The sequence below is a fragment of the Neolamprologus brichardi genome, chromosome 5 (genome assembly GCF_056152115.1).
Source record: "Neolamprologus brichardi isolate AB-2024 chromosome 5, ASM5615211v1, whole genome shotgun sequence".
Taxonomy (NCBI): domain Eukaryota; kingdom Metazoa; phylum Chordata; class Actinopteri; order Cichliformes; family Cichlidae; genus Neolamprologus; species Neolamprologus brichardi.
In genome coordinates this window covers 14265737-14392802 of record NC_142108.1, presented here as the reverse complement: position 1 = coordinate 14392802, position 127066 = coordinate 14265737, and the positions used below count along the sequence as shown (strand labels likewise).

General features: G+C 39.9%; 10 protein-coding genes across 23 annotated transcripts; 6 read left to right on the top strand and 4 right to left on the bottom strand.

The window, feature by feature from the left end:
• The first annotated feature begins 4710 nt into the window (after nt 1-4710).
• fkbp11 (FKBP prolyl isomerase 11) lies at nt 4711-10118 on the top strand. The gene is made up of 6 exons (XM_006807583.3): nt 4711-5197; nt 5287-5349; nt 7570-7657; nt 7780-7813; nt 7936-8006; nt 9866-10118. The coding sequence occupies exons 1-6, from the start codon at nt 5069-5071 to the stop codon at nt 10072-10074; spliced, it is 594 nt and encodes a 197-aa protein (XP_006807646.1). The 5' UTR covers nt 4711-5068; the 3' UTR covers nt 10075-10118.
• A 1741-nt stretch (nt 10119-11859) lies between these two features.
• On the top strand, nt 11860-13502 carry LOC102792443 (small ribosomal subunit protein eS26). The gene is made up of 4 exons (XM_006807582.3): nt 11860-11964; nt 12824-13001; nt 13084-13214; nt 13408-13502. Exons 1-4 carry the CDS (start codon nt 11860-11862, stop codon nt 13441-13443), a joined length of 450 nt encoding a protein of 149 aa, XP_006807645.3. The 3' UTR covers nt 13444-13502.
• Nucleotides 13503-16725: 3223 nt separating this feature from the next.
• Nucleotides 16726-21776, bottom strand: LOC102791770 (zinc finger protein Eos-like). Of its 7 annotated transcripts, none has more exons than XM_035915212.2 (8): nt 21652-21776; nt 20557-20614; nt 20355-20462; nt 19469-19723; nt 19052-19219; nt 18791-18940; nt 18449-18580; nt 16726-18094 (listed from the first exon to the last, which is right to left on the bottom strand). In XM_035915212.2, exons 2-8 carry the CDS (start codon nt 20594-20596, stop codon nt 17208-17210), a joined length of 1740 nt encoding a protein of 579 aa, XP_035771105.1. In that variant the 5' UTR covers nt 20597-20614; nt 21652-21776; the 3' UTR covers nt 16726-17207. The 7 variants fall into 7 exon arrangements, with proteins under 7 accessions (XP_035771105.1, XP_035771107.1, XP_006807642.1 ...); XM_035915214.2 differs by having other exon boundaries at nt 20355-20459; XM_006807579.3 differs by lacking the exon at nt 21652-21776 and adding an exon at nt 21020-21506.
• A 3639-nt stretch (nt 21777-25415) lies between these two features.
• rhebl1 (Ras homolog, mTORC1 binding like 1) lies at nt 25416-30393 on the top strand. Its single transcript, XM_006807578.3, has 8 exons — nt 25416-25829; nt 27224-27295; nt 27418-27485; nt 27596-27678; nt 28095-28151; nt 28264-28311; nt 28472-28553; nt 28657-30393. The coding sequence occupies exons 1-8, from the start codon at nt 25778-25780 to the stop codon at nt 28747-28749; spliced, it is 555 nt and encodes a 184-aa protein (XP_006807641.1). The 5' UTR covers nt 25416-25777; the 3' UTR covers nt 28750-30393.
• A 2726-nt stretch (nt 30394-33119) lies between these two features.
• Nucleotides 33120-43537, top strand: prkag1 (protein kinase, AMP-activated, gamma 1 non-catalytic subunit). Its single transcript, XM_006807573.3, has 13 exons — nt 33120-33243; nt 34296-34347; nt 34430-34530; nt 34612-34693; nt 34782-34840; nt 35006-35051; nt 35139-35193; nt 36378-36504; nt 36697-36862; nt 36961-36998; nt 37156-37302; nt 41644-41743; nt 41851-43537. The coding sequence occupies exons 1-12, from the start codon at nt 33235-33237 to the stop codon at nt 41740-41742; spliced, it is 981 nt and encodes a 326-aa protein (XP_006807636.1). The 5' UTR covers nt 33120-33234; the 3' UTR covers nt 41743; nt 41851-43537.
• Nucleotides 43538-43972: 435 nt separating this feature from the next.
• LOC102790436 (activin receptor type-1B-like) lies at nt 43973-54171 on the bottom strand. The gene is made up of 9 exons (XM_006807574.3): nt 53988-54171; nt 51372-51617; nt 50607-50858; nt 50268-50498; nt 49921-50088; nt 47792-47948; nt 47543-47667; nt 47287-47417; nt 43973-46231 (listed from the first exon to the last, which is right to left on the bottom strand). The coding sequence occupies exons 1-9, from the start codon at nt 54052-54054 to the stop codon at nt 46106-46108; spliced, it is 1503 nt and encodes a 500-aa protein (XP_006807637.1). The 5' UTR covers nt 54055-54171; the 3' UTR covers nt 43973-46105.
• A 1544-nt stretch (nt 54172-55715) lies between these two features.
• ankrd33ab (ankyrin repeat domain 33Ab) lies at nt 55716-60277 on the bottom strand. The gene is made up of 5 exons (XM_006807575.3): nt 60238-60277; nt 59181-59487; nt 58952-59081; nt 57965-58105; nt 55716-56775 (listed from the first exon to the last, which is right to left on the bottom strand). The coding sequence occupies exons 2-5, from the start codon at nt 59439-59441 to the stop codon at nt 55949-55951; spliced, it is 1359 nt and encodes a 452-aa protein (XP_006807638.2). The 5' UTR covers nt 59442-59487; nt 60238-60277; the 3' UTR covers nt 55716-55948.
• A 2033-nt stretch (nt 60278-62310) lies between these two features.
• arhgef25b (Rho guanine nucleotide exchange factor 25b) lies at nt 62311-87376 on the top strand. Of its 5 annotated transcripts, XM_087840729.1 has the most exons (17): nt 62384-62440; nt 63448-63553; nt 75230-75552; nt 75657-75761; nt 79853-79974; nt 80348-80414; nt 80553-80656; nt 80865-80934; nt 81503-81592; nt 81687-81779; nt 82450-82500; nt 82597-82674; nt 82777-82968; nt 83042-83222; nt 83313-83518; nt 83616-83756; nt 85381-87376. In XM_087840729.1, exons 1-17 carry the CDS (start codon nt 62384-62386, stop codon nt 85480-85482), a joined length of 2088 nt encoding a protein of 695 aa, XP_087696855.1. In that variant the 3' UTR covers nt 85483-87376. The 5 variants fall into 5 exon arrangements, with proteins under 5 accessions (XP_087696854.1, XP_087696855.1, XP_087696853.1 ...); XM_087840728.1 differs by having other exon boundaries at nt 62311-62440; nt 82597-82968; XM_087840727.1 differs by lacking the exons at nt 62384-62440; nt 63448-63553 and adding an exon at nt 65933-66309.
• Nucleotides 87377-89642: 2266 nt separating this feature from the next.
• Nucleotides 89643-106916, bottom strand: b4galnt1b (beta-1,4-N-acetyl-galactosaminyltransferase 1b). Of its 2 annotated transcripts, XM_087840725.1 has the most exons (13): nt 106712-106916; nt 104323-104424; nt 101544-101766; nt 101290-101466; nt 96641-96747; nt 96359-96396; nt 96092-96272; nt 93355-93447; nt 93063-93250; nt 92843-92983; nt 92512-92749; nt 91419-91507; nt 89643-91263 (listed from the first exon to the last, which is right to left on the bottom strand). In XM_087840725.1, the coding sequence occupies exons 3-13, from the start codon at nt 101756-101758 to the stop codon at nt 91204-91206; spliced, it is 1527 nt and encodes a 508-aa protein (XP_087696851.1). In that variant the 5' UTR covers nt 101759-101766; nt 104323-104424; nt 106712-106916; the 3' UTR covers nt 89643-91203. The 2 variants fall into 2 exon arrangements, with proteins under 2 accessions (XP_087696851.1, XP_087696850.1); XM_087840724.1 differs by having other exon boundaries at nt 89643-91507; nt 106712-106915.
• Nucleotides 106917-107766: 850 nt separating this feature from the next.
• Nucleotides 107767-118601, top strand: os9 (OS9 endoplasmic reticulum lectin). Of its 3 annotated transcripts, none has more exons than XM_087840721.1 (15): nt 107767-107951; nt 108310-108492; nt 110300-110363; nt 110471-110547; nt 110640-110738; nt 111818-112019; nt 112224-112358; nt 112507-112622; nt 113547-113607; nt 113722-113801; nt 113894-114097; nt 114224-114425; nt 114828-114995; nt 115370-115479; nt 117099-118601. In XM_087840721.1, the coding sequence occupies exons 1-15, from the start codon at nt 107799-107801 to the stop codon at nt 117234-117236; spliced, it is 1992 nt and encodes a 663-aa protein (XP_087696847.1). In that variant the 5' UTR covers nt 107767-107798; the 3' UTR covers nt 117237-118601. The 3 variants fall into 3 exon arrangements, with proteins under 3 accessions (XP_087696847.1, XP_087696846.1, XP_087696849.1); XM_087840720.1 differs by having other exon boundaries at nt 113719-113801; XM_087840723.1 differs by lacking the exon at nt 114828-114995 and having other exon boundaries at nt 113719-113801.
• Nucleotides 118602-127066: the final 8465 nt, after the last annotated feature.

Here is a 127066-nt window from a genome sequence, read left to right as displayed (position 1 = left end):
GGCTGTGGACAGCCAGGGTCTCCTGTGTGTCTCCCTGTCCACCTCTGGCTCTCAGTGGGGGGAGTTTTTGCAGTCTCTCACCCTCATTTTCAAGTGTTTCATGACAAGCACTCATTGACACTCCCCTTCTCTCTCTCTCTCTCTCTCTCTCTCTCTCTCTCACACACACACACACACACACACACACACACACACACACACACACACACACACACGTATGCACACACTGTAACATGCTGCTTAAGGAGCTGCTTGGAGCTTCCAGTGTTTTGCAGGGGGTGAAATAAAATAAGAATCCTTATTACACATAGCATTCTACCTTACTTCATGCTTGGTTGAGTTGGTTAAATGAGGTCACTCATTTAAATGTGCCAGTTTATGGGAAAACAACTGTATAGATATGCAGTGCTTTTAAATCAATGGGCAATCTTTTGGATCTTTGAAATCTTAAGTCATGTAAATAGTCTGAAACATGAATGAGACATAAATTTACACTGCACACCATGGAAAAACAACCAGCTGCTCCATGTATGAAAAAGTCCAAAAGTTGGGGTCCTTATTAGGATTAAATGCAAAATTCTGACATGTCAGAGCAGGAAAACTGCACTAACACCAACAGCAGTCACAGTCAGTTTAGGTTTAACATTTTTAGGGTCTCAGTGTTGTTCCTCACTGAGGTAAAATATACAGAAAAGAGGCTTCGTCAGTGTTATTAATTACACCTGTGCTCTTCATTTTATCACCAGTGCCTCGAGGGCCTATCAGCTGCCCAGTTTCTCAGACACCCACATCACAGTGTGCTGTAACACATGGGAATTTCTAAACATTTCCCAGATGCCACAAAACCCACCATTGCCCCAGTTCAGGGAATACTCTTTTAAAGTGGTTTAGTTTGTGGAGATCCTATTAAGCATAAATGCATTCAATTACATAAACTATAGATGTATAATCTTTACTGAAATAACAAACCTGTTTTTAACTCAATTAAAACAATGTTGATTGGGGTTAAGTAAATGTTTTCTTCTTACTATTTTAGTTTATCTTGATTTTGCAAAGTATGACAAAAACATATCAGTTCCTGAACAGTAGAGTTTGAAAGTTTTGTTGTAGCATAAGAGGAAAACCTAGCACCTAGAGACAACAGGGAGTGGGGGAGGAGTGCAAGACTGGTGGAGATCAGTAAAATATGCAGGGCAGAGACTATGAAGAGCTTTAAATGTTATCATGAGTATTTCATAGTTAATTTGTTGTGATATAGGCAGCCTGTGTGGTTGATTAAGCAGACATGTGGCATTTTTTGCTGACTTTGGGAGTTCAATGATCAGTAGAATTCGATAAAAAGTTTGCATGAATGAATGAAGTTTATAGTATGTTTATGGGCCTCCACCGTTGTGTTGTTGAGACCAGACTGAGTTCATGATGTTGGGACTGTCTGTTGCAGAACTCATGGTTCTTTTTCATGAAGACAACTTTTTATAACAGGCTGTGTGCTGAAAGTCATGGACATACTGTAGAAAGAATTTGTGACCAATCAGACTGCTCCCTGATGGTACTACATAACACATAGAAGTATTCTTGCTTATGACAACACTGAAATTGTGAATAATCCGTTGCATTACACTAATGCGCAAGCGAAAAATTAAACATGTAATGTAGCACATGCAATTGTTTTAATGGAGCTAGAGCATTTTTAGGACAGGTTCACACAACAGTCACAATAACAAGTGCTGAGAAAACAACTTCTTAAACCAGCTCAGCAGGTTCACCCAGAGACAACTAAAAGCTACAGATTTACTTCAATTATTTTGAATGAGTCAATCACCATCAGCTTCAGCATGGGTGCAACTGTAAATGAAAGAAATCCAAGTGCCACTGTGCCCGACACAATGTTACATAAAACTTCTGTTATGTGCAAAATTACTTGGTTTTCAGGAAATGGTTGAAATTGTTTTTCAGAACTTAGTAACACTTGTGCAATACTTCCCTGCACAGATGGGGAACAAAGTAAAGCATTTGTTGCGTAACAGTAACATGGCAAATGATCATTGTGGACTGCATAAACGAGAGGAAGTAGTTTAGCATAAATCAACCTGATTTATCATGTAGATACGAACTGTACCACGACGCATAATGGCAAATCAGAACATTTTCACCACCATTGTAGTTCACAGTCAAATAATTAGATTTTGGTCTCTGGATATGACTAAGCCACACGGTGCTTCATCCCGGCATGCGGTGTCGCAAGAATCACATAGCAAGCAAGACTAGATGTTTGTTTTAGTTAACACCAGAGCTAAATACTATAATTAACTCCTCTGCACGAAAAACTATCCTTTGTCTAACACATGAGCATGTGGCACAAATACTGCAATCTGGGACAGTGTACTTGCAGAAGGCCATTTCTTTAAAATTTGCTTTGAGAACTGGCAGCACTTAAGGAAGACATAAAAATACTAATGAAATGAAACACAACAGATTTGCGATACAAATAATCAATTTGGCATGCATGACTGTGACTATATGGGGTGGCACAGAGAGACTGACATAATTAAAATGTTGGATGTTTTGACCAGTTGTACCTGAATTTATACCATTTCACATTTTCTTTACGTTAAAGATGTAATTATGTCTCACAGCGCAGTACAACATTTCTGGATATTTGTCTATTCATTCATTTGTATTTTACTGCACGTGATTTTCTGTCCCCTTTAAAGTTACAGTGTGTAAAATCTCACCAGTGGATGTCAGTAGACTGCAGTCAAATAATTTTGGTTTTCTTGCCCCTCCTTCAAGTGCATAATGGTAGCTACACTAGGTGCTGTACTACAAATAATTCTGGTGACTGTATATTGCCAGCCTGCTGTTTACCTCAGCTGTCAATACGCTGGGTGAAAAGCGTCAACGTCTATTTACGCTGGAGGAGGCTGTAAAACTTTATGAAAGACGTTTAACATGATTGATGAGTCAGTAAAGCTCATTTCTGTCTGATGACAGTGATACCGCGGTGAATTGTTAAGGATATTATTTTAACACTTTTTTTTTTTTGTCAGAAAGTGTTGCTGTTAGCTGCTGTTAGCCAGCGTTAGTGAAACTTACTTTGAAGTGGAGATAACATTGTTGGACTCTGAAACACCAAATAAACTCTCATACAATGTGAGAATGTAATAAAACTGTTTATCGGAAGGAAAGTGTGATTCTTAGGACACTTGAGTCTAACATTAGTCGGCATAATTTTATCTTATATGCAACTATTGCTGTTGTTTGGTCGGCTCGTTGTCAGCTGTCCTTAGAGGGTGGGGTCACATGTCTGCTGCTGACAAGCATGTTCGTACATATTTTCAGGAAATGAGGCTTGAGGAGGAGAGGTGGTGGAGATGAGGAAGGGGAGACACAATAAAAAAGAGATTGTGAAAAAACACATGTACAAATGTTAAATGGTTATATGTAGCTTGAAAGATCAATTTATGATCTTTAAATTACAAAGGTGACTCTGTTCATATGGATGAGGCTGCTGGCAGGGTTTTCGCTAATGTGTCAGGAGTATTGAAACAGTTGAGACGCATTTTTTCTAAACACAGCATCTCTGTGGTTTTCAAACCCCAAAACAAGCTGTGCCAAAAACTGGTCCACCCCAAGGATCGGGTCCCCCAGGACAAACAGAGTAATATAGTGTAAGCTGTTAAGTGCCACGAGGGTTGCCACGATTTATACATGGGGAAAACCAAACAACCTCTGGCTAAGCGGATGGCACAACACACAAGAGCTAACTCGTCAGGCCAAAACTCCGCAGTCTATTTACACCTACAGGCCAGTAGACACTCAATGATGAGGATGTACACATCCTGGACAGGGAGGAATGCTGGTTTGAGTGGGGAGTCAAGGAGGCCACGTGAAAAGGGAAAGACCATTTCTGAATCGAGGAGGGGGCCTGAGGGTACATATTTCACCATCTTACAGTGTTGTGATTGCAGCCATTCCCCAACTTTCTGAACGGTACTCATAGCCATTTGCCATCAGTGGTCACTGATCAATGCAATGGTCATGACAATATGGATATTATTGATCAAGAAACTGACTTCACAGCCCATTGTTTGTTAGTGTTGCTAGTTTCATTCAATATGTAAATGTATTGTTTATAAGGTTGGGGAAATGTGCAGTCAGCTGATACTGAAGGAGTCACTTGGATGAATGACCTAACACTTCTTCTCCCACTAAAAACGCTACGTCCAGATGAACAGAATGAACTAGTACATGGCCGGTCTTTAGCCACATATGTAAAACATTAAGCAGAACATGGATGTCCATCTTGTATTCAAGATGGCAAAGCAACATCACAACCCAGTTCCCGCTCCCATGTGTAATTTCAATTTTCTGGAAGACGTAATTACACACATCAGTGTGTGTTTATGACTACAACATTAATTTCTTTTCTATTAAATAACCTAAAAATTACCCACTGTACCTTTAAGAGCGGGGCATCTTAGAAAAAAAGAAAACTGATGATCAGTTGACCATTGGTTGAGAAATCAAATATAATGCTGTTCTTCAGAAAAACAACAAAACAAAGACTTTCTAGAATATTTCTAATACGATACATTATTTTACATCACTTCCGGACTAAAGCTGGGTACTACCCATCACCCTTACGTTTCCTGCAGTCTAAACCGGAGGGCATAGGGAGACTAGCATCGACGTGGCGTCTGTAGCGGAGGGGTGTTTGCTCCTCAGCACGCCGACTTTCTCCAGCATGGAGCAGCCACACAGTGAAGGAGGAGAGCCGTGCAGAAGCTGCGCAGCACCGCCCCCCAGCGCCTCTGCAGAGTTTCCGCTTGACACCCACGGCAGCCTGATGGGATGCATGCGGAATGTTTGAGGCGGGCTCTTTTGGAGGACCCAGGTGTTGGGACCTCGTCCAGCAGCAGGGCTTATCGCTACAGTGTTACAACACATCAGCATTACCTGGCGCTGAGCCACTTTGGACGCAGAGGTCGACGGGCACGGCTCTCTCACTCTCTTTCGCTCTGCTGATGAGTGGAGAAGACTCCTACACGGAAGTTGTTGTTGTCGGATGGCATCTCTTTCCCAGAAGTTTACAATGATGACGGGCATCTTTCTGCTCCTTCTCGCTGTCTTCACCTGTGGACTCGCGCAGGTAGACCACGATGACGCCCCCGAGGAGCTGCAGGTGGAGACCTTGGTGAGTATTACAATGCAATAGCAGCAGCTCTAACACAACTGCAGCCACAAAGATGCATGAGTGTTAACAGCTAACTCTTCTGACCAAAGGTGAAACCCGAAACTTGCTCCATGCTTTCCAGAATGGGAGACACGCTGCAGATCCACTACACGGTGAGTCCACGGCTGCTGATGTGTATCGCTTCACTGAGATTTGCAAGGAGAGAAGCTGAGTGCGTGCGCGGTTCTTGTCTATGTGGCACCGTCTGCGTGAACCATGTGGACCTGCGCTGTGTTTGTGCATTTTCGTACACACGTGAATAAAACAAAGGCTTTGCCGCGAACTGAACGGCTCTGATCGTCAGCTAGTGCTTCACTGTGTGCTTTAAATGTGGTTTTATGTTGAGATCCACTCTGATTTTACTGTGTAACGATGGGGCGGTGCAACACGTCAGCAGTAGCAGTACCAAGACCACAGCTCGTAGTTTTGCCACTCAACCTGAATATAGAAACTTACTGATTAATTATATAGATTTCAAGTGGCTAAAAATATGTAAAATCGGCTTTTTAAAGTACATAATTTTGCCATTACAACCCAGAAGTCCAAATTTAACTGCTGCAATTCTTTTTTTCATCTGGAGTAATAATTAATATAAAAATTTGTTAGTTTGCTGATGCCTCACAGGGAATTCTGGGTTCACATCCAGTGTGTGCGGCATTTGCATTTTCTCTCTATGTACTCAAACTTCCTCCCACAGTCCACAGGCAAACGTGTTAATTAATGCTACCAGTGCTGATGCATAACATCCGCAGTGGGACACATGGCTGCAACAAACTTTACATGGTCTTGACTTTGTGTCAGTTTATCAAAATCCCATTACTTCTATCTCTGAGATCACTGTCCTCTGCTCCTCCAACACAGCAGTTGGTCAAGTGGTGACTTTAAACTGGCCCCTAGGTGTGAATGTGAATGGTCATCTGTCTCTCTGTATTAGCTCTGTGATAGACTGCCAACCTATCCAAGGTGCGTTCAGCCCTCCCTGCCATCTTGAATTAGATAAGTGGAAGAAATGGATGAATAGATAATAAAAAATACAGATAATAAGAAAAAATATTATTTATATAGAACTTTAAAAAAAATCTTGTGCTTCAAAGGTGGCAACAATTCACAATAAACGTCGAAAAAGACAAATAATAAAAGCACAAAAACTAGAAACTGTAAGCATCACTGTTATACCCATAAAAATAAAACTGTATACAACAAGAAATTAGACAATTTGAATAGAGAATAAAACATTTGCTACGCTGTTACACCCTAATTACTCAGTTTAGGCAGATGAAAAACATGTTTATTTGTTATGAATCTTTAAACTTACATTTTTTTGCACCTCTCTAGTTCACCTGGTGTTAAAAAGACATTCATTAAGGGTTCAATTAGACTCTGAGTGCTTTTTAATTGTTAATTAACGCTTCATGATTTAGCTCTTTGTGGACTCAAGTGACACAGATGGCACAGGATTGCTTAAATGAAAGTGTGTTCAAAGAATCTGCTGCAGGGAAATATTTTGGTCATATCTGACTCATATTTGGTCATTCCTTTTCCAACATTTATATTATAAAAACTGATATATGGTGGGTTTTTTTGCAGAAAGTTGCATAAAAGCTTTATATATTTATTAGATAACCAGCTGGAGCTACAGTAGCTTTGCTTAGCTGGAAACAGAAATAAGAGCTAGTTTGTTTTGTCAGAAGTAACAAAATTTGCTTCTAACATCTGTAAGTGATGGGTTGTGGATGTGTAGAAAACTGGAAGGCAGATTTTGTTCCGTTAGCTCCCTCCTGGTTCCCGTCTTAGTGCCAAGATAATCCAACCACAGACATGCCTGGCAATCAGTCTTTTCATCTAACTCTTAGCAAGACAGTGAATTACAAAACTGTCAGGACCTTCCTTTAAAGGTGTAAGCGCTGTGGCTTATTTTCCCAGACATGAATTAAGACGAGTGCTAGACGAAGAACTTTTTGCAATAGAGAAGTTAATTATAAATCTTTTCAGGGTTGGCATAGACTTAATCCACGTCTGAGAAACTCACCAAGTGAGTTTGTCTTCTTATTGCATCAATAACTCTCTCTCTCTCTCTCTCTCACACACACACACACACACACACATATATATATATATATATATACTTCAGGTTTTCTGCAAATTTTGAATGACTTCTTGTATTTATCTTTAAAGCTATAAATGTGTTTTGTGGTTAAAAAGACAGTGTCTCACACTTTTTCACACTTCTTTAAACTCAAACCCGCTTCTGTAAAATATGCACCCACTGAAATCTCTCAGCATTTTTTAAAAATTCTCAGCACCACCTCACTCCTCCTGTTGAATGTTTTCAGGGTAAACTGATGGATGGAAAGGTGATTGACACATCTCTATCCCGGGATCCTCTTGTTGTCGAGCTGGGGAAGAGGACAGTCATCGCTGGTAAGTTAACAAATGACAATCCTTAAGAGCAGCTCTGTCAGACTGATTAGCTTATATTACATAATTAGCGGTGGGTGTGCTTTTTATACCGATCGAATGTCTCTGTACAAATTTCACATCAGGTTTGGAGCAAAGCTTGATTGGCATCTGTGAAGGGTAAGTGAATAGCAAACCAGTTAATTCACGATGCATGCCGTCACAAATCAGAAATACCAAAGTGGATAGTTTTGAAGTGAATCTGAGGAATGCTTCCTGTATGTTTCTGTTCTCTCATTCAGGCAGAAAATCAAAGCCACTATTCCCTCTCACCTCGCATATGGAAAGAAAGGTTACCCTCCAACAATTCCAGGTACTAGACTAGAAATATCCTACAGCACATGGCAGCGTGACAAATATTAAATCAATATCATATTTCCATATGTATATATAATATAAAGGCAAATTTGGAAAGCCCTATGGGTGTCAAATCCAGCGAAGTCCGTTCCAGGCCTAAAGCTTTAGGTGATCTACTAAAAAAAATGTTGAGTGGATGACAGATGAATGACAAAACAGCAAAAGCAACTGTTTCCATGACGGAGATTCAAGAGTCTTTATTATAATTATGCAAGCATAACAAAATTAAGACAATACTCCCTCACGTGATGCAAAAACTTCTGACAGAAATATAAATACAAAATACAGTATTTAAACATGAAATATATACTGACCCGTATTAAAAAGTAAAAAGTTTATACATAGTTATGACGACAAGATGACAGGTCATACAAAGTTTGAATAAAGAATTAATGATTTACAGGAATCACATTTCTGCAGCGACGTGCCCACACTCTCTGGCACCATCATCAAAACACCATAAAAAGAGATCATTTGTCCAGTAAAATATATGTAGATAAACACTTGACAAATTAAAGGAAAAAAGTATAGGAGGCATCTTAGTAAGCTGCTGTTCCACCACACATCTGAATACCAGGTTTCTAAGATATACTTTTATTACCCATCAGCCATAATAGGCTGATGGGGTATAGTCGTCACACTGTTGGGCAGCTAAATTTGTGAATGCCATAACTCATGAACTGACCATCGGTGGTCTGTTTCAGTGAGGTTTAGTAACTGAAGGCCTTCATCATCACAGTAGAAGTGTTTTACCATAAGATAAAGGCGATCACTCGTGGCTTTTCTTTCAGCTTACTATCACCTCAAGAATATATCAAGAATAAAAGATCTGATGTCTCAACAGGACCTGGAAAAACTAGTCCATGCATTCATCTTTAGTAGGCTTGACATCTTTACAGGTCTACCTAAAAAAATCAGTCAGACAACTACAGCTCATTCAGAACTCTGCTGCTCGAGTCCTCACTAAGACCAAAAAAGTGGACCACATCAGTCCAGCTCTGAGGTCTTTACACTGGCTGCCTGTCCGTCAGAGGATAGACTTTAAAGTTCTGATGCTGGTCTATAAAGCTCTGAATGGTTTAGGACCAAAATACATCAGTGACCTCCTGACCCAGTATGAACCTTCCAGATCCCTCAGGTCATCTGGATCCGGTTTTTTTATCAGTTCCCAGAGTCAGAACCAGACACGGAGAAGCTGCATTCAGCTTTTATGCTCCGTATATCTGGAACAAACTCCCAGAAAGCCTCAGATCAGATGAAACACTCAGTTTATTTAAATCCAGGTTGAAGACTCACCTGTTCTCAGCTGCATTTGAATAAAAAACCAAATCCACACTTTTAAGCTTAAATTTCAAAACTTACATTTTAACTACTGATTTTATCTACTGTTCTGATTTTACCTGTTTTTTTTAAATCATGCTTTTTATTTGTTTTTGTTTTTTAATGTCTCTGTAAAGCACTTTGAATCACCTTGTTGTTGAATTGTGCTATGTAAATAAACTTGCCTTGCCTGAGAGAGTCTGATCATGCCCTGAGGATGAGCTGCACCCCCTGTCTAAGCCTTTCTGCTACATGGGGGAAACGATATCTTCTGATGTGTCCTGATTTGATTCTTCCGAGTTCATTTCTGAAAATATATGCAGAGAGGCACTGCGTTGCGTGGAAGCATTTCATTGCATTGTTTTTGTTTCTCCAGTTAACTTTTATATGTTTTCCCCTTTATTTTCTGACTCATGTAACATATAATTATAAACAACAGATATAACCTTTAAGAGATTTTTGCAGAATAATGACTGTGATATGGATCTGTCCTAGGTAATGCTGCTCTGGAGTTCGAGGTGGAGGTGATTTCACTCTCACAGCAGACGCAGTGGCAGAGGATGGTCAACGATGTGTTCCCCCTGGTGTGTTTGGCCCTGGTGCCCACTCTGCTGGGCTTGGTGGGACTTTACCTCTACAAAAAGGCCAGTGCCCAGAAGGCTAGCAAAAAGAAGGCCAAGGATAAGAAGAGCAAGAAGAAATAAGGACAAATCACTGAACTATTTAAATAAATGTTTTTTTAATTGAACTTGTTCTTTATGTTTGTGTTGAATTGAGATGAGATGGATTTAGAGTAGGTCCTTGTTCATTGGTAGTATGCCAAGACTTTAAAGGCTGTTATGTGTTAAGTGACCTCTCAGGACAAACAGAAAATTACAGGTGAAGAACCTGAAACTGACAGTGCTTGTATCTAAACAGGCTGTTTCTAGGAGTTTAGGCTCACACTGTATTCAGATCTCAAATCAAATGTATATGTAGTCCATACAGCATGCCAGCTTCAAACATACATACAGAAGCACTGCCCTGCGTTGATCTGACAGGTGGAAATCATCTTGGGAGCAATTGAGAGAGCAGAGAACAGCGAATACAGTGAAATAGAAAACTGGAGTGTGTGGGTAGGATTAATAAGAAAGGTATTTTAATTTTGAAGTTCAACAGCAAAGACTCACAGGTCAAATATTAGTGTCTAGTGGACACACATCATATCATCATCCAGGGTGTTGGCTGTCATAATCCTGATAAATTTCCTAATAGATTTGTAAGCCTACAGTTCAGTCACTGAAAAGAAAGATCACATTTACTTTATAGCAATACTATTTTGGGCAACTGGTAAGCTGTAAACCAATGGAACAGCAGACTTTTAGATGTTTATTTATTACAAAAAAACCCATAATTTGTTATGTTATTTTGTTAAGTTATTTCACCAGAAGAAGCATAAAGGGACTGTTTAGAAGCACCTGCTTCACATCCTCATGTAACAACAGCGAGTTTAAACCACCTTTTTTTTTTTTAAATTTAGGCCTCTTTTGTAAGGACCTGCTCATTTGTGTACAGAGAAAGGACAGGAAGCTTTGAAAGATGTCCACTGAATAGGCTTATGTATAAAGACACATTAATTAAAAGCCAAATTGTGGTGTGCCACTAAGAGATATTCTCTGCGGTACTGATCATCACCTAATAAGTCCATAAATAAATTTGGACCATTTTTCCTTTTTGAAGATAACTCACATGAAACCCCAAGATCAAGTTGTAAAAAGAGTCATGTGGACCTCAATCTGAATACAGTCATGGAAAATTATTCTAATGTGGTATTATTAGCATTTTCCCTGCTTTTCTTTTGAGCACTACACTGTCCTTTAGGTACAGTGACTCATAATGTCATGTAGCTTTATTGCAACTACACAGCCCATTTTGGTCTAGTTAAACACTGTTTCCTGGAAAAGAAAGAGTGTGCCAGTATAATAATACAATACAATATAATAATAATAATGTAATATAGGAATTTAATACAATTCTGCTGTCAGATTAAGAAAATATCTTCAGGTACTGGTGTTATTATCCATACTGATATTTATATAGTGAACTTAAAGGCCATTTTGCTGTGAACCCCAAGTTTTATATATTCATACATATGTATATATAGAGAGATAATGTGATTCATTTATTTGACTCTCATTTCAATAACAATTAGAACCTGTTGTTTAGCTAGACAAATCCAGTTTTTAACTGGCTTTAGTCGCAGGTGAGCTTGTTTTAACAACCGGTTAGGCCGATGACACCGCCTTTCCCGTTCCAGCATTGCCTTAACTGTTAACTCCGCTCACTCGGGAGACGCGTGGAATTTTATGCGCGATTTGATATCCCTCCGCGAATTTAATGTTGTTGTTTTTGTTATTTCCCATAAAAATCTATATTTTTGCTTTTGTTTCAGCCTAGTGTACAATAGCCACATTTCTTTTGCAAATATTAAAAAGTAAAGCAAGACATCAATGGACTTCGTCGTTTTGTTCGTAACATTTAGAGGGCGGAGCATCCGCACTACTTCTCACGGTGCAACCTCTTCCGGCCCTCTTTCCAGCTTCCCGTGCAACATGGTGAGTGTGTTTCACTGATGGCCGAATCATGAAAACAGAATAAACCTATGTTTTAGTCGACTAGTGGCACATAATTACATTTCTTTGGGTATTTTAATCCCACGTGTAAGTCACAAAACTGAGAGTTGATATTAACTGTCATCCTGGAAGATTAAAAATGAGTTTGGGCCTAATGCTAGCCGTTAGCACGCTAGCCATTTTGTGCATGTGTTCCGTGTGCTAGCAAAGGATAACGACGGTGCAGGTTTGGGCTGTAACATAGCTAACAGATGCGGCTAAAAAGAAAAGCCACATCACAGCGATTGACAAAGCAACCAATAAAATATAACAGTTCATGGTTAAAAATGTGTTTTTCAGTAAGCCCCTACCGTGACTTGAGTCAGTCGTACCGTGTAAGAGTGATAGATTGATATATGATTGTACAAAACTGATGATTAAATGTCTAGTGATCGATGGCATTAGTTCATACGTGTGTGTGGAACTAGATTGCACGTGCATCAGTTTAAGGGGTTCCCACTAACGTTGAGACGTTATAGTGAACGTCAAGTAATAATCCGAGAAATCGTCAGGGAGCTGCTGTTTTTAATATAATAAAGATCTCATTCAGACTAGACTGTCAGTTTCAAGCGACTGCTTTGTGGCCAGTGTTAATAACTGGTGTGGCTGGGTGGTGGTGAAAAGGTTTGAAACCAGTGCTGATGTGGGATTTCTAGGGGAAAGCAGATATATTCTTGTGATTGTTAATTGTTTCCACCTTAACACAGCTGAATTTTTGAGACTGCCTAATGTAGTCTTCTGTTTTAACATTTTACTCAGGTTTACTTTGTCGTTGGTTACCCTGATTATTGTATTTTGGCAGACCAAGAAGAGGAGGAACAACGGTCGTGCTAAGAAGGGCCGTGGGCATGTGCAGCCCATCCGCTGCACCAACTGTGCCCGTTGTGTCCCCAAGGACAAGGCCATCAAGAAGTTTGTGATCAGGAATATCGTGGAGGCGGCAGCCGTGAGAGACATCTCAGAGGCCAGCGTCTTTGACTGTGAGTGTATTGTACTTAATTTCATAAAACCCCCTTTTCATACAGATGATTTGACTCATCTGTACCTTTGTCCACTCTGCAGCATATATTCTGCCCAAGCTCTATGTGAAGCTGCACTACTGTGTCAGCTGTGCCATCCACAGCAAAGTGGTGAGGAACCGCTCCTGTGAGGCCAGGAAAGACCGCACCCCACCACCCAGGTTCAGGCCTGCTGTAAGTACTATTTAAACACAGTTCTTACCTCCTGTTGTGTAGCTCCATTAATAAGTGTTTAGAATTATTTTTGTATAGCACCTTAATTAGGTAGATAATCTCACTACTAATAACAGGAACACAAAAGTATAACTTGAGCAAAGTTCCATCCGTGGTTACACCTGTTTAATCTAAGAATGTTTCTCTTTTACAGGCTGGTGCACCAAGAGCTCCTCCAAAGCCCGTGTAAAGCAGAAATTGAAAATGCTGTAAACCTGACAAATAAATGGAGAAATCTTCACAAAAACATGAACGTGTGAAGCTCATTAATTGAACGATGTTTACTCGTAGGAAAGACAAACTGCTCAAATATTTTATTTGGAATAACTTTTTTTACAGTACAAAACTAACAGTAGCTTAAGATCAAATTATGCAAATGCAAAATTACATATGATACATTTAAAAACGCTCTGCGGTTACTTAAAGCGATATCAGACCACTTGGAGAGCAGGGAAATGCAGGTTAGAAAAACTGAAAAGAACAAAGTTCAACAAGGAAAGTTTAAAAACACGGAATACCACAAAGCTGGAGTTTATTTTTGTAAGTATAGGCTAAAACTGGAGTAGACTGTTTATTTGGTTGTCTTTAAGATTAAAACATAAAGGTGGCTGGGTGTAAGCTGAGGAGCAAACAGCATTGGTACCACATGCATCAGGTTTAAAAGCACATTACCATTGTAGCACACATGAATTGATGGTGAATTTGCTCCACTAATAATGCAGAACTTGTTACTTAAATATCCAAATTCTGTCAAAGAACTGAACCATTGAATAGAGTAAAACCTTTTTACTTTGAATGTTTTTGTACAATATTTCACTGAAGGTCAACAAAACTGGATACATCAAATATTAAGTTATTTCAGTATTTTTCTTTGGCTCCTAAGTAGCATTACCCAAGTCCTTTTGATGAATTAGTATTTAATGGATTGTTGGTAAAAAAGACTGGTTTTGGGCAGGGTCACTGAGTGGTGTGTCGAGGTATACTCAAAACATGGAGCCTCTTGCACTAACACAGCATAAAGTTTCACACTGAAAATTTGAACCGTTTAGACATAAAACACATTTAAGACCTCCAGCTGAAGGCACAGCAGCAACAACCCAATTCACGCACGTCACACCAACTGGAGAAAAGTCACGTGGACCTAAATGAGAATATACATAGTGTAAGATGATATGAAGTGACACTGCTAGCTTTGGTGTTACTGCAAATGTTTTGTAGATTTTTAGACTCCCAAGAAACTTTCAGATTCTGATTTGCAAACTAACATCAGTCCCAACTTAATTTAACAGTCTGCTCACAAATTAAGGCAAGATGATTAGAATATTAAAGTAACCTGATGAGAAACAAAATTTTAAAATGTGTTTAGGTTGTGTTACTAGAGTGGCAACCAGATCACCTTACTGCGCTTTGACAATAAAGGACTGAAACAATAACCAAACAAATGTAGATCCACTTGTAACAATTAATCCACCATCAAATGAAACAAGCTGAACATTATGTCATGTATTTTCAAAGATCTTCTGCAAAGAGAAGAACATTTGAATATATCAAGGCTTTAATAACAGCGTTATTAAAAGAACAAGAACACCTTGGGGTTTTCTTGTAACTTATACTTTATGTACAAATATATTATTTACTTTATGTTTTCATTTTTTTGCCACTGTAGTAGGGAAAAGTGCTTAACAGTAGGAAACAGTGGTTCTTTGGCTCAGCATTGGGGAAATTATTTGGTGCTTATAGAGAACCACGGTACTGCTGATCTTAAAAACAGTTTAAAAATGATTACTACTGTTTTATTTCTCTTTGTAGAACAAAACATCCGGAAAGCTGTTTAAATATAAGTCAAGATAAAGTTCAGTATTCACAAACACTGACATGACCCAAAATATGCTTAGATCTGACTGTGAAAGTTCTACAGGATGTAATATTTCTTGGGCATCTATTATGAAAATAGGAAATACCAGTTATCACTACAAGGGAAACTTTACTCAATAAGACACTGTCTGAACTAAAAAACAAACAAACAATGGGATCAAGTTAGTTGATGAATTTGACTAGAGTCACTGTTTTTCCAGTCTTCTCTGCAAATTTCTGTGTATCTTTGGTAAATCTGTCACCGTGTCCCAGATTGATCTTTGTTGTTGTTGAGGATGTGAAAAGAAACCCTAGCTACAATCAACATCAATGAAGTTTTAATTTTTGTGCACAAGTCTGCAATTTAGAATTCAAAGCATCCTTCTCAACAATAAACGTATTGTGCTTGTGTTAAACTAATTACTCACAGAGACTGATTACAACAACCATCTCCGCTGTTTTAACATGAAAATAAATAGAACCAAAAGCTGACACATTTCTCTTCACATTTCATTTCCACACAAATGACCAAGACAAGATATTTTTTTTTCCTTTTCATATATATATATATATATATATATATATATATATATATATATATATATATATATATATATATATATATATATAAAAATCCCAAGCAATATGAAAGACTCCCATTTCGTTCTATTGTAACTCGAGCGACTGGTTTAAAATGTCCTAACAGGAAAAAATGTAAATAAAAGTCTTTGTTTCTAACCCATGAGGACGGTAGTGAAGTGCTACTGAATTACTGCACACCCATGTCATAGCAGCATGTTTCAAAAGCCATGCACATTTCATCATCATCAACATTGCTCAGGCATCAGAATTGATCTTTGCTGATAAAACTGTTGGGGGTAGTAGGGGGAGCCAGACTTCTGTTAGATTAAAAAGCTACAGTCAAACTACAAGACAGAAATGATTTTATATCTCACATCCTTCAGTCTGGTTAGAAACGTGTAGAAAGGCACGGGACAATGACGCAACACCAAAATCATGTTTAAATACAGCATAAGCAGATTTGTTGATTATTATTGTTGGTTTGCAGTATGAGGGAGTTTTTGTACGGGGAGAAAACAAACACCTTAACCTCCTTCGGTAATCTCTCAAGTTGTGGCAGTGATGCTCGAATCCTGTTCCTAGTGAGAAAAACATTCCACCTGTTTTTCCTCACATTTTCAGAGAAATGTGCAGGTCATTAATGTATTCTATAAAATAGTTTAATATAGTCATTGTATTCTGGCAGGTATCAGTGCAACAAAAGCAGTCATAGAAAAGGAAAACAATTCATACACTTCCAACACAGCATTCACTCACAGGAATAAAGGCCTTCATTTTCCATTTTACGTTTTAAATTTACTTTCAAAAACAATCACACACAATCTTGCAGCTTTCCTTTCTCTCAGACACACACACACTCTGTTCACTCCATTCCCACTGAAACCAAAGTGCATTTCTATTCCAATGACAACCCCTCAAACATTAAAGTCTACAGGACTTGGACTTGGTTTTTAAGTTTGGTCTGCACTTTACTTTGCATTATAAAACTTGTACAGAATCAACCCCGGGCTAGGAAAAAACCTGGCCGAACCTAAAGTCTGTTTGAGAATCATTTAATTGGAAAAAGTGCTTTTAGAAGGTGTCAAAAAAATTCTGTAGGGATTGCAAGCCTACAAACTTTATATTTAGCATTTTCTTTCATCTCTGCTAAAGTGTGCAAGGGGTGAAAGATTTCAGCAACAAAAGTCAGATTTGTCTACAATAATGTGTGCAGCAGAGCTAAAATTCTGAATTTTAGAGCAAGGCACATCTGTGGATGAAAAAGTGTTGGCTCTTCATCTACTTTAATAATTTAATATAGATTTGTTGTTAAAAGTGGAAAGAAAGCAACTACTACTCTAATTCGTTAAACATATACACGAGCTTTCCACTAATGCCAACTGTGTCGGTGTCGTTAGGAACATCAGTTTCACACCATCACAGATGCCTTTCACTTTTGTGCAGACCAAACTCAACCAGTTCCCATTCTCAGTGTAAAAAAAAAAAAAAAATTAAGGGCAGCAGGCTGTCCTTTTATTCTCAGTCAAAGATGTGCTCTCCACGGACAATGTGCGAAGAAAATTCATAGCGATCCTGGCTGCGATGGCCACAGATGTTGCACTCAAAAGGCTGCCGAAAACCATGGCAACCCATGTGGATTGTAAACATAACATGGTCCAGGAAAAGCACGCGGCAGTGCTCGCAGCGGAAAGAACGCACAGCTCGCCCCTCCCCGTCTACAACCCGAAAAGTCTCCTTGGAGGTAGAAGAGGGTGCCGTAGGTGAGCTCGGTGTTGGAGCATGTGTGGGAGGAGGGAGAGCAGAATGGCCTCCATCCTCTCTTTCCACCTCCCGGTCTTTGGCATGACTGGGGCTGTGTCTGCCCCGACTCCTGTGGTGTGCGATGGGTGGAGGTGCTGGGTTATGGTTGTTAGAGTGGAGGAGGTGATGGCCGTTGTTACTGTACAAAGTCGGAGTCGGAGCACAGCTGTTGTAAGGCTCATCTGCCATGCTTTCTGTGTCCGTAGAATCCTGGCAGCCATTGCTAGGAGAAGGGGCGTGATTTCGACCCGGAGGCAGGTCTTCGTGACCCTCTGCTGCCTCCCTGCTCCCAACACCCACAGCTCCCAGACCAGCTCCTGCCCCTGTGCAGTCTAACCTTGGCCCAAGGGGAACAGGAGCATGACTGGAGCTGTGAATCGGCCTGAGTTCCGATAAACTTGAAGAGTGACTGGTGGGAAGGTGCAAGGGTCTGAGTGTGTCTGATACCCCTCCTCTTCCAGTACCTGCAACACCTACATATTCTCCTCCCAGACCAGTAAAGTGTGGGGCATCAAGGTCCACTGGGTGCATGTCTCCATCTTTATCCAAACTAGCAGTGAGCTCATAAGGTGTATCTGCAAGGTTGAGGCGTATGTGCTTCTGCCCTGCAACACAGAAAGACATGACTTTATAATACAGTACAATGACAGTCAGCATTTTGGATACATTCTCTATTTTACGATGATGCTGGTTATTTTCCTAATTTTACAAGATGCTCAAAACTTAGTTTTTTCTTTGTGTGTTTCTTTTTTCAGTTAGATTACTATACTGAGAGCAGCTTTCAGACCTTTCCTAACCAAATAAATACTGTGTGCTAATTGAATATCTAAAATTATAGCGGCTGGTAATATAAGCACAACAAAAGATTTCTGTCTTACTTCATGCTGTATTCCAATTCAAGTAATGATTATTGCTTTCTGAGTTTCCTGAAACCGTCCACACTGAGACCAAATGCTCACCTACAAATTTTTGTGGCGTGGATCTCTTGCGTTTGGTGATGCTGTTGGCGAGCCGATCGATAAATGCCATCTTGTCTGAGGATGGCTGCAGTAGAGGATCTGGTATAAACTCTAGCTCTCTCATTTCCTCTCCTGTACAGAGTATAAACAAACTATTATTACTTTTATTTTAGGATTTTCTATTTGTGTTTGCCTAAATTCCGGTTTGGATAAAGTGGGTTCTAAGCGTTAACTTGCTAAGCTGGCAAACTACATGTCTACATTAGATGCTACTACACTCCCTTTAGGAGGCTGGTATTTCTTTAACACCATACTGTGCAAGTTATATCTATGAACACATACCTGAATTTGGTGCACTGGTTGGCTGCTGGGAATCCAGACTCTGTAAATAGCTATGACAGCGCTCACGGTGCTCCTCCAGAGTGCTTTGCTGCTTGTAACTACGGCCACAATAGCTGCACTTATATGGCTTCCCAACAGTTGGAGAAGACACTGGTAAAACAAGTGGAAATACAGCATTTTCACTGTTATTGTACACTACAATGGAAAAAAAAACTGAAGCAAAAAACACACAAACACCTACCGGGCTTGAATCTGTCCTACCTGCATGAGTGCGAAGATGGCCGGTAAGTGCATCCCGTCTTCGACAGGCATAGCTGCAGAAGGGACATTTAAAGGGCTTCTCCCCTGAGTGCAGCTTGATGTGGCGGAGTAGGTTTCCCTTTTGAGTGAAGGACGCGCCACACTGATTACACTGAAATGGTCGCTCACCTGTAGAAAACTTAAACTTGGTAACTCAACCTCTTAAGCATAATTTCTATTTCAAAAAATTTGAGTTAGTTGCAACTATACCTCAACAAAGGTTTTTTTTAAGTCAATATAGTACATCAATTGTATACAATGCTGATTTTCTATAAAATTCCAAGATGGTTTTTTTTTTCCCCCTCATCTGACCTAGTTTCATTAATAACAAGCAAAGATACCATCTCTATATTTATCCAAACTCAACTGACTGATCACCTGTGTGGCTGCGTTTGTGCACCATAAGCACATTAGGCCCAATGCAGATCATTCCACAGATGTCACACTTGAGCTTTCCATTTGGCAGTCTGGTGGCTCCACTTGGCATAGTTTCAGAATTGGTGAGCTCTCTATAGCTTGTGACAGCCTCAGAACCTTGCTCTGGACCTCCTTCCTCTACCCGCTCTCCTCGCTCATCTTCAGTACTCCGACCTGGGTCTTCATCACTATACAACTCCACTTTAATGGAGTTGGCTACAGAAGTGCAAGCGCATTTGTGTTATGCAGCAAAACAATAATCGGAAACACACCAGCAAGCCTACTTCAGACTGGCTAAAAATTAAAAATAAATAAATAAATAAAGATTTTGGAGTGGCCTAGTCAGTATCCGGACTTAAATCAGATTGAGATGCTTTGGCATGAGCTTAAACAGGTCATTTATGTTTGAAAACCCAACAGTGTTTTCAAAACAATTTGAAAACAATTCTCCAAAGATGTGTGAGCCAAAATTCCTCCACAGCAATGTGAAAGAGTCACTGCTAGTTATCACAAATGCTTGATTGCAGATATATATGTTATATAATGTATTTGCTTGGATTATATTTAAATTTTGTTCGGTGATCTGAAGCATGTAAGTGGGAAATCATGGGATGTAGTTCACAATGCTGTAAAATACTTTTCCCAGCACTGTAGGGTGAGTAGTGCTGCTCCAGTAAGTTAATTTAAAATTCATATTATTAATGTATAAACATAATCTGATTATGAGAAGAAGATTATAAAAATATTTATCTAGATTAGAAAATATGACAAATTTGACAATCACACTGAGAGAATAAAAAGCTTCATATAGATGGAACTAATAAAGATGCTATAAATTCTCACTGACCACTGAGGGAGCGACTGGGAGAGTTTTCCTTGCTGTTTGGGGTGCTCACTGTTGGACCTCCAAGAGCTCCAGAAAACTCTCTTTCCAATGAAGAGTCTCCACTACCTGCTGCCAACAAAAGAACCAAAATAAGATATATAATTTAAAAAAAAAACATGCCTAATTTAGTATATATGGGTGACTAAATAAATCAGAGCTGCACCTGATATGTAAGACCGTCCATTGCAGTCATCAACATCCATACTAGTTCAGACTGAATACTGAAATGACATTTGTGACAAACATAAATTCTCTTTCACGCACACAAACCTAACCATTTGTCTACAATCGCTTAATTCTTTAGCAGAAAACATGAATTATTGCAGGTTGAGGTCGGAACGTGACATTTTCTGAAATCAAGTAATTGTGGTGTGGCTTAAATTGTAAACAGCACGTTAGACTACACCCCTTTCAATTAACAAAGGGATAAAAAAACTAAATAAACGCTTACATTTAATTTTCTAACTAAGACGTACTACTGTTAATTTGTTGTTGCGGTGCAAGAACGGCCATTCATTTATAACAACAACAATTTAAAAAATAAAATAAAATCCGTGTCTGTTGCTATCAATAAGATTAATCGTGCAAGAAAAATAATTAACTAGCAGCTAATCTCAGCATCGTACCTAACGTTACCAACCCCAGATAAGACTCCCTAACAATTGAGGTGAGCCATGACAACGCTGCTAAAGTGACTTAAAGTTGCGGTAATCTAACATGAGAAAGATTAAATCGGAAATTGAGAAAATAAACGACAAAAAACGGTGCAAACGTTTACATAACGGTGGCGTTGAGGTAACCTAAGTTTACGGCCTTGGCGGCTAACGTTAGCCTACTGCATGTGATGGAAATTACCGTTGGCCAAGTTAGCTAAACTTAACACTTTAACGTTACGGCGGTGTGCCATCACCGACAGCTTGCTAGAAAGCACGGAGCAAAGTTGGAATTAAGTAACATGCGCGGCGATGCGGGTAGATAGCGCTGACTTGTGACAATAATTAACTAGGGCTGACTTGGACACTCCTCGGCGTCGTGTTTAACGCTAGCATAACAAACCAACGCTAGCCTAACGAGCTAGCCACTACTGCCAGTGTTTCCTAAACGGTTGCTATGGCACCCACAGCCAGCCACAATGCTACAGCTAGCCCGCTAGCTGTTGGCCTGCTCCCCTAACAGCTTTAAAGCTGACTTGTATAAAACAACACCACATAAGCAGTAGCTTTAAAGCTGCCCAGTTGTCCAGTAACTACTAAATTACCTTTCCCTGTAAGGGCCGTTTCAGTGAGCTTATTCCGTATTTTCATCTGTTTGATTATGACAGCAGCATCTCCCGGCAGGGTTTACCTCCAGCTTCAAATAATTTCCGGGTTACATCTCCAACGTAGCAACAGCTACCCGTTTCCCAGAGCTCTGGTTAATTACACAACTATCACCCGGCTCATAAAGCAAGCGTGCAAATTAATTTGTAATAATTTATGTTAAATATTAAATTAAAAATATTTTCAACACAACCACTTTTAGTTACAAATAGCCCAAGATTTCTTTGTTAAACTTTATTTGTGTTATTTACGTGTAAGAAAAGATTTTTATCAAAAAGGTATGATAGATAGATAGATAGATAGTAGCAGTCCTTTACAAATCACAAATTAGGCTAACTATTGTCTATTAAAGAAATTGGTTCACTATAGTCATGTGAAAAAGAAAGTCTTTACATGACTGCAGTGCTGTGTAAAAAACTAAGCACTAAGCACACCCCATCATTCAATAGCTTTCATAGCCATCTTTTAGCACCAGTCACTTGAAGTAATTGTTTTTGTGAGACTTTTGTGTGACATCATTGTGGAGAAATTTGGGCCCACTCTTCTTTACAGCGTTGTTTCAGTTCACTGAGCTTTGCAGGCGTTCATTTATGCACAGCTTAAATGTCTGCTGCTGCATTTCAATAAAGTTGGACTTTGACTAGGTCATTCAAGAGGCATAGCTGCAATTTGAGTCTTTTCTTTTTCAGCCATTCGATTTGCTGCTGTGCTTGAGATCGTTGATCTGCTGAATGATCCAGCTTTGGTCAAGGTTTAGCTGTCGGACAGATGGCCTCACATTTGACTAGAATACTTTGCTGTACAGAGGAGGTTAATGGTTGATTCAGTGACTGAAAGGTACACAGGTCCTGTGGCTGCAAAATAAACCCAAATTAACACCACTCCACCACTGTGCTTTACAGTTTGTATGAGGTGTTTGTGCTGAAATGTTGTGTTTGGTTTTCTCCAGCTGTGGTATTTTGCATTCAGAATCAGAATACCTTATCAGTCCTTGAGGAAATTATGTGGCCACAGTTGCTCCAAGACAGTGAGATCAATAATTAACTAACTAAACTAAATTAAACTAAATTAAATAATATAATACTTTACAAAGTTACAAAATAAAACAAAATAGCTCTAATAATATGATCCCTCGTGGTTTAGCCTCATGGTTTCTTCAAAAGTAACCTTGCAAACCTTAGCTGTGCTGCTATATTCTTTTAAGAGAGAAGATTGTTTCTCATGGCAACCCTTTAAAAACAAGTCATACTTGTTCAGTCATTTTCTAATTGTACTGTCATGAACTTTATCATTTACATGCTAACTGAGGAACATGGAGTCCAAGATGTGAGTCTTAGGTTTTGGGGTTTTTTTGCATTTTTTCTGAGCACTGCATGGTTTGACCTTGGCGTGAATTTGCTAGCACATCCACTCCTGGGAAGATTATGGCATTGTGTTAACATACACCAGATGCTAAGATCCCAAGCCTGTGGGTTCTATGCAGTATGCTTACTGCTCCTAGGACTACATTCTTCTGGAGAGAGATTTCTTTACAGCTCCTGATGGTTCATACCATCAATTCCCAGTCCTTGTCTATGTGTGTGGTGTCTTGTCTTAAATGAAATAACTAAATTCTGAGATATGCATCTTCACTGTTAGAGAATACGTTTTTTTTAAACATGATTATGACTTCAGCTGAACATATAAACAAGTCACTCAAATAAATGTATTCCGCTGCGGCATTGTTTAACCCAGCCTAAATAAATAATTAAATACACGTTTCTTTTTATTTCAGTTTTATTATATATGTTTGTGGCAGCTGGCACTGGCACTAATTTTTTTGCACATTTTCCTGGTGGTGCTCATCCAGGTTTTAAAGACCTGGGCAAAGGTTTTAGTCACTGATCCAGCAATGAGTGATTCCTCTTCCCATCAGACTGTTTTTAAATGTGTTTTACATTAATATACAGATAATTGTACGCAGCAAGGAATCACAGTACTTTTCCCACTACTGCTGTGGATCAGAGCTGGGTACTTTTCTCTTCCTACCACATACTCTACTGTGTTAACAAAAGGTAAATTGTGTGGTTTTCTCCAGTGTATTAAAATGATATCCTTTAGCGGTTATCTTTGAGATTCATATTTTGAATAAATACATTATAAGCTGATGAAATGCATTTTAAAAAGATTTAAAAAATTAAAAGTAACTGAAATTATTTTGTGAAAAAACCAAAAGGAAATAAAACATTTAGAGGAAATGTTGTTTTAGTATTTGTTGGTTTGGTAAAATTTGTTATTGCTACTTGTGTGGTGATATTAAGGCTTGTTTCTGCCACTGAAGAAAAACGACAACAAAAAGAAGTAAGTGGAAAAATGTCAAGTTATTATCTCCAAATTTCACGTTAGATAGATTGATCAACTTACAGGAAAAAAAAATTAATTAGTGGTGGAAACAATCTTCCTTATGATGACACTTTGGTGGATGTGTTTATTGAGACCTTGGATTTCTACAAGACTGAACGTTATACTAGTTTTCCTAAATTGTGCGTCTCACATATGCCCTCCAAACAATACTTACAAAGACTGAAACTGACTAACTAAATAAATAAATAAAAAATCTGAACATTTTCAAACAACAAAAACTAAACTCAAATGGTCAAACCTGCTATGAAACTAACTGAAACTAAACTGAATTAAGAATCAAAAATTTAAAAATTTTTTTTTTTAAAAAAACCCTCCCTAAAAACTAATTAAATAGTCCAAACCTATAACTCCTCCTCTCTCATCCCAACTTCTTGGTAACCATGTCAAATATAACAGTTAAAATAAGATATAAATCCACAATTTCTGTTCATCCATATATGTCCCTTATATTTTTTTAAACCATTTATTCAACATCAACATATTTTAAAGAACAACAATTATATTCTGCAAATTGTTTCCCACAGCGTGTGTGCAATCAACGTCCTGAAACCTACTTGGCCTGGAAAAGGAAGAGACAAAAAAGTAAGCAACATGACAAAAAGGAGTTGACATGTGCTAATACCACAGCTAGACTAAAAGTCAGTCCTCTTTGGCATATTTTGTATTTTTCCCAATCTTTTCTGAGTGTCATTTTAACCTGTTACCCAAATAACTACATTCATTCTCGACTTTCACACTACATCAAATTCTGCAGCTGACATCTTTTTCCAAGAAAACGCTAAAACTAGCACAGATATGCAACTCTGGTACTATACATATAAAACAAACATTACAAACATTTATTAAAAACATCTGAAATATTATTAAACAGTCCTGAGTATGTATTTACCAGAGATACAGTAATTTCTTTTAGACTTCAGCGGGTCCAAAATTACTTACAAATCTCTCTTCACACACTACCTTTAAAATTGCATAGCACAGAACAAATACTATATCTCATAAAACGTTTACCTTTGATTTATTGCTTATTATTTTTTTAAGTAAATTGTCCCCCAATTGTAGAATGCCCCCTAAGTCTAAAAAATCATGTCTGCACTGAAACTTGGAAAATCAACACTGCTTTATCTGACATTTCTCCGGGTACTGTGCATTGAAGGTCGGTCTGGAAAAGTCTGAAAAAAGTAAGTATGGTGGTCACGCACACGCTGGGACGTACAAAGAGTGACCTCTGCTGTGCAAACGGCCCGTGCCGCTCTGACGTGTGGGCTGATTTTACGACGGTGTGCTTACACAATGACAGTTTCCGTCAGTTTGACTTGCAGATAGCAGCGACCGCGTTGAACCAGCTTTTTTTCTCCCCCCCTCCCCGTTTCCACTTTGGGTTGAAACGACAGTTACATCCTTTCAGAATACCCACCAGAATCGATGCTGTACTGGATGAAGGAAGGGGCTTAGTTTTATACGACTATAAGCTGTATTTACGGTAGCTAAACTCTGCAGTTCCAGTTTGAGGCCCAGCGGAGAACTCGAGCGGCGGCTCGAAAAAGTTTGTTGTTGTCACGTGACGCGAGACGAATGTGGCGATAAAAGTTTGCTTAGATAGTAAATATAGGTGGCGTACTACATTTTTCAAAGACCTACTCAACACCGTTTTTCACTACAATGCCTCAACCGAAATACAGAAAGATCGCCGTTATAGGTTACCGGTCTGTAGGTGAGTACAGGTTCGAGCTCTTGCACAGCTAGCTTGGGTAACAGGCTAACGTCCTGGCTTTGTTTTCCTTGTGAGCGTATCCGAAGTACAACAGTAACGCTAGCTTACCTTTGTTTCTCAGGGCTCTTTTTCTCTCTGCTACATTAACTACTAAAGCACCTTCAAGTCAACCAGTGTTGCTGTACAGTTGTATCCACACGTTTCTAGATGAAAGGTGACCGGTGAAAATAAACTTAGCCGGGGATACTCTGGTGGAGTGCCAAGTAATGTGTGCTCCAAACCTCTAGTTTAGCAGGTCAATCATAACGTCCAGATTTTAAGAACCTCAATCTGCAACAAGAATAAACCTCTTATTGTATTATTTAAATTAGTTTAAATTATGAAACCTCATTGTGTGACTAATGAAGCGCCATAATTTGTTGTTCACCTATATTTGTGGCCTAGTGACTTTTTGTTTACACAAGTGTCGGCGTCTATATTAAAAAGGAGAGTGTAAAGTGTGTACTTTAAAATGTGGTGTTTTAAAAAACAAACTCTTGAAAGAAAGTTTCTTTCTAAAAGTCTACAAATAAATCAACGACAGTTTTGAATCAGCATCAGTATAGTAATAGGTGCATGTGTTTTACAGAGAAATATCAGTATTTGTCACAGAAACTAAAAATTAAACTAAAATAATAAAAACCAAACTGAAATGAACAAACCCACTAACTGAAAACTAAATCTAATTACCTAATTAGAATTTTTTTTTAAAAAAAGTAAAATTTCTGGTATTTAAAGAAATGTACATGTAATTTTACTTAATTGTTGGTATCTTTAAGATTTACGACTACAGTACAGTACTGCCTTTAAAACGGTGTTCTTTTGAAATAGCACTTAAAAACGTTTCTCTTTCTGTATGTCCATAATTAAATAATCTACAGTTCTGATTCAGAAACTGTACTATAATATGTGCAGGTGTTTTACAGAGAAATATTAGGGGTTTTTTTTGTCACTGTGAAAATTTATCACATCATTACTTAGATAAATTATAATTCTAAATTCAGCCTGGAGTTGCCTATCAGAAGAACAGTCCTCCACCTTTTGCCAGCCATCCTTTGCTTTCATTACCTACCTTTTAAAACATGTTAGCTTATCTAGACACCACAGGGGGACTATAATTGGACCTTAAAATAACTATGTGAAACATTTACTGTGGCAATACATCTTAAATTCCTGACCAGGTTAGAGAATTTGTAGGATTTGTAGTGCGTTAAAATTACTTATCTACAGTATAAAGGCTTAAAACGATCAAGAAATCAACAACAAGCACAAGCTGTTTAAATCATGTCTCAGAATAATTGTATCTAACTGCATAATGTTTGTTTATGTTTTTATTTTATTTTTTTCACACTCAGGAAAGTCATCCCTTACAATACAGTTTGTGGAAGGGCAGTTTGTTGATTCCTATGACCCCACCATTGAAAACAGTAAGTTTGTCATTGTTGTTTTTTGGGTTTTTTTGTACAGTGTTACAACAAAGACATTTTTTCCTGTTTGATTGCATATAGTGAATTGTAAAACTAGTTCACCTTTCTTTCCTTTAACAAAGCCTTTAACAAAATGGTCAGTGTGAATGGTCAAGACTTCAATCTTCAGCTAGTTGATACTGCTGGACAAGTAAGTAGTTTATGTTAATATGTAAACTAACACCAAGCGTTTGTTTTTCAGTCGATAATTTGCCCATGTCATAACATGTGCTCAGATGTCTTATTTGCTCTTGTCTGTAGGATGAGTACTCAATTTTTCCACAATCCCACTCAATGGACATCCATGGCTATGTCCTTGTCTATTCAGTGACTTCCATGAAGAGGTGAGTTGATGATTGGGACTAATTTTGGATACACTAGCACAGGTTTCCAGACTCTTTTTACTACAACTGCCATGCTTTATGTTTCTAGAAAATCATGCCAACACTGTGATTTGACATATTTTCAGATATAGCCTCCGAGGGAAGCTGATAATACACTAATCAGAAAACACAAGTGTAGTCTCTTTTTTTTTTACCCTTATTTTTTGCAGTCATGTTATATTCTCTTTTTTCTTACTGTCATAAAGTGTTTTTCAATCAAATCCACTTTATTATAATTTTCCAGGCTGTAGTTTTTGTTTGTTTTAGGGGTTTTTTTTGTACAAAATGTTTATCATGATAAATTATAGATACATAGGATGTATGTTAACTCTACTGTCTGATCAGTGTCTCACATGCTGAAATATCTTTCTGTTCAGTTTTGAAGTTGTGCAGGTTCTACATGATAAACTGCTAGACATGGTTGGGAAGATTCAGTAAGTTTAGCTGGTTCTTTAAATTTCAATATTTTCTATGTTGTCTTTTTGTTCCCTTTTCTTTTTTTTTCTTTAAGTTATGTTTAATACATTCAGGCTTTTGTCTTTTTAGGGTCCCAACTGTTCTTGTAGGGAACAAAAAAGATCTCCATATGGAAAGGTAATCCAGATTTCGGAAAGTGTAAAATATGTCTTAGTAGAATGGTAACTGTACTAATGGCACCTTTTTGTTTTTTTTAGCAGTAAAAGTAAAAAAAAAAACAATCTAATATTTATGTATTTATTTTTGTTTGTTTGTTTTTGGGGTTTTTTTCTTTCAGGGTTATCAAGCCAGAGGAGGGAAAAAAACTTGCTGATTCCTGGGGTGCTGCATTCATGGAGTCCTCTGCCAAGGAAAACGAGGTAGTGAGAAATATCTTATTGAATGCTAACTCTGAATGCTAGCCGAGTCCACATTAATTTCTGAGAACATTAACACTCTAATGGCAACATTCTTGCGATGCAGACTGCTGTGGAGGTTTTCAAGCGGATCATTTTGGAGATGGAGAAAGCTGATGGCAATGCTCCCCCAGAGGAGAAGAAGTGCATTGTGATGTGAAAGTGTATCCAACACATCAGTAAGCTAACTTACTGAAGACAGGAGGCACAACTTCACCAGCTTGCCAATCGTGACCTCACCGACACCAAGACACAGCGGTGGAACTTTTCTGCTCCATTGTGATGTTAGATTAATTTACATAGCAAAGCAACTGCTCAGACAGTTGAGAAACTGAGACAGAAGTTTCTAAGACAAGGATTAAACTCTGTTTTAAACAAAGCAGCATCTTCGATGAACACCACCTTCCAATATTGAAATGTAAGCTACGTCTGGGCATAATCTTGATTTTTTTTCTTTTTTTTTTCTTTTTTGAGTTGAACAAAATCCTCGGAAAACGAAATTAGACATTCAGATTTGTTGCTTCAGGTTGATTGCATCATTTCCCCCCTAATCTTTGAGAAATCACTGGCATATGCCTTATTACTCTCCAGTGATTGGCTGCTTAATGGTCTTTCCGAGGACTGGTGTATTTCTTCAGCTGGTCTTTTTTGGCATCGATGCAGAGTCGCAGTTCACATTGCTTTAAATGTGGTGTTAAAGTGTCATTGTTTCTTACAAATGGTGGGTTTCCTTGGATAGCCTATACTGACATTGTACATTAGATATCCCACTGTGGTTTCACAGTCCTCACTGTAATAACTTTTCTCCTCATCTTCAGGTACCTTTCACTAATGAACTGTGGGGCTGTGTCTTTATGACAAGAGAAGTCTGTTATATATTCAAATATTTGACAACTCACATCTTAGGTTCTGATAAACAGACTGTCATTGTTTCTACATTTTAATTTCTGATTAACTGTAATAAAGATGTTATGGACAGCACTCAGAGAGATTTAGGATAGATTTGAGTAGATCTTTGCTATTTACCACTTATGGCCTTTTTAAAAAAAATAAAAATAATAAAAATGTAATCTTAGAAATTGGTTTTTGGTATCATTGGTTATCTCTTGAGTGATGCAGTTTTGCTCTCTTAAATATCCTAAGTAGAGTTTATGCATATATGTGCATTGTTAATTATGAACATTGAGGGTTTTTTTTTTTTTAAATACTTTTTATCATTGTGTAAGGTTAAGTGGCAAAATGCCTGAGTTAGCTTAGAATTTATTATCATTATCTTTTTTGATCTGGTGGTTTTGATTTGATGGTTCCTGTGGGTTCGATAAAGCCAAGTCAGTATGGTATGCAGTCCACTGAATTCAAACTGTGGACTTGCATGGTTGCAGTCAGATACTTGAGGTCCTTAATGATGATGATGTTTTGGTTTTTTTTGTTTTTCCTCATAGAATCTGTAGCCTTATGAATACGTGACAAACTGTGGAGCTTCTCCCCATAATCCCGATGTTGTACCTTTAGTGGTTAATTGTAACTTTTTATCAAGTGCTGTGCTGAATGAATAGCTGCAAATTGATGACGATGGTTGAACAGAAGCTGGTGTTGCTGTGTCTTGTGCCTTACTGTTGTTCAAACTCCCTCATCTGCTTCCTTTCATGACTCAAGGTGCTCATAAAAGTATTTTTTGCCCCTTCTGTTAACTTGACACCTTGGGTGTAGGTGTCGTACACCTGAACACCAATATTTCCCTATGGGTCAATGTTGATTCAGAAATCTTGCTGTAAACAGTTTTGTATATAAATAAATCTGTTACTCATCTGATGTGTCTGATGATTTTGCCCCCCCCTTCCTTTTTGGAACTTAGCTTGTGAAATTAGTTTTATTAAATCTGCTTTTTGTACAAGAATTTTTTTTTTATATTTTTAAAAATGTTAAGTTTTTATTGCCCTTTACTACAAGATTTGAGTACCCTACCCTTTCAAATTTGATGTTACTCAATAGAGAAACTATAACTGCTGACATCAGTCCATCTAGTATTATTTAACAGGCCGATGACGGTCAATAGGACAATTATATGCAGATACCAATATATTAGAGCATCCTTATATTGTGAATATTGATTATATTGGTGATATATGTCATAAAAATTTTTTGCTGTTAGCAGATGATTCAAATTGCGGTTTTTTTTTTTTGTTCTATAGTGATTCCCAAAGCTACTTAAACTAAATGCATAAAAAGGGGTTCTTTTTCAGTTTTGAAATCATGTTAAATATTCATATTGACATACTTTCTTTAAAAAAAAAAATCACAAATAATAATAAAGCTATGGGATTTAAGTTGTGTGTAGTTCTTTGTTTATGTGATACAGATGATGTGCAGAAGTCTCACCAGATAAAAGTTCAGCTATTAATAAGGAAGAACAGGTAATTCACTGTGGAAAATACAAAGAGAAGGAAGTAAGGAAATTTATTGAGTTCAGTGTAGTAAAGGGTTTTTTTAAATTTTTTTTTTTTAGAAATTTAGAGGTGTGATTTGGGTTTTCAGTGTACTGTAAAATAGCCATATTTATATTATTTGAAAATAAATGGTACTGGTAGTTAGTACTGGCATTATATTTGAGTCAAACCAAAATTGTATTTTTCCAAAAACTGCAATTAAGTCACAATGTTTTTGCCTTATAAAAGAGATACTGGTGGTATTGTTTCTGATAATATTCATAATGGGAGATGCTTCTACTGGTCTGCAAAACAGTTATCTGATGTAAAATTGTGCATTGCACAATGAAATACCATCTGTATTATCTGTATTTCCTTTCAGCTGCTGTTAGACTCTACAATGATCAACAGTAGCAGACCACATGTGTACATACACAAGCACACAGTGGGGACTGATAAATCATAATGTGCAGTAATTTCCAACCAGTCTGGACTCCAAGACTCCATCTCCACTCCTACTAACATTCAACCTCTACACAATGAAACATATACATACACACACTAATATATAAAGATACATCGTAATAAAATGGGAATGGTTGGTGATATTAAAGTCCTGTTTGTGGCACTTTAGTATATGTGAGGGGGCAAACTCCTCAAGATGGGTGGTGACCATGGTGGCCATTTAGAAGTCGGCCATCTTGGACACAACTTTTGTTTTTTCAATAGGAAGAGGGCCATGTGACACATCAAACTTATCGGTAATGTCACAAGAAAAACAATGGTGTGCTTGGTTTCAACGTAACTTTATTCTTTCATGAGTTATTTACAAGTTTCTCTTTGTTCACAGCCATTGACATGTCGAAGAGGTTAACACGTGAGGAGCGGATCGAAATTGTGTTGATATCTGTTGAACGCAGTGTGATATATGGGGTACAACGATAGTGGGTCCATTCTTCATCCATGGAAACCTCAAGGCCACTGGATATTTGAAATTGCTACATGTGTTTCCCTCTTTATGCACTGAAGCTGGCACGTTCCCTGAGTTTTTCCAGAAGATGGTGCACCACCACATTATGGGTGCCAGGTCCGAGCATTCCTAGATGAACAGTTTCCTGGAAAGTGGATTGGTCGTCGTGGGCCAGTTGAATGGCCCCCAAGGTGTCCCGATCTGACCCCCTTAGACTTTTATCTTTGGGGTCATCTGAAGGCAATTGTCTATGGTGTGAAGATACGAGCACCTGAAACTACGGATACTGGATGAAACCAAGCACACCATTGTTTTTCTTGTGACATTACCAATAAGTTTGATGTGTCACATGGCCCTCTTCCTATTGAAAAAACAAAAGTTGTATCCAAGATTGCCGACTTTATAATGGCCACCATGGTCACCACCCATCTTGAGGAGTTTGCCCCCTCGCATATTCTAATGTGCCACAAACAGGACTTTAATATCACCAACCATTTCCATTTTATTACGGTGTATCCATATAAATGGCCCACCCTGTATATGATTGTGTGTGTGTGTGTGTGTGAGAGAGAGAGATGATTGTGACGTGTATAGTGTACTTTCTTCTTTTATTATATAGTATTATTGTTATATGTTAGAGGTTATGCTGCTTCTAATTATTCTGCTCTGAAACTGAAACTGAAAAGACTCATGCCCAGTATTTTCTCAGCCAGTTTTTTCAATATTTCCCAATTTTCCCAATTTCCCATCTTCATACTGCTCAATAGTGGCTGAGTCCCACACATTACTGTATATACCTGAATATACCTTATCAACCAAAACCATTTTTTTTTTGGGGGGGGGGGTATTAAGAAGTTGTCTGAGCCAAAAAGCACTAGAGAAGATTTTCTTAAGCGTTAACTTTTTTTTGTTCAACCAAACTTTATGTAGCATGCAAGAATTCCAAGACAACAGAGTAACTCTAAATAGTCTAAATAATTTTTCAGTTTTCCTCAAAATTAATATTCCACGGGACTCCTGAACGCTTTTTTATTTACACAATAATAAAACAAACCACAAATTCTTTACTCCTGAGTGCTACCTGCTTCAGAGCTAAAATGACATCCCTGGAGTGCGGCAATATTACGGCAATTACGGCAGAGACAACACAACCATTCATGCTGATTGTTGTTAGTTAGTTAGCGGAAGACCTTCGAGGTTTGGAGAGCTGCACACACCGGCTACAGAGAAGCGAATCAGCGAATGGAACATGGAGTGTGTAAGTTAGTAGTTTGTATATACAGAGAGGTTTTCCACCGAGCTTTCTCACGTTTAAACCAAATGAACTTACCCGACTTTTTGAAGCATGCTAACGGTACAAGCTAGCTAGCGAGCAAATTCTTGGTGGAGTGGTTGTTGGGGCCAACCCGCTTATTATTGCGCTTAGTCAGTTGTCAGGAAAACGGATATAATTATCAGTCCCGGTACCTGTCACAATTACCAGTAAAAATGTAACAATACACGACATAATGACGCAGCTTAAGAGCCTTATGGTAAATAGAAAGTCACCTCGACAGGCTCAGTAATGTCAACTGACTGACAGGCTAGCTAATACTCCGCTAACCTTTCTGTTATAGTATTTATTTATTTATTTATTTTCCAAAGTTTCGTTACTTGTCAGAGTAACAGAGTCTTTTTTGACACCTAGAAATCACTAAATTATCTCGCTAATTACAGAGGATCTTATTTGACTGCAAAGTTATACTGTTTGATGTTTAGCCAGCTGCTTAAGTGCAGTCTATGGCTCGGTGTTAAAGTACAGTTACCCAAGTCTCAGAGTCAAGTCATAAACAATGAAACGGTTCACATTTTCGTGGTTTTCATGACTCCTCTGGAAACAGCTGACCTGTCAGCGACACTTCCAGTGAATACATGTTTATCAGACGACTCCTTGGGCTGTACTTCTCACGGTCTTTAAACTTTTTTTTCCGACATCAGCTACGATAAACTTCTTTAAAACAAACAATAAACTTCAGATCTGACTTTGCCGTGCATGTCAAAACCAGACATTCCCACATCTTATCCAATATATCAGGTTGCAAAACTTTACATAAACACAACCATGTTTCTAGAAATAACCACTTCTAGAAATATCAGGTTATTTCTAGAAATGCTTTGTATGGATGTATCTCTCTTGTGCCCCAAAAAATGTAAATATTAAAATGTATAAAATAAAGTGTTGTAGTGTCAGAGCAATATTGGTGTTAAATAATAGATAGAACGCAACCAAAAAATATCACTTCATTTGGTGATATAAACGTTATCTTTCAGATTCCAGTAACTATTGATGATCTTGAGAGCAAGAAGGACCCAGTTATTGAAGGTAAGGGGCTTGCAACACAGTCTGTCATGCTGGGAAACAGTTATTTTTAGAAAATAGTGACAGCTGATTCTCATTCCTGTAGATCCAGAACACAATGTGTACACCAGGTTTATGAAGTCTCATCGTTGTTATGACCTTGTGCCCACCAGCTCCAAATTAGTTGTGTTTGATACATCACTTCAGGTAAAACAAAGACCCTAAATTAAATACATATATTTTTCATGATCTAGTATAGCTTTAATCTGTTGTGCAATTCATCCTCAGGTGAAAAAGGCATTTTTTGCTCTTGTTTCTAATGGGGTGCGAGCTGCGCCTTTATGGGATAGCAAGAAGCAGTGTTTTGTTGGTAAGAGTAACTTTCATTTGGCTCTGTTGCACTAAAAAGTAAAACTTTTTTTTTTAAATAATAATGGACTCCTGTTTCTGCTCTGCAGGTATGCTAACCATCACAGACTTCATTAACATTCTTCATCGCTATTACAAATCTCCATTGGTAAGATGTAGACACTGAATAGATGTAACCGATTAAATCTCAAACCTAAACTCCGTCCAAGGTTGTTTTAGTTATGTATATTTTACCTTATTTTTGGTCAAACATGCACTTTTTCTTCGTTTCTGCATTACTTGATCCCTCCATTCCCTTATTGTAAATTTTCAGGTTCAGATATATGAGTTGGAAGAGCACAAAATTGAAACCTGGAGAGGTGAAAATCCTTTATTAATATGTAACATAATGTACTTGTAACATCTTAAAGGGAAAATTCATATTTGTCTTTTCTTATTTCCAATAGAGGTGTACCTTCAAGACTCTTTCAAGCCCCTGGTTAGCATATCTCCTAATGCAAGGTAAGTAACAGAATGTGCTATTTTAAGTTTGTGAATGCTTATTTGCACTATAATATTAAACTCTGAAAAGTCCCTTTGGATGTTAGTTTGTTGACCAGAATCACTTTGCATAGATATACTATTGAGAAATTAGGAAAGGCTAGAGTATACAGCCTCGATTGCCCCAAACCTTGGGATCCTGTGTTGAAATCTAAATAAAAACTAATGAAATGCATGTTTGCCAAACATGGCAAACCCACCCACAATAATTTTGAATTTGATGTCAACAATGCATCCCAAATGTTGGGACACGGCCATATTTAGCTATGTGTAGCGTCCTTTTTTTTTTTTTTTTTGGAAAAAGTGTCTTTTCTTCTTTGTATTCACATTTTGCACAAATAATCATATAAACACAACACTCACATACAAATCAAATAACTAAAAAATAAAGTAACCACCCCCCCCTTCACCCCCCAAAAAAACGACAACAACAAAAAATAGGGCCAGTGGTGATGGGCTGAGATTCACAATAAAACACATGATTGGCGGTTTAAAGGGCTAAATAACAGCATTGTTGCATCATTGCCTCTCATTTTCACAACAGTTTGGAAACAGAGGAGACAAGCTGCTGGACTTTTAGAAGAGGAATGTTGTCTCATTCTTGTCTGATATTGGATTCTAGCTGATCTTTGTTATATTTTTCATCTCTTGATGCTCCAGATGTTTTCACTGTTTTCTGCTTTAAGCTTCAGTGTGTTGTGTGTTCAGGGATTTTCTTCTGCATACCTTGGTTGGTATGCAGAAAGTGTTTGTTTGAGTTACTCTTAACTTCCTATCAGCTTGAGGCAGTCTGGCCATTCTCCTCTGACCTCTGGCATCACCGAGGCATTTTTTCACCTTTTCAGTGTTGTTTCTTTTTTTTTAAATGATTAAAAAACCCTAGATATGTCTGTGCAGGAAAATCCCATTAGATAACCAGTTTCTGAAATGCTAACAAACATGCAGTGTTCAGAGTAAAATCAGTCTACATGCATTGAGCTGCTGCCATGTGATTGGCTGACTAGACAATTGCATTAATGAGCAGCTGAACAGGTGTAACTAATAAAGTTGCTCATCAATGTGTCTCTTCATAATGTTTTATTCAGTCGTTTTCTGTCTCATTTAGCAGACTAAATAACTTTATTAACTTACTTTCTGTGTTACAGTTTGTATGATGCTGTGTCATCTCTGCTGAAGAACAAGATTCACAGATTGCCTGTAATTGACCCACTGACGGGGAACACGCTCTATATTCTCACACACAAGAGGATTCTCAAGTTCTTGAAGCTTTTTGTAAGTCCCCCGGAGCTCCTCACCACACTGGAGCTGCATTAAGTACTTTAAATCATCTGCCATCTTCATTTTTGTTTTGAATAGAGAAGAGTCTGCAGTTAAGTAGTCTGGGAATATCTAATTTCCTTAACTAAAACACCCATTCCCTTACAGTTTTTATTCAGTTATCTAAAATGCTTGTTATGTTTTCAGATAGCAGAGATGCCAAAACCCTCGTTCTTGAGGCAAACTTTAGAAGAACTGAATATCGGGACTTTCAAGAACATAGCAGTGGTCCGTGCAGACACACCGCTCTACACAGCTCTGGGTATTTTTGTTGAGCAGAGAGTGTCAGCGCTCCCTGTTGTTGATGACAAAGGTATGAGGACTGACTGAAATGATGCCCCTGTTGGTTTTCCATTAACCATCTCAGAAATCTTGAATTTTATGCTCCATTGTGCTGTGTCTGTCTTGCAGGTCGAGTGGTGGACATTTACTCAAAATTTGATGTTATAGTAAGTTATAAGCACTCACTGCATGCTGTTTAGGTGTCTCACCACCATCTGACAGGGCACATTGTGCTGTCTGTGACACCATAAATGCACTCTTATGATGACAGTAAATCATGAACAATGCATTAGAAGCGTCATATAAGAGCATGTCTTTTTACAGAATCTAGCAGCAGAGAAGACGTACAACAACCTGGATGTGACGGTGACCAAAGCCTTGCAGCACCGCTCACAGTACTTTGAAGGAGTGCTGACATGCAACAGGCATGACACCCTCGAGGCCATTATCAACAGACTGGTGGAGGCTGAGGTGAGAAGAGGATGTACATATTATTTGTTCACATTATCTACTGCATGTGTCAATCATCCACTATTTAAGCTCCTTATCATGCATAATCTGAGTAGCAGATTTTGAGCTTTAACTTTCAGTGTTTTGTTGTTTTGTCACAGCATCTGTAGGAAAAATTAAATATTCATTAAAAGGGGACTTATTATGCCTTTCCTTATGTTCTCTTTCCATCTATATAATATAAAAGTTTAAAATATTGAGGCCGGTTTAGGTAAAAGTATTCTCTCATGCTCTATTTCAGAGTCGTCCCCCCCCCCCCCCCCCCCCCCCCCCCCATTGTTAGGTCTGTATGATTTCAGTGAGAGGTGATATCCCTGTGATAGTCATTGTAAGCACACAGCTCTGCCTGTAGAAGCCTCACCCACCTGCTGTTCAAACATTCTGTTTGAGAGGTGCAGCAAATCAGGAGAAGGCTGGCTAAAGAGAGGGTGGCCTTAAAGGGAAAGATGCTAAAGCTGTTTGTTTCAGGCAGAGGAGAAATTCAGAGGCTGTATCAAGGCCCACTATGAGATGAATGAGGATTAGGATTATAATCAGTATTACCACATGTCTAATTAGCATATTATTACATTGTTTCAAAAAGAGGATAAACTGAGGGTTTGCAGCAAGGCCATGTAGATGGACAAAATAGGTATTGTTAAATTTGTGATTTATTCCAAACTACTCAGTTAAAGAACTAAGTATACATTAAAAAAATCCATCCATCCATCCATCCATCTTCATCCGCTTTATCCGGGGCCGGGTCGCGGGGGCAGCAGCCTAAGCAAAGAGGCCCAGACCTCCCTCTCCCCAGCCACCTCCTCCAGCTCATCCGGGGGAACACCAAGGCGTTCCCAGGCCAGCCGAGAGATATAATCTCTCCAGCGTGTCCTGGGTCTGCCCCGGGGCCTCCTCCCGGTGGGACATGCCTGGAACACCTCACCCAGGAGGCGCCCAGGGGGCATCCTTACCAGATGCCCAAACCACCTCAGCTGGCTCCTTTCGATGTGGAGAAGCAGCGGCTCTACTCTGAGCCCCTCCCGGATGGCCGAACTTCTCACCCTATCTCTAAGGGAGATGCCAGCCACCCTTCGGAGGAAGCTCATTTCCGCCGCTTGTATCCGCGATCTCGTCCTTTCGGTCACTACCCACAGCTCGTGGCCATAGGTGAGGGTAGGGACGTAGATCGACCGGTAAATTGAGAGCTTCGCTTTTACACTCAGCTCCCTCTTCACCACGACGGACCGGTGCAGCGTCTGCATTACTGCAGCTGCAGCCCCAATCCGTCTGTCGATCTCCGGCTCCCTTCTCCCATCACTCGCGAACAAGACCCCGAGATACTTGAACTCCTCCACTTGGGGCAGGACCTCATCCCCGACCCGGAGTGGGCACTCCACCCTTTTCCGGCTGAGAACCATGGCCTCAGATTTGGAGGTGCTGATCCTCATTCCCGCTGCTTCACACTCGGCTGCGAACCGCTCCAGTGCGAGCTGGAGGCCCTCACCCGATGAAGCCAACAGAACCACATCATCTGCAAAAATCAGAGATGAGATCCTGAGGCCACCAAAGCGAAAGCCCTCCGCCACTTGGCTGCGCCTAGAAATCCTGTCCATAAAAATTATGAACAGAACCGGTGACAAAGGCCCGTAGCAATGGGCCAGACACCCCATACTCCCGCAACACCTCCCACAGGACACCCCGAGGGACACGGTCGAATGCCTTCTCCAAGTCCACAAAACACATGTAGACTGGTTGGGCAAACTCCCATGCACCCTCAAGTATCCTCGAGAGGATGAAGAGCTGGTCCAGTGTTCCGCGACCAGGACGAAAACCGCATTGTTCCTCCTGCATCAGAGGTTCGACTAGCGGACGAACTCTCCTTTCCAGCACCCTGGCATAGACTTTCCCGGGGAGGCTGAGGAGTGTGATCCCCCTGTAGTTGGAACACACCCTCCGGTCCCCCTTCTTAAAGATGGGGACCACCACCCCGGTCTGCCAATCCACGGGTACTGCCCCTGATCTCCACGCAACATTGCAGAGGCGTGTCAGCCAGGACAGCCCTACAACGTCCAGAGCCTTCAGGAACTCGGGGCGGACCTCATCAACACCAGGGGCTCTGCCACCAAGGAGTTGTTTAACTGCCTCAGTGACCTCGCCCCCAGAAATTGGCGGGTCATTCCCCTCATCCCCAGACTCTGCTTCCTCCTTGGAAGACGCGTCAGTGGGATTAAGGAGGTCCTCGAAGTATTCCTTCCACCGCCTGACAATTTTCTCAGTCGACGTCAGCAGCGCTCCGCCAGCACTATACACAGTGCAGGTAGAGCACCGCTTTCCCCTCCTGAGACGCCTGACGGTTTGCCAGAACCTCTTCGAGGCAGTCCGAAAGTCTTTTTCCATGGCCTCTCCGAACTCCTCCCACACCCGAGTTTTTGCTTCAGCCACTGCCCGAGCCGCATTCCGCTTGGCCTGTCGATACCTGTCAGCTGCCTCCGGAGTCCCACAGGCTAACCAAGCCCGATAGGACTCCTTCTTCAGCCTGGTGGCTCCCTTCACCTCTGGTGTCCACCATTTGGTTCGGGGATTACCACCACGGCAGGCACCAACCACCTTGCGGCCGCAGCTCAATGCAGCAGCTTCGGCAATGGAGGCGCTGAACATGGTCCATTCGGACTCAATGTCCCCCGCCTCCCTCGGAATGCTGTTGAAGCTCTGCCGGAGGTGTGCGTTGAAGATCTCGCGGACTGGGGCCTCTGCTAGTCGTTCCCAGCACACCCTCACTACGCGTTTAGGTGCACCAGGTCTGTCCAGCGTCCTCCCCCGCCACCTGATCCAACTCACCACCAGGTGGTGATCAGTTGACAGCTCAGCCCCTCTCTTTACCCGAGTGTCCAGAACATATGGTCGCAGGTCTGGTGATACGATTACAAAATCGATCATCGACCTACGGCCTAGAGCGTCCTGGTGCCACGTGCACTTATGGACACTCTTATGTTCGAACAAGGTGTTCGTTATGGCCAAACTGTGATTAGCACAGAAGTCCAATAACAAAGCACCGCTCGGGTTCAGATCAGGGAGGCCGTTCCTCCCAATCATGCCCCTCCAGGTCTCGCTGTCGTTACCCACGTGAGCATTGAAGTCTCCCAGCAGGACAACAGAGTCTCCAGGTGGAGCACCTTCCAGCACCCCCCCCAGGGACTCTAAGAAGGCTGGGTACTCCGAACTGCCACTCGGCGCATAAGCGCAGATGACAGTCAGGACCCGTTCCCCGACCCTAAGGCGCAGGGAACAAACCCTCTCGTCCACCGGGAAAAACCCCAACGTACCGGCAGCAAGCCGAGGGGATATTACAATACCCACCCCAGCCCGCCGCCTCTCACCAGGGGCAACTCCAGACTGAGACAGAGTCCAGCCCCTCTCCAGGAGACTGGTTCCAGAGCCCAAGCCGTGCGTAGAGGTGAGCCCGACTATATCTAGCCGGTACCTCTCAACCTCACGCACTAACTCAGGCTCCTTCCCCACCAGAGAGGTGACATTCCATGTCCCTATTGCCAGTCTTGGCAGCCGGGGGTCAGTCCGCCAGGGCCTCCGCTCCTGGCCGCCACCCGGCACACAATGCACCCGACCCCTATGGCGCCTCCTGCGGGTGGTGGGCCTGCGGGAGGATGGGCCCATGTCTCCTCTTCGGGCTGTGCCCGGCCGGGCCCCATGGACTAAGGCCCGGCCACCAGACGCTCGCCCTCGGGCACCCTCCCCGGGCCTGGCTCCAGGGCGGGGCCCCGGTAACCCTATCCCGGGCAGGGTAAACTGTTCCCTCTGTGTTTTTTTTCATAGGGGTCTTCTGAATCGCTCTTTGTCTGGTCCCTCACCCAGGACCAATTGCCATGGGAGACCCTACCAGGGGGCAAAAGCCCCCAGACAACATAGCCCCTGGGATCCCTGGGACACACAAACCCCTCCACCACGACAAGGTTGCGATTCACGGAGGAGACATTACAAAAAAAAAAAAAAAAAATTAAAAAAATCAGCACCATAATAAATAATAGCACACCCCCGTTTGCCTCACAGCAAGAACATCCTGCATTTGAATCCATGCCGGCGCCTTTTTGTGTGGTATTTGTGGGCACACCTCTTGTCATAATTGTTTCAAAACATAATTTGAAATCATATTAAAAAAACAAAAAACAACTAATTGTTACTTCTGCTATCAAAGCTGCTGTCTGTGTACAGTTTGTCTTACACTAGTTTCTCCCCACGTTCCATAGGTAAAAATTGTACCTTGCTGAGATAAGTGTAACACTAACAATGTTCTTGTGTTCCCTGCAGGTGCACAGGCTGGTGGTAGTGGATGAGCACGAGGTGGTGAAGGGAATCGTCTCCCTTTCGGATATCCTCCAAGCCTTAGTGCTTACAGATAGAGAATAGAGTACGTACACTTCTGTACTGAAGCCTACCTATTTTTTTTTTTTTTAAATATAAGGGGGATTCACTGAACATAAACTTGAAGTGATTATTTGATTTTTCTGCCTACAGGGACAAATTGGAAAAGTTACTCAAAAAATGAAAGGCTGCACATTTTAAAGGTGACACCGGAGCATAGGAGAGGAGATAACCAAGCCTGTAAGAGGGGAATTATGACAGCAAATGGAAGTTCTATCAATAATTTTTGTTTGTTTTTTGTTTTTTTGTAATTTACCCATGAATAATTCTATTTGTCTACAGAAACCAAAAGATTGTGAATTTTAAACCATATAAAAATATTTTTTTGGTACTACAGCTTATACAGAACCTCCTGTAAATTGAGCCAAATTTTGAGTCACTGGAAAACTAAGAAAGATGCAGAAGCACAAGAATCCTCTGGAGGGGAGCTGTAGCTGCTCAGGAATACCCAGCAACATATAGGACAGTTAGATGTGTCCAATAATAAAATAGTCTGTAACCTTACAGGAAAACTGATTTTCCTGTTTTGCCTTTTGCTGGCATCACTTTTCTTCTGATCTAAAGCTGAAATCTACACACATAAAGCCTGCCAATAGGGTGATTTTGAACTGTGCCGCTTGGATTGATCAGCACTCTCTTAACACTTCAGAGCCTTTTCTGAGCCTTGTTCTCTGTTTAAGTAGTAGTATGATGTTATTGATATTACTCCTCATTCAGTTAACTTGATTATATAAATGCTGGTAAAATACATACATACAAACTACCATATTCAGTTTGAACCACTTCACCCTTCCAATTTGCAAAGACTTATTGAAGAGTTACCTCCACCAAGGAGGTTTTGTGACCCGTTCCCCTGTACTTGATATATAAAACTGGGGCCAACATAAAAATCACTGACCTTTCAAACTCATTTTGTTTAAAAAAAAATTATCTGGATGAAAGCTTTGGTGGAGGTGTGCAGCCTTAGACTGCCCTTTCTACTCGAGTATCAGCATCATGCAGTGGATACAATATTCTACAGCCACTCAGTACCTTTCAGTTAAGAATGAACCATTATTTGGCCTGATAAGTTTTCCCCCAAAACACCTGAATGAGGTTTCTATAAAGAATCCAAGGCCTCAGAGTTCAGTCTGTTGTGTAGCCAGACAGCCACAGGCAAACCTGGAAGAGCACTTAGAGTGAAGTCTAAAATGAATTTGCTGTTGAAGACAAACATTAACTGTGCTGTATCCTCTTTGAGTGCTTGTCTCCGGATATTTATAGGTGTTATTTTGCCATTTTAGTGTGTTGTCTTATAACTGCATGTGTAATGGATTCTATACTTCACTCAAGAGACCCCCCCCCCCCCCCCGGTGCCGGTTCTGGTGTCATTATTAGTCGTAAAGGGATCTGCTTATGGCTTCAGTGCTCCAAAATCTCATTCTGTTAAAAATCAGTCCTACTTTGTTAATTTGACCATTACTTTCAGTTATTCTGCTTTTGTTTTCTTTGTTCTCTCTGTGTTGTGTTGATGTGATTTATTTACTGTGTCAGAACATCGGCTGTTATAGGTTTATGTAGTTTTTATGGTTTTTTTGCGTTTAGAGGACTGACTTTATCAAAATCACTACATACCAGCGTTTTCTATTTTCTAAAGAAGATAAAGTGAGGAACATGTCACACTTTCTGTTTTAGGATATGTGAAATGGATTGTGTACAACTATGTAACTGCACAGTTTTTGTACTAATCTACAGTGATATTATAATTTAAACAATGAGCAATAAAGGTTCTTTAAGAGTGTTTGTATTTATTTAATTTTTTTCAGTGGCTAATTACTGATGAATATATTTGACATTGATTAAACAGCGACTGGGTGATTTAGGTTCCTCACAGATGCATAAGCTTATTTTTGATGAAGCTTTTTCTTTGGAGGGACATTTAAATCAGATAGTAAGGTTCTTATTATCTTGCTTTTTTCACTTGAGGAACATTTCAAAACTTGGGTCCATCGTGTCAACAAGTGAACTCGAGATGATAATCTGTGCTTTTGTCTCTGAAAGACTCGAATACTGTAACAGCCTGTTTACTTGTCTAAATAAGAAAGGGCTAGCTCGTCTACAGGTTGTTGCTATATTGCCGATTTGATTCGTACACATACCTCTTCTCATAACCTGAGGTCATCAAATCAAATTTCTTTGAGTGGGGAGAGTGAAGAGAATGAAATAGGACACCACATAGGAAAATGACTGCATTTATTACGTTTGTGTTGAATGTTACATGATAATTGTAACAGTAGAATAATTTCAATAACATAAACGGAGAGTTTTACAACATGTAATATAATACCTATATATTTTTTTTTATTATTTGTTTTGTTTTGACTCTCACTCCAGCGTTCCTTCAAAGGGATACAGACACCGAAGTATTAAAAACACTGAACGCAATATTCACTTTTAAATTGTAAGGCAAACAAAGAAAGTATAAATATGCTTCACATTCAGTAGAGCTCCCCGGTCTTTTTTAAAAAACAACACAGGTTGGAAAAAAATGTGAGCTAACACGAAGGCATTTCAGCAGTATTTAGTTTCAACACTTCTTTCTCCCAGAGATTAAAGAAAAGCACAATTATCTTTACAATTTTCAGTCAGAAAGGTAGGTCATCTGACTGGCATGATTTGTGTAAACATTCTCGTTTTCAGTGGCGTGATTTTAAACAATGGAGGCCGTGGCCGGAGATGATTCTGAGAAAAGGTTGGTGTTAATGCAGCGAGGTCAGTAGTAGTGCACAATTGGTCTGTCAGACTTCACACGAATACATGCAAACAGTACCTGCAGAATCTGCATACAGCTCAAGACAGAAAGTGCACATTTTTCCTGACTACATAAAAAATGCTGTGATTTCTGACAATGTTAAGAGTGAAGTGATATACATAAGGCAAAATATGCACATTAAAGAGGTATAGCATGGTGGGGGTAGGGGGGCACAGAGAGAAATAGGAATTTAACTTATACTGCTTGGCAGTAATAAAGTACTATAAGCAGGTCACCTGACAACTACAATGATGTTACTTCACAGGTCACAAAGTAATTTGGTAAATATTTGTCTTTACAAAAAAAAAAAAAAAAAGACTAAAAAAGTCATCTAAAAACACACTCAGACCTAAACTGAAGTATCACCTTAAAAGGCTAGTGTATGTGCAGTGCAGTAAATATACTTGATCAGGAGGAAAGTGCCCTGAGGGGAAAAAAAAACCTCTGACATGCTGTAAGAGTATAAAATATGAGCTTAAACATGGATTCTGGACTGCACTGAAGGGGCAGTGTAATATCTGAATGTTGTGTATACAAGCTTATCTGAGGTTATGCATTCATAACAGGAGACTATGATACTAACATACAACACATGGATCTGCATGCATCTTGTTGTATTTTACGTGAGTGGTCTGAAGCTAATGAAGATCAAAGTCAGCAGTAGCTGCTGCCCTCCATCCTAGTGATGTTTAATAATTCCTAAATATGTACTTTTCTAAATGTGAACAGACTAAAATCAGGTAAATTATTTGTGCTAAAGGATTTCTAAGCAATGCAATATGTCAGGAATCAGGAAATGTAAATATTACTCACAGCTTATCTGTTCCTATTAGCAATCATTTCAATCTCATAACAAACTCCCAAAGGAGTCCCCCACAGTCCTTTTCTATTTGTTTCTGCACTGTGTTCAGACTCAGAGAGAATGAAACAGTAAAAACTGTGCAGGCCTCATTTCTCCTGGGCTGAACGGTTACCAGGAGTCCTGATCTGTATGACACTGGTATCAATAAAATTTGAATGCTGCAGGTATGGCAGGAATTAACCTACACAGATAGCCCACAAGCTCCCGCACAGTATTCAATTACTGATATAACAGAATCAGTATAAATGAGTTAATGCTCTTCTGCTAAGACAAAACAAGCAAATGCTGTTTACTAACTAATAATTACTGTCAACACACTTTGAAACAATAAAACACCAGCAGCTGATTTTTAAAATGTAAGTACATGTGCTGTTAATCACTGCATACACAAGAAATTCAGGAAACTGTTAGTGCAGCGTACAGGGTGAGGAAAGAGGGCGAGGTTTGGCAGCGGGAGCTAAGGATGAGACAGGGAAGGTGTTCCTGTATGTTTTGGCTGGGTAAAGCGAGGTAGGGTTTGTCAGAAATAAAGTGGTTTCAAACCTGACAGAAGTGTCTGTGCGGTAAAATTTTACAAAGTGCCACTTTTCATTGTGCCATCTCTTTAGAAAGCCCGACCCCTTCCTCTCAGTCTGGATGGAGGGGCCGGTTCCTCTTCAGTGCTCTTTCTCAGTGCTCTGCTGTCTCACACATGCTCAGATTTTAATGTCCTCCTGAATGCTGAGCTGGGACAGCGTCTTTTTTATGCGCAAGGCCGTCAGGCGTGCAGCTCCGTTAGCATACCAACACTCCCTCATGATTTTACCCATGATCCGCAAGGCCTGATAAGCACAAGAAAAACACCAGTAAGGCTTAAGAGCTTGTATTGCAATATAAATAATGGTGGTGATGACACAAAGTAGTTCAGACACTCTATGAACAGCATTTGAGCGCTACTTTTCTTTTATGTAGAAAAGCAGTTTTAATAATAACCCGGTTTATTTCATTCTGGGTCTTATTTTTGTAGTTTGGGCTATCAGATTCAGCATGAATGCAGATCACCAATGATCTGTACACATTACGGAAAAGGCAACACGGAAATATATATAACAAACTGAAACAAAAACATAGGATCATTGTGAAAAATATAATTTAAACTTAAAAAGTTTCCATGATTGGCTTTAAAAAAAAAAAAAAAAAAAAACTCAACAAATGTGGATTTTTTGGGAACTGTGATCAAGATTTGCAATGTATGCAAACAAAAATACCAGAGTGCCTCCACACGTACTGCTTAGCCATGGAAACCAATGCCACGAAGCCCCTAGTGCACAGTTTTTCTGCTGAAGAGCTCTTGGTGACCCTGCTCTGTAACTTTACATGGTCTGCCACTCTGCGGCTGAGCTGCTGTAGTTCCTAAATGCATCCACTTTGCTATGATACCACTTACAGCTGATTTCATGAATTGACTGTTAGCATCCTGTTACAGTACCACACTGGAATTTAGTGAGCTCTCCTACCTCTTTCACAAATATGTGTTTTTAAAGATAAAGAGGTGTGGCCTCAGTCTAACAAACTAAAGTAATCATTGCTCTCTGGTGGGGGAAACTATGCTTTATCACGCTACACATGGAGCTGCACAGAAATTACTAAAAGACTCACAAACTAGTGAATCTTGGAAATGAATGAACTCTATTATGTGTTGTCCTAGCTGTAACAAAGCCAAGAGTGTAGTTCAGAAACACCACAAGCAAAGAACCTAAGAGGAAGTTACACTGTTAGTTTAAGATGATGAATGCAATGCTATAATTAGAAATATAAATAAAGGCCCAAACTGCAAAAGTAAGATCTTTCTGATATAAGTGCAGATTTTAGTTCGATTTTAACTTAATTTTCATACCTCGTAATTCTGCCACCAATTTGGAATATTGGGTCGAAGCTTTTGGTCACACACCACTTTTCTCATCTCCTCTATGGACGGGTCAGACGGTACCAGATCATAGTAGGGCAGCTGGTATTCTTGATGGATACCTGATAACACAGAATAGCGTGAGGTCAGATCAGTGCCGTCTCTGGCATATCCAATGAGAGGAAAAAAAAAACAACAACAAACAAGGCAGTTCAAGTATCCGAAGAGAAAACAAAGAGAGTCCAACCTCCACTGTTACAGCGGCGTGCAATTTCCCAGTAGACCAGGCCTAAAGCGTAGATGTCAGCACATTTGAATGATTCGAAGTGTCTCGTGTTTATGGTCTCATCGAGAACCTCTGGGGCCATGTACCTGGGGAACATAAACACAGTCCTGGTTTGTGCTGGTGTAAAGGATAAAGGGATATTCTGGGAAAGATGTCAGAAGATATCTGTGAGAAACGATGGTCAGCGTTAAGTCAGCAGGTGAGAAAGACCTGTTAGTTCCCACTCTCTGATTGGGCGCGATGTCGATCGTATCCGTGGCAGAGTCGTGACGGACAGCCAAGCCCAGGTCGGCAATGGCACAGGTGCAGTTCTTCTTCACCAGGATGTTCTTGGACTTCAAGTCTCTATGGGCGATGCCTGGCTTTCCTATCATGACATGAAGGAAAACGGTCACTTGTTAATACTTTCTTCTACACCTAATTGTTATGTCAACATGAAAATAGAGCGTGTTCATGCAAGTACCATTTTTTAAACTTTTATTTACTACAGTTTGATTACGAGAAATAGAATTACTCCTCCATTTTTGCAACAATTTATGATCAAGCAGACTCAACAGAGAAAAATGTTCAAAGATAAGTATAGGTGAGACCAAGCCTTAAAAAAAATGGAACATAAATCACTGAAAAGCAGCCGTTTTGTAACTTAACACGGCTTACACGCCCATTCAACAAAAAAAAAATATTGTTCTTTGATTAACCAAAATATGCAAAACATTACAAAATATCACAGTCGCCTTTGTCAGTGCACAATCGCTGTGAGTAACATTTAAATATCAGGTTGTGACACAGTCTGTTGACTCAAGCCAGTTACGTCAGAGTCTTGCAAAAAACGGAAAAGTTCAGCTGTCAACGCCTGATGCCTTTTTCCTGTCTGTGGGTGGGGGAGGCAAAGTTGAAACTACTGTGGAAGTGATAAAAGGTGTTGATCAAAGCACTTTTTAAAAACGCAGAAACGCACAGAGTGTAAGGGAGGTGCACACAAGCAATGCTTAAATTCACTGGATTATGAAACTGAATTATAGCATGTCAGTTTAAACACAAGTCAGTAAATTGATGTTTTGAACTGCCAGTAGTTTCTACATGAATACATTTACTAGACAAATTATTAGGTACACCTTCCTAGTCCTGGGTTGGCCCTTTTGCTTTCAGAACTTCCTTAATTCTTTGTGTGACAGATTCAACAAGGTGCAGTAAAACACTCCTCAGAAATGTTTGTCCATACCGATATGACAGATCACATGATCACACATTGCTGCACATTCATGAAATTAATCTCCCGTTTTTCTATTGTGCAATTTTGTTGAGCCAGTGTGTAATGTGGCCTCAGTTTCCTGTTCTTATTTGATGGGAGTGGCACCCTGTGTGGTCTTTTACTGCTGTAGTTCATCTGCTTTAATGTTTGACGCGTTGTGCATTGAAAGTTGCACACATTGGCTGTAATACATGTAATACAGTCTGGCCATTCTCCTCGGTCCTCTAGCATCAATCAGACATTTTCTTCCAAATGTCTTGCTCACTGGATTGTTTCTCTTTTTACACACCATTCTCTGTAAACTCTAGAGATGTTTGTGTGGGAAATCCCCAGCAGGTCAGCAGTTTCTGAAATACTCAGACCAGCCCATCTGAACATCCATCCATCCATCCATCCATTCGCTTCCGCTTATCCTTTTCAGGGTCGCGGGGGGCGCTGGAGCCTATCCCAGCTGTCATAGGGCGAGAGGCGGGGTACACCCTGGACAGGTCGCCAGTCTGTCGCAGGGCCAACACACAGGGACAGACAACCATTCGCACTCATATTCACTCGCACATTCACACCTAATGGCAATTTGGATTAATCAATTAACCTATCCCCACAAGCTGCATGTCTTTGGACGGTGGGAGGAAGCCGGAGTACCCAGAGAGAACCCACGCAAACACGGGGAGAACATGCAAACTCCACACAGAAAGACACCGGCCTGATGTTGGAATTGAACTCAGGACCTTCTTGCTGTGCAGCAACAGTGCTAACCACCGTGCCACCGTGCTGTATAAATGAGAGTATAAATGAGAAAGTAGACTTGACCTGCCTCTGTGTTACTGCGTCATTACTGTGACTGTGGCTGTACAGGAAAGAGACTCTTTATCTAAAACAATACTATCAGGGAGGTGTCTTGATTATCTGATGACAAAGACTCCAAACACAGCCACAATACAGAAGAACAAGGAAGGCTATTTACTCAAGGCAGAAGTTTACATGTAGTACCTGAAACATATGAAAAAAACTGCATATTTATTGAAAGTGTAATCTAGGACACATAAATAGAATCAACATGATTACACAATAGAATAACAAACACTACCTTGCGTTCCAAGAATCTCCATGTGCAGATGTGCGAGGCCGTTCGCAGCTGATAGTGCCAGTTTGATCGTTTCCTCGGTAGTGACGGAGTAGCGGTTTAGGTAGTCAAACAGAGAGCCGTACTCGTGGTAATCTGACACCAACCACAGCTGAGTCCACGTCCCGTTGTCTAAGGGAGAGACATACAAATGAAGATACTCGAGAAATTATCATTTTACTTTAGGATAACTAGTTATTATACAGCACAGTGAAACAAAAATGCATAATAAGGTCTTGTAAACTGCTGAAAAGATGAACTGTGCTTTCTTTGACTAAATAAATTAAATATTGCATATAACTGGGTTGCACCTTTGTTGTCAGCAGCTATAAAGCCCAGGATGTTTTCATGGCGAAGCATGATGGTCTGGTAGATTTCAGCCTCACGGAACCAGGAACGCTCTTCCCTGGATGAGAAAATCTTCACAGCCACGTCGCCACCCCTCCAGCGTCCTCGCCACACCTCCCCGAAACGCCCCTTACCAATGATCTCCTGCAGGACGATTGTTCTGGCTACAGTCCGCTGGACAAAAAGAGGGAGACCTGCCCAGAAAAAAAAAAGACAATAGAAAAAGATTACTAGATACCAGCTGATGAAGATCCACAACATGACTGTCAGGCTGCAGTTCCACCACCAAACTGTGTACTGACCAGAGCCTGAACCAGACGTGGATAGATTGCAAAGGAGGTCCTCCAGGGATCTGTCTTTGGCCAGGTAGAGATGGTCACAGGACGGATCCTCCACCTCCAGCCTTTGCCTGTGGTTGTAGCCCCTCCGGTGATAATGATATATGAACGCACCCACCAACAGCAGTAGACACAGCAGGAACAGCGGCCCTGCGATCACAGCAACCAGTTCCACGAGCCTCCATGTCCCACCCGGGCCGTAGCCTCCCCCAATTTCTGATGGAGTCACAATGGAATGGAAGAAAAAGCATCACAAAAATATTGAATTAGATTAATTGCAAATTAATCCTGTAAAGGCTCATTTTCTTTAAAATATCCAAATTATTCTGTTTTGTTTTGTAAACAGCCAAAACTTCAGTGAACTCATCCGCACAGCTGGGAAAAATATACACACTATATTTTAACTCCAAGACACCAGAATAATTAAACCTCTGTAGAGACGCATGTGAGCAAATGAGTTGCATTCATTGCAACTACAAAGTCTTTTAAGACAGTCAAGAAATACAATAAGGCTATATGCAAACAGCTGACTAGAACCTGTCCCCCTACTTCCCACAGCTTTGATTTAAATTTTACTGGTGATTCCCAATGTGGTATATTATGTGGATTTCTTTGGAGGGATCACTGTACAGGCAGGACATTTAACACTATGTAATTTTAATTTAGCACAGCAGACTTTCACGGACATTGGTGATATAAACAGTACAGGTAACTAAATGTGAATCTCACCAGTGGGTACTTTGAGGTCAATGCTGTTGCAGTAGTCGGTGTAGCAGCACTGCGTGTATAGGTAGCCTTCTACACCGAGGCAGTAGATCGGTTTTCCAGGGGGCACGAGATCTTCCTGTGGGATACAGCCGCGGCTGTGCTGCTGTTTTCCATTGCTGAAGATGGTGGAAGCCCTGCAGGCCCCATCGGTCTCACACTGGAAGTCAGACTTCTTACACAGAGGAGTGGTGCAGTTACACCACAGAGCTGCAGAGACATAGCAAAACATTTGCAAGACCATTAGCTTGCATGAAGTCAAGCGAACTGTGATCCGCTGGCACAAAACTGTTTAAGTACTGAAGAGTTACAGAGAATTTTACAGCTCCTATAATACACAGCAGGGGGCAGCAACAGCCTGAAGACTTACCGCTGTGTCCCAAAACCTCACACAACTATGTGAGGATTGTAGGCTGGTTTTTGTATGTCAGGAGACATTAAAACACCTCAAAGGAGGTACTGTGCCCCGTAAATAAGGTTTATTTTCCAAGCACACTCTTCTCCTACAATACATTGCATGATGGAAATGTGCTTTGCGAGGGTGGTGAGGCAGCTTCAGAAAAATCTCAGAAACATACATACTACTTTAAATCCTTCAAAAAAGGTCTGTTTTTCACCTTTTTAAAGCTGCAGTTTGATTGACAGCACATGTTACTGTGTGGTTATATTTCCTGTGAGCTTAAAGTGATGAAGTGTTTTGATGATTTGGTACATGTAGTACACCTGTGAAGAACTGGTATTGGTATTGGTAATTTGGCATACAGCTTTACTATCTACTACAACTTATAAAGCCATAAATAAAGCCTAAATATTTTTAAACGATCAGCTTCGTTCTTTAACATGCAGCCATTTCCCTTTTTGGCTTCTTACTGGTTTGTGGGGGGATCTGTTTAAGGCTACTTCCTGCCAAGGATGGCGAACCAAAATATACCGCATAACTAAATATCTCAATGCAAAGTGCTAAAAATATGAAGTAGAGGAAGTGTTAAAAGTGCAGTCATTGCATTAGGTGCAGGAGAGTGTTTTTTCTTTTTTTTAATAACTCACTTAGTATAATTAGGCAACCAAGAGACTGGGTTCCTCTGAAACTGAGTAATGCTATTTAGGCAAGAATGGGATGTGGCATTCCAGTTATTCTCAAAGAGCTGCCAGGGAATTCTCAGTGGGAAAATGACCTTTCAACAGCCTGTGTGCCGGATGGGATTGTTAAAAAACAACAACAACAAGAAAGCCACACATCCAGGAGATAAAGGGGGAAATATAATGGGCTACAATGTATTTTGTAGTGCTGACTCACACGATGCCCACACATACTGGTTGCAAGAAATAGAAGAACCACAGAAGAAAAAAGGAAGATAAACGCTGACTAAACATGAAACAAGACTGACATTTCAGGTTTTCCAAAGCTAGAAATGTCACAATTTTAATATACATTGTTGTGTTTGAAACCCCAAAGATGTCAAGCGGCACAGAGCTACCGTGTCTGACAAAAAAATTAAATAAAATAGAAATGCAAAAGCAAAGATGGCTACCTATAAAACTTTTTAAGTGGGTAAAGTAATTTACAATGAAAGCATGCTACTTTGCTTTTTTCAGTGACACAAGCCTTCATATCAGCACAGGAATTTGGCAGGCTGAGCGACCGACTTTGTTCACTTTAATTTTCCTGTTTTCAACCACACTGAAAGCTTTCAACAAGTCAAAGAAAAAACAAGAAAAAATGTCCGCCAAGTTTTTGGAACTATTTTCTAATGTAATAACATCAATTTAATAAGCATTAGTTTGCTGTCTAGAGCATTTCAATATACTAAAAACTAATAAATTAAAAATAAACTTTTGCAGAAACACAATATGTGAGGGAAATATGTAGAAAGATAAAAATATATTATGAACATCAGACTTCATCGTGAAGCAGCATTTTCAGATGAATGCACTAAATAAAACCAAAGCAGACATGCCCCATGTGACCATCTCATCTAAGGACAATTAAATGCCAGTTGGGCTATATCATATTATGATACACATCATCAATAGCGCCATATAAAGTAATTGCAAAATCGCTCCCATGATCATGATTTAATCCCTACTGTCCAGCATTACTCCAAGAGGCTATAATGCACACATTACTACCTTTGTAGCTAGAAGATTAGCAGAGTTTCATCAACGCATCACTTCTACCCACGAATAATTTCCTTAAATCGATTCTACATCAACATTTTAAGCCATTTTTAAGACTCAAAGGTGCCTGATACCTGGATGGTTTTAAAGGACGCATACAGGATCTGGTGTTTAAGGTAGCTCTCAGTATAAACAGACTGCTACCTGAGCTCCTGTTTTACCTGCCGTATCAGACTCACCTAACAAACCTCGACGTGGACGAGATAACATAGATAGACAGATAACATAACATGATTTATAAACATGCAGTGAAAGGCTCCCCGTATCGACAGCAGGAGGTTTGACCTGTTTTTTCTGGTTAATGATGGTTAGTTTAGCGCTAGCTAGCAGCTAACTTCGCGGAGAGTCGGCTCCACAGCGCTAGCGACAGTCCTCAGACAAAACAAACAGTAAGTTACTCACCCTGGCAGGCTGTGTATAGGACAGTGTGAACAACCAGGACAGCGAGTGACATCCGTAGGTCAGCCATAATCAATGCATTCCAGGTTCATCGCATTAACACATTGTTAACCAAGGATCTGGTGAGCCGTCATGTAGACAGTGAGACAGCGCAAGTAGTGTAGAGGCTCCACCAGCAGCAGGCAGTGACACACGCAGACAGCGAGGAGGTAACATCTATCTATAGATTAACTATAGATAGATGTTTAATGGAGACAGACTGCGCAGTTACATCCCGTACCTTCAATACTCTGGTACAATATTTATAAATTGCTATATTTACAAATGGGTTGATATAAAATTACTAACCACTGTGCTTTTAAGACCCAACAAATCTACTAATAAATCTTCACTGTCCTTTATTTATTCATTTATTTTTATAATTTCAAACAGCTGAAATCCATCTACAGTCATGTGAAAAAGGAAGTTTTCACCGGACTCTATGAAGTCCTGCATAAAGAGCCACCTTTAGCAGCAATGATTTGACCCAGTCTTTTGCAGTCTTTTGCATTAGGACTTTATCAGTATTTCACACCTTAACAGTCCACTCTTCTTTCAAGCAATGCCTCATTTTATTGAGGTTTGCAGGTATTAATTTATGGTTCTCCCACAACATTTAAGTCAGGTTATAAGGTCCGACCTTTGACTGGGTTATTGCAACACGTTGATTCTTTTTCTTTTTCAGACATGCGTTTGCAGATTTGCTGCTGAGTTTGAGATTGTTGTACTGATGCATGACCCAGTTTCAGCCAAGCTTTCGCAGATGGCCTCACCACCGTGCTAGACAGTTGGTATGAGGTGTTTGTGCAGATATGCTGTGTTTGTTTTTCGCCAAATGTGGCGCCACCAGACATCTCTTTGCTCTAATTTGTCCAAAGGATCTATGTTCCAAAAGTCTTGTGGTCTGTTCAAATGCAACTTTTGCAAAGATAAGCAAACAAGCCTCACTTTTCTAATTGTTCTCTAATTAATTTTAACATTTAAGATGCTTGCTGAGGCCTGTAGAGTCTCAGATGTAGCTCTTGGAGGGGTTTTTTTGCAGCTTATTTTGAGGATTGCACGCTCTGACCTAGGGCTGAATCTCCTGGGACATCCTCTCCTGAGAAGACTGTGGCATTGTGTTTACAGACACCTGAATGCTCCAGATCAGCAAACTGCCAAAACTTCCGCATCTGTACAGAAACTCACACATGCTGATGATCAGTTAATCAAGTGCATTTGATCGGCTACCCTTCAGTAAGGGTGTACTTGATTTTTTACATAACTGTACGGAGTCATGTGCAAACTTTCTTTTTCACGACTGTGTGCACGGTATTCAAAGATTACATGAACATTATTGGCAATATCACAAAGTGGCAATAAACCTAGAGGATTAAACAGATCCTGAGTTTTGATGCTTGTTGTCTAAACACTATACAGTATTTACAGTTCATGTTTTCATCCATAAACTCTTCTTATGTATAAATATTATACATACTACTTAATAATACAAATTAGCTGTAGCATATATGCTTCTAGGTTTACATCTCATGTTATAAATGGATGCAGGTCTGATTTATTTGAATAATGAGGTAGACATTATGGATGGTTTAGCACCGGTAAGAATGAGCCAGTAAATATGGATTTTGTGCAGCAGCCATATTCTTTTTTTTTTTTAAAAGAAGCTCTTTAAAGTCTTTTAATCCCTAATAGAATATAGACTTATTTTTCACATTAACTCCAAATATAGGTACTGCTTTTAGCGTAGATGCTTCAAACCTTCCCTGAAGAGTCTTTACAGTTCTCTTCCTCTGTCACTCCCTTTCAGATTTAAGTTTAGTATTCACTTGAATGCTCTTTGGTTTGAACATTTTAAGCCCTGAGTTGAAAAGACACTCACTTTTCTCACAAAGGATATTTTGTACAGCCCTTTCTTTTATTAAACCTTATTTTTTGGCCTTCTTGCTGTCCTTTTCTTTCTTCTTTTTATCCTTTTCTTCCTTTTCTTTTTCAGCCTTCTTCTTGTCCTTTTTTTTCTCATCCTTGATCTCCTTGTACTTCCACTTGGGTGGTTCCAGATAGCCCTTTTCCCTCTTCTTCTTCTTTTCTTTCTTTGGCGTTGCTTCTGTTGGCCTGTCCACATTGATCTTTGGGATGCAGCCAGAGGGGAACACGCTGTTCCGCCTCCCCATACTCCGGGAAATAAAAGTTGTGGCAGCTTTGGCGGAGAGCATACTGCCTCGCCGCTCGGTGTCGGCACAGCATGTCGTAGCAATCGACTCTGCAGAGTGGATTGTGTGGATAATGTGCGACACTGAGCCATTACTGTGGCACACTGAGCTTTCCTCAAGGTCCTTTTTTGTATGTTTGCTGACCAGCTCTTGCACGGCCAGACGCTTCTTGCCAATCTCTGGAGGGCTCGTGGGGCAGAGTGGGCGACATCCAGTTGAAATTAGAGGACTGTAGACACTGGTGGTCATGCGCACCATGTGGTCCAACACCCCGTTGTCCTCGGGTTCACGAGGTAATCTGAATCCAAAGGTGTCTTTGATCTGCTGGGCAATTTTTTCCCTGGGAGTTTTCTGAGATACAGCCTTGGCTACTCTCTCCTTGAGCTCAGGCCACTCAGGGACATAACCCTCACAGAACTGCTCAGCTCTTGGACGCATATTGAGGCGACGGAGACGGTGCAAGGTCTCGTAGCGACTTGTCTTAAAGGCCCAGTCCCGAGCACATCTTCCTCTGGTGGAATCTACTGCATGTATGTCAGCCCCTGAAAAGAAATACCAGGAGGAAAAAACAAACACAAGAACTGATTAATAATAACTCATTAATAATAAGTTCATATTAATAACTTGTTAAAGTGCTGTTTTGGGCTGCCCTACAAAAAATGTTAAACATCAAAGTGTTTGACTTGCGTCCACGGTATAATGTATTGATACTTTTTAGTAAATTTTATCGCATACAGCCTACACACGTCAGACTTGATGCCAAACCTGAGTTCTCGAGGTTCATGAGGCGCATGGTGGCTTGCAATAAATGTGTTGCTGTCTCACAGTTTGTAGATAACTAAGTAACAGCACAGCCCTGAGCTGTTTTGCACAGTTAAAATTATCTACAACTGTGGTTGTCATACTGTGAAATGTGAAAATGACTTGTGTGCCAATGCCTGTTTACTAATGTTTTATTTGTGTTACTAACTTAAATTTTTGGTAGAATAAAGCTGGCAGGGGTTTGTAAAGTTCAGCTGACTTTCCCACAGTCTGCTTCAGAAATCCATCTTTATGGATTTCATTATGAGGGCAGTTTATTGTAAGATATTAATGTTGGACTAAGTGTTACTCCTGGCAGAGATTTGAGGAAACGTGCAGTCCAAAAATAAGGAAACGGCTAATCTGTGACCAGCCCGCAAGTCTAGTAAGGTAAAGATTACCGAGTCAGTATCTGTTAAGATGTGATAATGTCCTCAGAGTGATCCTTTAAACCAGTCTCACGTTACCGACACGTTGACATATGCGCAGAGTTAGCCGGGTTCAAATATGGTCAGATAAACCATGCGGTCAGCCGTTCTCACTAGCAGTGCTCTTAGTCTATATTTAGAGCAGTGAAAGACAGAGTTAAAGAGCTGATGTTAGAGTTTCAGAAACGATCCAGTGATATCAGTTGGGGGTAGCTTTTGTATGTTCAACACTGTAAAAAGTTAGTTTAATGGAACGTCAGTATAGTTTGAATTGTAGCAAAAAGAGCTAGCTGAGTAGCTCATATGTGTAAGTGACTAATCTGTTGTTGTTTTTTTAAGAGTCTAATCTCAATTAATGATGGATATTTATTCATATTTGCTATTTCCCAAAGCATTAAGAAACAGAGAATATACCATACCTTTGTTTTTATACCAGTAGCTGAAATGTATAGGTAATGATCCAGTGAAATAAAGTGTGTTTTTGCACTATACTCTTACATACCAGCCATAACAAGGGCTGCCACAACGTCAGTGCGGCCAGTCATTGCAGCTTTGATGAGAGCTGTGAAACCTCTACAATCCCTTATTTCTGTGTCTATTCCAGGATAATAGTTCATGAGATACGTCACTGTCATGATGTGACCTGTAAAAACACAGAATTTATACAACAGTGCGTCAGAAAACAAGAGTTGAGTGCATATTTGCAACTGGTTAAATCTCAGATTAAATCAAGCTCAAGCTATTTGCAATCCCAATCCCAAAAAAGTTCTCAGGAATCTGTGTAAAATATAAAAACAAAATGGAATAATTACAAACCTAATAAACCCCGATTTTGTTCACAATAGAACACACAAACCATATCAAAGGTTCAAACAAAAACATACACACAAAAATATTAGCTCACTTTGAGATTACTGGCACCAATAACTCTCAGTTGGTACAGTTTGCCACTGTCTAGCATCCCCGCTTCTTTGAACAACAGTCCGTAAACATCTGGAAACTGGGGAGACCACTTGCTGGACTTTTGGGAGAAGACTGTTTTCCTGTTCTTGTCTGATACAGGATTCTAGCTGCTCAACAGTCCTGGATCTCCTTTGACATATTTTTAATTTCATGTTGTTCCAGATGTTTTCAGCTGATGAAAGATTTAGATGTTGGATGGTCAGTTGGAAGGACACAGCTGTTGTCCATGTTTTCCAAAAAGAATGTCAAATTTTTTGATATGTCTGACCATTTTCTACTTTGTCTCAGTTCATTTTGAATGAGCTTTAGTCCATTTACATGGCTTCTTTTTTGCTTGATAAAGCTTTAACCAGCATTTAAGGGATGCATTTAGTTATATCTTTCCTGAACTGTTTGTCCATGCAGTCAGAGTGAGTGGGGAACCGATCCCCACCTTTACTGAAACAGATTTTATAGCAAACATGTCACTTGCATCAAATTAACTTTTTCTTGAACACCCCAGTTGTAATAAGTTGGTAAAACATACCTGCTTGGGATGCAATCATCAGCGCTGTGTTGCCTTCATTGTCCTGGTGATTTATGTCAATATATGGACAGGTATGAAGTCCATGTACGATCTCTTGGAAACCTTTACAGCACGCCACCATTAAACCATTCTGTTGGTTTGAAGTCAACAGTTAAGATCAGCGATGTTGCAATATGTTGCTCACTGCAAGTCATAGAGATCATGAGTTCATTATGGATGAGACTCTCACCCAGCCATTGATGTCCAGCTCCATCACCTCTTCTTTTGTGACCCCCCTCTCAAGCACTGTCTGCAGAAAGACCGGTTCATTACGGGCGCACGCTTGATACAGTGTTGATGCTGAACTCCCATTTCTTATCTCTGGCGTGTAGTCTGGAAGCACCGAGTCATCCGAAAGAATGCTATCTGAGTCTGACTCTCTCCCGGATGGAGACACTTCGCTATCGTTAGGGCCTGATCCCAGGTGGTGGTCCTCCGCTGCAGTGGCCATCTTCCAGAAGAACAGGTGAAATGGGCCCAAATGCCTTTGTCTACATCTAAAACAATATCAAAAACAGAAACTGGTCAGGCAGAAACTACCGGTCAGATGCATGTTTTTTGGCTTCCTGGAAAGCAAGCTATTGTTTTAAAATCTGTCCTCTTATTCTAAGCATAAAGCTGTTGTTTCATCATAACATGCTATATATCAGGCTTCAGGAAGATCAAAGGTTCACTTGGTGACAGATTAAGTGTGACATGAGTCCGAGCTCAGCGCTGCCTCACTGTTAACTGGATAAGAATCTAAATGCCCTGCTGAACACACAACACGGCTAAATGAGGAACAACCCACCTCAGAGTAATCTTGGTCACATGTGAACCTGCTTGCTTCAATCTGAAGCCAACATAGGTATTGAAAGTCATCATTTCTGCTTTTTGACTTGTATAATTTTTACTTCACAGAGCAAAAAGTTAAGTTTACAGTTTTTTACGCTGAAATCAAAACTGCAAATATATGATTTAAAGATCTATCTATAAAGAACATCACTGACAGATGTTTTGATGGTACAGCCATGACCTGTTATGGCTGAACTGTACATTTTTTTATTCGCTGAGTATAGACTTCTCAAGTATTTTATATCAGTACATAACTGTGAAGCCACAGTTCATAAAACAGAAGTAAAGAAATAAAAATTTAGAGGCGCATCTGCTGCACTGACTGTCATTCATAATTATGTAATAAATAATAATACCATGACTGTTAAACTATGAGACACTCATAGACATGAACAGAAAATACATACACTTACCATAAGTAGCGTGAACCTGTCAGCATTTATCTGTGACTCGTGCTAAATGACTTCTGATTTCAGCCCTCCTGCTGTGTTTGCAGAGGAGCCGTTTCCTCCCAGGCCTGTGAACAGAGATACTTTACCCATTTCCATCCCACATGTTGTCATCATGACATAAAACTAAGAGGAGGAGTCTTCGTTGAGTCTTCACTGAGGCACTGTGTGCTCATCTCCTATGCTTAGCTCATCCCACTTGTAACAGCTTTATAGAGGGGATTACCTGTTGCTCTCTTCATCTTTTAATAGCAGTTAAAAGCTAAATATGTCTTAGCTGGATGAACTAAGTTTTCTCCTTCTACAAATTATTCAAGTTCCACTGCTAACATTGATGCAAACCTCAAAAAGCACCTCAGCTGCACATCTGGATTTTTACTTTTCCTAAATAATACCCTTGTTTAATAAAATAGCTTTTACAACTTTTACTGCCGATTTATGAGTATGCAGATTGACGCTCCGACCCCTCTGTTGCAGTGGACTGCTCTTAAACAGTTTAAAAAGGCCTTATGCTAAGCTACAAAGTAGCAGGTTTAGACTAATATCCAGCAATACAATTCTGAATTTTGAGGACGTTTTTTAACTATTTATCCATGCAGTTGTTATTATTATTATTGAAGTATTTATTTAAACACAAAGTCTCACTGAGATTGAAATCTCTTTTTCACAAGAGACCTGTGTACAAAAAAAACTGAGACAGACATCGACATATTAAAATCACACATTTTACATGGTAAATGGACTGGTTCTTCTACTCTACTTGAGTAGAAGAACACTTTATACAGCATGACTCATTCACCCATTTTCTATGCCTAAGTGCTTTCTGTCTCACATTCACACACATTGACACTTAAATGACTGCATTAGAAGCAACTCGGGGTTCGGTATGTTTCCCAAACATATTTGGTATGCAGTCTGGAGCAGCGAGGGATTGAACCACCAACCTTCCCATTAGTAGATGAGCTGCTTTACCCCCTGATTGGTCATAAGAATGAAGATAAACATGTGCACGAGTAGCTGTGGACAAACAAATATAACCCTTCATAATGTTTCTGTGAAATAAAAGATTATAGCTTTCTTCTCCTTCATATTTCAAATTATGAAGGAGAAGAAAAAGAGCAATCTCTACAGGGTCACCTAGAGGTCGTTGTAGCTTACAGTAATACAGTCTTCTTTTTGACCACCTTATAAAAATCTGGAAATAAGTAGCTTCTACCATATAAACTTTTTTTCAGTCTTCAAGATTATTTGTATTGGTGGACATCTTTAATTCATTTACGAGTATAAAATGTTAACAGTAAGCTGCTTTAATCCAAGGAATCTAATTAAGTTGTTAAGACTAACTAGCAGAAAGTCAAATCCCATTAGACATGACCAGTGTGCTCGGAATAGATGGGACAGACTCCAAAACAAAGAAATTCCCAAACAGCTGCAGTTCAGGGATGGTATTTCTCAAATGTACCTCAGGATAGGGACTCACACTCAGTCTTTTTGGTTGGTCACAGCAGAGTGAAAGTGATGACATCCTACATCTGTTGTAGAAGTGTGTGGGATATACAAACTTCATTGGCATGATTTAAATCTGTGGATTGTTTACATTCCAGGAATTACCTCAGAGCACAAACTGGAGTAAAAGTGTTAAATCAAATCTGGTTTAAAAGAAAAGGCAGTAAGTCTGTGTTTCTTTATCATAATAATAATAATAATAATAATAATAATAATAATTAATAAACTATTCGGAGTATTTTTTTTGTTCTGGGAATGCAGTAACAGTCTGAAATTAGCCCAAGGAATCTGCTGGACATGGCAGGACCTGTCTGGATGGCTTGATCTTCTCTAATCCAGAGCGGCCTAAGGAGAAATCCCACTGAAATTGACCAGCTGTCCTCATCTGCCCGCAGGAGAACTGCTGCAAAGTTTAAGCTGTCTGCTTTTGTCTTTTTGTCAGGCAGGATGAGTCGGATGTTTCTCTGAAGCCTAAGCTTAACTTGTTTTCTACCTTTGATTAAAGTCCAAAACTTGGCGCACGGATGATTTAATGAGGGGAAAGAGTACAGCACCAAGTGAAGAAAGATGATGCAATGATAGGAGAAGCTCAAGAGGAAGAAAAATGAAGACTTTGGCAAAAGGGAGGAATGAAGAACTTCTGGAATACAAGCTTGATAAAGTGAGTACCTGTGTGACATAAAAGAAAATGGTCTCATATAAAATCTTATGTATATTTCAGCATATTTTTGAACAAATGTTTAATTAGGTATTAATTTGTGTCAAATATTATCCAGTATAATGGATGTTGAATTACATAACACAAGAAGACATCTGAATACAGGAAAATAAGTGATTTTTCAAAAACTGTGCAACTATTATTTGATTCAAATTATATATTTTTTGTTTTCACATCTTGTTCTCTTTGCCATGTAGTCTTTAGATTTCTTATGCAAAGAATCACATAAATGTAATTTCTTCCAAAATCCATTAAAAGTGATTCCATTCTTGTTAATATGAGTGCAAACAGATTAACATTATTTTTAAAATTATTATTACTATTTTGCCCTAAAATAGGGCTCATTTCAGTTTAATTTAATTTGTCATCTGTTATGGAAAACCAAATCCTGAGCCTTAGTCATTTAGCCAACATGCAGACACGTGCTTCTTGCTGTTTTTATGGCCATATGTTCGAATTTCTCATAAATGCAAAGACAACAACATGCAGAGCAGTGTGGTTTCCTTAAAAAAATCAATTCAAATGAGATAAGCTGCAGATCTTTCTCACATGTCATGCGGTAAGACTTGTTGGGGTGGTGATCAGCAAATCTAGTTGCATTCTGCATTTTTGTTTTGTAGGCTAGAAGCTGACTATTAAGATTCAATTACCCTGGCTTAACTTGAGTGAACATCATTGACCCCCAGGCTGTGATACTATCCACTCTCCTGATTGTTTTTGTTCTTTAAGAGAAATTCCACAGATAAGATAAGAACCCACTTAAACTGAAGCAAAAATAAGAGAGACAGGGGGTGGAGGAGAGGTGAAACAGAGTGTTAGCCTGGTATAATTAGCTCTGTCTGTTAGGATCTACCTACCCCCCTAATCTATCATATATATATATATATATGTATTAAAACACAAATCCAATTCCCTTCACTGATCACTCGCTTGTCTTTTCCATGTATAAGATTTCAGACACCAGCAGGGAGAAAATGTTGTTGCATGGTCATAGCCGGGACATCAGGACTCGGGTGACGTGGGCCGGGAAGTCACATGAGACCGCAGGTTGCAAAGGTACCGCAGTGAGTGTATGCATCGATTCGTATCCCAGGATGTCATGCCACCTGGTTGACAAATCTCACTAGTTTTCCATATTAAACACATGCTATCCTGCACTGTTGTTTCACAATCCACCACCTGCATCATTACTGTACACCTAGTGATAATGGTCCTCTTTTAAAGTGCTGCAGAGTCTGGAGTAACTCAGAGTTTATCAGCCAGGAAAGCAGGTTGCAGCATGTTTTACTTAGTTTTTACTGACTGGTTCATTTCACCTTCACTTGCTTTTTACTTTAAAGTTTACTTGCTGGTTAGATTTCGGCACCAAATACAACTTGTTTTGGCTTAAGATAGGTTCACGGTTTGGACCAGTGATAATCATTCACTCATGCATGACTCCCTGCTCCATATTTACTGAGTTCTATGAATAATTTTCTCTGCACCATTAAATGCACCATTGCTGTTACATAGTCAGAAGGTGGCAAAAGAAAAAAGGTTAAATAATGACATAAATACTGACACACAGCATTGTATTAAACACAGAACATATTTTTTCCAAAATTAATACACAAAGTTAGTAGTGTCATGTGCTCCTCTCTTTCCTCTCATCTGTCTGCCATTTTTCATCCATGATACTATACAGGGGTTGGGGAGTGACCACTGGTTGTACACGGCATTTAACGAGGAATTGTGGGATACTTTGAATTCAGGTGTAGTGAAAGTGCTATAAAATCTCTATATAGTCAATACTTGCTATAAAGTGAGTAGGGAGTGATTTGCACACAGCCTCTGTTTGCTGCTGGGTGCAACTCTTACATCACCCATAGTGGGGAGCTGTTTGGCAGAAAAGCAACGCATGCACAAGAGTTAGATATGACACACCAAAATAAACACCGAATGCAACCCCACATTATGTTATTCTGGTGATTAGTTATTGACTGATTAGGCATGCGCAAGCTGACATACACATGCAGGCACGGACTGTAATCCTAAATTGTGGCGGGATCAGTGCAGTTCAGCTCAGAGGGATCATCGTCTCAGCAGAGTTTTTAAAAGCTTAACTCGACGGCCGGCAGAACAAGAGCATTTTGACATTTTTGCAGCCGTAATTTCCCCCTCTGTGGACTGAGATGTCATCATTTGCACTGGTCATGTGTGAATGTTGGTTTGCATGTGTGTGTGAAACTGTGCAGTTTGCATATAGTAAAAAAAAATGAAGCTGTATCAAATTCTTCTATTCCTTTTTTCTCCCCCTTCTTCATTGACTTTGTCCACATTTGGGATCATACGAGTTTACCCGTAAATCTTCTTGAGTCACCGCTGCGAGCACGGACAGCTGTGCTCGTAAGATCATCTCGTCAAGAATACTTAATCTTGGCTTTGAGATTAAATCGGTCTGCCTCCATCTAGCTACCTCGGTGGGCTGTGTGCAGGATATTTCCACATGTAGGCTTTTCCACAGCAGTGCTTTGGTATCGACGGGTGGTGAGCGGGGAAGAGTAGGCTGTCATACTGATTTGAGAGAATGGTTTAGTTAAAAGTTTTGAAAACATAAATCGTAGATTAAGCTGAGAGTGCGGGCCCATTTGAGTAACTGGGGGTGCTTTTATTTTATAGACTTTAAACAAAATTATGACTGCATGCGGTATTTCTTTTCACACTTTCTCACTTTTTCCCCTCTACTCCTGAAATACACAAATGTGGGTCGTTGATGTGTTTCCATATCTGCAGCTTGTTGACTCTTTGTAGGTTGTGATGGCACACAATATGTTCTCAGCTTTTATTACTTTAGCTGAGTGCATGGTGGTAAGGAAACTGGGCAGCGGGCATTGCACATTTGTTTTAACTAAGAGTCCACGGTCTGCAACCTTTGGAGTCAAGTGCTGTTGAATAGTAGAAGTAGAATAGTTTCTCTAATCTGGAAGTGGGGAACACCTGAGATTAATTTGTAACAAATTTGTAGCAAATAGTTGTCAACATCACAATTATTCAAATAAAGACTTCTTCCTTTGAAAAACATGATTTATAGTGTACTTTCTTTCTTGCTAACCCAGCCCAGACCAAACGTGGAACAGTCAACAGGCAGGCATTGCCTAATGAAAATGACTGTTTGCCTGTTCAGTGGAAAAGTTCTTGCTCGTTGTTATTCATGCCTGCTAATGGTAAGCAGAGAGCAAACACTGATAATAGAAGCTGATGAAGGAGGTGTGAAGCGAGAGTGGATCAGGAGGGGAGGGGAGAGGATGAGAGGAGGGACTGGAAAACAGATGCTGGTGCAGCAGCATCGCAGCTACCATCCCTCCCTCATCAGGGCCCCTCCCCTTCCCCTTCCCTGCCCCTCTGTCGCTCCCTCACTTACTTTTGGTCCCTCTAATCTTTGCCCACTATCTCCCAGCGCAGAGAGGCTCGTAAGCCGAAGCCCTCAACAGCCTCTCTGGTTTTCCTGCGATTTGCCATCAAATCATGGGATAGTGGTGGAGTTTTTTTCCCCATCAGGTGTTGTTGCTCGAATTTGGAATATGGCTGTGAAGCTCTGTGTACACTTTTCCTCTCTCCTGCGGGGATTACCACAGAAATAGTGTGTGTGCATGTGTGCATGTGCTTCTGTGTGTGCGTGTGTGCTCAGCACTATGCCTATTTCTGATGGTGTTGAATGGACCGGCAGAAGTGCATCACCATGAGAGGGAGTCACCATCACCGAGGGTGTGGGTGTCAGCACCTGTTTAGAAAACTACTCAGCGAATGTGGCTGCTGCTTTGTCAAAGCCAGAGGTACGTAGAAGTTTTACTGCAGGTTTATTCATCTGTTGTTGCGGTGTCTGCAAGATGTTGCAGTGTTCATATTTTGTAATATGAGGAGATGCATTCAGACTCTGTAGTTTCACTGCAAAGTAAGAGCTTTTATTCAGTTATACAATATAATAAAGACCATCTATCCTTCCTCTTTTACTTTTGATTTTTAATCTTTTCATTATTTGCATGTATCTTTCATCTGTTCGGTTTCGGGTAATTTTTAATATTTTCCATTTCATTGTACGGGAAAACAGGAAACAGGAAAGTTTCAGGTGAAAAGTTATGCAGACTTTTCAACCAAAAATCTCTTCCCTCGACTTCACCTGTTAGAAGATTTATATGAACACTAATGTGTTAATCCTATGGATGGAGGTAAACTGCCAAGAAAAATGTTTTTCAAAAAAAATGATCTGAATGTTACCTGCTTTTGGGATACTGAGACATTCCAAAATCAGTTGAGAGACATAATCTCGTTAGCGTGTCCTGGGTCCACCCTGGGGTGGAACCTGAAACATCTCCCTAGGAGGCACCCTAGCCAGATGCCCAAACCACCTTAACTGGCTCATTTTGATTGAGCTGAGCTCCTCCAGAATGATTGAGTTCCTAAGCTATCTCCTGACCTTGGAAGAGCCCAGATGCTCTTTGAAGGATACTCATTTCTGCTGCTTGTATCCACCGTCTTATTCTTTTGGTGACTACCAACAGTTTGTTATCCAAAGGTCAGGGTAGGACTGTAGATCAATCAGTTAATAAGCAGCTTTCACTTCACACTCAGCTGTCTCTTCACCACAACGATTCCCTCACTTGTGACCACAAGATACTTTAACTCCTCCACTGGGGGTAGCAACTCATTCTAACTGAGAACCATGCCCTCTGTCTTGGAAGTCCTAATTCCCATCCCAGCCTCTTCACACAGACAGTACATACACCCCAGTGTGAGCTGGAGGTCATTGGTCAGTGAAGCTAACATGACCATAGGGTAAACCCTTTGCCCCTAAAATGTCATGTCCATACAAATTATGAACAGAATCTCTGAGGAAAGGAGCTAGTCTTAATCCTGGGAATCTGGACCAAGCTCGGACAACAGTTATTCATGGACCAAATAGCACAGAGATATGCCTTCTACAAATCCACACCATACATGTAAACTTTAAACATTCTGACTCAAAGGTTCAGTTAACAGACTCCTCTATCCAGTAACATGGTAAAAACCTTCCTATGTAGGCTGAGGACTGTGATCCCCTGAAGCTGGAACATACTCTGCAGTACCCTCGCTTATAAAGGGGGACCACCTCTTCAGTCTGCTAACCATTGGCACTATTTCAGCAGATACATCGAGATGCTCGAGGATCTCAGGGCATATCTTATCCAGTTTTTCATACTGTGACCATGCGTATGAACAAATGATCAAGGTCTGGCTGTCCTAGTATATTTAGGAAGTCTTTAAAACTACTACCACTATAACTACTACGATTACTACTGCTACTAATAACAGCTGTCTAAACTTTGTCTTAAATATTGTCCGAGTGCACTATTAGTAAATGACGTCTGCTGGGCCCAGTCTTGCTGTGGTGTGAGGTGTGAGCTCCTGGATCAGGGCCATGTTCTCAGAATACCCCCACTATGTCATTTACTAGTCCATGGTTTGATTTGGGGATGAAGGTGACTTAGTTAGATTTAAGAAAGCATTGTGGTTTGTGTTAAAATATGGCCCTTTGCATCATTGGAACATTTGCAACATTAACCTTGCACACTGAACAACTGGATGGTACATCCATCCAAAACACTGGGTTTCCTTATTTGTTTGATTAAGGTTTAGTTTACTGAGATTAGATGGATATGTCCATAGCCATGGCTAGAAAAGATTTTTTCACTTTTGGTTTTGTGTGCCACAAACTTTAAATACTAAAAGCATTATGTTAGTAAAAATTCTCATCTGGTTGTTTCTCATGTTGGATGCATTTTTGAGTGCTGTTCTATGTAGAAAAAATCATTTCCCTAATACCGTGACACTGCCTCATAGCTAATGCGGCTGTAAATACACACATATTAAGACATGCACACACAAAGGCACATGCATAGACACAGAGCCATGTCCCACAACTGCAACCCTTAAATCCTCTGTTGTTCCAGTTGTTTCAGGAAGTGATTACAGGGCAGCTCTCCGCACTGAGCTGTGCTGCTGTGGCAGACCCTGCAAACAGGCATGTAAAATGTGAAAATGAAAGCAGTGTTGCGTTGCCTCGCTTTCTCACCTCCTGGTTTCCTTTGGGATACTCATCTTCTTAGTGATGTGATTCCCCCCCACCCCCCACCCCCAGACATTTCTAAAAATATCTGTTTTCTATTTGTGGATCAGTCATAGATGACACTAAAACACTAACTGCTTTTTAACATCTTTTTGCTCATGCCTTTTATTTATTCAGTATTTCTTTTTTCTTCTTCTCATTTTATAGTGTTTATCTTGTTTGGTATGGAGATTTCTCCTTTGTTTTACAAGACCTCCTTCTTCTCCTTCACTCTGATCCTACTCACTGATTGCTCATTTCATTTGGCACAATGTCCAAGTGCTATTTATAAAGACAGAGAAACACTTCCAGTTAAAGTATTTTTGGGTAACTTGCTTGGAAATCTACAGTTTTCGATGTGTCACCAGACATTCTTTCACTGTGGTGCAGAAACCGCCTTGATTAATAGCCAATTAGCCAGTGTGTGTGACATCATCCTTGCCAGCATGTGTAGAAGTAAACCCGATGAGTAACAAGCATGAAAGTGTCTAGTTTCACAGATCACCTCCATATACAGGAGTTTACACACTCACTTAGCCATCTTACACTTTTTGGGTAATGGTATGTTTCCTGCTGAACTAAATGTCTGATTTTAACCAGATTTACATCACAGCATGAAGTTAAACAGGGTTGTACCTGCAGCAAGGGAAGGATTCAGTTTTCTCGAAGACAAAGCAGTTTTATTTATAGTGCATATTTTACACAAACAATGCCCTAAAATTATGGAACAGGAAACACGGTTGTGATCTATTTCTACATCAGTGTTTGTTGGGAACCATTAGCTACACGATGCAAACAATAATGTGTGCTTCTGGCATGTGCTCAGTGGTCAATGTGATGCTTACTTTTTATCTTTTCACTCTAAGCTCTGTCCTTAACCTTACCTACAATGAGGCAAGATGGCGTAGGCTGTGAGGGTATTTTAGCACAGCAGCAGCAGGAGAAACTGATCACTGAGTAGCTCGTGTATTTAGCAATAGACGTTAGCAGGAACAGTGTGTGTAAGTAACCAGTATGAGTAAAAGCGGATTAGTTCAAAGTTATTTTTTATTCTTAGGTAATGCAAGCACTGAGGAGAACCCATAGTCTGTGTCTTAAATCATCACTTACTGTACTTCATGTGTAAAATAAGTTAATATCTTGCTGTAAGACTTTATGCAGGAAGTTGTGTATGTGCTGTTGACACACTGTTTTGTTCCACTGTGGATCTTTCATGGTTTGATATTGTAGTGAACTTCCCACACAGAATTCATTTACACTCATGTAAAATTAATGTAATTCAACATTCAGTTCAATTCCAGTTTATTTTTGTAGCAATCCATGAGGTGCTTTTTACTGTAAGGCAAAGACCCTACAGTGTTACCAACAATCAGACCACCCTTTATGAGCAAGTGACAGTGGGAAGGAACATCTCCCTTTTAAGAGACTTCTGGCAGACTCAGGGAGGGGCAGCTGTTTGCTGTGGTCGGTTGGAGGGGTGACAGGAAAGAGAACAACAGAGAGAGAGCAGAGGCAGACAGGACAAAACAAACCTTGTGGGGGAAAAAATGCATGTAGTGACTCGCTGCAGTGGTGTATTAACACATAGGGAGGGAAAAATGGTGAGTGGAGAAGAAGTGCTAAGAGGACCTGCAGCAGTCTGAGCCTATAAGAGCAGGATAACTAAAGGATGGCCTATGGTCACCTGATCCTGTTTCCTGGATGTCTGTTTCCTGAATCCAAACTGGGAGCTTGTTCCACAGGAGAGGGCCCTGATCGCTGAAGGCTCCGGCTCCCATCAACTTTTAGAAACTCTAGGAACCACAAGTAAACCAGCAGTCTGAGAGCAAAGTGATCAGTTTGTATAATATGGTACTATGAGGTCTTTATGATATGCCATTAAATAAACAGGACTTTAAGTTGCGGCTCATGTCTAAACAGGTGTGTATTTTATGCACAGGTAGGTCTTGATCAGAGCCTGTTTAAATCCATTTTACTGGAATAATTATAACTTCATGCCTACATGATAAGTCCTCTTTGTGGTTAAGGAGTAAAAACACTCATTGGCATATAAACAGACATATTCCTCTGTGTGTGTATTGCACTGGATATATACTTCTGTGGGTGTACACAGAAAACATACACCTTGCTTGATTTGTATTTTTAATGACAGAAGAAGTATAAACTGAGACTGCAGTGATCATCATTTCTTCCATCAGCAGGAAGATAATGTGACCCACAGATGAATAATCAGCTCCCTCACATGACGCTTAATGAGATGAAAACACTGAAATAAATGAAGTAAATGAAACCGCATGTTGGCATCTGATTATTAAGAGAGATTTTCTATCAAATTATACAATCAATTTAATTTCCTGGATGGATAATACTTTATGATGTAAACTGTAACTTTAACTGTAAGCATTCAGTTATGTTGCAAAATGTTTAACATAACTTTTAAAGCATTAGAAAATTAGAATTAGATAATACGTACCGATTGCTGTCACTCACTGTGAGCCAGATGTGGTACTACTTCAAAATATTTAATTGAGTTATTTGAACACTCAGTTACAAAAGTTATTCAGTTATTCTTTCTGTGCACACATCAAGGAAATGTGGTCAGTGCTGACACTGGTCAGGAGACTAACTATAAAACTAGAGAATGGGAGGACCTACACTTCTTTAAAGTGGAAAAAATATCAAAGTAGCAAGTTAAATGCTCAAAAAAGGTCAAGAGGCCTCATTTTCCTTGATAACTGACTATGAATGACTCTGGATGTGATTCCAACTGGGGTAAGGTTTGCTGACTCACTTGAAGCTTTAGAAATAATCCACAACTACCCAGATGGTCTACTCCAGTTCAGTGAGTCAGTTTCTGCCCTCACATATCAAACTCCATACTGTAGTACAGAGATCAGTGCACCAGAAAGGATTACTGTTGGAGTGAGTGACCCCTTCTTAATGTTTTGGTCTCATTTACTGTCATCTCCTTCCATCTGGGCATGGATGCAGAGAAAATTATCCTCTTCCAAACTCTAATCTATCCATGGATCTGTATGTCGTTGAGCATTTGTGTTGTGAAACCACCTGAAAATAGTTGCTAATGTTGCAGTTTAAATCAACAGGGTTGCAGAATATAAAACTATGTATTTAAAATAAAAATCTTATGTCTGTAATGTTTGAATGTGTGGATGCATTAGCAGCATGCATCCTTGCATGCACTTCCAACACTCCCTTAAGTCCTGATGATGGTCCAGCTGTTGCTCTGTTGGAAAATGACACCTTACATAACAATTTCAAACAAACATGACCGGCTGAGTTGCTCAGCTCAGCGCTGATCTGGATGTCAGAGAAGCCACTATGACTACTAAGAGTCATTTCAGGGTAAATGTTAGTGTATTTGCAGAAAAATGAGGAGTGATTTGTACATACCTCATTTTAACAGATGTTGGGGTGGTTGACAGCATTCATGAATGACCTAACCTTGATAGTTGTTTTTTTTTTTAATTTTAAAAAAAGGGAGCCCAGATGGCAGTCTCTGCTCGGGGTTGTTTGTAGTGACTCGTTTGAATTTGTTCTGTACTTATTTGGATCACATAGTTGTTGAGATGCTGATAAAGATGCTGCAGTCACTTAACTGATTGAAACATCTGCTTTGAAAATATAAAAAATTAACTGAAAAAAACATCATTTTATACTGTGCGTGATTTTGGCTGTAGCACTTACCAGTGATGTGACTCTGTTGTGGTCCAGAGAACTAATATATGCATTCATTATCATAACTTGTCATCTTAGTAGTTTCCAGCTGACAGTGGGCAACATGCATGGTACACCCAGACAGGGTTGACATTTGTGACAGTACTGATGAGAAAGGGACACAGAAAAGCATCCAACCCATGAAGGCACAGTGAAAATATGCAAGCGTCAGTCAGATTTGAACCTTGCTTGCTTACTGCTGTTCCACAGTTTGTTTGTTTGTTTTTAACATAAAGAGAAGAACGTTATAAACCTAATCGTTAGTACTGGATAATGTCTTCTAGCTGTTTTACTTCTTGTTCTCACCTTCTAATGCATCTATTTTCTGTGTCCTTTATCCTCTAAATTCATCTTGTTTTGGATTCACCGTTATTTCACGATTTACATTTCCAGACTCTTCCATTATTTTTGGTCAGCATGTTCATTTAGAATATAAGCAAGCTGTTGACAAGTTCATCTCTGAACGTGTCAGCAATCCCAAACTCTAAACAGACACAAACACCTCCCCTCTGTCTAAATCATCCCGTTACAGAAATCGGCTCGTGTTATTCACTGCATGAATAAAGCAGCAGACAATTGTTTTAGTATATAATCTTACTTGAATGCAGCCTCCATTAAATGTATTGTTTTGTTTTGTAGGATATCTTCATGCCGGCTGAAAGCATCAGTCGGTATCACTAATCGTGCAAATATCATGAATAGTGCGTTTAATATTTGTCTGCTTTTGTACACAGGGAACAGTTTTTTTTCCAGTCTTTTTAAAATAAAAGGAGTTAAAATGGAACAGGAAAAAAAAATCCCACATGATTTAGTATTTTATTGTCAGTATGGTGTCTTGTTTAATGGCTGCATCAGGCAGTTTTGGCAAATCGCTGACCCAGTTTTCCACTGGCTTCTAGAAAGCTTGTTATTATGATTACAGCTTACATAAATGTGCTGACAGGGAAGAGTGGCTTCTGGGAAGAGTCCAAAATGACAAAATGGGGCTCCTGAAAGATTTCATTTTGCTGCGATCAGCAAAACAGAGTGAAATTTTAAGGTTGCAGCTCTTGATTAAAACCGTGTGGTTCACGATTCGATACCAGTTTCCACAGTGGAGAGACTTAAAGCTGGAAACAAGATCCAGCTGTGGTGTTAAACGGTGTCATCTCTGGTACTGGTCCAGGCTGAGCTGCTGACTGAGAACATTCAGTGCAAACATGATGATCTCAGTTGTGACTATTTTAAAATGCTTTAATTTGTGTTATCAGAAAGGTTTGATCCTATGAACATGATATATATCCGGGGGTCACTAGCTATATTTACCAGAAGAGTTCTGACATAGTTGCACATTTCAGAGGAAGATGCTGTATCCTGCATTTAACTGTGGTAAGCATATTAAACTGATGACATACTGGCATCTTGCTTTTACTCTCTAGTGAGCCACTAGCCACTTTTTTTTGTTTGTTTTTTTAAAGAAAATGCTCTACAATGACAAGCTAAAACATTAGTCTTCCTTAAAAATATTTAACTAACAATAAATAATATAACACGATATATAAACAGGTTAATTTGCTTCATAATGCCAACTTTAACTTTTTATACCTACTTTTTTAACTAAATGATGTGAATACTACTACACAACTACAACCCCAATTCCACAAATTTGAAGAAAAAAATGCAATCATTTGTAAATCTCATAAGTGGATATTTTATTCACAATAAAACATTTTTTTCAAATTTGATGGAAGCAGCGCATCTTAAAGAAGTTCGGACAGGAGCAACAAAAGGCTGGAAAAGTTAGTGGTCCTCAAATAGCTCACAACAACTGGCAACAGATCAGTTTTGGGACTGGGTGTAACAAGAGCATCTTAGAGAGGCAGAGTTCCTCGGAAGTAAAGATGGGCAGAGGTTCACCAATCTGCAAAAAACTGCATCTACAAATTGATGAACAATTTCAAAATAATGCTCCTCAATGTAAACTGTGAAGGCTTTGAATAGCTCATCATCTACAGTACGTAATATCATTAAAAGATTCAGAGGGTTTGGAGAAATCTTTGTGTGCAAGAGACAAGGCAGAAAATCAGTATTGGATGTTGTGTATTTTGTTCTTGGGCAGCAACACTTTAAAAACAGGCATGATTCTGTCATGGAAATCACTGCACGGGCTCAGGAACACTTCCACAAATCACTGTGCCATCCACAAATGCAGATTAAAGCTCTGTGATGCAAAGAAGACGTCACGTGTGAATATGATCCAGGAACATCGCTGGCTTTTCGCTTAAAATTGCCTGAGGCTACAAGGTGGAAACTGTTCTGTGGTCAGACAAATCAAAATTTGAAATTCTGCTTGGAAAACATGAAACAGAAGAGAGCAAGACCATCAAAAGCTTCTGATAGTATCCATGGTTTGGCAGCTTACTTTTATTTGACATTTTACACAGTGCTCCAACTGGTTTTTGGTGCTGGGTTTGTATTTTCTTTAATGCATAACAAAATAAATCCAATTATTTAGTGTTGAGTAAAAGAATGTTAAAATAGGAGAGATCTTTTTAAAAAAATATTATTATTTTACAAAAGTATTGCTTTAACTACATTTTCCTGTGAATTTGCACAACAAATGCACGCAAGTCAACTTTTACTATAACATTTGCAGTTGAATTTATTTAGTCTTTTCTTGTGAGAACAGACCAGCTCTGGGATTTAAAATGATTTAGTGCCCGTAGGTACAGTAGCTGCAGCTACTGAAGTTACAGTGTGGGCTAAAGACAGGAAATTGAACATTTTTGTGCAGAATTCTGTCTGCAACATTTGACCTATGAGGATATACCCTGCAATTAGCTCCTGGACTTTATTCCTGTTCTCTTCCCCCCCCTTCTTTTTTGCTCTTTTTGCAGCAGAGTCGTACTCTGTGGCAGGCAGTGATGGCAGTATCACTCCCTCAGTGGGCTCTGTGCCTCACCAAGCCTCAGGCGGCTCTAGTCCCTGCTCGCACTCTTCGTCTGGAGGCTCACGGCACCCTGTCACCACTCTGAAGAAATGGCTTACCAATCCCGTCCGCAAGCTGAGCTCTGATGCCAGAAGTGGAGCGGGGAAAGGCGAGAAGCAGATGTTTGGGTCAGATGGGAGGCAACCAATGTTGATCCTTTCCCACACTGAAACTCAGCAAAGGCCTATGGAAGTGCACAATAACTACACCATCCTCACCTCTGGAGACACAGTGAGTATTTAAGACAGACATATGAACTTCATTTACGTTCTGAGATATGCTATATTAGTATAATGATATGTTTATTCCTAATTACAGTTTATTTTTGTTGCCAGGAGTGGAAAGATGGCCTGTTGAATCCAGCAGCTCATTCTCCTTTACATCCAGCTTCTCCGAGCTACTTATCGGACCTCCTGCAAGGCAGAGACGCACAGAGTCTAGTAATGATGTTACGCCTAACCTGTCTTACATTTACACACCCATAAATGCAACTGATTCAAAGCCTCTTTCTATCTCAGCAGTTAAACACCATAAATAGGTCTCATAGAAGTCATAAAAGTAACTCTGCTAGAAGCACACATTTAAAATTCATCCATATCAGACACAGGCAGTAAATGTTTCTTTTGCATGCTGTGAATACAACCTGGTACATTGATGCACATGAAGAAAAAAACAACTAACAATTTTGTTGTGTATTTGTGCAATAAATACTTGAAAGGGTAGTTATGATGGTTCTCAGAAGAAGCAAGACCCAAACATAGGACACACAAGACACAGGGAAAACTCAAAATCCAAGAAAAAAAATCCTGAAATGGGCAGAAAAAAGGAAAAAATCCCAAAAGTGATACACTGAGAAATCTAGGAACAAACATGCGCACAAAAGCTTGACTATTATCCAGACAAGTCAGTCTGGTAAGTAAAACGTGGACAGCTGATGGCATATATTCTCAGGGGACTAACTGACTAATTGAATGCAGGTTGTCCAGAAAAAAACAGAACAAAGGTTGGAAGTACAACTGAGAGGTCGTAACCAAGGATAACAAAATAAAACAGGAAATAACTCACACAGTAAGCACAGCAGGAATGCCAAAACATGACAATACTAATTCATTTATTATTCCATGAGTTATCAGCCCATCATCGTCATCTAAATGATCTGTGTCACTTGTGGGCAGTTAAGGACTGAACATTGATCCACAACAGAACACATTAAATGATGACTACATTAGAGGTATAATTGAATTCACCCACAGACATACATGTGTGCATGAAGAGCTTTGTATTCCAACCAATATTTGGTGATTTAAAATTTTTTAATAAAGTATATAGTTAGGGCTGGATCTGGTGACCCTGAATCCTTCCTTAGTTACGCTGCAATAGGTCTAGGCTGCTGGGGGATTCCCAGGATGCATTGAGTCTTCTTCAGTCACCTTTTTCACTCACTATGTTTATACACCTCTCTTCATCTATTTTTTTTTTTTGTTATTATTAATCTCTGGCTCTTTTCCACAGCATGTCTTTGTCCTATCATCATTTACTCACGCCAGCCATTTGCATCAGATGGCTGCCCCTTTCTCAGCCTGGTTCTGCCGGAGGTTTCTTCCTGTTAAAAGGGAGTTTTTCCTTCCCACTGTCGCCAAAGTGCTTGCTCATAGGGGGTCATATGATTGTTGGGGTTTTCTCTTATTTCTTTGTATTGCTGTAGGGTGTTTACCTTACAATATGCAACGCCTTGAAGCAACTGTTGTTGTGATTTGGCACTATATAAAAGTTGAATTGAAATTCAATTAAAAGCTGGAATACACCCTTGACATGCCACCAGTCTGTAGTGGGGGGCTAGACATAGCTCTATAGACTATCATTCAGATTTATCTTATGTTAGCTCCCTGATTAAAATGTAAGTTCTTAAAGTAATGGTTCTCCTCTGTTAGAGACTCCGCATGTGCCTCGCTTTCCTGCTCTCAGGCTGTGTGTCAGACTGTTGAGAAAGCCTAACAGAAAATAGCTTTTAGCCAGAATATGCGAACTGAACAACAGGAGTACACCTGCCAAGTGTTAGGAAGACCAGATGAAAGATTCTTGAGAAACACACACTCATATGCACACTCCAAGAGCCCTTCGTTTATTATACATTTTTTTTCCCTCTGTGTATGTTACTAATTGAAGTATTTTGACTCTCTGACTGCAATTTGACAATCAAAAGAAAAAAACAAGCAAACCAAAAAAACTACCTAGATTAAGCATTAACAGACCTGTAACATAGCTGGGTATAAAAAGAGCATCTTAAAGACGCAGTGGGTCACCAATTTGTAAAAAAGTGTGGAACAATTTCAGAATAATGTTCCTCAATGTAAAATTGTAAAGACTTATTGTAAAGAGATAAAATATGTCATCGTCTACAGTCCATAATATCATCAAAGGGTCACGGGACAAATCAGTATTGTGTGTACTATATGAAAGATAGACATGATTCTGTCATGGAAATTACTGCATGGGTCAGGAACACTTCCAGTAAACATTGTCTGTGAACACAATCTGCCTTGCCATGGATGGATTCAGTTTAAAGCTCTATCATGCAAAATCAAATCAATAGAAACTCCACTGCCTCTTCTGGGCCATAAAAAACATTTTATTAGACAGATTTTAAGGCAACTGTTTGATTTGTGAATTAAACAATTAATTGGGCAATTTGTTGGTTAAGAATATATTTTAAAAACACAAAAAACAGTAAAGTCCTCTGCACTTTCCCACAGATCTTCCATGGAGTGTCTCTTGTTATTAAATCTTCTGATAATGTAATGCAGAGCTGGTAGCAGATAATGAATAACTTAAAGCATAATTACACTTACACTGCACATGTCTCCATCTACATCCTGCCCATATAAAAGCACTCCTATTCATATACACCACCTGACCTTTGTGCATTATGACTCAATTTTGCTGCATTTTTCATGTGCATGCTCACACACAAATAAATATATAAAAGCACCGACAATATTTCTCAGAAACCCTACACTGTACTGAGTAATCTTTGAGAGGGAGTGGAGTAGATTGAATCCTGTGGGCTTTCGTTGATCGCATCTGGAAGTAATTAAGTAAAGAAAACAGCCTTTAACAGGGTTAGGGTTGAGGGCTGAGTGCATGCCAAAATTAGAAGAAGAGCCTCAAAGGCAAGGTGAGAAAGAGGTCTGTGGATGTTGGACACTTCTCCAAAGATGACAGAGTAAAGTTTTGTAAGCTTTGCAAAGGTGATAAAAGGAATTTTTAAATGATTAAAATAATCATTTAACTCATAAAGCACATTGTTTTTCTTAATAAATGATTGCTCTCACTTTTAGCCTTTTTTGACTCATGGCCCTGCAGAAAAATGTCCTTGCTTAGATACCTGTAGCTTCATATTTATTTTCAGTTATTAACTGTTTACTCTGCTGCTGCCTGGGTTACTATAAACAGTCTTACTGTCCCTTTAAAAGAGTAGTTTAATAGTTTGGAAAATATATTGGATACATGGTTTGTATGGTCAGTATAACAAACATCCAAAAGGCAGTTAGCCTGGCGCAGAGACTAGTAACAACCACTAATCACCAGCATGTATGAGCAGCTTCATAAATTTGTTTGCACGCAAAAAGTCTGGACACTGTCAGGTGAATCAGGCCAGGATAGTATGGAAAGTTGGGATGTTGTGTAATACATTGTCTAAAGTAGTAGCGCTTTGTACATGTGCTACTTGTACTTGCTGCTTTTTCTTTCAGTAATTTGAATAAATTAGAAAATTAAACTGTTTGCTGGAGAAGCTGCTGAGCTGCTCCCTGATCTCAGAGCATCACCAGTTATCTGACAGCACAACAGCAAGTCATTGCAGAACAGAGCATCCCTGCAAACCAGTTGAGCTCCACACATTTGAATCATTCTCCAAATATAAAATGTACATTTGATCTACTTGACAACATGTTCTGATTCTGCAATAGGCTCTTGTTCACCGAGGCAAAAGATAAAAATTAGGATTCCAGTTAAATTCACATTTGATTACAGTGCTTTTAGGTGAAGAGTGATGTTGTTACTTAACAGCTTTCTGTGCATTTTTCAGTTAGCAGGCTCTCAGTTACAGTATATGACTTGACAAACTGCTCATTATTAACCTTGCTGTCTGCCCAACACTCTCCTCAGCAGCACAGAAAATGTGCTTATTATTCTCAGGTTACTCAAAATTGCCCCACTGATGTGTTTCCCGCGGCGATTACTGACTGGATGTGCCGTACATGAAGCCTAATGATTTTAGTGTGTGTGGATGGATTGCTCTACAGCACTGTGCTGCAGTGGGGGAAGAAGTATCCAGAATTTTTAACTAGCATGCAGATTAAAATACTGCTGTATCTACAATACTACTTGAATAAAAGTACCTAGAGTTACTTTTCTACTCTTTATTTCACAGTCATTCAAAGCACTTTAACCAACTGACCTCTCTGATTGAATGTAATACTGTACGTTACAGAAATGCCAAAAGATGTAATGTTTTCCTTTTGTGTTTTAGAGTCAAAGCATCAACACTCTGCAACGGGAGGACAGCTGTACTGTAACCGATGACTCAACCAGCCAGTGTTCTGGTACAGTGGACAGTGAAGAAGAGAGAAACATTGCTTTAGAGAAGAGCATGTAAGTCTAAAGCATTATACCAATGACTGTAACTTCTTTAACTTCTTTATCCCTTCAGGATTGCTGAGGTCCATGGACCAGCTGCTCCTGGCAGTCCCAAAAACCCCTCTGAAAATCACGGGCAATCGTCCAATTTCAATTATTTCCCCCAAATTGTGGAATGATCCCCCTGCTCTTTTATCATTTTTCCCTTTTATAGATAAAGGCTATGTGTTTGCCCTTGTTTCATGCCTTTATGCTGAGAGAACTGTGACTAACTGTGATTGATATTTCGCACAGAGCCCTGAGATCATCCTCAAGCATCTCGTTGAACTCTCAAAACTTGCAAATGCTTCTAATACAGTAGTCCTGTTTTTTAATGTTTGTCTTTCAGATACGTGCTAACAGAGCTGATAGAGACAGAAAGGCTATATGTTGAAGATCTTGGACTTATAGTGCAGGTATGCCTCACCTCAAATGATCTACTTATTAGTATTTATATAAGAAACACCTGACATTCCTTAATTTGTACCAAAAGCAAAGGAGTTTATTTCCCGTATAGAAATAAGCAACTTCGATACATGTTTGTGTTTATACAGGGTTACATGGCCACCATGGGTAATCAGGGCGTTCCTGAGGACTTGAGAGGAAAGGACAGGATTGTGTTTGGAAATATCCACCAGATCTATGACTGGCATAAGGAGTGAGTCAGAATGTCTCCCCCCTGAGTTCCTCTGAATATGAACATCTCTTATGTTTAACAAGTTTCCCCCCCAAACTTCTCATGTTTCATAACTGTTGAGCATGTGTCATACCCCCTGCTGCTGTTTGTTTCCTGCCTCTGAGTACGTGTGTGCGTGTTTGGCTGGTTGGCTGCTTTTGCCTGACCTTCTGTGCTTCGTGTCACACAGTTATTTCCTGGGAGAGCTGGAGAAATGTGTGGGTGATCCAGACAGCCTGGCCCGGCTCTTCATCAAACATGTGAGCCTAAAGATCAGTGAGAGACTAGTGTCCTTTTTTTTCCTCAGTCTGAACATTTGGCTGAACATTTAGTCATCACAGCCCCCAGTGGTGTAATGCCTCGGCCTGCTGCTGTGCAGGTGTGTTTTCTTTTTGTAGATCAGCTGACTGCAGGTGCAGCTGGTAAATAACAGGCAGCAATTAGTGTCGAAGACGCTTCCACTGAGACCCTGCGGTTTGTAAAAAGGAGCTGAATCTACACCTCTCTGAGCTCTATTAAAAGTTTTTTTTGTTGTTTTTACTCTAAATTTTGTGTTTTGATGTAAAACATCAAAATGTGGAGAAACTGGAAGGGTGTGGAAAACGATTATTGGCACTTTACAGTCGAGCATCCGTATTGCTGTGCTACAGCAAGAATATAACAGAATAAACTCATAGTTTTGATTTGATTTTCGGACCAAACATCTTTATTTCTTTAGGTTACTGCATCATGTCTAATTCAGATTTGGACACTAAGGTGTAATTCTTACCCTGCCCATTGCTCCACACTTATTTGTAATAATTTCCATTATTCCTCTTCCACTTCCAGGAGCGGCGTCTTCACATGTATGTGGTTTACTGTCAGAACAAACCCAAGTCCGAGCACATTGTCTCTGAATACATCGAGACATACTTTGAGGTAAGAGTCCAACGGTCTCTGTCCCCAGAGATGACTTTTTCAGCCTAAAAAAACCTTGTTTTTCACATTTCTTTCCATCTTTGTCTTCTGACAGGACCTCAGACAACAGCTCGGTCACAGGCTGCAGCTCAATGACCTGCTTATCAAACCTGTTCAGAGGATCATGAAGTATCAGCTACTGCTGAAGGTTTGCTACTTAAAAAGATGACCTATTCACTTGCATGGCACCTGCTACATGTTAATATTAAAATAATCTGTCATTTGTTTGATTCAGGAAACATCAAAATGATCAAAATATTAAATAGTAAATGGGTTAATTTACTTAAATTAAAACATTCACAACTGAAAATTGTGAGTAGGTGCTCAGCAACCTTGCATACAACTAGCAGGTAACCAGTTGAGGCAAGTTCTCTATTGCAGAAAGATGTCTTGCGAACGAGTTTTACTCAGGCTCATGCTGATTGCAACTTATTGAAAATCCATTTGCTTTTATAAATTAGAGGGCAGCTATTTAAAAACCTTCTCCAATCTGTCTGAGAGTGGTTGCAGAGGGAGATTAAGATTATTTTGAGACCTGTGCATTCACTTTGCACAGGTCCAGGTGACCTGTGCAAAGTGAATGCAAAAGGTTCGGCAACTGGTTGCAAACAGCTGTCACCCAGTTTTTTGCAACCAGTTGCCAAATATGAAAAATTCAATTCAGCCACTGATTTTGATCCTAGTCACAAGGAGGTTTTTATTATACTGAACCATTATAAGTCCTTATTTCCTTACTTTATGTTACATTTTTCTATTCAAGTTGTTTCAGTTTATTTTATGAAAATTAAAATAAATCTCTTATTGACTGGCACCTTCAGGACTTCTTGAAGTATTACAGCAAAGCTGGGAAGGATGTGGAGAAGCTGCAGGTACGAGCTCATTATGAAATGGAAACTCCAATAAAATGCTTTATCATTTCAATCGCACACTAAAATTATGTTTTCACTGCTATCCATCTGACTCAGAGAGCAGTGGAGGTTATGTGTTTTGTGCCAAAACGATGTAATGATATGATGAATGTGGGAAGGCTCCAAGGTTTTGAGGTAAGATCCCAGCCGTTTTTTAATGTGTTCTTAAAAAATAAGACGCATATCCGGGATGACTTGTGTTCTTTGACAATGGTATATGATATATGTACTGCTCAGGGGAAAATCACGGCTCAGGGGAAGCTGCTCCAGCAGGATACCTTCTCCGTCAGCGAGCAGGAAAGTGGCTTCCTGTCCAAAGCGAGGGAGAGGCGGGTCTTCCTGTTTGAGCAGCTGGTCATCTTCAGTGAGCCAATTGATAAGAAAAAGGGTTTCCCTTTGCCGGGGTACACCTTTAAAAACAGCATCAAGGTGAGATTATATTTGAGTGCTGAGTGTTGAGTGCTTTTGTTAATGTTCAAAATGAGCATGTTGTGTTTTGCAGGTAAGCTGCCTTGGTGTGGAGGAGCACTCTGAAGAAGATCCATGCTTTCTGGTCCTGACTTCCCGAGGCACTGACAGCAGTGTGACGCGCTTCATCATGCAGGCATCATCTCCGGATATACAGCAGGCTTGGCACAGTGATGTGGTCCAGATATTAGAGACTCAGAGGAACTTCCTTAATGGTACCGGAGCTCAGTCTTTCTTCTATACGACTGTTGATTTAAGAGTTTGGTCTGTCTGAATAATGCAACATATCTTCCTGTCTGCTGCAGCTCTTCAATCTCCGATAGAATACCAACGGAGGGAAAGTAAGTCAAACAGCCTGGGCAGGAACACGAAGTCTCCGTCTACACCAGCATCTGGCCTGTGGCCTCACTCCTCAGCATCCGTGGACAGGCGTCAGCAGCCCTGCTTGCTGTCTTATAACACCTCCTTGCCCTCTATGCATTCATCCCAGCACAGCCCGGCATCGCAAACGGTGCGTGTGAAACAGCAGTGCTCACCATCATATTTATGCACAAACATGCATCTGTATTTTTCTCACAATTTAACTTTGACTTCTTTGTCTCTTTAAGGTGTCTAACCCTTGCGTGGTAACACTTTGTGCAGCTCACCCCTCACTTTCCTCCCCCATGCAGCTCAGTCTGTGCTCAGAGGTGAGACGTGACTGTGGCACATCCAATGGCCTGGCTCCCTGCAGCTATCACAGCCTGCAGGTAAATTATACACAAAGCTGACTGACCTCAGTTATTTAAAAGATGAGGCATCTGCCATGCTGATAATTTATTCTCCCTGAAAGAAAATACGGTAAAAGTTGTTTACGGTCTATAGTTATGCACTGGTGTCATCAGTGAACATTTAAAGTGTCTATTTGAACCTAAACTATCTGTATAGGTAGAAATTCACATTTAACGATTACATTTGCAGGCAGCCAATTGAGTCGGGTCCCTTTGAGCTGTGGTCATTGGTCAAAGACTCATTCAGACTGATGGCAAAATGTCACAAATCTGTCTGTATTTATAAATTAGCAGGGTTTTTTTTTGCAAAATTTCAACAATATCTCTAAGAGTGATTGCAGTCAGTCCAAGTCAGACTGCAACTGTTTGCAGAAAGATTTCCTCCAATCAGGTCGTCTGGACAATTGCCCTGTCATCAAAGGGATCGTGAATGTACACAACCATCAAGCTCTGGGCAGCCATTTAGTCAACACTAGTTGCAGTTGGTTGCAGAATGTGATATAATTCAATGCAGTCAGCATTTCTAAATAAAATAAAGTGATGTAGATCAGCTCTGTGGAGCTCGTCTGTGTGCGTGGACTGAGGCTGTTTGTTGTGGCGATCATTGATGGTGATGGGAAATGACTCTCTGTATGCCTTTGTGAAAATATCCTGTTGTTGTTACTGCATGGATTTACAAACCTGGTTGACCTAACCTGCAGCCAGTTTATGGAAAACCCGTTGACCTGCTCTTTTATCTCATTCATTCAGACTTCCACCAAGAGGAGGAAGCAGTTTGATCACAATACTTATTAGACGTGCTGATCTGGCCTGATTCCACAAAGTTGTTCTTGTCCTCTTGGCTTGCTCTTTGTGTTTTGGATCAGCTGTGTTTCTATTGTGCTTTAAATGCACAAGAAAAGAAAAGTTTCCTATCTACCTTTTCACACAGCCTTTGTCACACATGTCATGCATGATTCCTGACTACATGCCATTTTTATGCAACAGCTTCTTAATTACATTTATGTAAAGAAAGTCACTGAGTACCGGTTCATTTTTCATTACTGATTAAGTAATTGCACGTAACTTTTGCAGCCCTATTCTACTAGATCCAGGCTAAAAAAATAGAGGTGACAGGGCCTTCATAATCGGTGACCTTTTCACATATGATTTACCTAATGACTAAAAAACCCCTATTTATTCTTGCTTACTTTGAGTTCTACTTGAGCAGGGTTTCCTGGCTTTTTATTATGCAAGCATAGCCTTATTTACTTCTAGTATTACTTTAATTGATTAAAGTTTCTATTTTTAAAATGTATGTTTATAGTTTTTGTTGTGCATACTGTAATAAATAATTTAACAATTTTTGTTTAAATTACCTCAAATTTACCTCAAGTGGTGAAAACAAATCACTTTATTCTGCAAATGCTAATATTACAGCCTTAACAGCACAATTCTTTTATCTCCGTGTTATTTTTAAAGTTTGCCTTTTCAGTCTTATTTTGCAAATGTACTGAATTACACTGATGCCAGAATCAATCACCTGATTAACAGGAAGCCTTTGAAAATCTGCAGTGTGTCTTCACTTCAAATGCCAGTGTAAAAATTGCCTATTTCCTCTCAGGGTGTGCCCGCCAGTTTCCAGACGATCACATTTAAGGACGCTGGGACTTATTCAGTGCATCAACTAAATAACTTGGATCAGCTCAAGGAGAGCGAGCAATAATGCGCTGCAGTGTCACATGAACTCAGTTTACCCTTCTGGAGCTGGAGTACCTCGACTAGGTCTGACTGCCAGGACACTTTGTTCCACTCATGTACACAAGCTGTCCAAGTCTGCGTGTCTCTGTTTTCACATATTGTCTCATATTTCCTTTAGGCTTATGATGTGGGGACTATTCTAGTGAAGTTATGTTGGTGTGACTGTATTCATTTGAGTGCATCTGCATATACATTACCAATCAGCTATAACATTAAAAACAAGATGAACAATTCCGATCATCTCTTGCAATGCAAAAATCTGCTGTGAAGCCTTAGGTGCTGCCATTCATCTGGATGTTACGCTGATATTCAGAGACCATCTAAATAATGTTTCTTCCACCTTATTAGCGAAGGCACTCCTTGAGGGCAGCAGCCTCTTCCAACTGGACAGTGCACAATACGCACTGCAAAAACTGGACGTATGTATGGACGTAAAGTAAAATATGTTGACTTGGCCTCCAAACTTTACCCATTCTGACTGAGGATCTGCACGAAGGCACGAGAAAGCCCCGTCCAAGCTCCACCCTCCATTCCACAGAACACAAAGTTTGCCACAGACTCAGTGAACCTGCATCCATGCCTCCAAAGCTGGGATGCCAAATTCATTTTACATTGAGGGGGCACATACAGCCCACTTTGATTTCAAGTGGGTTAGGCGTATCTACACATTTAATGCCTGTGATATCTTAATATAAGAAAAAAGTGCAATTTCAAAATTTTGTCTCAGTTTTTTGGCTTGATTTAAAAAAAAAAATGTTGCCATAAGACATGAACTAATTTTATCAGGATGACTTTGGGGTTAAATTGTAAGAAATAAATGTGTAAAATTACAGAAAAAGTTCTGGTATCTCATTTCCTTGACTGTCCTGTAATTATAAAACAGAACATTGTTGTTAATTCACATTTTTTTAAAATTATTTTATTATTATTGTTTTTAATGTGGACCCATTATAAAACAAACAAACAAGAAATGTTTTAAGAGTAGATATTTAAGAGTAAACAAAAATGGGGGCAAACAAAAATTCAGTTTTTTTTCTAATTGTTAATGCTTTAGTGTAGCATGAATGCCCAGGAGGGCGGTCCTTATCAGCAGAAAAAGCTGTTAAATATACCAAAATAGAGTTAAAAGTCGAGACTACGCCCTCTTTCACATTTTCCAGTAGACCAGATTGGTGTCTGTGTCAGGAAGATTCTGGCCCCCGGGCCTTATGTTTGACACCCTTTCTCCAAAGAGATCTTTTCACTAAGCAGGTTATTTTAATGTTTTGGCTGATTGGTGTAAATGCAGGCATATATATATATATATATATATATATATATATATACATGAAGTGTATATATCTGTGTCACCACAGAGACTGTGCTTCACGGTGTTTATGTATTAATTTCTTCCTGTTTCCTTTGAAAATTCTTTGATGGATCTTTGTATAATGCGTAATATTTTCACAGGGGACCAATTCCACTTTATTCCCACAGAGAACTGAGATCTTAAATCCCTCCTCAAATAACTGTATCCATGAAATTGCCAAGTGACTGTAAATCCCAGTTATAGTCCAGGATCTCAATCCACACGAGTTATGTGTATCCCTGCAGTCCCTGGAGATTAGCGAATAGCTGTGCTTTCTGTCTGATGGCCTGTTTTAACCCTGCCATTGTCAGTCTTATCTGAACTAAACATATTTGTGGACTTACACAAAGCACGTGTCATAACCAAGCAGAGAGAGGAAAAAGGGAACACAGATAAAACCGAGGTGCTCATTTGTCATTGTCGTCTTGAATGTAAATAATTTTGTGTTGGATCATATCGGTGAATCTCGTGCTGTCCTGATACACTCGTGGAATTAAAGAAGTTGTTCAGATATTTGTTATCATCATTTTTAGTTTTTCACTTCATGTGTTTCTTTTAGCATCTCCTGACTGTTGTGTGTCTCTTGTTATTTGGTCCCATTGAGTAACTTGTTCTTGATATTTGCTTCGGCCCTTGTGCCTATGAGGTCTCAAGGCTGATAGGTCAGTTCATTTATCCTTCCATGTTTCCCGTCTATTTTAAATATAAATAACCCATTAAAGCATAGTTGCTGGGAAATATGAATTATTTCCATCTTAAACCAACAGTCTGCAATCGATCAGTCAGAGTGTAAGTCAGCAGCTATTTCCTGTCATTTATTGTCTTTTCCATGAATTAGTTTTCCTAATACAGGCCAGAGGACCCCTTCCTAGCCTCATTATAATGTGCAGTGTATAACTTAATGGATGCCTTTGGTCGCTATCCAGAAGATTGATGTTCCCAAATGTGTAAAAATCAGGTTGTTTTGTCTTGTTTTTATAAGATTATTTAAAAAGAAAATCCAAACGAAACATCGAAGCTGCACACAATCTGATCTCTGGTCTACAAAGCAGGGAACCCGATGGTGCTTAGCACCCTCTAGTGGAGGGAAATGCTCATCATTATGAATTAAAGACTGAGCCACAATGTGAGCTCTTTAATTTACCAGTTTACAAGTCAAATATTTTATATTATGATTAATTATATGGTCTAACTAATTAATTATTATATTTTTATATTAAAAATTGCAGCTGGGTTTATACACATACATATAAACCGAATTTTTATACAGTAAGCAAAATCATGAAAAGGCATAAACTCGCGCTGCTGGCACCTGCTCTACACTTCTGAACATAAAAAATTTCAGTACTCCAAGCAAAAGACTGCCTGAAATTTCTGCATCACACAGAGGCCATTTGTCCTTCAGTCATCTGACTACGTGACACACAACAGTGGTCTAATTGTTCATTTGCACTGCACAGACTCACACTGCCTCATCTTTTACATGTTTGTCTGCTCGTTTAACATCTTAATATTCCTACTGAAAATGAAGACGAAACCTTGTAATTAATACGAAGGTTTTTGTTTTTTATTTTTGTGCTTGGAGGCATTTTAAGGGAACATCCATTATGCAGTTTCTCTGGGTGAAACTGACCAGACTGCGTTGAGCTGATAGTAACTTAAATAACCACTTGTTACAACCAAGGTGTGAAGAAGCAGAACCTTGAAGCAGCTGGGCAACGGCAGCAGAATACCACACAGAGGATCACTCCTGTCAACTAAGAACAGGAAACCGAGGGTTAAATTGAACTTTTGCTATCAAAATCTGGTGGTAAGCAGTAAAGCACAGATCCATGCTGCCTTGTATAAACAGTTTAGTCTGCTGTTGATGGTGTGAGGGTGTAGAGGATATTTTCTTGGCACAGATTGGGTCCCTAAATACCAACAGAGAATTGTTTAAATGCCACAGCCTATCCGAGTACTCTTGCAGACCATGTCCAACCCTTTATCACCACATCGAACTGGTCTTTTGATGATAATGCACAACGTCACAAAGCTCAAATGATCTCAGACTGGTTTCTTGAGCATGACAATGAGTTCCCTGTACTCACATGGCCTCCACAGTCACCAGCTCTCAATCTAATAGACCAGACTCGGGATGTGGTGGAACGGCAGATTCTCATCATGGATGTGCAGCAGACAAATCTGCAGCAACTGTGTGACGCTGATGTGGACCAAAATCTCTGAGGAATGTTTCTAACAACTTGTTGAATCTTTGCCACAAATAATTAAAGCTGTTTTGAAAGAAAGACAGGGCACAACCTGGCACGAGCAATATGAAGCTAAATATAAGACTCCTTACCTGCATGTTCCTTCATGTTCATGGCCCTCAGTACCTCTCTGATCTCCTTCAGCTCTACACCCCCCAGCCCCACCTGAGAAATCTTCCTCCTGTGTTGACATGTGGTTGCTGTACATTCCTCTCTCCAAGTTTCAGACCCTCAGGGATAGAGCCTTCAGCTTCCAGGCTCCGACACTCTCAGACAACTTCAGTCATTAAATTCAAAACCTGGTTTTAAACGCAGGCTTTTGGTCTCAAATATAAACCGTGCTTGCTATTATTTGACAGTTTTTGCCTCTCATCTATCATGTTCATTCGCTTGAGTAGCATAAAAGATGTGCTTATAAATTAAGTTCTTGAAGGTTACTCGACTGTAATCTTTTGTAAGTCAGCGTCTTCATCCTTTGAACCAACATCACAACATTGAACACAAGATTTCTTTTTTTTTTTCCCCACACACATTTTTTATAACATTTGAAATGAATTTAAAAACTCTCATAATGCTCAAACAACTCATATGTTTTTGTTTTGGGTGTGGGGGTGGGTGGGTGAAACAGGCAACAAATGATTTCTGTGTCTACACAATAAACATCACTGTTAAAAAAAATACTACATCTGTCAACACTTACAAATTAAAATATGAGACAAATTCTTCAGTACACAACTACATACAAACCAAGCAGCAGGAACACTGCTGTTAGTTTCTTCCATCAACAGAACAAACGTCACATTTTGGTGAAAAATAGAAATGAATTAAAAGTCACAAACAGATGCCGGTGTAGCTCAGAGCAGATCAGGTTCGATTCCGATGTGCTGCTTTCTGACCCGACACCCCCCTGCTTACTTGTCTGTCTTCACTGTTCTATCTAATAAAAGGCAAACAAATTGTTAATAAATTAATAAATAAAATAGTTACAAATAAGTCGATATTTCTCTTGGGGATTAAAAAAAACAGTTGATAAATCTCTGGCACCTTATTGCTAACAAAACAGAGTTAAAAAACTTGCTTAGGAAACAAATACAGTGATACAAGGGCGCCCTCTAAAGACCATGGTATAAAAGAACAGCATCACCACTTGAGTCTCTGACATGCAGGAGTGCTCCAAAGAGGAGTTTCAGTATAAAAACTCTGTATTCTTGCTTCATCCCCCCCTTCTCCACATTCTTTTTATAATGATGTGAGTATTTTACAACTACTTTAACAAGTACTTTAGTTCAACCAATGTTTCTTTTGGGCCAAATGTAGAGATCCGGTGGTGAGCACTCAAATGCCTCGTTTTCCTCAGATGCTTGTTGGGGAAACAGACAAACAGCAGAAGATGACATTACAGCTGCTCCCACAACCAGGTAACACCTGATGAACTGGGACCAAAAGGTTCTCCTCCTCAGATCTGACTTATCTCTCCATGGGTGACACAAAAGGATTATGGGTAATGGGCAGTAACACCATAATGCACACACAGATTAAAGCACCCCAGAGCTAGCAGCATCCAGACCTTTGGCACGGCCAGTCAGTACCAGAACCCGACAAATGAAAAGACTTGGAACACGTTCTTCATGTGGCATTGGCAAGAAGGTCACACTGGAGCTCCGAGTCTGCAACTCTGTCACTTAACTGATAGGGTTTGTTGTCACTGACAGAAAGACCTTGTTCCAAGCTCAATTCTATATTCGGCTAGTGCAAATCGAAGGAGAATGCATGCACATCTACCCAGAACAGCATGACAATGAAGTTACACTGGCTGCTACCTGTTCGGTTCTCCCAAAGCCTGGTCTCTGTGCAGGGTATGAGCAAGATCCCTTTATGACTCGAAATGTTACTGGGCACTGCAGCTCATTTTCTCCTGTCTTTGCACCAAAAAGGAAGCCTAAAGTTTTCTGTTGGGCTTCTAGATGCTACAGGACTTTTTAGCTCACTGCAGAACTGTGCACTGACAGATAAAACATGCTAAAACTGCTCTACAAGCTGAAGCTGGAAAAATTATTTCAAGGTTCTCAAGAGAAGGCAAACCAAAATCTTATCTGACAGGGCGTGGGGGAGGAGAACTTCTTTGGCAACTCGGGGAGAGCGGAGGAACCTTCGAGAAAAAGAGGGGAGGGGAAGCTAATTATGAGTTAAACACTGAAACCGATTCTTGAAGTACAGGAGGCCGTTTTTGGTGTGCGTGGCATCAGAGGAGGCTGATGGGTAACGGAACTTGGCGTAGGTCTTGTCGCTCTCTGACTGGCTTACCCAGGGTAGTTTGATTTTGGTCGCGTGATTGACAATGACGTCATCGCAAGAGCCCACATGGAGAGAGCCGAGGCCATCGATGAAAAACTCTAGAAAAAAAAGGGAGGGGAGTAAACATCACTCAGTGGGTCAGGAACACTTTTAATTGATGAAATATTGCAGGTATGAAAATGAGGAGAAGGTGGCGTGAGCTAAATGTTCCATTTAAATCAGATTTCGTTCAGTTTAATGTAGGTAAATTAAAGCCGAGCTGCGACTCTTCCATGGTGGTGTGTGCTGATAAGAAAATGTCACAGCATAATTTGCTAGCAAAAATTATCTTGCACACGTTATCGTCTCAGTAAGTAAAATAAGATATGAATCTTTTTTCTTAAATTGCTAAGATATTGTTGCTATCAATACCTTAATCGGAGATATTCATCTCTCTTTTATTCTTAAATGATTAAGGAAACATTCAATTAATTTTATATGGCACACAAATTGACTCAGTGCTGCAGGAGGATAGAAAAACAATGAATATGAATATACAATAAAGTGCAAAAGTCTTGAGTTACACCTCATTTCTATATATTTTTCTAGAACAAATGGGAAATAGGTGATCAAAAACAGTGTTTGTACAATTCTAACAAGCTTGAAAGTAAATATTTGGTTTTACCACCTTTCTCCTTAAACACTTTAGCTTTAGCTTTTCTATAATTTCTTTAAGCAGCCTTCAGGAATAGTTCTTCAGGCTTCTCAAAGGACATTCAAAGCTGAGTGTTGGCTGTCTTTTGTTCTGTTTTCTGAGCCCACACTGCTTCAACAATGTTGAGGCCCGGCTTCTGGACACTCAAAGAAAGAAAAACTTTCAAAGAGCCTCTGAATGCCCGGAGAACTATTTCCCAAGACAATTAAAAAAAAAGACTGGTGGCTCAAGACTTGTGTACAAATGCGTAAATAATAATAATAACAATAATAATAACAATAATAATACTAACATTTTTTTTTTCAATTTTGGCATCTTTTTGCATCTGGCAGTCAAAACACTGAATAAATAAAAGATGGCATGATACTAAATTTGCTCCTTTGATATGAAAGGAAGCCCTGTACTCACCCAGATGAGCGACCCTGGTGAGGCGTGGGTCAAAGCCGACCTGCTGGACTTTGTCTGTGCGAGCTAAAAAGAAGTTGATGACCCCATCAGTCACAACGCAGTTGGGGAAGCCTTCAATGACGTGATGAAATCCTCTCCTCATGTGTAAACAGTCACCATCTTCCTCTCCTGGCTCAATGGAGATGGTTTGACGGTAGGTGGCGGTGTACCCCGTGGCCTCCCGCACTGCACCGCCCACCTAGTTCACACACATAGATACACTGTCTCTGCAAGAGCCCCAAAACTTTAATATTAACTGAGAAAAAGATAAAAAAATTCTTCTGCTACTCACTAGATCCAGAGTGGTCCTTTCTAAAACATCCACAAGCTTCTCCAGCTTGGTGTTGGCTGTGAAGATGAAGTCATCATCCACCCACAGTACGTACTTCGTGGTCACCTGGGACACGGCCAGGTTTCGGCCGGCAAACCAACCCTAAGAGACGCAACGCTGAGGTTTAGATTGAGATCGCATCACCAGTGACAGCAGGGAGAAGACTTCAGTGTGTCCTTACCTTTCCAAAGGGCATGATGTAATGTTCGATGTAAGGCCCAGAGATGGTTTGGGGATTTTCACTGTCATCAGCTATAACTATGGTAACAGTAGGGTAGTATCTTCTGATGCTGTCGATAAGATCTCTAAGCTTATCGTAACGCAGGAACGTTTTTGTGGCTATTGTCACGAGGGCGCTGATGTTGTACTCTGCAGAGAGTTGATGGAGGAAAACGGACTTTAGAAAGTGCTGTTTGACTCAGAAAGGACGTCTGACTTTAGTTATAAACACCGTTAACATGCCGGTGCTGTACCTCCTTTGGATCCAGTGTTGTACAGTTTAGGTGTTGTTCCATGTCGGATCTTGATGCTGAAGACAGCTTGATGTCCCTCTGTCTCAAGCTGCACTAAAAGACCCCCCGACACCAAAGAAAACATGAGTATCATTAAGATAAAACTATGAATGCCTCACTCTCATCTGGTTCTCGTAAAGCATGTAGACATAACAATGTCATGTCTTTGTACAAAACCAATTTTTCAGACCCTCAAGTTAAAATGCTAAACTCTACAGCATTTTATAGACAATTCTAGTAAAAAAACACAACACAAAAAAACCAAAACCCAAAGCACTTTTAGTTCCTACGGCTAATTTACCCTTCATAAAAACTCTACAGGGTTGGGATGACAAGTAAAGACAGATGTTATTAACAGATATTAACCCCCAGGCCGAGTCGTTCGGTACTGGGACGCGAGAGTTGAAGCTCAGGTGTGAAATTTATGGTTTTCAGCATTTTTACTGTTAACTCAATTTCCCTGGGTCTTTGTAGTTTTGTAGTTGTGTGTCTTATTTTGAAAGAAATATTTAAACGTTACCATAGCGACCAGAGAGCATTAAGGGGCAGAGAGGAGGATGTCACTCGCAATGTTGTTGGCACATTTTCAGGAGGAAAATGCTAATAAAGTTACACAATTACAAAGTGAATTCGCATTTATTATTATATTTACAAATTACCACGGTTTTTGTCTTGGTCATATTTTATTTTGTTGTATTTATCCGCGACACCTTAAAGGCCAGTTTGTGAAAATATTGTTTGACACTGGAGGTTGGGGGATCACTGTATTAAAGCATATCCAGTGTTTAAACGGCCCTTTTAAGGAAAATATTAGTTCAGTTTAAATTTGATGGAAGCAACATGTCCCCAATTGAGACAGGAAATGCTGGAAAAGTAAGTGTTACTAAAAGAAATAGCTAGAGGACCATTTAAGGAAAAAAAAGCATCTTAAAAAGTTTTCTCAGAACTAAAGAAGGGGAGAGGTTCACTAATCTGCATAAAACAGTGTCTACCGATTGTGAAAGAATTGTGTTCCTCACTGTAAAACTGTGAAGACTTTAAATATCTCGTCATCTGCAGTAAAAAAATATCATCGAAAGATTCAGAGAACCTTGATGAATCTCTTTTTGCAAGGGACAAGACAAGGCAATGTCTTGTTTCTGTTGGTTGAAATGGCAAAAAGCTGTTAAAAGTTTTTCATTGTGGGTTTTACTTTTTCTTGTGAGACAGGAACACGGGGTTTGATGCACCAGTCCAGCTATGGTCATGTTCAAGTGTTCAGATACATTGTCATCCTCAGCGGAAAGATTTTGAAAGCTTTTCCTACTTGTGGTTAGGCAAATTTGATTTAATGTCCTACATCACTCAGATGCGCGTGCATTAAAGACAGACATGATTCTGTCATGAAGACAAAATGCTGTTTAGAGCTTCATCAGCCTTTTTGTAAAAGGTCCATACTCTCATTATAAAGACGCAATGTATTTTCTAACTTCTGCTGTGAATAAAATCGATTGCACTCAGTTTTTATTTACATTTTAAAAAGTGCCCCAGCTGTTTTGAAACTGGGTTATACTATACAGGCAGAAAGTCGAAAGACAAGTGCAAACATGCCTTCAGCCATTCAGGTTTTGTGCATGCTTACTATTGTTAATTTTGTGCTGAACAAAGAGGCTCTGATATCAGACTGAATCCTGATTAGTTGCCCAATTTTAGCTCAAGAGAAACAGTTCTGAAAATAATTTTCTTTGCCAGGAATACCATACAAGAGCAGGTGTGAGGCCACTGAAAAGGAAAAAAAAAAGCAAGGTACACAGAGTCTGACAAAGCTGCTGACAGAAGCATCAGAGAGCAAACAGGTAGCTTAGTATAAAGGCTGGAGACACTCGGGAAGGTTAGCCGTATCTGATGGTGTGATGATGGCAAACAAACAAACAAACAAAACAATCTTGGTATTGTACAGACAGTGTTGGGGAGTAACGGAATACATGTACCGCCGTTACATATTTAAAATACAAAATATGAGTAACTATATTCCGTTACAGTTACCATTTAAAAAGGTATTATTCTCAATACAGTTACTTTGTTGAAAAAAATGGATTACACTGCGGTATTTTCCTGTTTCATATGTTAGGCTATGCCCTCTCTATATTTGGTAATTCCACGCCGGTGAAAACCCAAACAAAACGCGCATAAAGAGGCTCTAATGCCTGTGTCTCAATCTCGCGGCCCTACTTGCGGCCCGCATAATGACGTGAAGAAATTTATTTTTTTTAATTTTTATTCCAAAAATGATTTAATATCAAGGCAATAGTTACAGGCATAGCCCTAAAGAATGTAGCCTCATGGCCAGTGTAGTCCGTGCTGCAGGGAAAATGGACTGCTGTACCTGTTATGTGTCTGTGAGCACAAGGAGGGAGAAAAAGGAGAGTCTAAAAGTACGAGTTGCCACCTACCAGAAACGGGAGATGGAAGTATGCATGTCAGTCAGCTCCTGCTGTACTGTACTGTATATGCATGATCAAAGTATCAGAGTTTTCATCTAATGACTGAGAGTGAAAAAAAATCCACATATTGCTTTAAATTTAAACACAGACTCAAATTAGGGTGTGAGATAATTCTTTTTCTGTATCTTTACTTTCTCCTTTGTGGAATTTGTTGAAAAATACAGAAGAACAAAGTCCAGAGCCGATAAGATGGTGGATTGTTTCCGAGGGCTCACCTGTGTCTGCCGTGCTGGGATGAAACAGCGTGTTCGTGTAGGTGACGAACTGCAGCTGTCGGTTCATGTTCGGCAGCAGGCGGCTGGAAAGAGTCATGTGCATCTCGCCATCACCTTTGATTTTCACCTCGTCTACCTCCGCGGCCACATTTAGAGTTCCCAGCATGGCAGTGATGTTTATCTGCATATGATGGAAAGAATAGCGGTCAAGCTCAGAGGACTGCAGGCCTCTAAAATATTTAAAGACAGACACATTTGAGCACTCACTGAGTAATTATCTCTGGGAAGGTCATGTAAGGCCAAGCCTGGAAAAAGAGAAACAAACACTGATTGATTTTCAGTCCATTTCCTGTATGCACCAGCTGGATAAATAAGGCCTTTCAGAGGGGTGACCTTAAAATATATGTAGGTACAAAGAATATCCAGTATATAAACCACCTCTACTTCAAGTTAATTTTTAATGTTTAGGGGCCAGTTTTAACTACTTTCAAATGATAAAAACATGAGACTTTCATAAATATCTGAGTTGCTCAGATATTGAAGTTGTACCTGGGATGATGATTGTTTTCAGGGGTCGTACTTCCACCCCCTGTGTCGGATACTGCAAGGGGCTGTTAGCCTCAGCAATAATGAGTAGATCTGCAGGGGTCTTTGACCTGAAATGAAATGTTTTTGTTTTTTTACATGAACAAGCACAGCAGACATGTTTAGCCGCATGTTCTCCTTAAATTGCTGGCTGTCTGAGTGGTGTCCCAGAAACGATGTGGGCTTCATAGATAATTGGCAAACCTGTTAGTACATGACTTAATAATTGATCAACAAATTGATTTACTCTGCCTTACAGAAACCTGGTTGCAGCAGGATGATTATGTTAGTTTAAATGAATCAACACCCCCGAGTCATTCTAACTACCAGAAATCTCGAAGCACAGGTCGAGGGGGCGGTTTGGCAGCAATTTTTCACACCAGTCTATTAATTAATGAAAGACCAAGACAGACTTTTAATTCATTTAAAAGCCTGATGCTTAACATTGTCCACCCCAGCTGTGGAACTCAGAAACCAGTCTTACTTGTTATCATCTATCGTCCACCTGGGCCTTACACAGAGTTTCTGTCTGATTTCTCAGACTTTATATCTGATTTAGTTCTGAGCTCAGATAAAATAATTATTGTGGGTGATTTTAACATCCATGTTGATGCTAAAAATGACAGCCTCAACATGGCATTTAATCTGTTGTTAGACTCAATTGGTTTCTCTCAAAATGTAAAAGAACCCACCCACCACTTTAATCACACTCTAGATCTTGTTTTAACATATGGCATAGAAACTGAACATTTAACAGTGTTTCCTGAAAACCCTCTCCTGTCTGATCATTTCTTGATAACATTTACATTTACAATAATTGATTACGCAGCAGTGGAAAGTGGACTTTATCAAAGTAGATGTCTTTCTGAAAGCGCTGTTACTAAGTTTAAGAATATAATCCAGCCACTGTTATCATCGTCAATGCCCTGTACCAACACAGAGCAGAGCAGCTATCTGAACGCTACCCCAACAGAGGTCGATTATCTTGTTAATAATTTCACCTCCTCACTACGTACGACTCTGGATACTGTAGCTCCAGTGAAAACTAAGGTCTCTAATCAGAAGTACCTGACCCCGTGGTATAATTCTCAAACACGTACCCTAAAGCAGATGACTCGTAATCTGGAGAGGAAATGGCGTGTCACAAATTTAGAGGATCATCATTTAGCCTGGAGAAATAGTTTGTTGCTTTATAAGAAAGCCCTCCGCAAAGCCAGAACAGCTTACTACTCATCACTGATTGAAGAAAATAAGAACAACCCCAGGTTTCTCTTCAGCACTGTAGCCAGGCTGAGCTCTTTTGAGCCAACCATCCCTTTAACGTTAACTAGTAATGACTTCATGAACTTCTTCACAAATAAAATTTTTATCATTAGAGAAAAAATTACCAATAATCATCCCACAGATGTAATATTATCTACAGTTACTCTTAGTACCATTGATGTTAAGTTAGACTCTTTTTCTCCAATCGATCTTTCTGAGTTAACTTCAATAATTACTTCCTCCAAACCATCAACGTGTCTTTTAGACCCCATTCCTACAAAACTGCTCAAAGAAGTCCTGCCATTGATTAATTCTTCGATCTTATATATGATCAACCTATCTCTAATAATCGGCTATGTACCACAGGCCTTCAAGGTGACTGCAGTTAAACCTTTACTCAAAAAGCCATCTCTAGACCCAGCAGTCTTAGCTAATTATAGGCCAATCTCCAACCTTCCTTTCATATCAAAAATCCTTGAAAGAGTAGTTGTCAAACAGCTAACAGATCATCTGCAGAGGAATGGTTTATTTGAAGAGTTTCAGTCAGGTTTCAGAGCTCATCACAGCACAGAAACAGCTTTAGTGAAGGTTACAAATGATCTTCTTATGGCCTCTGACAGTGGTCTCATCTCTGTGCTTGTCCTTCTTGACCTTAGTGCAGCATTCGATACTGTTGACCATAATATCCTATTAGAGCGATTAGAACATGCTGTAGGTATTACAGGTATTGCACTGCAGTGGTTTGTATCATATCTATCTAATAGACTCCAATTTGTGCATGTAAATGGAGAGTCCTCTTCACACACTGAGGTTAATTATGGAGTTCCACAGGGTTCAGTGCTAGGACCAATTCTGTTTACATTATACATGCTTCCCCTAGGCAGCATCATTAGAAGACATAGCATACATTTTCACTGCTATGCAGATGACACCCAGCTCTATCTGTCCATGAAGCCAGATAACACACGCCAATTAGTTAAACTGCAGGAATGTCTTAAAGACATAAAGACTTGGATGGCCACTAACTTTCTGCTTCTTAACTCAGATAAAACTGAGGTCATTGTACTCAGCGCTGAAAAGCTTAGAAATATGGTATCTAACCAGATTCTTACTCTGGATGGCATTACCTTGGCCTCCAGTAACACTGTGAGGAACCTTGGAGTCATTTTTGACCAGGATATGTCCTTCAACGCACATATTAAACAAATATGTAAGACTGTGTTCTTCCATTTGCGCAACATCTCTAAAATTAGAAATATCCTGTCTCAGAGTGACGCTGAAAAACTAGTTCATGCATTTATTACTTCCAGGCTGGACTACTGCAATTCATTATCATCAGGATGTCCAAAAAACTCACTGAAAAGCCTTCAGTTAATCCAAAATGCTGCAGCAAGAGTACTGACAGGGACTAGAAAGAGAGAGCATATTTCTCCTGTTTTGGCTTCCCTTCATTGGCTTCCTGTTAAATCCAGAATTGAATTCAAAATCCTGCTCCTCACATACAAGGTCTTAAATAATCAGGCCCCATCTTATCTTAATGACCTTGTAGTACCATATTACCCTATTAGAGCACTTCGCTCTCGCTCTGCAGGCCTACTTGTTGTTCCTAGAGTATTTAAAAGTAGAATGGGAGGGAGAGCCTTCAGTTTTCAGGCCCCTCTTCTGTGGAACCAGCTTCCAGTTTGGATTCGGGAGACAGACACTATCTCTACTTTTAAGATTAGGCTTAAAACTTTCCTTTTTTCTAAAGCATATAGTTAGGGCTGGACCAGGTGACCCTGAATCCTCCCTTAGTTATGCTGCAATAGATGTAGGCTGCCGGGGGATTCCCATGATGCATTGAGTTTTTCCTTTCCAGTCACCTTTCTCACTCACTATGTGTTAATAGACCTCTCTGTATTGAATCATATCTGTTATTAATCTCTGTCTCTCTTCCACAGCATGTCTTTTATCCTGTCTTCCTTCTCTCACCCCAACCAGTCGCAGCAGATGGCCGCCCCTCCCTGAGCCTGGTTCTGCCGGAGGTTTCTTCCTGTTAAAAGGGAGTTTTTCCTTCCCACTGTCGCCAAAGTGCTTGCTCATAGGGGGTCATATGATTGTTGGGCTTTTCTCTGTATCTATGAAGCGCCTTGAGGCGACATTTGTTGTGATTTGGCGCTATATAAATAAAATTGAATTGAATTGAATTGAATTGAACTGAATTGAATTGAATTCAAGCAGAAGGCAGGAAGCTCTTCGCAAACAACAGTCACAATTACTATTATACGCGAATAACATTATTAAAATGACCTCACGTTTCTTACTGGAGAGCAAAGCTTTTGATAAAAACAAGTTTTGTTGTATTAGGAATTAATTTCAGTACTTCTGAAAAGTTTACATTTTTCTGGAAAGGCGGCTAATTTTGTGTTACTTTTTAATTGCCTTCATCATTTCAAATGTTAATAGCTAAAGTCAGTATTCAGTGGATTTTGTCTCACTGGCTCTCTCATCCAGAGTTTATTCAATAAAGAAACTGAAAATTTTACATTAGTCTGAGTGATTCATAATAATGGCGTCAGGATTTGGGTTGTGACAGCGCCTGTGTTGAATGTAGAAGCCGCGTCGACGTTCACTCTGATGCCTCTGTGTTTCTAAACGGAGGGACAGTAACTGTGTGTGTGTATGTAAGCATGTAAAAACTGCAGATAGTAAGATTAAAAGCAACAGTATTTTATCTATACTTGCCATTGTACAAATTCATCTCATGTAAACAATAACGTGACGCACAGCTTGACGTCAAAAAAGGCGCTCACCTTTGACGCCGCGTGTCTAAATCTCTGTTTTTTTTGTACAGACGTAAACGCAAAACTTGAGTTTTTGAAAAACCTCTATTTTCAGTGATCCAAAACGCTTTTACGTGTGGACGAAAGGCCCGAACAAATAGAAAAAGCTGTGTTTTCAAAAATACCCGTCTATGTAGCCTTACTAATGCACAACTCCTGCACGATCCACAGAGATGCGGGCAGGTTTTAAGGCTGCCAGTTGTGTACCGGAAACAAGCAAAAAGAAAGGTCTGTGTTTATATATGTTCTAATGCATGTACATTCAAACTGCGTAGTAACAAACCACAAAGCGAAGCAGGTCAGCAGATTTGACAAGAGTGATGTGAGATTGTGGATGATTTTCCATGTAAGAGATAGGTAAGTCTAAAAAACAATTTCCTGTAGCGTGCACTGAGACAGATGGATTATTTCAAGTAACACATTTTGTTACATCATTATTTAATTTAAATAAAACAACACATCAGGCCACATAATAATATTTTAGCCACACAGATAAAATATGTGAAACATCTCTTAAGTACTCCTTACCTCGTCTGAAAGCTGCTGTACTCTTTCGCCCGTCTCCTCTTCATCTCCTCCAGCTCTGAAGCCTCGAAGGCAGTGTGCAGCGGGTGAGCTGACACCCGCGGGAACAAGAGTTGTGCGAACGGTAGGTTTACCCCCCCACTTTCGCCCTCACATATGCATCCATTACGTGCCAGCAAACTGGACAGATTATAAGACACGTGTGATCAGATTTAAGCTCAGGTCTGTCCGTTTTGGTTCAAAATAGCATTACTTACCTCGCCACATTATCCCTTACATGGAAGGGAATATTGCTCAATCGATGGTCTGACTCAGGGACCCTCTCTTCCAGATGCCTCTCTACTATAAACGCTGGTCGCTGCCAAACATCCACTGTGGTATAACCCCGAGTGGGCCACGAATGGAGGAGAGCCAGTACTAGCACCACAGACACCAAGATGACTAGCAACACCGTCTTCCTCATGGACCGCATCCTGGAACCTGTCAGAGATTAGAATGCTGGATGACGCTCTGGTTTCTATAATTATACTCTGACAATATTTCCGAACAGGAATGCGATTTACAGTGGGGCAAAAAAGTATTTAGTCAGCCACCGATTGTGCAAGTTCCCCCACTTAAAATGATGACAGAGGTCAGTAATTTGCACCAGAGGTACACTTCAACTGTGAGAGACAGAATGTGAAAAAAAAATCCATGAATTCACATGGTAGGATTTGTAAAGAATTTATTCGTAAATCAGGGTGGAAAATAAGTATTTGGTCACCTCAAACAAGGAAAATCCCTGGCTCTCACAGACCTGTAACGTCTTCTGTAAGAAGCTTTTCTGTCCCCCACTCGTTACCTGTATGAATGGCACCTGTTTGACCTCATCATCTGTATAAAAGACACCTGTCCACAGCCTCAACCAGTCAGACTCCAAACTCCGCCATGGCCACGACCAAAGAGCTTTCGAAGGACACCAGGAAAAGAATTGTAGACCTGCACCAGACTGGGAAGAGTGAATCTACAATAGGCAAGCAGCTTGGTGTGAAAAAATCAACTGTGGGAGCAATCATCAGAAAATGGAAGACATACAAGACCACTGATAATCTCCCTCGATCTGGGGCTCCACGCAAGATCTCATCCCGTGGGGTCAAAATGATCATGAGAACGGTGAGCAAAGATCCCAGAACCACACGGGGGGACCTGGTGAATGACCTGCAGAGAGCTGGGACCAAAGTAACAAAGGTCACCATCAGTAACACACTACAACGGCAGGGAATCAAATCCCGCAGTGCCAGAGGTGTTCCGCTGCTGAAGCCAGTGCATGTCCAGGCCCGTCTGAAGTTTGCCAGAGAGCACATGGATGATACAGCAGAGGATTGGGAGAATGTCATGTGGTCAGATGAAACCAAAGTAGAACTTTTTGGTATAAACTCAACTCGTCGTGTTTGGAGGAAGAAGAATACTGAGTTGCATCCCAAGAACACCATACCTACTGTGAAGCATGGGGGTGGAAACATCATGCTATGGGGCTGTTTTTCTGCCAAGGGGACAGGACGACTGATCCGTGTTAAGGACAGAATGAATGGGGCCAAGTATCGTGAGATTTTGAGCCAAAACCTCCTTCCATCAGTGAGAACTTTGAAGATGAAACGAGGCTGGGTCTTCCAACATGACAATGATCCAAAACACACCGCCCGGGCAACAAAGGAGTGGCTCCGTAAGAAGCCTTTGAAAGTCCTGGAGTGGCCTAGCCAGTCTCCAGACCTCAACCCCATAGAAAATCTGTGGCGGGAGTTGAAAGTCCGTGTTGCTCGGCGACAGCCCCAAAACATCACTGCTCTTGAGAAGATCTGCATGGAGGAATGGGCCAAAATACCAGCTACTGTGTGTGCAAACCTGGTAAAGACCTATAGTAAACGTTTGACCTCTGTTATTGCCAACAAAGGTTATGTTACAAAGTATTGAGTTGTATTTTTGTTATTGACCAAATACTTATTTTCCACCCTGATTTACGAATAAATTCTTTACAAATCCTACCATGTGAATTCATGGATTTTTTTTTCACATTCTGTCTCTCACAGTTGAAGTGTACCTCTGGTGCAAATTACTGACCTCTGTCATCATTTTAAGTGGGGGAACTTGCACAATCGGTGGCTGACTAAATACTTTTTTGCCCCACTGTAAGTGATGGGAACAAAATCAACAGTCTCTGTTTTGTGTGACAACTTTGTGAGGTTTTGCTAAAGTTAAAAGGTTATGTCATCCCTCTGCACCACCCCTTCCACTTCAGCTCAACCCCAAAAACAGCCTACAGGAAGTTGTTTAATTGCAGTTGTTTAATTATAGTCTCAGAAGAATTTCTAAGTCGTCACCACAGCTACAGATCGATGGAAAATTATTCGCATTTTTGTGGTTGCACTCACAGTGGAGCCATTAAAAGAGATCTATATATCTGCCGAAAGGATCAGCATAATGAAATCATGAATGCCTTCCGATCCCTCATTCCCCTCCCATATTTTTTCTCCTCGATTCTTCTTCTTGTATATAACTGAATGCAGATGTGTCCCCTTTCAGAAATTTGCCAGCACACAATTACTTCTTTCTCCTCCAGCTGTGAAAAACAAAAACTCCATTTCTGATTCTGCATGCACTTGGGTGTGGGTGAGATGGTATTCTTGTAAATGAATTGCTCATATTGTGGGAACTTAAATATTATACACAGCTACATAGTAGGAATCCAGTCTTCTTGTTAAAGACATAAATGCTTACATCTAATGATGACGACTTTGTTTATGTTCAGAGTAGGAAAAGTCTAGTGTTAGAAATAATGTAGAAAACCTTTGAAGTGATGGAATCAAGACTCTATGTCTCTTGTATGTGTGTGTGTGTGTGTGTGTGTGTGTGGGCTTGCTTACAATGATCTAATTATACCGACACAAAATTCACTGCCACAAATGGAGGAGACAAGACATTAAATTAAACATTCTGTAACCATTTAGCAGACAGACTTTCATTTCTAGCAGTTTAAAAAGTATTTATAGGAATATCTACCTCACTGCCTCTATCCAGTCATTGAAAGGAAAACCTCTGTTGACACCTGCATCTCCAGAAACCATGTAAACATTTGTGGAAATGAGCAAGCGCCTTCTCCATCTGGAAAGAACAAAAAAACACAACTCAAGGAGTACAGACTGAAAAAGTGGATAACAACTAATAATAATATAACAGAATGTACTCTTAAGAAACCTGGAGTGCATATAAACTCATATAATCATGAGGTAAGTGACCATGTAGCGTTTCATTAAGTGACTGCATGGTACCACAGCTGCCGGGGGAAATTAGTTTTTGTCGCGAAATCAATCAATGTAGAGCAGTGTCACAAACCACGGAGGCCCCAGAAAAGTGCAATCAAACGGTGAGTTTATTAACACCCAGGAGAAAACATCAGCATATGTCTTCTGACAAAAATACATGTTGAGAACACTTTTAAAGCAGTGAGGTATCCGCCCCCCCATGGCGTAAAAATAGGTTAAAGACGTCAGTTACAGTAAATGGTACATTTTAGATGGCTATAAACAGACATAGAACTTCTCATTTCTATAACAACTTTCCAAACAAGGTAATAACTTCAAGCCTTCAAGGTCTCTGAGGGTTGGTTGTCGACTCCGGTCATCTGTTACCAAGTAGACTAAAATGCAGTTGGAAGCTAAATGAGTTAAGGCCTCAGGCCTGACACATTCCTAGATTATATGTTATTGTAAGCATGCATGCAATTATCCTTCTATGCTTTAGTCCTTTTCACAATAGATTGTGAAGACTCGCGCTTCTCAAAGCTTAAGACCTTCTTGTAGACTAATGCAACAACTCTAAATGAGCACAAATATTATGCAATGTGTATGAAATACTCCTGGCTGTACCTGTAATAAAAGTTAACATAATGAAAGGATCATTAAATGAACATCTTCAATAAACAACTTTAATGCAATATCAATACTGTGAGAAATATTATTAAATGGAATAATGCTGTAAAGAATGTTATTAATGCAATTATAATGATGCAGGTTATATGGCAGCAATAAAAGAATTTCTGTATCTCAACATTTTACAAAGGGCTGGAGGGGAAAAACTAAATCAATACAGGGGAAAGATTAATAGGATCAGAACTAGCAATGTTCCTCTAAATCAGAAGATGGCTTACAGATGGCTTTGGCCACTTACTGTCGTACCTTTCAGTCTAGTTCTTGTGTAATCGGTAATCTGCTATACCTCAGAGTTTTCTTGCAGTTTTCCTTCTTGTACCACCACCCTTCCAAAAGGAAATGAAATAGGAGCAAATTTTATGTTAAAAAAAATACAATTTAGAATTGGTTCTTTGCCAAGTTATTTACTAAATGTGGACACCACACAGGTCATCCCCTGATTATGTTTGAATTATTTATAGATCAGTGGCTTACAAAACAGCAATAACAAAAACATTCCTGTGAGATTGCTCAGGTACAAGGACCAGACTGAAACTAGGTCAATAAGCAGCCAACGACTTTAAAAGAAAAATGTTTAAGACCTTCAGGGTGTCTACTTTTTAAATAATTACAAATCTGGCTTCCTGGAATCAAAATATAAGAAATGAGGGGTTGGTTTCGACTTTTTGCACAGTACTGTATTTCAACAGAGATTGTAAGGTAAGACAACATGACATGATGCATATCTGTGAAGATATGCCTGCAGTAATGCAAAACATTGTTTTGCATTACTGCAGGCCTCCCAGATTTGATCTCCCCGTCTGAATGATAATTAGCAGCGATAGTGGAACAGCCCTAAGACATAACAGATAATCTAAGCCAATCAGAACATAGCTGTGTGCTGCACGCTGTTGTAATTAACCTAAAAACGAGCCTATGGTAGGGAGTGCCGCGGTGAACATGCTATGGACATGCATATAGTCCATGGGTCCCTACCAAAGATTTGCTCGCATGTTTCGGACTATTTGGGATAATTAGCACAAAATTAGCACACCTTCCTTCGTACTGTGAAACATGAGGAAAATATGGGAAAAAAAATGCGAATGTGTGTACAGAAATCCGAGGTAGCGAATATAACTACCCGGCTACACACAGGCCTATTAGCCCACCTTATTCTGAGTGAGAGCGCAAGAAAACCCATGCATCCGAAATTATCTTTAAACAGCACTTCTAATATGCTGAAAAACATCTCCAGAATAAAGACATACTGTGTATTTAGTTATTTTACCACCATGTTAATGTCAAAATTGTAAAAAAAAATCTCATGCCTATCCCCTCTTTGTCTATCAAAGAAGCTGTCAAACGTTCAGTCAGAGCTGAAAAATAACAACCCCAGAAAAAAATCCCCTGCCGAAGACGGGGACAAGGGCCTTTAAAGCAGCCCCCCACTGTAGAAAAAATCAAATAACCCCACAGCTCACCTCAGTTAAGACGCACACTACAGACTCTTTCACCTCCCTGCTGCACAGAGCTCGCCCCTCTCTCACGGATCTGTTCCTCGGAGGTCTTGAAAACGATTATGCGGGGGGAAGAGGCGCAGAGAGGAGCTGCCGCGCATCGCAGCACTGCAGGCTGTTGGACGGATGCTCCCCCTGCAGCAACAGCGGCTGCAGCGCGGCGGTGAGCGCACCGATATCACCGCTCATCAGCGGTCAGTCAGCTGAGCATGCACACACACATAGAGGAGATGATAACACTGAACTGACTGCACGATTTCTCAAAAAGAAAAAAAAAAAGTAGAATTATGATCAAACAATAAGATTTATGTCTATATACATGTTTAGATTGGTGTGTGTGTGTGGGCGTCTGTGCACACAGTCGATAAATATGTGTACTGCTAATTTCAGCTTCTATAGTATCTCACCGTCTGTACTTCCCCTCCTTTCTGGTATTCTGTTAAGGAATGTTTTTTTTCTTCGAGGAACTGTCTTGATTTTTTCCTCACCGGATATTTAAACCCAGTAGTTTGACTGCACTTTTCGCTCAGCTCGGTGTGTACTTTTTGGGTATCATATGAATCATTTTATTGTTTTGTCATTATTTTACCTAATTGTTATTGTAAACCTTTAAAATCAGTTACTTGGGACTGCTTTCACCAAAAAAAAAATGAAACAAACGAAGACACCCCCCACCAAACTCGTGATTTTAATTTTACCATGCGACAGCCCGTCTTGTCTTCGTGCTTAAGTGTGAGTACGGTGTACATGACGATGTCCTAAAATGTACACCGTATGTGAGCCTATTTCATCGCAAGACAGGCGGTGACAGCGGAGATGTGGGCCGTTATCGCTGTTATTCATTAACGTGCTAAATATAGCACAAACACGCCGTTCATTGACTCTCCGCTGGTATGAAAACCAAACGCACCTCAGAACTAGGGAAAAACTTTGATTGACTTGGAAATTGGCCAATGACAAAGCAGGGCTTTTCACCTCGACCAATCCGCTGCTACCATGTCAGGCATTCTGTGTGTTGTTGCTGTCAGACAGGGGTAAGAGGCGAGAGTCAATGATGGCTGCTTCCTTGGTTTGGTTGTTAAAGAGACTGTACGTTTTCTTGTTGATATGTCCCCTCTGTGTCCCGGGCTTCTTGAATTTGGAGGAGCTTAATGAAATGAAATATGGGATTCAGATTCTTCCCGATCCTGTCATCCTGGGGCAGGTGAGTCAGGAAATGCTAACGGATATAGCTTGTTAGCTTAAATATGAGCTAGCGTTATTTATTTACTATTAATAGTGTCAAATAATTCACAAAGCGTGAGACCTGATGTCATAAAAGCACAAAACATATTAAAATAAATCTTACAGAGTTACATGAAGACGAGTAATTCTCAGGTGACGTACGTCACAGCATGCTGTGACAGCTGTTATGTTCATTGCCACAGGTCTATAACTAGTTAAAAGTAAAGCCGCAAACCATGTTTTTATCTGTTTGCATTCACGTGATGCGTTGGTAATGTGTGAACATGTGTGTCAACATTAAATTCACCCCCTTTTCCATGTCTGTCTTACGTTTGTAGACTAAGACAGAGGAGGTTATGATGGTGTCCAGTAAGTACAAACAGCTCTATGAGTGTCGACTTCCAGCCCAGGCTGTGCGTTTTCATCAGGATCCCGCCACTGAGCCTGAGTCGGAGGGTTACACTGGGCCAGATATCCCAGACCTGCTCAAGCCCATGCACAATGCCCCATGTCTACTCAAGGTTGGTCCTTAACTACTTATCTGTGTAATCCAACAGTGAAATGCTTAAGCTGTTTACACAGTGGTGTGACTACAATAATAATACAACAATAAGAACACAAGAGCAAAACACACCAAAAGCGTGTGTATATTTGCCAGTTTAAGTAAACTATTTTAAAGACACACATGGATGCCCCAGAAGCTTGCCAAAAACAACACTGGGAGGCTCTTGATTCAGTATTCATTGGATTAAAGGTTGCTTGTCTGCATCAGTGACTGGGTACAAAAGCAGTATATCTAAGAGACACACATCTGTTAATGTACCTGTGTTTTCAATTGTTCAGCTTATGTGTTAATTTAAAGTTTACCCAAAAGCCCACAAGTACTTTATCACTATCTTCTTGCTCACAGTGCATCTTATCCATGTATCTCCTTACAATGTGTTTTTTGTATAGTCATGAGACAAAGAAAGTTTGTCACACTTTCCGCTTCCATAGGCATAAAGAGGTTAAGTCACAGCCTGGTGCTGTTAATCAAATGTGCTTGATTAATTGATCATGTGCTCTGGAGCATTCAGGTGTGTTAGCACAGTACCAACGAGGAAAAACAATATCAAAGATCTCAAAGAATCAGTTGTTTCTGCCCATCAGTCTTGATGAGTTATAAAGCTATTGCCTTCAAAATGCACTCCATCATTCTACAGTAAGAATTTTTCCCAACATTTGAGACAGCCGCCAATGTTCCCAGGAGTTGATGTCCCAGTAAAACCCAAGGTCAGCCTGTGCAGTCCTCAGAGAAACTGGAAAAATACCCAAGAGACTAGCTCAAACTCCACAGGCCGCAGTTAGAATGTTAAAGTTCACAACAGTACAGTTAGAAAAAGACTGAACAAGTATGACTTGTTTGGAAGGGCTGCCAGAAGAAAAGAGCATATTCTCTAAAAACAACATGGGAGTCTGACTTAGATTTTCAAAGTTACATCTGATTAAACCACAAGACTTCCTGAAAAATAGGCCTAATTTTTATAGGGCTGCCACGATTAGTCGACTAGTCACAATTACGTTGACTATCAAAATCGTCGACTATTGATTTTATAGTCATCGCGTCGTTTGAAGCTTTGTAAGATCACAAAAGATGCAGGAATAAGTAGTAGTAGTATTTAAGAGTGTAAGTCTTGCCCCCAGCTAGCTCGATAGCTAGCCGGGGGCAAGGCTCACTAGAGCCGTGAGAACACCGGACTCCCGGCAAATCGTTTTCAAACCCACCCCCGTCTTTCGCTACTCAGGTTAAACATACATAAGTCACTTAGATAACTTAAAAATGTTATTGTTTGGCTTTTTTTTTAGTATTTTATTTGTTCCTGAGTAAATCGGTTTGGCTGAGATTAAAGTTATAGTTTTTACACAGCTGAATAAATGTCAAGCAGACAACTGATTATCAGAAGTGTGAGATGCTCGAGAATATACTCCGGTGTTCCGTTATATTTTAGATAGCAAGGAGTTTGTTAAACTTCATCGAAACAACCTGCAGATTTCATTAAAATTTAATAAACTATCATCTTGTCTTTATTTTTAGTTAGCACGTACCTTAAACACTTAAAGCTGTAAGCTAATGATAGTTATATAAGAGCAGATGCTGCTGGTGCAATAAGATGTACGCTGTACGTCCAATGGATGCATGATCTGATTAGTCGACTAATCGCAAAAATAATCGGTGACTAGTCGACTATCAAAATAATCGTTTGTGGCAGCCCTAATACAAATATGTGCGTGGGACCGTTTCAGGCTTAGGCACTGTGTCAAAGTCTAACAGAAATACCTGTCCTGCAGACGAAGGACTGGTGGACCTACGAGTTCTGCCATGGCCAGCATATCAGACAATACCACCTTGAAGGTGAGAGGCCACTTCTGTTTTTTTTTTTTTTTTTTTTTTTTTTTTTTTTAAACCTACAAGAGGCTTTCAGTTATTGTTTTTGACAAATTTTGTTCTTTTGTCCTTAGACACAGAGATCAAAGGGGACATTCTCTTCCTGGGTTATTATGGGTCAGAATTTGATTGGAGCAATGAAACAGCAAAGGTAAAGTTGCCTCTGTGTTATGGCTGATTTGCATGACTGTACAATATGAACCAAACAATCGTGGGTGCATTCATTGTGTTTTTTACTCTCAGGCCTCCAAACAGCACAGGCTAAAGCGGTACCACAGCCAGACCTATGTAAATGGCTCTAAGTGTGACCTAAATGGAAATCCCAGAGAGACTGAAGTCCGGGTGAGATATTTACATTTGGAACACATCCTGCTTGAGATGATTTGCGTGTTTCACTTTTTTTTTTCTTTTTGATTTTTGACTTTCTCCTTGCTAATCCAAACACTCATATGCAAAAGTGTGGGCATGCCTGTGCAGATTTACAAGCCTTTCACTTTTAAATATATCCCAAGCAGCAGACATTTTGAACATGAATATGTTTTATGTTTGCTTTGCTTAAAAGACTCAGCTGAGTTTTAATTTTTAAAGAAATTATTATTGTTCTTTGTTGTAGTGTAGTCTAGTCAAAACAAGTTATAGCATCTTAACTGTCTCCATTTTTACCTCCACTTTAATGCCAGAGTCATCTTTGCGATTCCTTCTGTGTCGAAATAATTCTGAATAGTTTTGAGGGAGGTCAGGTGGGAGACGCTGGCTAGTTTTTCTGGAAAAATTAAAACTGTGACTTAGACATTAGTTCAGATTATGACAGCATGTTTTTTGCGTACTTAAAAGAGCTAAAAATACTTCACAAAGTTTGGCATGTGAAATATTTTGCTCATCCTGATACTTTACAGGGTCCAAAAAGTAAACCTGTTTGACCTTATTGAATGAAGGAACCCATCACCTAGTCAGCTGTCTTAATCTCATGGAGCAGCCAGTTTTTTAGTGCTAAACAACCCTAAACCCCCAATTTAATTAAAAGATAAATTTCCATCTGAAAACTAATGGTTTTGAGATTCATTTAGGCAAGTGCTTTGCTCACATGGGGACTTAACTGCACACTCAGATGAGACTGATTATTAGAACAAGAACTAAAAGAGGAAAAGAAATAAAATCCAGAAAGCTTTCCGGTCCCCAGATATTCATATACAGCTGTTTGTTTAGAGATACGGCTTTAGTCGACTCTTTAGCCCTTCTACAGGAGATTAAGTTTATCAGAAGATGATGATTCTCTGATTACACAGATGTTGTAGTGAAACTCAATAACTCTGGAATCCTCTTAGGAACTCACTAAAGAAAAAGCATAGCAGCGCCCAAACAGTTGGGCATTTAATTCAGCTCAAAGTAGTTTGCATACTTTTGCTCTGTTTTGTTTCCAGTTTGTATGTGAAGAAGGCTCAGGTGACTACATTGCGCGAGTAGATGAACCTCAGTCATGTCGATATGTGCTGACGATTCACACCAGTCGCACCTGCCAGCACCCATTCCTGCGGCCACCATCCACTGCCAAGCCTCAGGGCATTGTGTGCCAGCCAGCACTAAGTGCCCAACAGTACATGGATTACGTCAAAGCACAAGTCTGTGAGTGAATAAAAAAACATTGAAGGGCAAAGCAATGCATCTTGGAGGCCTCTTGATTTTTTATTTTTCTCATTTTAAAACAGATTGTGGTCTTTTTAATAAAAATACCAGCTAAGAAGCTAACTTGGCTTTCAAACTTCAAGCTTGCTCTCTCCTTTGTCTTGTGGTTGATTCCTCTGCCAATCATCCTGTTTCCGTTCCCAGCGGACACAAAGCGTAAAGTGGAGCAGATCTCGGAGGAATTGAGGAGTCTTGATGAGATGTTAGCTGGTAATGAAGGAGGAGATGGTGCAGTAAAGGTAACAGCAGAGGAGACATCGCCTAGCAGTCGCAGAAAAGGTGAGTTTTTTTGATGCTTATGAGGCAAACGACCCCGCAGTAATAACTTGTCAGTGCACCTAATAATAAAGTGCCGATCCATCCATAATGGGCGCGTGTGTATTAATTCAGATTCTGACACGAGTGTCTATTTCTGGTTTTGAAACAGGTCCTGCTGATGTATCTAAAGATGGAGAGTCAGATGAGGCAGAAGACTCTGACTTCTGGGAGGGAGTGACAAAGCCAGCAAGTTCAAGAACATCTACTTTCCAACAGGAGAATCAGGTATAGCAGGTGCAATTCAATTCAATTCAATTTTATTTATATAGCGCCAAATCACAACAAAAGTCACCTCAAGGCGCTTTATATTGTACAGTAGATACAGAGAAAAGCCCAACAATCATATGACCTCCTATGAGCAAGCACATTGGCCACAGTGGGAAGGAAAAACTCCCTTTTAACAGGAAGAAACCTCCTGCAGAACCAGGCTGAGGGAGGGCGGCCATCTGCTGCGACCGGTTGGGGTGGGAGAAGGAAGACAGGATAAAGACATGCTGTGGAAGAGAGACAGAGGTTAATAACAGATATGATTCAATGCAGAGAGGTCTATTAACACATAGTGAGTGAGAAAGGTGACTGGAAAGGAAAAATTCAATGCATCATGGGAATCCCCCGGCAGCCTACGTCTATTGCAGCATAACTAAGGGAGGATTCAGGGTCACCTGGTCCAGCCCTAACTATATGCTTTAGCAAAGAGGAAAGTTTTAAGCCTAATCTTGAAAGTAGAGATAGTGTCTGTCTCCCAAATCCAAACTGGTGAGCTGGTTCCACAGAAGAGGGGCCTGATTATTTAAGATCTTGTATGTGAGGAGCAGGATTTTGAATTCAATTCTGGATGCAACAGTCTGTCTTCTTGGTAGAAACACACAACAATGAGTAACTCAAACTGAAATGTAGCCATAAAAATACATTTGTAATTGGCTCTGCAATGTCCAGTGACATGTTATTTTGGTACATTTTTGACACCTTCTGATTATCATTCTACTGTTACTTACACGTTTGATTATTATTAAATGTTGTACTGTGTATATCGTATAATACTGAATTTTTTGACAGTGTGATCTGGTTTTTTTTAACCACTAGAGGGGCAGTTGGATGCTTTCTGTCACCATTTCCTCCCTCTAACCTGATTTTTCCTCTTTCTGACAGGCAGCAGATGGTGGCCATACCTCACATGCAGACAATGAAATCATAGATGATGGTGATGAAGGTACTGAGAAAGATAGTGCTGTTTTAGTGCACAGCTTATTTAAAAAAAAAGAAAGAAAACAAAGCAAATACAAGCTGGAGCTTTTTCTTCTCTGATATTCTTCTTTTTTAGTAGAAAAATTCAACTTTAAAATCATCACTGACCCAGCAGACCTGATGAAATTTGTCCAGCACCTTAAGGAGAGTAACAGGAAGGTCAGTATTTGCTGTTGTTAGTGATTTTTATGCCTTTTTTCTCTTGGCAGTGCATAGGCTTTCCAATCCTTTTGTTTTGTTTTTATTTTTAGAAAGCACAAGATCAAGCCAAAAGTAGAGAAGAGACAGCACGACACAACAGAGTAACGGAGAAACTTGACGAGGAGGAGAAAGATGAAGAGGACCCCGTGCTACAGGAGTTTGAGGATGAGATGGCTGACCTCTCTGTGCCTTCGGATAAAATTGAAGAGATAAAGGAGGAAATGCAGAAGGAGTTTGACAACATCATAAACGAGGTTTAAGACTATATATATAAAGTTGATACCTAAAATACCTAAAATAGGATTAGACAGATACGTAACAAGGAAAAGACCAAACTAAATACTAACTTAAGGCGTTGCTTGGCTCTATCTGTGTTGTAGGCTCAACAGGAACTCGAGACAGAGGGTCTGAAAGGGGAGTTTGACCGCACTCAGGCAACACAGACACTGGAGACGACGCTGGATAAGCTACTCGATCATTTGGAGGAGAAAGACGTTCAGGATCCAGAGCAGAAAATGTCCGGAGGCCAAAGAGCCAGCGACCCAGCCAGGGGGAGCCCCAGCCTGGCTCCGAAGCACCCAGGTAACCAGGGGGTTTGACCCTTTTGTAGTCATGTGCATGTCCACACCCTCTGTGTATAATCATCTTCATAATTCATCAGTCTGTGCAGTAGATGTGTGTTACGACATCCTCCATCTCAGAAAAGATCCACACGTGGAATTTGAAGAATTCAGAGAATTTATGTTATCAGATCACTTTCGGTCAGTTGCAGTCTTTCTTCTCCAGCCATTAATGTCACTGTGGGTGACTTTTGATTGCATTAATCTAAATCTAAATTAAAATTTCTGAAATCAGACACAGTATTTTAATCTATGTTCATAACACAATGCTATGGGAGGCTCTTGCCTCCTTCATCTCGTGGCCCTACTGGTGGGTTTTGAGGTGAACTGTCTTGTTTGTCCCTCTTTTGTCTCGTCACCCTAGACCAAGCAGCTGACGACCATGTTAAGATCAAAATAACTAAGTATAAGACGGGTATCAACCCTGATGGGGAGGTGAAAGTTCAGGAGGTGGGCGAAGGAGACCCGCAGTGGCAGCACATAAAGGACGTGGTTAAAGAACAGCTAGAGAAGGCAGGACTGAAGGCCGAAGGTATGAAGGGAGAGTGCCCGAAACACTCACGGCCTTTTCTCTCTTCCATCTGTTATCTTCAGTGTACAGCACTGTATTTCTCTTCTTATCCTATGTAAAATAAAAACCTGTCTAATGAATTAAAAAGAGAAGATTTTGAAAAATATGTTTTCATGTAAGGAAAAAAATAAAAGCAAGTTTAACGCTCACCTTAATCAAAGAACATATCTCAGCCAGGTGTGTGCTGTTTTTTTCCACTCATATGTTTGTGTCATTCATGTCATTCATCCCGTTGTCATTGTTGACTCGTTCAGCAGTTTTCTTACGCCATTTGGATGTGTTAGGCGTAACTGCTGAACTCTTTTCGTCTTCCATCTGTTTTTCTTTGTTGTTAGGAAAAATCGAAGTGAAGATCTTGACACGAAAAAACGCAGAAGAGGCAGGTGATCAGTGGCTGACTGAGGAAGATACAAAGTCCTTCAGGGAGCTACTCATTAATCTCCTGGTAACTGAAGTAGTACTTTTATTGGGTTCCTTTGAATGCTTCTAGCTGTTGCTTGCAGGCTTGGACTGTATCTGACGAAAGCGCTGTACAGTTTGCTGAGTGTTTTCCTGTCTGCAAGAAAGAACAGAGTGTGCTATTGTTCTTGTGTGTTTGTCTGCTTTCACAGAAATTAATTACAGAAACCAAAAGCTCATTGGATTATAGTTATGACACATTTAAAGTTTATTCAGGCTGGGGGCATCAGTTGAGATGTCAGTAAGCACAATTCAACAGAATGTGTGGACGCAGTATTAAAGAAAAGAAGGAACAAAATGTCCTTGTCACCAGGTGAAAAGGTCAATGCCACTTTCACAGCAGACCCTCATGATTGCCACATCGTCTCTTTTTCCTGGTGTATGTTGAAGTGGAGCCAGCTTTCACTTCTGCTTCTTTTACTGGCTGTACTCTAAATACAGATTTGTTTATGTTAAGTGACTTCCAGTCCCCCCTCCGTCTTTGCAGTATAGTGTGTGCAATTTCCTGCCACACTACCCAAAAGCAACTATTTCCATCACTATTAAGAGCTGCTGGCTAGTTACTCAATTAGTTTATTTTTCTTCCTAACATACCAACTTTATTTTACTTTATTTTCATCTTTCCACAGAAACTGATTCTCATACTAGGTTAGGTTTCAGTGACACAGGCCTGTATACCTGTTGGCAACTGCTGGTTGTCACTGTTAAAAGCCATTGATGCACACCTAGAGAGTGGTCAGTGACACCCTGTGTCGCTAGGGAAACACGTCTATTTCATAATCAGCTGGTGAATGCTGTTGTTGGAAGATGCTGGCAGTTATGAGCATGAAATTGATTGCAAAGAGGGATAAAGTGCTGCACTGAAAAAATATCCTTAAAATTGTTTTGGGAATCAACAGGTTGCTGCAGTTACCTGTTGTTTGCATAGAAGACACCAACTTTTTAACAAACACTCACCAACTACTCTGCTAAGCAGCAGCGAAATGTGCAATGCAAACTGGAAAAGTAGAGCGTTTGCCATCAAAACAAAAGTTGCGGCTATTGTTCGCAGCAGTAACTTTTACAACTTTTACCTGGAATGTTAACTGAGGCAAACACAAGGTGCACCCTCTTTGCAGACGATTTCACCCAGTGACAGCCTGCAACTACCTGCCAGCTGGTAAGGGAAGTTGGTAGGTACAGTTTCCTTTGCGACCGGTTATTGCCAGATAGTTGCCAACTGGTATCTAGATCTGTGAGACTGAGGGCTCAGGAAAGGTGCTCTTATAAGCTTCCATGAGCACTGTGGTTACATGTTTGAATTTTATGGTACAGATTTCTGTGTCATCTTTATGTAACAGAAGATCCTACACTCTCAAATGTGCAATTTCATTTTTTTGGTCTTATTCTTATTATCTTCATGATAAATTAGACAGGAGAGGACTTTTATATTTTTCATCCTGCTCTGTAGGCATCACTTTGCTGAATTTTGATTGGCAGCTGAGTGTTAGCACAAGATTTGATGAATCTTCTAGCAGCACAGTGGATTAGATTTGTGGTTTTAGTTTTTAACCCATTCCTGTTTTTACTCCCCCCCTCGACCACCACCACCACCACCACCACCAGACTGGAGGCACTGAAGAGGTTTATAAAGAGGAGAAAAGGCAGCAGGAGTTGGAGAACAACTATAGATTTGTTTGGGGAGATTCCCAGGAGGAATCCAAGTCATCCAGCTCCTCTGATTCAGATGACGTGGATATATGAGCTCATTCAGAGTGACCCTTTGTGATGATGCACTCCTATGGAGAGCAGCAGGGAGGAGGACTCTTAAGGTTTGGTCATAATTTTGAGAAAGCCCACTTGATTTGGTCATTGCTCTTAAAACCTGTGCTGTTTACACATTCAGAAAATGTGTTCATGTGGCTTGAATAGGCAATAATGCAAGTGTCTTTAATGGGGCAACGTTTATATGTTGCACAATGTATCAGCTGTACTTGTGCAGTTGAAGTTATGCATTTTCCCCTTTTTGACGGGATTCAGTTTTTGTTTTCAGTTTTACTAAATATTCACGATTAGTTCCAACGTCGTCTGCAGCACACTGTTTATCCTCAATTAAATTATTACTTGTGTTTGTCTTCTGTGTTGCCATTGACAGAGACGTCCGTAGTGTGAGTCAACAAGGGAATTCTGTTTACTTCAGCAGATTGTATGAGTGTCTGCACAGGTTGTTTTGGTTGTTTGTTTTTTTCTTTCTTTCTTTCTTTCTTTTGTTGTTTTTTTTTTTTACTGAAAAGTTAAAAAAAAAAGGTGAAAACAAAAGAAAAAACCCTCAAATTCCAGTTTCCACTGATCCTCGAAGCTTTCTGATTTGATCCATTTGGTGAAAACAAACAAGTAAACAGATTCAGTGTCTGCACACACTGGCAGTTGATATATAGTTTTGTTTTGTTTTTTCACAAATGTCCTGTGAATTCAGAAGAGAACAGAAAAATTTTGAATACTTTTTGTTTTTGACAGGAACTGGATTTAATATATCTCAACTTGGCAAAGGAAATCAAATAAATCTACAGTGTCAATCAGATTCAGTGCACCACGTTAATGCAAACATGCACTTAAAGGGCTGAATTTGTAAATTTTGTGAATGCTTGTGGGTACTTGCAAGTCAACATGTACATAATTATTGTGTCATTATGTTTTTGATTTATTGTAAAATAGCACAGATTAAGTGGTGACGGAGTTACCTGAGTAAATGAGTTTTAAAAATCCTGACTCTGCATTCTGTTATGAAAAATAATCTCATATGAGATGTAAGTCACATACACACTCTTTTTTTTTTCAGACACAATAGTGTTTTCGTATTTAAAAAGTCTGCATCTGTTATCTCGGATATCTTGTAAATTCAATTCTGCTGCCTCTTTTCAGTTGTTTGTATTGTGTATTAAAACTGCCAAATGTTAGATGTGAGACATTTGTATTTTTATTATCTCATACATTCAGTGTTACAATCCTTACTAGTATGGCTACTTGTATGCTAGGCCAACTGTATCAACAAATTTCCGTCCGATACTATAACTGTTAAAGTGATCAGTGGGCCAACCCTGGCGACTAGTAAAATATTGAGACTGAGAAGACTGTGGAAGGACAAGTTGTTTTTGGATGTAAAATAGTACAAAACAACTAATCAAATGTTGAAATTAAAAAAATGACAAGAATGAATTTAATGCTATCAAGTTTCTAAAGTGTCTACAGATGCATCAAGAAGGCTGGAAAATTTTCTGAAATGCTCAAAATCAAAGAACATAAGAGACCTTTTCAACTGGGTGATAAAAAGAGCATCTATTATGAGGATGAAGGTCGTGAAAGAGGACATGTAGAGGGCTGGTGTGACCCTCCACTAGATATCTAATCAGTGGTTGGTTAAAAGGAGCAGCTGTTGCCTATGCCCTGAGTCCTGGAATTTGGTACTTACTCCATCATTTTTCCTCAGTCACGCTGCCACATTCTGGTGTTATTGACAGGATAGTTGCATTTGTACTTTTCCTTTTGCCCTTCCGGGGACAATTCAGCTGGTTTGGTATGTGTATTTTGGTGTAACAACAAGACAACAGCAGATCCAGGATGGACATCTGAATTATAAGGTGGTGCTTTAATTTCCTCTTCTATTTTCTTATGGAGGAAGAGCTTGCCCAGCTAAAGGACTTGCTACCCAACTGCAAGTACAGAATCGATATTCTCAAAAACACAAGAAAGGCTACGTTCACACTGCAGGTCTTAATTCACTCAATTCCAATTTTTTGATCAAATCAAATTTTTTTGTCTGCTTGTTCACACTACAAATAAAATGTGACAGCAAACGTGCTCTAGTGTGAACCCTCAAAGCAGCACGTTACACACAACGTGCTCTCTTTAGATCCAGACCAAAAAATATTGTTTGACGGATGGCCCTTAATATAAAGACTTGTTTCGAACTTTACATTTCCCAATTTTGCTTTAAGTTGTAAAGCTATTTTGTTATTTACATATGGCTTAATAATTATCATTATTGCTGTTTTAGAGAGGAGCAGTGCTTCAAAGGATTGTTGCAGATTTCTGTCAGAATCTGCAGATTATACAGTACAAATAAAATGTTCACGTTTCTCCAGCGTTGTCTTCCCAACAGTTTCACTAACATCTACACTGGATGTCCAGAAAGCATTCACGATGTCTTCTCGGGCGCTGATAATTGCCATCTGTCTTGTGTCAGTGATGTAAAAGACGGATTTCATATGACATGACCATTCAAACAGCAGTCGCTTTCTAAAACATCAGATATGTATTGGATTCAATACCACATACGAAAGTGACCCAGATTGGATTTGAAAATATCAGATTTGTGCTGTTCTCACTGTCATACCATGATTGGATATGGGTCCCATAGGGTCAAAAAAATTTGATGCGCTTTCGCGTGCAGTGTGAACGTAGCCAAAGAGTCATTGGGATACTGGCACAATAGGTCTTTAGGTCAATAGGCCCCAATCACTTTCTGGCAGACAATCACTTTTTGGCACAACACCAGTCCACAGCACGGGAATCCTTCAGGACGAAGTCGTATCAGATTGAGAACAGGACCTTGTGTCGTTCCAGGATCTCTTTGGGGAACTGGTTGTTCACGCTGAAGTCCAATCCTTTCAGCTCCCTGCTGCGACTCTTTACCTGCTCCTTCTGTTTGAAGTGGTCGAATTTGGCCACAATAGGACGTGGTCTCCCAGCCCAGGTCCTCTTAGCCCCAATACGATGGACTCGATTGAAAGCGATGTTCTCGCTGGGGAAGACGCGCTCTGAGCCTTCTTCATAACTACACCCTCGAAGCACCGGTTGATGTAATCTTAGAGACCATCTAAATTCTCCCTGCTGTCCTCCAGGGTGTTGGAGATGATTAAGCAGATATGTTTAATTATATGACAGTTGATTGGTATATTTGGTATAAAAGGACTGTAAAGTATGTGACACACATGGTGATTGTGCTCACAAGTATTGTGTTTTATTGACAGTTCTGCATTCACGGGAAACAGTCCGTTCCGGTCCAGCTCTCCCTCCCACTCGACTCTGCCGTCACTATATAGACAAACAGAAAGAAAGACTGTTATTAAACAATCACTACCGCCTGTGGCTCACCTGCCCCTGATACCGCCCCCTTGAGCTCACTGCACCATTCTAAGCTACCATTTGCTTTCTCTTCTCCAAATCTCCGGCATCTGACGTCACCTACAGCACGAGTCACATACCTTTACTGTCACTTTCTTCACTTCCCTCTCCTTTGTCCCTTACCTGTCCTCCATCCTTTGTGGTTAACCCTACCACAGAAACAGCAGTTTGAAAAAGGGCCTCCTTCCAGTGGTCTAACACAAGGGAGAATCTACAAATCAAATATTCAGAAACCAAATGTACAAACATAAATAAATTGAATCATCATCTGAGAACAGGCAAAGTGCTCTCTCAAAAATAGGCCGGGAAGAGCTGACCTTTTGTCAGCATTTGCTAGCCATCACATTAGGCCTACAGAGAGTAACATGCATAATAACTGCTCTATGAAGTTGGAGTTTTAGGCTTTGAAGTAGGCCATGACTGAAAAGTTAGTTAATAGATGTGTCTTCAAAATATACCCAAGCCATCCCAACCCATGATCAATGGGCATCAACAGTGACAGAGGTATTGGTGAAGGAGTGTTTCTGCAGACTTGGTGTGTTGCAGGCGTATCCATTCCGATCAAGGTAGAAACTCTGAGAGTAATTTGGTTCGGCAACTTTGCCAAATGTATGGTATTGAGAAGAGTCACACTGCAATTTAATTACACTTTACACAATTTGCTACGCACTGTCCCTACCTCAAGGAAAAGGAACTGTGCTTGTTATTAGCCACAAGTGATCTTTGCATATAACACCACAGTGCATCCGTCGACTGGTAAGTCACCATTTCCTTTAATGTTTGGGCAAGATCCCCAGTTACCTGTTGACTTTCTGTTAGGTAGGATTCAGGAGCCTGTGGCTGGTAGCACCCATGACTGGAATTTGGAACATCAGACTCGGCTACGTCATGCTTTTGAGCATGCAAGAATAGGGATGGGTATCGAAAAACGGTTCTTGTTGAGAACCGGCTCCCACTGTTTCAATTCCTTGGAATCGTTTGCCATTTTTGCAAACCATTCCCTTATCGATTCCAGTCGCCCCGAATGACGTCACCACGTTGCGGAGCGTCATTTACCTGGCAGGAAACACGGCGCCTAAGCGGCTCAAACGCTCAAAAGTTTGGTTATACTTTACGAGAACGGATGACAACAGCACTACGGAAGCGTAGAGCTGCCACCCAGGCAAAAGAAAAATACAAGTGTATCACGTTATAACGTGAAAAGTTTATTGTTCTAACAAGATACTTTTCCTGTTTGTAGGGGAGACCGGGGATAGTTGTAACGTGGGTCAGTTGTAACACTTCCAATTTCTCCAATCAGGGCTAAGTTTCAAATGATGTGACTCATCCTGTGCATGCCCAATTCAGTTCTGCTATCACATGTGAAAAATCAGCACATTTTGTCAAACACAGACAATTTAACACAAAAAAAAGTAATTTGTATGCCAAAAAGTAAGTTTTTCTACTTTATTTCAATTTCTAATAGCATTATCTGCTTTGCAGTTAAACTCATCAAACTTAAATGGTGTTATTTGTATGTCTATGGGGATACATTCTGTGTAGGTCTTTAGTGCTAATGTTTTAGCCATTGGCTGTAATGTTAGCTAGTTCATGGCTATAGGAGTCTGGGTCAGTTGTAACAGCAACAGTCTGGGTTAGTTGTAACAATAATGCAGATGTTACAACTTACCACACTATTACTTTAACTTATATTAAACAAGTTGGGGCAACGACATCAGCAGAGAGAGGTTCACTGGTCGCTTTTGTATATGCGGTTAATGCCATTGGCAACACAATTCCTCCACTGTTTGTGTTCCCACGCATACATTATACAGACCACTGTGTCAGAGATGGACCAGTAGGAAGTATTGGTAGTGGAAATAAATCCGGATGGGTGCAAGAAACAGACTTCCTCATCTTTCTGAAGCACTTTGCAAACCACACCAAGGTAAGCCATGAAAAAAAGTAATGGAATTGCGATGCTGGTGAAAAACTACATTTTTTCAGCTTCATTGTTATGTTCAAAATTGGTGCAAGAGTTGTAGGTTATAATGCCCACTGAGCCAACGAGGCCAAACTCAAGGAAGACCAACCAAAATTAATGAAATATTCAGTTGCAGAAAATTCCATAATTTGTCTTTTTTGGGGGGTTGGCATATGTTCAAAAGCTAGATTTTTGCATTCTGTCACACACACACATAGTTACATAAATGGCTCTAAGTGCATTCATTTGTTGAATAAACAAAGATTACATGTTAATGTTTTGTTAGTACCCTTTTTTCATTGTGTTACATTTCACCCCAGGATATGTTACAACTAACCCAGACTATGGGGTTAATTGTAACATTTCACTCTTTGTGTTTGAGACCATACCATGCAATGGGTAATTGTGCTGCAGAGAAAATAGCTGTACTATTTAATAGCCGAGACATGTAAATACTTTGCATTACATTTTGAATCCACTACCTTAAAAGAACTCCAATTTACAGACAGAAATGTCACAAATGTTACAACTATCCCCGGTCTCCCCTACAATATACTATCATGTTTGTACAATATTGTACGAACGTGATAATTATATTGTACGAACGTGATAATTATATTGTACGAACGTGATAATTATATTGTACGAACGTGATAATTATGTATATTGTAATAACGTGATATTATGTTGTTCAAACATGAAAGGTATATTGTACAAACAGGAAAAGTATTTTGTTAGAACAATAAACTTTTCACGTTATAACGTGATACACTTGTATTTTTCTTTTGCCTGGGTGGCAGCTCTACGCTTCCGTAACTTGCAATACTTGCAAAGTAGATATTTTATTTAAGGGAGGAAACACTACGAATATGCAAAAGCATTTGCTCACAAAACACGCGATGACCTTAAATGAATGTCGTGTTTTTAATTCCGCTCCGGACTCGTGAATCTCAACCCAGCAGCAGCGGTAACGTTTGCACGTCCTCTCCCGTTAATGCGGCAGGTAAATAATCAACTAACAGTGCATATTATGTTAGCGCGATCTGCCTTATTACAAAACCTGCCATTACTGTGCGCTGCATTTAGGTGACCATGATGAGAGAGATAGACAGAGTCTGGCTGGCTCAGATGCTGGCAGTTGTCGCTGCAGTCTACCGTTAGCGTCTCCTTTCAGGCCAGGATAGACGAATGTCACCGAGCAGTGACTAAGTTTGTGGTCAAAGGCTTGCACCCATTTGCCACAGCAGATGCCCCGATTTTAGGTAAGTGAATGTGTTTAATTGTAGGCAGGGACATTACTGGATATTCTTGTTTTATTGCTACAGAAGAATATTTATTTTATTATTTTACATTTACAATTTTTTTCCTGGGGACCCTGTGACACCCCATTGAAGAGCCGTAGGCTGTGGATCTCTTAAGATCTCACTGTTGGGTTTGTAAGGCCATGTTACTCCTAAATTTCTATCTCGTTCAAAGAGAAGATATAAAACAAAGTTCTAAGCTATTTGACCTTAGTGTTCTCCTTTTTTAAAAAGAATCGATAAGAGAATCGATAAAGAATCGAATCGTTAAACAGAATCGAAAATGGAATCGGAATCGTGAAAATCTTATCAATACCCATCCCTATGCAAGAAGGTCATTTGGTTTACCTTAAAGCAGTTGGGATTAGAAGCCATCATAAAATTGAAGATGTTTGGAGTTCAGTAGTGTACAAAGTGCTAGAGGTCCCAGGCTAGGAAGGATAAGCTCCTGTGGATGACAATGGTCACATGAAAAATGTTCACTGTTCATTATTAAAAAAAATAAAGTGCAATCTGTGAGTACATGTTCTCCCACTGCTCCAACTCAACCATTAGAATCTGCACCTGTAGAAGAGGCAAGTGGTTTTTATTGGTTACTGAACCTACTTCAGCACTATAATAAATTAATAATGTGGGGTTGTATAATAATACAATACTCCATGGCTATGTTAATCCATTTTAACTTGCTTTTTGAATTGCTTATTGAGGTGAACAGCAATGGCGTGATGGCAAATGACTGTCATATCTAAACACACTATATGCACAAAAATATGGGAGACCTACACATTACAGCTGCATGAGCTGCTCAGAAATGTCACTCCATGCCATAAAGCTCAGAGCACACAGTTTTTGTAAGTTTGTATCTTTCCAGTTATTGAGTCGGTAATTCACTTATCCACCCATTTTCTTCTTCTTATCTAAATGAGGGTTACGCAGAGGTTTGAGCTCATAGAGCTAGATGCTGGGCAGTAAGTTGCAGGGCTAACACAGAGCCAGAGAACTATTCGCACTCATATTCACACCTATAGGGAATTTAGAATCACCAGCTAACCTAACCCGGTAATTGCATGTCATTGGACTGTGGGAGGAAGCCAGAGTAGCCAAAGAGAACCCACACACAAAGGCCAGATAGTGTATTTGAACCCAGAACCTTTTTGCTGTGAGGCAGCTGTTCTAACCAGCAGTAACAGCAGCACTCAGCCATTTCTTCATAAATATTTGGAAAGGTGGACTTTGTCTGTGTTTGATTTATGGAACATGGGACTTTTTTCTAGGAGAATAACTCTTTTAGACCATCCTGCGTGTTCTCTTTATCTAAATCAAATTGAGAACCTTTTGGGATGGATGGCAAGGGAAGTTTACAAAAATGGACAACAATTCCAGACAGTAGATGCCCTTCGTGCAGCTGTCTTCACCACTTGAAGAAATGTTCCCACTCACCTCGTGGAAACGCTTGCATCAAGCATGCTGCAAAGAATTTTTGAAGTGATCAACAATAATGGTGGAGCTACTCATTACTTGTTCTTGTTTGGAATTTTGATTTTTGTTTTGGGGGCGTTTATGGGTTTTTTTTTTTTTTGGAGGTGTGGTCCTAAACATTTCATCAGCTGTATATGTATGTATGTGTTTCAGGTTAAGCATTATTTTCAATAAATTGCATGCTCAAAAAATGTTTGAACAGCACTGTATGTGTATAATGTGTAAAAGTTTAAGGGGTATGGAAACTTTTTCAAGGCACTGTAGGTGTTAAAACAGTAACAGTAAATCCCTCTCAGTGGAGCCATAACCCCACTCGTGACTAAGAACAGCTACTGCCAAACTGAGACATCCCAAGGTTTTTTTTTTAGAGGGGGTAAAGGCATAAAAACATATATAACGTTCATGCTGAATATATAACATATAGTCTAGCTGCATTCTACCGATAGTATAAGGGTACTTTACTTTTGTTTGCAATGGGTATGACTAGTCAGCATGCCCTGAGGTATATACAGAAGAGAGGAGGCAGATTTACTGATCGTGCAGGCTGATGTAAAAAAAAACCCCTACACATTTGAGAGGAGAAAAAAAAAGGAAACGTAATTTTTGTTTTACAGATGTCTTGACAGAATTTTTCTTTTTTTCAGGATGGAACGTTTGTTTAATGAAGACATGACACATACACGTATCATCAAGCTGTAAACCCTCAGGGCTACTGTACTGTACTGTACTGTACTGTCCCCCACCCATCAAATATTATTCACAGTCATAGTAACCCTGCATGAATGTTCCTCTGCTGTGATGAGAAAAATGCTCTGTGCAAATACATGTAAACAAAACCAAGATATAAAATAAAATATGCTTTTATTTATAGTGATTAAATTACCATTTCACTAAAAACAATCCTGCACACTGATTATAGCATGTGTGCTCACACATTAAAATGAACTCATATCCACACTGAAGTGTATTGACTCAATTAAGATTTCAATTCCAACATAAATACGTTCCAAATATAAATATAGCACTGTACACCATTCCCTTTAAGAAAAGAAAAAAACATTTTTTTAAAACATGCTCTGGTGAACATGCATGTGTTCGTGCACATACTACAGAAACCAAGTGTAAACACAAAGTTATATTTGAAAATATCAACCTCATACATTTTTAACCTTGAAGAAAATGTGGTCATAAAAAGAAAAAGAAAAAAAATGGCCACCGTTCCATGAAAACCTTTAGTCACTCTGCAGATATGTGCCAATTTCCTTCTTCTTCTTTCCACATTTAATCTCACCTTTGGTGATTACTGCATCTACCACAGGTTTAATGTCTGGTTAGAAACTAGCAAAAGAGCTGTTATTAATTTTATTTTATTTTTTACATGTGCAAAGTGTGCCAAATTCAAATGAGGCCTGACTGGCAAAGAATTTCAAAATAACACCACCTTCTTCAAACAAGACATTCACTGACTTGAATGAAGCTCAAACACATTACAACAGATGGATTCGGTAAAATAAAACAGCCATCTGAATCAACACTCTCTTCACGCTCATGTCACATTGCTAAGTCAAGTGTGCAGCTAATGGCTGGCTCATACAATCTCAATTTACAAGGCACAAGCTAATGACTCCACTGTGGGAAGATGCAGAAAACTGTGTGCAGCACGTTAC

What these genes read in the sequence shown, in the direction of transcription:
- fkbp11 (XM_006807583.3), top strand. Translation starts at nt 5,069, where the DNA reads ATGGCATCTCTTTCCCAGAAGTTTACAATGATGACGGGCATCTTTCTG. An exon ending in CGCTGCAGATCCACTACACG is followed by an intron (nt 5,350 to 7,569) that starts GTGAGTCCACGG and finishes GAATGTTTTCAG; the next exon opens with GGTAAACTGATGGATGGAAA. An exon ending in TTACCCTCCAACAATTCCAG is followed by an intron (nt 8,007 to 9,865) that starts GTACTAGACTAG and finishes GATCTGTCCTAG; the next exon opens with GTAATGCTGCTCTGGAGTTC.
- LOC102792443 (XM_006807582.3), top strand. Translation starts at nt 11,860, where the DNA reads ATGGACTTCGTCGTTTTGTTCGTAACATTTAGAGGGCGGAGCATCCGC. An exon ending in CCAGCTTCCCGTGCAACATG is followed by an intron (nt 11,965 to 12,823) that starts GTGAGTGTGTTT and finishes GTATTTTGGCAG; the next exon opens with ACCAAGAAGAGGAGGAACAA. An exon ending in AGAGGCCAGCGTCTTTGACT is followed by an intron (nt 13,002 to 13,083) that starts GTGAGTGTATTG and finishes TCCACTCTGCAG; the next exon opens with CATATATTCTGCCCAAGCTC.
- LOC102791770 (XM_035915212.2), bottom strand. Translation starts at nt 20,596, where the DNA reads ATGGATGTTGATGACTGCAATGGACGGTCTTACATATCAG. An exon ending in GCACAAACGCAGCCACACAG is followed by an intron (nt 19,220 to 19,468) that starts GTGATCAGTCAG and finishes AGTTTTCTACAG; the next exon opens with GTGAGCGACCATTTCAGTGT. An exon ending in CACGCCACAAAAATTTGTAG is followed by an intron (nt 18,095 to 18,448) that starts GTGAGCATTTGG and finishes TCTGTGTTGCAG; the next exon opens with GGCAGAAGCACATACGCCTC.
- rhebl1 (XM_006807578.3), top strand. Translation starts at nt 25,778, where the DNA reads ATGCCTCAACCGAAATACAGAAAGATCGCCGTTATAGGTTACCGGTCT. An exon ending in TGACCCCACCATTGAAAACA is followed by an intron (nt 27,296 to 27,417) that starts GTAAGTTTGTCA and finishes CCTTTAACAAAG; the next exon opens with CCTTTAACAAAATGGTCAGT. An exon ending in TAGTTGATACTGCTGGACAA is followed by an intron (nt 27,486 to 27,595) that starts GTAAGTAGTTTA and finishes TCTTGTCTGTAG; the next exon opens with GATGAGTACTCAATTTTTCC.
- prkag1 (XM_006807573.3), top strand. An exon ending in GAAGGACCCAGTTATTGAAG is followed by an intron (nt 34,348 to 34,429) that starts GTAAGGGGCTTG and finishes TCATTCCTGTAG; the next exon opens with ATCCAGAACACAATGTGTAC. An exon ending in CAAGAAGCAGTGTTTTGTTG is followed by an intron (nt 34,694 to 34,781) that starts GTAAGAGTAACT and finishes TCTGCTCTGCAG; the next exon opens with GTATGCTAACCATCACAGAC.
- LOC102790436 (XM_006807574.3), bottom strand. Translation starts at nt 54,054, where the DNA reads ATGGCTGACCTACGGATGTCACTCGCTGTCCTGGTTGTTCACACTGTC. An exon ending in TGACCTCAAAGTACCCACTG is followed by an intron (nt 50,859 to 51,371) that starts GTGAGATTCACA and finishes TGACTCCATCAG; the next exon opens with AAATTGGGGGAGGCTACGGC. An exon ending in ACGCCGCTGTAACAGTGGAG is followed by an intron (nt 47,418 to 47,542) that starts GTTGGACTCTCT and finishes CTGTGTTATCAG; the next exon opens with GTATCCATCAAGAATACCAG.
- ankrd33ab (XM_006807575.3), bottom strand. Translation starts at nt 59,441, where the DNA reads ATGGCCACTGCAGCGGAGGACCACCACCTGGGATCAGGCCCTAACGAT. An exon ending in GATGATTGCATCCCAAGCAG is followed by an intron (nt 58,106 to 58,951) that starts GTATGTTTTACC and finishes GTGTTTTTACAG; the next exon opens with GTCACATCATGACAGTGACG. An exon ending in GGCAGCCCTTGTTATGGCTG is followed by an intron (nt 56,776 to 57,964) that starts GTATGTAAGAGT and finishes ATTTCTTTTCAG; the next exon opens with GGGCTGACATACATGCAGTA.
- arhgef25b (XM_087840728.1), top strand. Translation starts at nt 62,384, where the DNA reads ATGAAGACTTTGGCAAAAGGGAGGAATGAAGAACTTCTGGAATACAAG. An exon ending in TCCTCACCTCTGGAGACACA is followed by an intron (nt 75,553 to 75,656) that starts GTGAGTATTTAA and finishes TTTTGTTGCCAG; the next exon opens with GAGTGGAAAGATGGCCTGTT. An exon ending in AGTATCAGCTACTGCTGAAG is followed by an intron (nt 81,780 to 82,449) that starts GTTTGCTACTTA and finishes TGGCACCTTCAG; the next exon opens with GACTTCTTGAAGTATTACAG.
- b4galnt1b (XM_087840724.1), bottom strand. Translation starts at nt 101,758, where the DNA reads ATGCGGTCCATGAGGAAGACGGTGTTGCTAGTCATCTTGGTGTCTGTG. An exon ending in TTCCCAGAGATAATTACTCA is followed by an intron (nt 96,273 to 96,358) that starts GTGAGTGCTCAA and finishes CATCATATGCAG; the next exon opens with ATAAACATCACTGCCATGCT. An exon ending in TCCCAGCACGGCAGACACAG is followed by an intron (nt 93,448 to 96,091) that starts GTGAGCCCTCGG and finishes GGGGTCTTTTAG; the next exon opens with TGCAGCTTGAGACAGAGGGA.
- os9 (XM_087840720.1), top strand. Translation starts at nt 107,799, where the DNA reads ATGATGGCTGCTTCCTTGGTTTGGTTGTTAAAGAGACTGTACGTTTTC. An exon ending in GCCTAGCAGTCGCAGAAAAG is followed by an intron (nt 112,359 to 112,506) that starts GTGAGTTTTTTT and finishes GTTTTGAAACAG; the next exon opens with GTCCTGCTGATGTATCTAAA. An exon ending in AGCTACTCATTAATCTCCTG is followed by an intron (nt 115,480 to 117,098) that starts GTAACTGAAGTA and finishes CACCACCACCAG; the next exon opens with ACTGGAGGCACTGAAGAGGT.